Source organism: Homo sapiens, chromosome 9, assembly GCF_000001405.40.
Source record: "Homo sapiens chromosome 9, GRCh38.p14 Primary Assembly".
NCBI lineage: Eukaryota > Metazoa > Chordata > Mammalia > Primates > Hominidae > Homo > Homo sapiens.
Genome location: NC_000009.12, coordinates 13,394,254 through 13,538,432, shown reverse-complemented (window position 1 = coordinate 13,538,432; position 144,179 = coordinate 13,394,254). Strand labels below are relative to the sequence as shown.

The 144,179-nt window shown below is 38.1% G+C and overlaps 2 long non-coding RNA genes across 2 annotated transcripts; one reads left to right on the top strand and one right to left on the bottom strand.

Annotated features, from left to right (window-relative positions):
* Window positions 1-50,925: 50,925 nt before the first annotated feature.
* LOC105375977 (uncharacterized) lies at window positions 50,926-97,698 on the bottom strand. The gene is made up of 4 exons (XR_929484.3): window positions 97,437-97,698; window positions 97,152-97,254; window positions 91,840-91,963; window positions 50,926-51,330 (listed from the first exon to the last, which is right to left on the bottom strand). It is a non-coding gene; the product is annotated as an uncharacterized LOC105375977 (long non-coding RNA).
* A 9,405-nt stretch (window positions 97,699-107,103) lies between these two features.
* LINC01235 (long intergenic non-protein coding RNA 1235) lies at window positions 107,104-132,053 on the top strand. Its single transcript, NR_033863.1, has 3 exons — window positions 107,104-107,230; window positions 121,888-122,034; window positions 130,000-132,053. It is a non-coding gene; the product is annotated as a long intergenic non-protein coding RNA 1235 (long non-coding RNA).
* The last annotated feature ends 12,126 nt before the right edge of the window (window positions 132,054-144,179 follow it).

Sequence of the window (144,179 nt, the reverse complement as noted above, 5' to 3'; positions counted from 1 at the left end):
TTTGTAAATATGTAGTATTCTATTATCATATGGATAGGCCATTATTAATTTAATAAGTATCTCCTTGATGAAATTTTATGTTGTTTTTAGTAATTGTTCTCATATAAATATTAGAAATGCAACTAGCAATTCATTTAAAATAATATCTTGATACAGCTCTTAGAAATATAACATTCTAATTCAGGAAACAGGCTTTATAACAGGTGTTATAAAAATCCTGAAGGCATATCATAATTAAGCTACTAAAGGCATTGTTGATAAGATATAATAGTGTCTCCCCCCAAAAAAATCTTGCAAGCACATTTACTATGATGTGACAGGCAGTGTTAAAAGAGTATCTCATATAAAGTGAATATGAAATTATAATGATTATAATGATCAAATTACAGTAATTAGTACATAGAGCAGAGAATTTATCTGTGCCAATTCCACATGCTAAAATAGTTTAGGCAATAGTTATCTTATCAGTCACAAGCCTTCCCAAAGAAGAAATAATGACAATCTTTAACATTCTATTTTCAACTTCATGGCACAGAACTTGTTAAATGTTATTTTTATTTTAAAGTGATGGTAGCAAAGATAGGATTGTGACATAATGTATTATAATGGATTCATTTACTCATTTTGGCACATCCACCTATTAATTATCTCAACCCTATTCTACGAATAGGGTTAACCTGATTACTCACCAGGGATTAGAATCAATATTTCATGTGTATATTTCCCAATTTTTTGTCCAAAGTTTCTCTAAGATGTAGAAGAATTACACGTGTGTTTAAAAAGTATGTAACTTCGATCATCCTTGGCTCAGAAACAAGAAATTTTATCTTTTTAAATGGATACTTGACAGAATTTTATGATGGTAATAATTGTAGTGTTTCTTCTGTTTCTCTCTTTTGATTTTGAGACTGCAATAAGAAATACCTTTCCTGAAGAGCACCCAAGGAATTGGAGATCTACTGATTGGTGCCTTGCCTTAACGTTTTCACACCTACCAGGAAAGCCATTGCTCCACATTTTCATATAGCATCTCACATAGATGTACACTGTTTTCGACAGTGATTGAAACCATCTTTCTGAAGTTTATTTCTCTCTATCTTTGTGAGTTTGCTGTAACCACTTACCCTCTCCCAAAGCAGGAGACAGTATTGCCTATTTTATATTTTCAATTGATTCAGCATTAATAACGCTTGCAGAATTTCCCAACTCCTCAGATGTTAATAAGTTAGTAAAGATTCTATCATACTTAGGGAATGCTCCCAAAGACATATTTGGCAATAATCAAACTTGAACAGTAGCTAACAATACACTGTGGATTCAGAACAGAATGGCCCATTGGCCCTCCAGAGAAAGCATTTCAGTATTTGGTGAATTGTATTGTATTCAGTTTGGTGAGTTGTTCAATACTAAAATGATTTTAGAATGGTAATTAACATACTGTATGGAATTGCACAGGTATTGGTGATCAAATCCTGCATAATTTCTCCAAAACAAGAAGAAAGTGAATGATTAAATACAAAAATCATGACAGGCTATCAGGTAGATAGAAGACAGTTCTGAAGTCAGGCTGATCTCAGTTAAAATTTTGGCTGTGCCATTTTCTAGCTATGTGATTTTGGACCAGTTACTTTATGGCTCCCAGCTGGTATCCTCATGTGTAAAATGAGGATAATGGTAACTCCCCTAGGGAGCTTTGTATAAGGATAAATGAGGGAATTGAAAACAAAAGACTGGCACATAGTAGGTAATTAAAATTTTTGTTTCCTATGTTCCTCTCTCTTTACTAATTTTCCATAAAAACAGAAAACCATGAGCAGCATCCACTTGCTTCTGGACAATATTGCTTCTATTTATATACAATAGAAAGTCAACTTGATTAAATTTCTCCCTCTAGGCTTACCCAGATCTAAATCCTTATTAAATCATTCCGAACAGTTTTATATGTATCTCTTATTACCATTATATAGAAGATGTATGTGAAACCAAATTCAGCAACACTTTTCAGCCAGACACAGTACTTCACTATCTCCTATTTTCAATATCATAAGAAAAAAGTTATTTTGCCTTCATTTAATCACATTTTTTCTCTGTCATCAGTATAGATACTGGTCAATCGATCTTCAAACCACATAATCCTTCTCCATTTTCTCTGTAACAACTTTCAAATAAGAATGATAGTGCTCACCTCATTCCCAACAGAAAACATGAGAGTATTTGCACAATATTTGAGGTAGGTAGTTTACAGGCAACTGAAAAACATCTGATTTAAGGAGGATATAGAGAGGGGAGAGCCGAGGTGGCCAACCAGAAGTAGCCAGGAGAAACTGCTCCCACTGAGCGAGACAAGGCCACCAAGTAGACTGGCATACTCTGAAAGATCTTTGGAACGAAGGGACTGAGAGTGGACAAAGAGAAGATGCAGACCCCAGGCTAAAAGATGAGGAGGCTGGAAACCCTGCATAGGGTTGCTGAGCACCAGGACTCCTTCCTGGCCCTGAGGAGCTCCCAGGGAAGGGGCGAGTGAAATAGGCATGGAGTGGCTCACTCTTGCCACAGACCTCTGGGATGTTAGCTGCAGAAGACCCATGACTCCCACTGGCATCTGAGATGGCAGGGAGAACTGCCCATAAAGTTGGCAGAGACAGAACTCCAGTCTGCATGGAACTTAGAGGGTTTGGTCTGAGAATGACTGCAGTGAAGCATAGCCATGGGAGCCCATACACTAAGGCGTGCCATATCCCTCTAAGTGGCCTGGCCTTTGTTGGCTGTCAGACATGGACAAAGTAGGGCCATCTTACCACGGGACAGGGCATGTCTGATCTGAGCACCCACCTGTCTGCTACCTTCTCCCAGGATTCCTGTCTGTTTGCATCCCCTTACAGTGCAGCCTCAGCTTGACAGCAGCCACCACCACTGCTCTTTTACCAGCAGAGCCCGTCTAACCATTGGAGTGCTTTTGCAGCTGGACCCCCACCAACAATGCACCTACTCGAACCTCACTCTGCCACCTTGCCAGTAAGCACATGCAGGAGGACCCACCACTGCCCCACCAGTGTCCATGTGCATGAGGACCTCTGCCTTCCCTGGGGATCTCATGTGCTGGTGTACATGTACGTGGGGTCCCACCACTGCCCCACTGGAACACTTTTGCTGACAGCCTTTGTTGGGGATGTTGCTGCCAGTGAACTGGGAACACCTCGGCCCCTCCAGCACAGCAGGTGCTTAACCTTGAGGAGCCAGAGAGCAAAGCCGCAGGTCCCAGCCCCTGAGGATTAGATCACATAGCCCAGGAATGCTGAGCTGAGCCTTGGACCCCTGAAAGTATCCAGAAACGAAGCCAATCGATTAAACCTAATTTATGCCACATCCAAAACCTCAAGGGCATCAAAGAATATAAAAGCAAAAAGACCCATCCAAAAGACAGCAATTTCAAAAGATTAAAGGAACATGAGCCCACACAGATGAGAAAGAACGAGTGCAAAAACTCTGGAAACTCTAAAAGCCAGAGTGTCTTCTTACCTCCAACAACTGCCTGAGCTCCCAAGCAATGATTCTTAACCAGACTGAAGTGGCTAAAATGACAGACACAGAATGCAGAATACGGAAGGTAAGGAAGCTCCTTGACAGCATGGTACTTGCACAAAAACAGACACATAAACCAGTGAAACAGGTTAAAGAACCCAGAAATAAAGCTGCACATATACAACCCTCTGATCTTCAACAAAGTAGACAATAACAAGCAATAGGAAAAGGACTCCCTATTCAATCAATGGTACTGAGACAACTGGCTAGCCATACGCAGAAGATTTAAACTGGACCCCTAATTTTGCCATATACAAAGACTAATTCAAGATGCATTAAAGACATAAATATAGGACCTAATACTATAAAAACGGTAGAAGAAAACCTAGGACATACCATTCTGGACATAGGCTTTGGGAAAGATTCCATGATGAAGTCTCCAAAAGCGATTGCAACAAAAACAAAAATGGACAAGTGGGACCTAATTATATTAAAGAGATTCTGTACAGTAAAAGAAACTATCAACCGAGTAGAAAGACAACCTAGGGATGGGAGAAAACATTTGCAAACTATGCACCTGACAGGGGTCTCATATTCAGAATCTATGTGGAACTTAAATGAATCAACAAGCAAAAAACAACCTCATTTTAAAAAATGGGCAAAGGACATGAACAGACACTTCTCAACATGTCTATGGCCAACAAGCATATGAAAAAATGCTCAACATCACAATCATTAGAGAAATGTAAATCAAAACCACAATGAAATACCATCTCACACCAGTCAGAATGGCTACTATTAAAAAATCAGAAAATAACATGCTGATGAGGTTGCAGAGAAAAGGGAATGCTTATATACCGCTGGTGGGAATGTAAATTACTTTGGCCACTGTGGAAAGCAGTTTGGAGATTTCTTAAAGAACTTGAAACAGAACTACCATTTGACTCGGTAATCTCATTACTGGGTATCTACCCAAAGGAAAATAAGTCATTCTACCATAAAGACACATGTACATGTATGTTCATGGCAGCAGTATTCACAATAGCAAAGACATAGAATCAACCTAGGTGTCCAACAGTGGACTGAATAAAGAAAATGTGGTACATATACACCATGTACTACTATGCAGCCATAAAGGAGAACAAAATCATGTCCATTGCAGCAACACAGATGCAGCTGGAGGCCAATATCCTAAGCAAATCAATATAGGAACAGAAAACCAAATACTGCATGTTCTCACTTATAAGTGAGAGCTAAAGGGGAACCATAGACAGTGGGGCCTACTTGAGGATGGAGGGTAGGAAGAGGGTGAGAGTCAAAAAATTACCTACTGGGTGCTATGTTCACTACCTGGGTGATGAAATCATTTGTATACCAAAACCCAGTGACACACAGGGTTACCCATGTAACCAACCTGCACATGTACCTCCTGAGCCGAAAACAAAAGTTGAAAAAGAAATAAAAGAGAAAAAATATGTGTATGGTCTCAGCATTTAACCTCTTTTCCATAAGGAATAGGTACAATTCTAGCTATAGGAATAGTAGTGTTTTTTAAATAGTGATGCCACTGTATGAAAGGGCTACTTCTGTGGAAAAGCATTGAAAACAGACCCAAAAAATCAGCTTGACTTGAAACTACAAAGGTATATGGAGGTCAAGGTGTCAATGAAGATTCTGAAAGGAGATAAGTTTCTGGAATGTTGCTTCCAAAAGATGATCCTGAAAAAGAACCTAAATGTTCTTAGGTCAGGGAGAACTGATGTTTTGTGAACTACAGCCAAAACATCAGATACCAGAATCAACCTAAAATTAATTTTTTAAATGTTGAAAATGCAATTTGGTCAAAAACTAGAATAGCAATATCCTATAAAGGCAAAATTCTAGTAATTTTTCTGGAAAGAAATATGGGAAGGTGTCAGTTTTTCTCTGGGTTTCTTCTCTTACAGTTTAGCTCCCCTCATTCCTCCAGCTCCTCTCCATTCCCCTCCTTTCTTCTGCTCTCATCTTCCCTCCCCTGTCTTGTCCTCTCCTCTAAGATTGTTTATTGAAAATGTCACTTGAATGGCTGTTGCGGAGAATTTGAAAACTCTTGAAGAAACCAAATGTCACTGGCTGCTGTTTAATAAATGCCTCTGGTTGGTCTGACTCCAAGTCCACCAACCTTAGCAACAATCAGAGACACTGTAGCCTTAATTGGGGAGATATTACTTTTGTGTGGGCGCTGGAATGCAGACAATACCTGATGTCTGGAAAGGGAAAATAAACAGAGGTAAATGACCAAGCTTATTTTGGCAGGATGTGCAAAAACACAAACTACATGCCTGGCCAATCTGATAGGGTTAGGAGAAGTCCTACAAGTTTATACAGTGACCAAAAGGGAAATAGGAACTGACACGTAGGAAACTAGAGAGGAAAGAAAGAAGGGGTGGGAAAGGTGGCAAAACATACACACTCAGCAGTGCAGAAACAAGGCTTCAATGTGTACTTATAGAACCTTGACTTGAACTACCCACGGGTCAAAAAGCTCCAGTCAGAAAGCAAACTCTTTGCTGGGGATATACTGTAATTTGGTTGAAGTCCTGTCCTATTAGAATAAGCCACAAACCATTCACAAGATTTGTAGGCAAACTCTCTTTTTTAAACTATGACTGTATTAAAAGACAAAGAAGTGAACATCGGACTCAGGGAGGAAATCTAAAAGTTCATCAGTTCAATCCATTCATTTAACAAATGAGAAAACCAAAGCTTAGAGAAGGTCATTGATTTTCCCACACCCATTTTACTAGCTGGAGCAGAACTACGCAGAGAACCTGGGAATCTTGGTTTTCAATTTAGAGTACATTCCCCTTCACATACCTTCCACTCACAATAGACCAACCGGTCTCCTTACTTCCCCTCTCCACCCCTCCTTTCTCTTCTCTTCTCCCTGTCATTTATTAAAATAGAGATTTAAGAGCATTGTCCAGGAAGCCCCACTTATTAATTCTGTGAAGTTGCTTACCATCTCATACACTCTGTCATCTCCAACAAGTGAAACTGGACCCAAATGGAATATATGCAGATAACTTGCATTTTGTGATCCTCTACCATCTTTAATCTCACACCTTATGGTAAGGAAAAGTTATCCTACAGTGGTATGACATTTTCCGTACGTGTATGTGCTATTCCGGTTTCCCTGTTTACCTCTGCATTGATATAAAAATAATGCCACAATACAGCAACAAATAATATTCACAGGACTCTTAAGTCCCAGTTTCAGGAACTTTAGTGCTTAAGCCTGCTCCTCTGCCAGGTATTTCCGGAATTCTTCAAACAACACATAGATGATGATTTAGGGAGCTGACACTTTCCACTCTCCCTCACTGATCAGTGCTGGAAAAGTTATCACTCAGCCACTCTGAAGCCATCTCAAAGCCTCCATCTTCTGTTGCTGATCTGTACAGAGACTTCTTGGGCCACTGGATTGAACCTGCAGAGGCCGCCCCACTGCTAAAGCCAACACACTCTCCCCACCTTCACCTATCTCTGCCCTGTGTTCTAATATGGAAGATCCCAAGAAGTGCTCCCTTGTTCCCTCCATGTTATTCCACAGAACATGTTTTGCTGAAACAGCTCTCTCAGTTTTTTACTCACAGAGTGACAAAAGGTATAGAGACACCATGCTGCCATTGGAATCTCCCAGTCTATTTCACTGCGATGGGTTGGGGTTGGATTAAAGTTCTCTGCTTCTAATTTTTCTTTCCTTAGGATGATTTATTTGCTAGGAGGTCTTTTTGTTCTCTCACACAACTAAGGTTCCTGGCAGACATAGCCCACAGTTCCTCAAGATATGATGGAATTCAAAGCACACAAAGATGCACCAGGGTAAGGGATAAAGGAACCATTGAAGGCTGAAATGTGGCCCCCACTCCATTCACCAAACTGTGCAGCCATGGCTGTGTCCGCCTAAGAAAGCATCTCTTTTCTAATTTACAAATGAGCACTGGCCCTATCTGAATTCTTAGATGTATGCTGCAAATGGGAACTCCTGCTATATGGAGAGCAGGGACCATAGCTTGTATTTATTTTGTATAAACCTCACCATATGGCCCAGTAGTTGGCATCAAAGCCACACTACAAGTGTTTGCTAGATGAAATCCATGAGGGGGCCAATTATTCAGACCTGTGTAAAATTCCTGCCCTTGGTAGCCTTAAAAGGCAATATAAAGGCCGGGAAAATAAAAGATTTTCTAAAGTGCAAAAATGCTGGCTTTCTCTCAAACTCTAGAATCAAACTCAATTAAACCTCATGAATTTCTTCTCTGTTTATATACTGAATGCTTGATACAGCACGGAGCTCAGAACCACATCTTGGTATCATTTATCAGACTACCTTACTACTCTAGTCATTCAGCGTTCCTGGGCCAGCACTGTATAATGTCATCTTCTGCCTTTCTCAAAATATAATAATTTCACAAGATATGGTATATTTTAGAGAATTCGATGCATCATTTTAGTGTCATTACCATTGTTACCATGAAGACACTGAGCTATGAAGAGGTCTAATGTTCAATGACTTCCCTTAGAGGAAGGCAGAATTTCAGAATACCAAGTGACCCAGCCTCAGTTTCCATTATTCCCCTAGGTCTGTGGAGCTAGATTGGCTAACTGGTGAGGAGTGTCAGAATGTTATCTTCAGCTGTTTGGTTCTAAACAGTATTTTACTCTGTGTAGTCAGCAAACCTTCAACTTTTGTCATCTTGCTTTTTACAAGTCCATACTTCACTTCCAAAAAAGCATTTCAGTTGATCATTAAAGTACATCAGTTCAGCACTTGCCCTTACTTTTCACAAAAGTCTTGGAACCCACATGCAAAGATTAAACTCTACCTCACAAAAAGTCAGACAATCCAGAGAAGAAGCTGAAGTGGTTCCCACCCTTCACACTTGCCACACCCCATCAGCCAACAATAAATCCCCTCCTGACATGAAAGTCCCTCTCCCCACTCACCCCAGAATAAATCCCCAGCTGGCAGGACGCCAGGCTGAGCAGATGTGTCTGCCACCACTTCCTGGGGTGGGGTCAGGCTGCACCAGCTTTGATCAACCAAAAGAAGGAATTTCCAGTGTCAAGAGCCCTCCACAGAGAATGCCCCAGGGTCTACTCTAAGAGGTAAAGGAACCAGTTATTAAAAAAGCAACTAGGAGCATCCCAAACAGGCGGAGCAGCAGACGACCTGTGTACCCAGAGAGGTGATGTCTCAGTCATTCTCCTTATTTCATGGACAGAAGTGAAAACGCAAATGAGCTCACCTTTCATGGCCAGAAACTCTTTCCAAGGAAAGGAAATACCATAGTGATATTGAGTTTAGTTCTCCCTATTACTTAGTCATTCTTGCAGTAAACTAGGTCATGCTGGAAAGAATATTAACCCTTACACATCTCAAAGAGATGTTATAGTAACATTCATTAGTATTTACACTTGACCAGACATGAAATAGCTCCATGAATCAGTATGCTGGCTCACAGAAGGGACCGTCACTGTTTTTCCCTGGAGTCATTTATCTCCAGACAAGCCATCGAAGTTGGGCATATCTGAGCACCTTCCTTGGAACTCTGGTTGCAAAGCTTCAGAACCTTAAAAAGTATCACTACATTACTCACTGAAGCTGAAGGAAACTTCATAGTGAAGTAAAATAAAAACATTTTGCCGGCCAGGCACGGTGGCTCACACCTGTAATCCCAGAAGTTTGGGAGGCCGAGGCAGGCAGATCATGAGGTCAGGAGATTGAGACCATCCCGGCTAACATGGTGAAACCCCATCTCTACTAAAAATACAAAAAATTAGCCGGGCGTGGTGGCGGGTGCCTGTAGTCCCAGCTACTCAGCCACTGAGCTCCAGCCTGGGTGACAGGGCGAGACTCCATCTCAAAAAAAAAAAAAAAAAAAAAAAACCCACAACCATTTTTCCCAGACAGACAAGTTTTGCTATAGCCTGCCACTGGAAATCTATCCATCAGTGAACATTGTGAATTATTCCTAGTAGAAACCCACATGGCATCTTGTTTTGGAAATGTTGTTAATCATAGTAAGTTAAGTATTGTAACAAACAGTATCAAACAAAACTCAATTATCCATGTCTATTACTTGCACACCTCACAGTCCTGTCCAGGTTAGTAGGAACGGAGTGGAGGGAATGAGGGCACTCTACCCCAAGCAGGAACCAGGTTCTTTCCCCATAGTGGCTCCACCATTAGGTTTTGGAGTTCTCTACTGAGTGCTCCTCGTCTGGCCACCATATGAGCAAAGACAGGGAACAGAGAGCATTGCTCAGAGGTAGTTGCTGTACATCACTTTCAGCCATATTCCTTTGGCCTTGTGTAATGGCAAGGGAGGCTAGAAAATGCAGTCAAGTTTTGTGTCCAGAAAACAAAGAAAATGTGTTGTTAGCAATTTCTACAGATTTAAAGTGTCTTATGGGTCAAAACTTTGGATAAGAATTTGCCCAATAAAAGAGAGGCCTTTTTCATTCTCAAGGAAGAGGTCAGCATATTCTAGTTTCAAAAAAGCAATTTACAGCTTTTTCTTGACAGCTTAGTTTTTCAGCACTGATGTTTTCAAAACACGTAGAGGGTGGAAAATCCACAAAGAAGAAAAACAGCAATCACACACACACACACACACACACACACACACACACACACACACACACACACACACAAAGACTTTACCAGAAATGTGAACTTGAGAAAAGCCCACAGTTACCTCATACATTTAACTTTTGCTGGCAGTTGAAGATCTCTGCATGTGAGGTCAAGTTTTTCTAGCACCATATTTTGTATATTTTAATGTCAAATGAGGTCTTGTTCTGTTGTTAAAGCTATTATGTTTGATTTAAAAGGCAAGAAGTTAAGGATATTACAGGGGATGGAGTGGGTATATATAGGCATTAAGATTTTTTTTAAAAAAAAAACTATCTGAAGTGATCATAATTTTACAAAGTATTAAAAAAAATTCACATTTATGAATGCTAGTGTGCTTTGGATTGGGATGTCAAACCTTCGGGGCAGGGGCAGAGTGTGAGAAATACTGTGAGCAAAAGGAATAAGGAAAAAAGTTGTTAAAAAGTTGCTGTACCTTCTGTTTCTATTTTCCCTTCTCTTTCCTTCCTTTCTCTGAGGTACAGGTCAGCAAGCCAGTCCTGGATACAGACTGCAGCAGGGAGAGGCAGAGAATGCAGCTTGATGGCAGCTCTTCAACGGCAAATTGATGAAGTAAATAATTAAATACGTTGAGGATAATGGGAGCTAAATTTTATACTGCTAGAGAAGATTTTACAAACAGGAAGAGCAGAAAGAAAAGAAAGAAGCCTGAGGTGTTGGCTTGGAAACACCTGAGGAAGAGGACAAAGAAAAGAAAGAAGCCCGAGGAATTGGATTGGCAACACCTGAGGCAGAGGAGAAAGAAAAGAAAGAAGCCTGAGGAATTGGATTGGCAACACCTGAGGAAAAGGAGAAAGAAAAGAAAGAAGCCTCAGAAATTGGACTGGCAACACCTGAGGAAAAGGAGAAAGAAAAGAAAGAAGCCTGAGGTGTTGGATTGGAGAAACGAACACATATATATATATATAAATGAATACATCTATACATATATTGTTTTGTGACAAATATACACACAGAAAGATACAGAGATCACTGAAGAGGTATGTGTGTGGGAGATATATATATATGTAAATATTTATATGTGCATATATACACATATATTTCTTAGCTCTGTCCAATGAGAACACCTAGAAGCAATGGCATCCCAGTAACAATGAGCACACTAAACACTAGATCTTAGCTTCTAAGTGCCATACTCCACTTAAAAAAAGAAAAAAAAAGGCAGGGCTCCTTTAAGAAATAGTGATTTCCTAGAGAGGAAAAATTAACTGGTAGGACTGCACCTGAATACTCATGAAAACTTCTCAGTAATAATTGGTCAGAAGACACCACAATAGTGAGCAGAGTTGGGGTCATGTGGTGGTTACTGTGGCCTCTGTCATTCCCATGTATCCTTGGGAGTGTTCTGTGATACATGAAGAGCTATGGATGTAGTTGTAACCTTCAGAATATCTTCCCAGAGACCGGAGGCTGAAAGGAATTAGAATAGAAAGGTGGATAAAAATGATTTGGACTCATTCTTTCTTCTTACACCATTCCCTGCACACATATAAAAACTCTTTCCATAGTGACAATATTCTCACTTTCCATAGACTAAGTAGCAAACATATGAGCAGACTCCTGGTATTCTCTGCAAAGTGGAGTAAACTCAACTCCAAGTTCCTTTAGAGGCAGTTAGAGGTGTTTCTATGGAAGGCTGCCAGATGCCGGCTACCTAAAACTAGACACCAACCCTCATCCTTTCCAATTATCTGAAGAACCCTGAAGACTGTATCTGAAGCTCTGCCCGCATGCCAATATGCCTCCAAGAAAACAGGAGAGAACTAAGAAGTTCTCTTAGTTGCAATGGCAATGGCAAAAGATCATTTTTACCACTCAAGCTCCAGGGGGGAATAAAAGTTTTGACATATTCGTGTCTTATTCACTGTCTGTATAATTTCACTTTCATAATGAAATCTTTTTAAGCCGGAGGAGGGAAAAATAAAGTCTCCCCAAATAGTCTGAAGCAGAATAGCTCTTGGCTATTTCCAAATCTAAAAGAATCAGCCAAAACAATTTCAATCAAATCTTTTTTAAAAGCAACAACAACAACAAGTTTCCCCTGAGTGTGAGGTTGGGAAGGTCAAGGTCTAGCCTGATGTAAACAAAAATGTCTCAGTAGAACAGAGTTAGAGGTTAAATAAATGTTTCTAACAACAGGGATTTAAAACAGAACCATTAAAAATATATTTTACTGCCTGTGTAAAAAGGAAAGGTAACAACAGCCTTTCATCTCTTCTCTGAGTTCTGAGTGAGAAATACAGTTTCATGAACACATCCTGGAAACAAAAGAATAGATTAATGGCTAGGAGTGTGAATGAAAATATCTGGACAACAAGTAAAGAAAATATTCCATCTAAACTGCATTATATCTTAGTCGTTTTGGTAGGATATATGGTCTTTAAAGTTTTTATTTTTAAAGTGTATCTTTTCCCAAGTGATACATGGCCACTGATGAAGAAAAACAGTATAAACAAAAATGGAAATCATTCCTAATCCCAATGTCCACTAAAGGTTAGTTGATATTAATATTTTGGAGTATTTCTTATCTTTCTTTTCTGTGAATATTTATAATTTCTTCCAGTCAGCATCACATTACGTATACAACTCCGTAACATCTTTTTCACTTAGCAAGTCAAAATAAACATTAATCTATATTATTAAGTATTGTTTAAAGCATGGTTTTTTAATTGCTGCAGATTGTCTTCTTAGGTAGGTACCTTTGTAACTTCTTTCACAACTCTTTTCTATTCATCTGAACACATACTATTTTCAAACTTTTGCTCTTATAATCAAGTCTTCAATTTACAATTTCTTGATGCATCTTTGCATGGATCCCAGTTTAAATTATTATACTGTGTAAATTAGTTTCTTAATTTTTAATTTTAAAATTAATTTTTAAAAGTCAAATTACTGAACCAGGTAGTAAAAACATACTTAGGGATTTAGAAACCTATTTCCAAAATGGTACAACTTCCAACCAGGTCATACCAGTGTCATTCCCACCATCAGGGCAAGTGCCCATATGTCTCTCCGTCCTCACAGACATATATATATGACTATATAAATTTCTGCATACCTCTATTTTGATAAGTGAAATATGTTTATTTCTCTAATTTCTAGTAGAGTTAAACATTTTTCATATACCTAGTATCTATAAAAGTTTCTTTTCTGGTTCATTCCCTCTTCACGCTTTTTACTTTCTCACAGCACATTTGTATTTTTCTCATTTAATTTGTTAGAACTCATCTATTCAAAGTGGCCAGTTTTTCATTTGCCTAATTATTTTATGATTATTTTGTTGTTACTGCTCTTATACAGGAAAGTTAAGTTTTTATGTATTCAAATCTGTTATGTTTTTATGAATTTGCCTGCATGCTTATAAAAGCCTGTTCTATTCCCAATTGGATCTATGTTCAGTTTTGTTCAGTTGGATCTTTTTTTTTTTTTTTTTTTGAGATGGCGTCTCACTCTGTCACCCAGGCTGGAGTGCAGTGGCGTGATCTCAGCTCACGGCAACCTCCGCCTCCCGGGTTCAAGCAATTCTCCTGCCTCAGCCTCCTGAGTACTGGGTCTACAGGTGCCTGCCACCACGCCCGGCTAATTTTTGTATTTTTTAGTACAGACGGGGTTATAGCACATTGACCAGGCTGGTCTCGAACTCCTGACTTTGTGATCTGCCCGCCTCAGCCTCCCACAGTGCTGAGATTACAGGCATGAGCCACCTCGCCCAGCCCAGTTGGATCTTTTGAATTTAAATTACATTATAGCCTAAGGAATTACAATACAGACTGGTTTAGGTATTTCTATGTGATAATACAGCACATTCCATGGAGACGAGGTCAGGAGAAATAACCAACATATCCCAGGCTTCTGTAAACAGAGGGGATTTCTGATACTGTAGAGATGATTTTCCACTACATTCGGCTTGTGATTTTTCCAACTCCTAGTGGGTTGTAGCTGTGCTGCCATTTTAGTGTGGTTCGTTAAAATTTTGCTTAAGCTGAAACGTTATACCATCACGTGGATCCACCCATCCTCAATATTTTTTCTGTTGTTTTACAGTACTTTTAATTCAAAGAATTTACTCAAAGATTATTGATGGCAATATTTCATCCCACATGGTCTTGTGTGACAAATGTCATCTAAATTTAGTTTCCAAGAGTGGAAGCATTAGGAGATTCCCCTTCAGAACAGTACAGAGGCAAAGCTGATTACCACCTGAGAATGCCATGATGGCATCAGGGAGTCAACTGCGGGATAGGTAGTTATAAGAAAGAATTATTTGTGATATAAAGAAAATATTATTAGAAGAAAGTATAAGGTTGCATAAAATATGTAGTTATTGAATGGTCAGGCATTGGTATCAGATCCGGCTTCAAATAGAGCCCTCCTACTTTCTAACTGGAAGACTTTGTGGAAGGTATTTAATTTGTCTGACCGTCAGATTCTTAATCTGTAAAATCATGTTAATGTTCTAAACATTTTGGAGTTGATGTGGGGATTAAATGAAATAATGTGTATTAGGCACTTAACAATCTTTCAGGCATATAGCCACAGTTATTCATGCAATAAATGGGGACAATTCCTGCTATTACAAGTAGCAAATGAAAATAAGTGTTTCTGGAATGGTCCCTACATAAAAATTCAAATGAAATGATCACAGCCTAATATCTGCCTATGAATTATAATTGACAAGCAACTTATCAATTAGTATTGTTAGTGAATTTTTTAAGAAAAATGCATGTAAAACTAAAAGCTCTCATGTAACATGACTTTGCCAAATTAGGAAGAAAATGAAAATACAGTCAATATTGCAAGTCATTAGTAATTTCATTCGAAGTTTGGCTGTTTGTGAGGCTGGTAATAACCTTCTATTATTATACAGCAAAACTAGACCTGGATTCACTACATTACATTATCAAGCCCCTGTCGGGTCTTTGGAGTTAGACTAAATATTCTCACTTAAATTCTCATTTAACCATAATATAACCATGGGGCGAACACTATTATCGGCCACAATTTATACCAAAGGAAACCAAATCGCCAGATTTAAGAAAACTGTATGAAGTCAAATAGCAAGTAAATAGTTGAGCTGGAATCTTCATCCAGGTCTCGTCATTTCAAGCTTTGACACTCTGTCCATATACTATGAGGCAAAGAGGAATTAATCTGGTGTCAACTGTCCAAACTCACAGGCAACCCTTCTTTTAAATGTAACTGTAAATATATATATATATATATATATATATATATATATATATATATATATATATAACCCCACCCACCCAATCAGAAACACTAGGGAAATAAATTCAAAGCTTCAGCTGTGTTTTTGTATAGCCAAAATATGAACCATTAAGAAGTGTTTGGAATCTTTAGTTTGTTTTATGTTTGGTGTTCACAGAAGATTTGAGGAATTGGAGGGATCAATGAAAAGAAAGAAATTAATGTTATAATATTACAGTAACTTCCAGATTATAGGGTAACATATATACATATATACTCTTTAATAAATTAGATTGAAAAATTCAAATATTAATGTTAGTCTTCAGAAGAAATGTGAGTTTGATCCAAAAGTGACTACCTAAAAATTTTCACTGATAGATACTCAAGGGGCCTGGTCTTCAGCTGGGGTGCAATAGCCACTTTGGCCTGTTCTATAGGACATCAGTGAAGCAAAGCCCACTGGGTGCTCATCCAGATTTGGAGAAATGTGGTATGGGAGGACCAAGACAGAATGAAGGCTAGACCAAGACTATGTGTTGGGGTGGAGGCTTCCTTAGGAAGGGAAGGAAGTCGGAGACCTGAGGAAGCACAGCAAGATTTAGGTGCACCCAGGAGAGGATGCCAACAGATTGCAAAGGCTTTAACTGTGTGGCTTCTGGTTCTGGAACTATATGAGAATAAGCCCATGTTGCATAGTTTTAAATATCATCATTTATGTTGTAACTGCAAACATAGTTTTATGCTCAGATGACATAAGGCAGGGGTGAAGCCGTAAGAGTGAAGAGAGCCACCCCATGTTCACACAGTTTTTAAGGTCTCCCCGTAGCTTGCAGCAGTTCTTCATGAACTGAGTCCAGAGCCACAGGGATAAAGGCTAACAGCCTAGCAGGAATAAGGCAAACTCTCCCTTTTCCTCAAATATTTTAGAACAGGTGACCATGTATAAAGAAGGGAAAAGTGAAAATTGATTTGTACTTAGTAGAAAACTGACTAGTACTGACCACAAATAATTCTGCCTCCTCTAGATTTGACAGATGCTATCCACCAGTAAGAGCTCATGCTGTAAGCAGCCATGAGTTCTTACAGCAATTACTGTTAATGGAAAATAAAGTTCATTTTCAAAACTGCAAGCTAAAAGGAGCACGTTAAAATTGGCTTATAGTTTTCTTGAACCGAACATTGTTTTTCTCCATCACAAGAGACAACAAAGTTGACCCTCTGTTCACTCCCACTGAACCTAAAGGGCCATCTAAAGGAAAACAGGATGTGGCTGAGAACAATGACACCTCTGCTAATCACATACAGAGCCAACAGATGAATAAAGCCCTGGTGTTTTTCAGAAAGTCATAAGAAAGCATGGATTCAAAAAGAGAACAATGATTGTGGAAATACTATTGTTAATTTTGCCTACAACCCAAACAGTGCTACCTTCCTACTCTTGCTAGTCCATTTTCACCTGAGGATAATGCCTGGAAATGCATCAGATGCCCTCTTTCCTGTACTCTGAAGATCACTGTGTGTGTGTGTGTGTGTGTGTGTGTGTGTGTGTGTGTAATGCCCATCATTATTATTGCGATCTTTTAAAGGACATATTTGTTAAATTATTCTTAACAGGGAATCCCTTGTCACATAAGCCAAAGATTATGTATATATAGCCACAGAAAATATACATATATATATTTAACCATAGCATATAAATTCAGTAAACTAAGAGGAATGCAGTTGAGCCAAAGGGATTATTAACCAGCTCTCTAAAATAATTCATACTTGCGCTAAAACATTTTGTAGCGAGATTTGAGGTTTCTGTTAAAATTTATGGTAAATGAATACAGAAAGCTGTAAGTAGGAGAAATTTTGCAGTTTTCACAATTGCTGTCATGATGGGAGCACCTACGAAAATGAACAAGGGAAAGAATCGATTCCGATCAATAAAGCAATAACAATGCATTAAGATATTACTCTCTCTAACACTCAGCTCTTTCCTGCTGCTACATTTCCTTTAAATGTCCTTAATCTAGGTACAAGGAGTTATGGAATTTGAGGCAGTTGTAAAAGAAGACATAATCATTGAAACCTAACTAATTTAGAAGAACATTGGCTCAAGAGCAAAATATTAAGCACAATCTATTAAATTTACTATTTCTGCTATTCATCAATTTAACCGATCGTTACAAATAAGTACAATATAAAGGCGATAGCCAAGGCACTTAAACTAAATGAATGAGAAAAGTGAAACTATGTGATTTTTAAGAGTCAATTTGTGAAGTTTTTTTTCTTTCTCACTCCCTCACCCCTTCGGTATCACTTGTGAAAAATAATTGGAAATGGTAAAAGTCAATATAGGGGTCCAGGTCCTGGCATATGAATAGGCTATTCATGAAAATGTTGGCTTGCTCCTTTTAAGGGTCACAAAGGACTTAACTGATACTCCTCTTAAATTTGTGAGGAAAATGGGGGCAAGAATATTTCTTCTCAAATGCTGGAAATGGTTAGGTTGGTGGTCCTATCGCATAATCAATTGTATATCATCTATATGGTTGTTTCCTATTCCCTCATCCACATCTTCAATTGAATCTGGCAGTTTGTAAAAGTTGTGTTAAGGCTACCAGTCACAAAAACCACTACCAAGTTATAAGTTCCTTGAGGAGGTCAACTAAGTCATATTCATCTTGTTTTTATCTCTAATGATTCATAGTGTTTGGCTTACATTATTGTAACTGCTCAATAGTTGAATGATGAAAGACATAGCATTTGCTCGAAATAGTGCTTTTCTGGTCCGATCCTCAGTTTTGGACTTGGCACATATTTCTTCACTTTCCAACTTGTCTTCCCTTAGGTAACTAACAAGCAGCTTAGTAAGTCACAATGGCATCTCTCAATAATTAGTTTGGTTATCCAAGCATGCCCCCTATTTTGAACTCTGTTTTCCTATTTATTTTATTTCCCATCTTGGCACTTGAATGTCCTCTCCGTATTTTGCTAAAATGATGTTGCTGATGTAGGTAGAAAACACTTAAAATTTATGTGTTCTGAAATTTCTTACATTTTGTTGCTGGAACACTCTGAAATTCTCTGATTTTGTACAGCAACTGTCAACATAAGGGACAAACTGATGATTTATAGATAGAAACGTGAGTCTAAATTTCTATATTGCCAAGCTGCTCATTTTAAAAGCACAGTGAATTAGACAAGAAGTAAATCCGCAGAACTGGAAAGCTTCCCCGCATTTCTCAAAGTATGAGTGATAAGCAATGTTCCTCTGCAATGAATGACTTTTGTTTCTCTCGTTGATCACTTGCACCGAAAAAAAATGTCTCGACCATGTTCCTAGTCATCTCTTTTTTAAAAAATAAATAATTACAGTAATCTTTTGGGGATATTAAATATTAAATATCTAAATCCTTTCTTTTGCGTGTTATGTCAGCCTTTAAAATTATATGCCAATTGGTACTGTAGTCATGCTTTGGAAACTAACAGCTAAAAGAAAATATGTACTTCATCCCAGTTGAAATTATTTCAAAAGCTACATTATATAATAATGCTAGTGAGATATGTGCCAACTAAAGAAAGGGGACTCACACCTGCCTTCTTTGTAAAATATTTAAAAATTTAACTTGGAATCGTGAATAAAAGATCTGTAGTTGAAGCAGTATAACAGTACAATAACATCCCATCCACCAAGCAATAGACTAACACCAGTTTTCTAATCAGAAGGTAATAACACAGACCTCCAGAAAAGAAATGAAATTTGACATTCTTGCTCAATATATCTTCTTCCTATACTGCCGTAATCTCTGACTATCCTTGTCCTCATTCCAAAAACAACAAAATAAAAGCAGAAGTAACACAAATTCCCTATTATCTAAGGCTCAGATTCGTTCTTTCTTTTTGTAATATTACTCCTCACTTCTGTGACCCGTACTCTTATTTTTTTCAACTCTTATTTCACATTTTAGCAGTAACATGCAGCTTAGCACTAACTTAAATTATTCCTGTAATCCCAGCACTTTGGGAGGCCAAGGTGGGCAGATTTCTTGAGGCCAGGAGTTCGAGACCAGCCTGGCCAACATGCTGAAAACCCATTTCTACCAAAAATACAAAAATTAGCCAGGCCTGGTGTCTCATGCCTGTAATCCCAGTTTCTGGGAAGGCTGAGGCAGGAGAATCGTTTGAACCTGGGAGGTGGAGGTTGCAGTGAGCTGAGATCATGCCATTGCACTCCAACCTGGGCAACAGAGTGAGACTCTATCTCAAAAAAAAAAAAATGACTTTTTTCTTTCAACCAAATTGTGAATTTTTTACTATTACCAGGTAACACCAAGTGCCTGTAATGGACTGGCCTCTCATTAGAGTATTTTACAAGTGTCATATCCTTTCATCCTGACACAACTCTATTAGTTCCTCCATTTTAGGGATGAAAAATAGACTGAGAGAGAACAATGTATTTACTGAGTACAAAATCACAGCTAGCAAATAGTAGAGCTAGGATTTGGGTACAGAGTCTATATCCTTAGTCAAATTGCCATACTCCTTCAGAAACATCTATACCCAGAAACAACTTACTCCTTCCCTGATACCAAATATAATGCTCCTTGTTAGCAAGGAACCATCATATTTGAGTTCCAGCTATGTAGAGCCCGGTAAAGAGGAGGTACTTAGTTGGATTTAATCACAGACACTTAATACATTTTTTTCCTCTGACTGTGGAAGGCAGAGTAGTCTCTTGAAAAATATACTGTCATTTTCTGGGTAACTACAGTTGATCCAAAAAGAGATCTTGAGAGGGCCAACCAGTGTATTAGTCTTTTTCTCACACTGCTATAAAGAACTGCCCAAGACTGGGTAATTTATAAAGAAAAGAGGTTTAAGTGACCTACAGTTCTGCATGGCTAGGGAGGCCTCAGGAAACTTACAATCATGGTGGAAGGGGAAGCAAACATGACCTTCTTCAGATGGCAGCAGGAGAGAAGTGTCGAGTGAAGGAGGGGGAAAGCCCCTTATAAAACCACCAGATCTTATGAGAACGAACTCACTATGATGAGAATAGCATAGAGGAAACCGCCCTCATGATTCAATTGCCTCCCACTAGGTCTCTCCCAGGAGTTGTGGGGATTATGGGATACAATTCAAGATGAGATTTGGGTGGGGACACAAAGCCAAACCATATCAACCTGGATGAGAGAACACTGAGTAAGAAGAGAGAAGAGCCGTAGAAGGCAGAGATACTGACCAATCATGGTGTACAGCCACCTGCCACCTCTTTGGGACCAGACTTAATTTTATTGTATTAACCCCTATTAACATCCTCTGGAATTAATGCTTTGTGGAACAGACTTTGAAAAATGCTGTTAAATTTGTAAATGAGTGAGATGTTTTCAGCATACAATGAAATAGCACATAAAGAGAAAAGCTTAGATGCACTGAGTGTCTGTTATACAGAGAGTCCTCTGTTAGGTGATTTGCATGTGTTGTTCTGATGTAATACTCAAAAAAACCCTATAAAATAGATATTATTATCCCCATTTTATAAATAAGGAAACTGAGGAGGATGTTTTACTTGCAAAGGTTACAATGTGCTCAGTACTGTCTATCCTTCAATTTCTATTTTTCAATTACTGTGCAAGTTTGGTGTTATTTTCACCATTTTAAAATTCTTTTTAATGTTTTTTATTTAAGCTGATGAAATTTAAGCTTAGAAAGGATACCTATCTTATTCAATGTGACAGATGAACCAAGGAACCAGGATTCAAACCTAGATCTGTCTCATTCCAACATCTGTGTTCTTAACTCAATGACTTAAATTCCTGCAAATAATTTAACTTCAAGAGCATAAATCTTTCAATAAATTTTTCTAGTGTAGCAAAAGTTGTGATCATGGCCCAGGGCCATGTAGAAAAGAATGAGAATTAGTTCTTTGATTATATCCAACTGCCTATATGACATCTCTGTTAATGTCTAAATAATGAGTCTAAAACTGAATTTTTCATTCTTTGCCCCTAATCTACTCTACCTATAGCTTTCCCCATCTTGGTTGATGGCAAATCTAGTCTTCTACTTGCCCAGGCTAAAAAGTCCTAGGAATCATCCCTGACCCTCTCTTTCTCACCACTCAAATCCAAACTTTCAGGAATTCAATCTACTTTTTTCTTCATAAGCTATCCAGAATTTACTCATTTTCCATCTCCTCTATTGCTGCCTCCCTGTTCTGAGCATTTCTTGCTTGGCCTAAACATTAGGCTTCTAACATCTCTCCCTAATTCTACTCTTGCTTCACATTAGTCTATTCTCAACACAGCAGTCACCGTGATTCATTACATCAGTCAGGGCCCACTTACGAGACAGGAATCACACTAGTTATATTAATAGAGAGAGTAATATAAATAATTGCTACCTGGAATAAAGTTATTAACTGAGTAAGCAAACAGACAAAAAGGGGTATAACAGAGGTAAAAAGAGCAGAAAGCATCTTCTATAGCTGGGGACTAGAGAAAAGAGATTGGAAATATTAAAACTTAACTAGCTTAGTCCTCTAATGAGAGGCACTGAGGTTTCTGAGAGAGTGTGATGAGGTTAGCTCTGGACTGTTAGAAACACTGAAAACTGCTGCTAAGAGAAGGGACTCCTACTACTAGGTTGAAAGAAGCATTGCTAGAAACATGACACACATACGAAGCCCACAAGAAGCAAACAGGAAGGAACAAGTCCCTTCTCTCGCCTTCATTCTTGCTGTCCCCCTCTACTGTCTCCTGTGGACAGAGCCTAACAGGAGGAACCTGTAAAAAAGAAGTGTGGTCTGAAGAGTCCCATCCTCAGCATCACAAAGTCAAGTATCAGAAGGATGAGTTTGGAGTTAAGAGATGAGAACACCGTCTACAATTATTAAAAGAGTAGAAAAAAGGATACAATAAAAAAAAAAGAGACAATAGTTTAATAACTGGCACATCTGTTTGAAAAGTTAATCAGATAATGCATCCGTTTGCTTAAAACCCTGCAAGACCTCACCATTTTACTATAGTAAAGGTCAAAGTCCTTACAGTGACCTACGGGGCTTTATATGATCTGGTCGCAGATCTCTGACCTTGTGTAAAACTCCTCTATTCCTTATTCTCTCTGCTCCAGCTACTCTTCTCGGGCCTTCTTGTTCTCTCTTAAATACCTTTGGCACTATTCTGTCTTCGAGCCTTTGCTCAAACTGTTCCTTCTTCCACTTCTGGAATGTTCTTTCCCTAGTATGGCTAATTCTTCCACTTTCTTCAATCTTTTGATAACATCTCATTTTTTCAAGAAGGCTTATCCTGACAACCCTATTTAATACAGTAAGCTGCCCATCACCTCCACACTGCACTCTCAATTCTGTGACTTGGCTATGTGTTTTCTTTTTTTCAACAGCACTCATCAACTTGTGTCACACTGTATAATTTATTTATGCATTATGCTTATTATTGTGGCCCTTTTCTTTGCTCCCATAACGTAAGCTCCTTAAGAACAAGAATTTTTTTTATTTCTCATATGGCTCAAGGATAAAGAACAATGCCCAACACAGGGTAGGCATATATTAAACATTTATTGAGGTGAAAAGATTTCACTTAGTCATCCCTGTAGAGTTATTCATGGGAATGGGGAGAGTGATCTTAAAATTAGAATGCTCCAAAAGTAATTAATGCATGATATCTAGATTGACTTGGTCATTTTGCAGTAGTCTTAATTTATCAGTACAGAGAATTCTGTTTTGTGTACCTTAATATACAGATTAATTTAGTTTTTTATGGGTTAAGCCTTGAAGAAGTAGGAGATAGCCCTAAATATAGCAGTTTCATGAGGGAAGGTAACCTGGAGTAAAAATTTCACCTCAACCATGAAATGATTGATGTACAGGCAAATAAGAGTCAATTGCTCAGCAAGTATATGAACACAAAACAACAATTGTACCCTTAAGATATTAAAATCCAAATCAAAGCCAAGTGTGGTGGCTCACGTGTGTAATCCCAGCACTTTGGGAGGCCAAGGCTGGTGGGTCATTGAGGTTAGGAGTTTGAGACCAGCCTGTCTAACATGGTGAAACCCCATCTCTACTAAAAATATAAAAGTTAGCTGGGCGTGGTAGCAGGTGCCTGTAATCCCAGCTACTCGGGAGGCTGAGGCAGGAGAATCATTTGAACCTGGGAGGCGGAAGCTTCAGTGAGCCAAGATCGTGCCACTGCACTCCAGCATGGGTGACGGAGAAATTCCATCTCAGAAAATATTAAAATAAAATCCAAATTAATATTCTCACTTATAAATTCCTACTTATTTTCCATAAGTCAAAAGAGACCATGTTTTAAAGGACCTTTTCCCCTGCATTAAAAAAGTAGCATTTTAAATAATAAAGTGGTAGTTACATAGCTGTTTGCTTCATAATATTTTCTTAACATGAACCAATATGTTTTGTGTATTTTTTCTAAATGCATGTTGCATTTCACAATAGAAAAATGAAAAATGTTCTAAAAACCACATACAGCAAGACTTTCATGAATATAGAGAGGTATAAAACAAATTGAGGTAAACCCTTAACATTGTGTTTTCAGACAACCTGATAAATTTACTTCAAAATTGCACATCCTCTGCCGCTCCCACCTCTGTGAGCTCCTGGTGTGAATGGTTTGCTCTGCCTCAGACAGGGTGACTGAGGAATGCCAGGTGCGCCGCTGCATTCGGAGGCAGGCAGGCAGCAAGGAGACAAAGGCCTCGCAGTGCTCTCACTCAGACAGCGCAGGATCAGACTCCCTCTGAGTGATTAGCCTCTGGGGTACCCAACAATAACAGACTCACGCAGGTTTTCAAAACAGAGAAACAGCTTTCACGAAGCTAATAACTTCAGGCCTGTGTGAGTCCTGGGAATAGGCTCTCCTCCCTCCGAGAGGCCTCTGAAAGCCTGGTTCCCCACAACCTAAAGCAAAGTTAAAGCCCTCTTCCTCAAGGTCACCAAATAAAAACCAGATGAGTCCAGAGGGCAGATGGGACGCTCCTGGACACCTCTGGATGTGTTCTTGAAAGAGAGGTGGGAAGAGGAGAAACCGTGCAGAGAGGGGAGAGTTGGTAACACGCTGACTGAGCAGTGACAAAGCACTAACAGGAAGGGAGAGGCCCTGTTCCGCCTGAAGGCAAAATAAACTGACAACAGCCGGGAAGATGGGACAGAGAGAGAAGTCAAAAGAGGCATACCAGGAGCTGTCTCGGCAGGCCTAGGCTGAGAAAAGCCCAGCCTCCTCGCAAATCCATGTGGGATAAAGACTGTACAGTTTAACAGGAGAAATGAATAAGAGCCATAAAAATGCTGCGCATAATCCTATCTGGGTCACTTATTATAGTATATCATGTAAATATCATATGAGGATGCCGACCTTCAAAAAAAGAAAATTCCACAGAACATTTTCTTCTTCGGCAATAGGGAGGGTTTTCTGAAGCATACAGCTTTACTGAATTAATAACTTCCTCTCTGTCTCTGTCGACTCTGGGGGCCCCTGATCTCATCTTTCCTCTCTCTGCGTCCAAAATAAGTTAGAAAGAGGTCACGTGGAATGGCCCTGAGAAGTAAACTTATAAAGAAAAGCTAGTTTTTACTGCCCTCCATAGCCTCCTTGCTTCCTCCATACCCTGTTCTTCCCCGATCCAAACACAAGAACACTCTCCTCTTTTTGGCTCCATTACTTGACTCCAAGGAAAAGTTACTCCCTTGGAAGAAAGAAAAGAAGGAAAGGCCAATCCAAGCACATTTTTTGAAACATTAAAACCTGAATTCCCAGTCTTTTAGTGATAGGTGCAAATCTGCTCTCCATTCAAAGCTGGAAAGCCATGTGTGGAAGGAAACCTGCTGAGAGCATCAGTATCTTCTTCTTCTTCTTTTCTTTTCCTTTTTTTTTTTTTTTTTTTTTTTTGAGAGGGAGTCTCACTCTGTCACCCAGGCTGGAGAGCGGGCAGCGGTGCGATCTCAGCTCACTGCAACCTCCGCCTCCCGGGTTTAAGCGATTCTCGTGCCTCAGCCTCCCTAGTAGCTGAGTTTACAGGCACACACCACCATGCCTGACTAATTTTTGTATTTTTAATAGAGATGGTGTTTTGCCATATTGGCCAGGCTGGTCCCGAATTCCTGACCTCAGGTGATCCACCCACCTCGGCCTCCCAAAATGCTGGAATTACAGGCGTGAGCCACTTTGTCTGGCCTGCATCTTCGCTTCTAGTGAGCTCTGCCTGATCCTTCCTAATGCTAAGTATGTTAGGCAAACTTGGCAGCTTTCAGCCAAGAATTCTTTCCCACCAGAAATGTTCACCAGAAGCAGGGCATCTGAGTGCAACTGCATCTATGATTTCAGTGGCAAAACTGCTTTGGACCCTATCTCAACAGATGGTCTTTATCTATCCTCCTCAAACCATAGTGCATGAACTTCATTTTAAATACACTTTTACTTTTGAAATATCTCATATCCCGCATGCTCTTTTCTCAATTCTTGACATTTAAATTATATCCCTTTTTTAAAATATGAGCCCAAGATGTAATAGAATTGATCACTTCTGCTACCTAGTTAACATGTTTGGGTGGGGAGGGGAACTTAACCACCCACAGTGCTCTCTCTGGGAACGACATCACCACCCTCCCTGCTGAAGAGATAGGGCAAGTTCCTTCCACATGATCCTTCTCTCCAGTACAATGGACTAGACTAGAGGTGAAAAAACTGCCCCAAGGCCAGTCAATTCAGCAGCTGGCTAGAATCCCTCAGGCCAACTCTCACTGTGTCTTCAATTTAAACTAAACGACACAGACAGAGAGAATCAGTCAAACATGTCACTATGTTTTAATATTTTCCCTCATTCCCCAAGAAGATTGTGTGGAGCTTTCATTTTCAGAATTTGCATAATGAAATAATGGCTATATTTTAACTTTTCCAAATATAAAGTTATATTAAAATATGAAAGATGGATGTTCATACTGCTCATCCCCCTCCTCTCCATAATTAAAGATTGAGATATGCACACTCCATCTGGAGTAGACACGCTAGCTCAGTTGAGAATCAGGGCTGCAGTTGGCAAATGAGAGTATTGGGCCTGTAAGATGAAACACACTGCGGGTCACCATGTGGGACCATGTGTAGGCAATAGAAGCCAGTCTGGTGAAAGAGTGGGCAGACAGTCACAGATAACTAGAGCTGAAATAAAGCATGCAAACCCTGAGACATATTGTGAAGATATTTTGTGACCCCTGGGAGACCCAGAACTGATTCCATTTCTAACATCTATCTAGTTGTAGTTAACAGAACTAACTCTACTTTAATTCATGTGTTTGGAAGCTTGCTATACCATAAGTTACCCTTTTCCCTTGGTGAAAAGGCTTTCTCTTTTAACAGAGCTAAATGTTTCTATTCCTTGAAGAAATGTTTTGAAGCCAATTAGGCTAAATTTAAAGTACCAATAATAGGTGATTGGCCCTCAAATTATTACAGCCACAGAACTAAAATCCACTGTCGTTTCAGCAGAGCAATTTTTTACTTTTGTTGTTAAATATATACATCTTGTCTAAACATACTATAGACTTAATGTATTAGATTTAAAGCAATATGAAATGTTTAATGAACTATAGCTTTGTTGTACTGTGTTTATTTTTTCTTCTTTTTGACATCCTCCAAACATGTCAGTAAGGCAGATAATGTAGTAATAGATGTTTATAAACTCAAATTGTGCAGTCATTATATGTATGATTATAGTATTCCTGAGCAGAGGAAAAAAAAGATGATGCATGTTTTTAACAAAAGATAAGTAGAGGCAAATGATGACTTGACCAATTTGCCATGCTCACACTAAAACTGTGCAGCAATAATGAAAACTATGCATTACAATTGTGAAACATACTCCAGAAAGAAAGCTAGAGAAATGTTTAGAGATCTTTTAGAAAATCAAATACATGTTCAGTGAAAAGGCCAACATTTAAACCCAGCAATCCTTATGATAAATCTAATTATGTCTCCAACAGTCAACAAAACAATCTTTATTTTGGACCAGGGCAAACTTGGTCCAAAGATGTCGTCTTATCTACTTTGTAATGTGGTTATCTGTAATAGCTGCTCGCAAACTATGCTAACAGACAGGTATCCAATATCAAATGCCAGGAGGCTAAAGCAATGTCATTGCAGATATTTCACTGGGCTTCTAACCTGGAGAGAAAGGGCATCCTGCCAGTGGTCAAGACTTAGACCAAACAGGCCATAATTCACCCTGCCCCTTAACTTGTGACATTTTCTCTTTTCTCAGGGCTATTTTCTAAAGATGATATGCTTTGTAATAATCCTGACTAGAAAAAGGGAGCATTTTTTTTTTTTTTGGCTTCGGGAGGGGCGGTATATCTGTCTTACCTTCATTCGAACAGTTTCCCTCACCCCTACCATACACACACACTGGTTTTTGATTTCACATTCTCTTCTAAATGTTTCAACATCCATAACATGTTGTAACCATTTTACTTTATGATCTATTCGTATCAAAATGAATCAGCATTTTCTGAATAAATATCTATTTTTGGTAAAGGATAGATTTTGGATATTGGACTATCTGAGGGCTACTTCCTCAGAGAACTTGGGCTCAACCAAGATGCAGTCTAGTGTCCCCACATTCAAATCTTGGCTCTCTCATTTATTTGATACATGACCTTGGACAAGTTATAAACCATCACTGCCTCAGTTTCCATTATCTATAAAATGGGTATCATAATGATACCTGCCTCACGGGATTATTATGAAGATTAAATAATACTGTAGATAATGTAGAACAATGTTTGGCAAATAGTAGTAATTCATGAAATGTTCAGCTATTATTGTGCTACTAGAACTTAGTTGAAAGTCCTCTACAAATTGAAACAAGGAAAAAGATACAAATGTAACACTTTTAATTTGGTTTCCCTTCTCTTAACTCTCATTCTAATAATATTTGACTGTCGGATGAGCTAAGCAAATAGCTCCTGACTATTGAGAAGCAAAATGATTAAGTTTCCTCCTTATGTCAATGACATGTTTCTGTTGCTATGCGGTAGAAGTAACCTTACTAGACACAACTAGGTCTGCTATCTACTCATCAGTAGAAAAAATAGCGTAAGATCAACTATACTAAAACCAAAATGATCAGCTTTAATGATATTCTTTGACATGTAACTGGCTTTTATTCAAAACATTTTATATGGAGTCAAATCATTCAATTACCCAAAAGCATGGTTTTTAATCAGCTAAGCATAGAGGCCTCACATATACTTACACTGATTAAAATTTGACATGGGCATATGTATCATTAATTTATTTTTCTTTGGAAGTAGCTGGTAATAATGCTTATTTTGAGTTTTTAATATCTAAAATGTATTATAATAACTTGGTATGGCACATCACTATCCTTTCAGTTTCTACCCCTTCATGAAAACGTTGGGTCTTCCTGTAAATCTTCCTTTGAAGTGGAGCGACCATCCATTGTGGTTGTTTTCAGATTAGGCTCATTAGTTTACCTCCTCTGCGCCCCTCCCCAGCTATCTGTAAAATCATAAGCATCTCCTCCCAATTGTCACCATAGAATATTCTTGTCAGAGATCACAACCTTGCATTTTGTGCAAGTACACTTGAAAGAAATAATATTCATCTAAAAGTTCTAAATATTATTCTTAGGTCTAGCCAGATTATCAGAATTATGTTCCAGAATTGCTTTTTCACTCTAATGCCAGCAGACTACACTAAGAAAGGGAGGTTTTTAATTATGGTCTTTGGAAGCAGTAACACTATTTTTGTATTGGTGAGAATCCTGTCTATTATATCCACTATATCCATGAAAAGGCCACAAAAAGACAAACAAATACACTTCTAGTTGTGGTGTAATTATGTCCTCTGTATCTCCTATGAGGTCACCAACTCATTGTGGCCAAGTTAATCATTTAAGGTCAGTCAAAACTGAGGATTTTTGGCTCCAAGTAAGGGTTCTAAATAAAAATCCTTCCTTGTTAATGCCACTTTTTCTGTCAATCCCAATCTAATTTATCTAAAACATTTCATAAAACCCAACTGCCTTACAAGTACCATCTAATGGGTTTCACTGTTTGGTTTCTTTGACTTATCACAAGTGCTGATAGCTTCTTGTGTACATTAACTAATAGGCCTCTTTCAAAGTATACTGACATTCAGCTTAGTGTTAAATGGTTTTTAATGAACTCTATACCATCCCCCTCTATCCTGAGCTTCTGCAAATGAAGCCCATTTTTAAAAAAATAATCTGGAGAACTAATGGTACTTTGCATTCCAATGAATGTGAACCAAGTCTGGACCCTAACTGGATAACTTCAAACCAAATTACTATCATGAAGACAAAACAAAACATTCTCATGGTTTTTGTTTTTTTTTTTAACTTCTTAGCCAGATATTTGGCAACTCACAGATATAGAGAGGCTTCATGTCAAAGTATTTATTCCAAATGATGTGAAAAGTTTAAGAGATATTGGAGAAATTAGAAATCTTATTTACTTGGAGTGCTGTGTAAATTTTACTAAGGATTTAGGGAATCACAATTGCATGTTACCAGCTCAAAGTTTCTCAATGAATGCTTCAGTTCTCCCTTTCACATTTTCTGCTGCACCTCAGAGAAAATGTCTCTGAAGCTAAACCAAGTGAAGTAAGAGGATAGCAACTATTTGGTCAAGATGGTGAGTATGAAGTTTATACTGTACTGTAGGCAATCGTGACAGATGAGTGATTCATGTTTTGTTATGTCTTAGACGTTGTGCATATGCAGGTTTTTCTTCCTTTTTTCCTTGAAAATTTGGATGGGTGAATATTGAGTTTCTTTTCTAGCTCTTCATAGTCAACCCAAAGCACCTGATACCTGGTAGTCTTCTGCTCCTCTTGGTCACTTGCTTTCTCAGGCAGCACTGAGCTGCAGCACCCAGGCAGGTGGGATCAAGACCATCAAGAACAAAGATTTTTATCTCCTCTCTCAGTTAAGTAGTAACGCCTTCCTTTTTGCTGCTTTTCCTTGATCTCAAAAACATTTTCCAGTTCATGGCATGCCTGCCTCTAGGAGGGGGAGAAAGTGGATAAAAATAATGCACTACATACAGTATCTTTAGAGAAAATCACATAAATATTTTATACACTGTACAGTAAATAATGTATATGTTTAGAAAGGCAATGTCAATATTTTATAGACTGCAGAGTAACTGTTCAGGTTGAAATGAAATCACTGTGTCTGGAGAAATGTAGTATGCCCTAAATTGTACCAAACAATTTTACCGTAGCTTAGTACAGTACAGTTCATAAATCACTGCATTCTCTGCATTGACTGGGAGTTCAAGAATCCCAGCTCCAAGTGGGCTCCTCCCTTCATTCCCTACTGCTTTCAAAGACCCCCACTCCCACCTCCCTACTCAAGGCCCTCCTTTGAACTATGGCAGTGATCAATACATGTTCTTGAGAAATTGAACCAGGGCATGTGAATGAACTCACCCAGATCACCTACTTTTCATGGGGTGGGTGGTAAGAAAACTGGTCAGGAATGGACAAAGAAAACGCCTAATGAATTCCATATGTAACTGAGTTTCTGCATATTTTTTCAGGTGCTAAGGACATATCATTTTGGTTTCCTGAAATCCACTCCTTGTGAGTCTTTTTTTTTTTTTTTTTTTGGGACAGAGTCTCACTCTGTCACCTAGGCTGGAGTGCAGTGGCGCGATCTTGGCTCACTGCAACCTCCGCCTCCCCAGTTCAAGCAATTCTCCTGCCTCAGCCTCCCGAGTAGCTGGGACTATAGGTGCATGCCAACACACCAGGCTAATTTTTTGTATTTCAGTACAGACGGGGTTTCACCGTGTTGCCCAGGCTGGTCTTGAACTCCTGAGCTCAGGCAATCCATCCACCTCTTGGCCTCCCAAAGTGCTAGGATCACAGGCATGAGCCAGTACTCCCAGCCTCCTTGTGAGTCTTGATTGGCTAGTTCAGGGTTCAAATATGCATTGGTGCCACTGAAATGCTTAAATATTGTAATATTCACCTGATTATGTGAAAAACACATGGGTGTGTTATGAAAAGCAGACAATACAAATATCAAAATATTCAGAGGAAGGTCAAAACTGTGTCAAGCAGCTCTTTTTCCAGCTAATTGAAACGATTAAAATCAGAAAAAAAATGTGATAATCTAAGTATAATGAAAATGTTTCTGCCATTATAATGTCTTTGAGAGAAAAAAACTCTAAACCTCTAACAGAAACAAAAACAAATAGATCAGCAAAAAAGAGACCAATAGATTTAAATATTATATTTAGAGCCCTTGGATTATTAGTCAGTTTAGTAATTAAGAAACAAAGGAGACCTAAAATGACAGAACATAGAAATAACCCGGGAGATGAAGGGAAAGCAGATAACTTAGAAGCCATAGCAGATTAAAGCTGTTACATGGTATTAAAAGACTCACACTGAAATGCCATAATGGGGAGGGGCTAAAAGCAAGGAGAGTTAAATGTCCCTAAAGACAGTAATTTGAGCATAAGATCACCTGGGAGCTTGTTTAAAATGTAAATTCTGCCGGGCGGGTGGCTCATGCCTGTAATCCCAGCACTTTGGGAGGCCAAGGCAGGCCTGACCTGAGGTTGGGAGTTCAAGACCAGCCTGACCAACAAGGAGAAACCCCATCTCTACTAAAAATACAAAAATTAGCCGGGCGTGGTGGCATATGCCTGTAATCCCAGCTACTCGGGAGGCAGAGACAGGAGAATCGCTTGAACCTGGGAGGCGGAGGTTACAGTGAGCCAAGATTGCACCGTTGCACTCCAGCCTGGGCAACAAGAGCGAAACTCCATCTCAAAAAAAAAAAAAAAAAAAAAAAAAAAAAGTAAATTCCTGTGCTGCACTCCTGGGATTCTAATTCATGAAATGTTTGATTTTTATGCAAATAGAATGTGAGCCAGACTTTGAGAAGCTTTTGATTATCCTAGCAAAATGTGAGGGCAAAGAAGAATAGATGGAGAGGGAGGAAGTTCTGTGAGCATAGAAAGGGGCCGGCTAAGCATTACACCCCATGCCAAATGTGAACTATTGCAAATATATGGCACTGAAAACTACCAACACTGTATACAATGAATATTATGCTTCTTTTTAAAAAGGTTACATTGAATTCAGTATTAGCAAGCAAAAAACGGCAAGGTGGGAGGAGTTACATTCAAAATAGATACTCCTCTGAGACAGGGTACAGGGTACAATAAAGCTCATCTTTCTTCCCTCTTTTTTTTTGTAGAGACAGGATTTTGCCATGTTGCCCAGGCTAGTCTCGAACTCCTGGGCGCAAGCAATCAGCTCACCTTGACCTCCCAAAGTGAGCCACCATGCCTGGCTCATCTTTCTTTAGAAACAAGTTGTTTGGATTTTTCTCCTTTTTTTTATTTTTGTATTTTTTTATTTTTAGAGACAGTCTCGCTTTATTGCCCAGGCTGGAGTACTGTGGCACAATCATAGCTCACTGCAGCCTTGAACTCCTGAGCTTAAGTGATCCTCCTGCCTCAGCCTCCCAAGTAGCAGGACTACATGGACCACTACACCCAGCTAATTATTTTTTTTAGTTTTGTAGAGATGGGATCTTGCTACATTGCCCAGTTTGGTCTCAAACTCCTGGCCTCAAGCAGTCCTCCTTCCTCCTTGGCTTTGTTTTTTTAAATAGTTTATGCTTTACCAACTGATATGGTTTGGTTGTGTCCTCACCCAAATCTCATCTTGAATTGCAGCTCCCATAATTCCCATGTGTCATGGGAGGGACTCGCTGGGAGATAATTGAATCATGGGGGCACTTTCCTCCATACTATTCTTGTGGTAGTGAATAAGTCTCACAAGACCTAATGGTTTGATAAGGGGTTTCCCCTTTCACTTGATTCTCACTCTCTCTCTTTGCCTGCCACCACGTAAGACATGCCTTTTACCTTCCGCCATGATCATGAGACCTCCCCAGCCACAAGAAAATGTGAGTCCATTAAACCTCTTTTTCTTTATAAATTACACAGTCTCAGGTATGTTTTTATAAGCAGCATGAAAACAGACTCATTCGCCAACAAATAATGGATGGCTCCATTGTTCATTAAACTTCTCTTTCGACTCTGAATACAAAAGGACTTTGGAAACAAAGAAAAGACAATTTGTTTTCTTTAGTGGTGTAGACACACTGCAGCTAGATATATTGACTATGTAAGTAATGAAAAACAAAACCACAGAAGAAAAAGTATGTCAATTAGGGTGCTCTGGTTATCAATTACTGTGTAACAAACTACCCCCAAGTTAGTGACTTAAAAGCACAATCATCTGATTGCATCTCACATTTGTGTGTGTCAAAAATGTGGCTTGGGCTCAGCTAGATGATTCTTTTGCTCCACATGGTATAAATGTAGGTTACCTGGAGGTATCAGCTGGTGGGTGGGCTGGTCTAGTGAGTCCAAAATGGCTTCATTCTCATATCTGGCTTCTTGGAAGAAGGGGCTAGGAGCCTGAATTTAGCTAGTTCTGTCATCTGGAGCATCTAAACATAGCCTTGGGGCTCCCAGAAACAGAAAATCAAAGCTGCTTGTTTCTTAAGGTCTGAGACTAGAACCTGGTACAATGTCATTTCTTATTCTATTTGTAAAAGCAGTCATAATGCCTGCCCAGAATCAAGTGGAGACATAGACCCCACTTCTTCAGGAGAAGACTGTCAATGAATTTGCACCCTGAGATCTTAAGTCTATCACACAGTGTTGCAGAAAGGCATATAAATATTTCTTTCCTTGCCGACACATCAAAGGTGGTTGAACGTGTAATCATTACTTCCCCATCCTTATTGCCCATGCCACAAAGAGGAAAAAACCTTCAAAGAAAAGTTAAATTTACAAAATCAGGATGCATTTGTTTACTTTCTTTCCTTACTTATATTGTATAAAATAAAGCAAAGATTCCAAATTTTGTTTGGTATAGTGACCAACCAGTGCTGTGTAACAAATTACCGATAATTTGTTTTGAAATGTATTACCAGTAATGTGTTGCTATTAGTAACTAAAAAAGATTTTTTAAACAATTCGCTTATTTTTTATATTGGAGTTGGGTTCACCATCACTGTTACTCACATGTTGAGTTACATGTAGTTTCCTAGAAATCTCCCCACAGCATGGAGTAAGCCTATGGGAATGTTCCAAGCAGGTTGTAATCACCAGGCAAGAATGATAGTCAAGAAAAAAATTCCTTGAAGGTGTAACTTTTCAGCTGAGAGCTAAAAGATGAGTAGGAGTTAACTGTGCTAAGAGTTATGAATGTTTCAGGCAGTGGAAACATGTGTAAAGAGTGAAACAAGTTTGCCTTAATCAAATGGCATGAGAGACGATCAAGACCCAGGAGAGCTATATCAAGTCAGGCAGTGACTTGGAGCCACTTAGAATCATTAGGGCGGAGACTAAATATGCAAAAAAGAAAACAAACAAACAAACAAAAAAACAAGAAATCAAGCTTAGAGTTCTTCACAACAATCTTCTCCAACTCAGTCTTAGTTTTGCAAATAATTTACAGGAGTGGTAGGCTTAGTCTAATCTTTCATGTCTCCTATGTACCTTTTAGAGATACACATGACAATTGAAAAACAGCAAATAAGCAGGGAATGAATCAAGAAAAGACAAGATCAAGAGTCCCTTCAACAAAATAATAAGCTGGTTTTTAGATACTTTTAATATTTCTAATGAATTTCATCACAAAATTTGAAAAAAATCTGGAATATCCCGTTTGATTAAATTGTTCCTTACTTTACAGAAGATGAAACTGAGGAGCAAAGAAGTTAAATGGCTGCCAGTGCCCCATGGCCAGTTAGGAGCAGAGGGTGGGAGAGGCTCATCATTGAGTAATACATCTAGATAATCACAACCCATCATACATGACTAGATGAGGGGATGAGGTTCCTATCTTTCATTTATAGACCAATAAGAAATGGAATCTCCTTCTATTAGAAATCATCACAGATTGGGTTCCCCAGGAATCAGCTTCTGAGACAGAGGTGAGCATTTATCAGAGAGTGTTTGTAGAATTGACACCTGCATGGGGAAAGGGAGAGAAGCAGGATGGCAGAGAGGAGTGGGCTGAGCTGCAGTCACAAGGCCTCAACCAACCCTGCAGGGAACTTGAAGGCTGGGATGGCCCTTCAGGAGTGGCCACAGAGCAGGCCTTTATAGCCCTGCATCAACCTATCATTGTGTTTGGGCTGCTCCAGGAAACCAGCAAGTGGCTGTCTTCAGAAGAGACAGTTCGGAGCGCTGGCAACGAAACCTTCCCAGCAGCTGGGGCTTAAATTTTTCACACATGTCTAGGCGGATCTGGACAGCACAGCACAGCACAGCACAAAGTCCACAGCAGAAGTACCACCACTTCTCACCACCTCCACCACAATCACCTCTGCCTGGCCAACATCCGGTCTTTCCTGGACGATTGCAATAGCAGCCCCCTGGACAGTCTCCTTCCTTCAGGCTTTGCCATGGACAGAGTTTGCCTCAAAACACAAATGAGACCGTATCACTCCTTCACTGAAAAACCTCCAGTGAATTTGCATCTCACACACAGCAAAACCCAAATCTTTTACCACAGTCTATAAAACCCTATTTGACTTGGCCTCCTCATTCTTATTTTATTCTCATTTAAAAATACAAGGTACATATTTTAAGTGTACAGTTTGATGGGTTTTGACAAATGCGCATACCCATGTAACCACCCCAATTAAGATATCAAAAAATTCCCTTCACTACAAAAAGCGCTCTTGTATATTTTTGCAGTTGCCTGTCCTTCCATCCACCCTCAATTTTACAGAGGTAACCACTGCATTCTTATTTTAAAGTTCTTGCCTCGGCTTAAAACAACAATAAATAGAGTTGGATAAGGATGTCTCATTTTTCTAGGAACAAAATAAACGATTTACCTCTCTCATTGAATCAGCTAGAATAAAGCAGAGAGGACAAGGCACTAATATTCAGAACCACTTCCTTCCAAAAAGAATGCATGGTAAACTTCTATCACCCCTAAAGCCAGTATTTTACCTAAGGTGGTGTTACAGTCATACTTAGCATTTTGCAGTGGTTACCAAAATCTCCGCTCTCTTTTCCTGTGGTGAGCATATATGCTTACACTTGTGCACGATAAGCAGCTCCTGCTTTGAGTTTGCTTTGCTCTTAGGAATGAAAATGTAAAACAATCAAATGTATTCTTTTAATGGCAATCACACTGCTACAAGTAAACAAAATGGATGCCACCGCCCTTAATTTAAACAATAAGAATCACTTTAGAATGCATGACATTCATGCCAGCGCAAAAACTTGTGGCTTTAAGTAGGTGCAGATGTTTAATGGGGTTTGCTGTCGTTCTTACTGGTAATCTCTCAGCATGTACCAAAATACATTATTTCATAAGATTGATTTTGGCAAAGAAATTTCTCTTTAGCTTTTGGTGTTTCCGTGAGGTGAGTTACAACTTAAAACTAAGTGAGAAATTTTAAATACTTCAACCTTATTCCTCTGGACGTTTCTCCACTATAGCCAATTGTGTTAAAATAGCTTTGATTGCAACAAACAGTATGCATTTGTCAACCTTGATGGCATTCACCAAAGATCTCCAAAGTAGCTGGGATAATCTGGGGAGTAGAACAACAAAGCGGAGGATGATAGAACTGTTGGTGGTGGTTCTGGGTGCTGGAGCACCATGTTAGATGAGTCACTGAGGTTGGACTGAGATAGAATAGGGGAGAGGTTTGAGTCCTGGACTGTTTATGAATTGGAAAGCAGTAGTTGATTATTCCTGGCAGGCAGCATCTGAAGTCACTCCTTTCAGATCTGCTGAGATGACTGTTCCATTTTGATGGCCCCTTTCATGGAGAATTCTGGAAAGTTAAGTAACATCCTATTATTTATAGGCAAAGTTGTACCAATTCCTCAGAGTAAATAAACCATGTATAACCATGTAAAGGCAAAGTTACATAAACGATGAAACTCATTATGTTTGAATATTCAAACAGTTCCCCACCAATACACAGTTCAAACTAGCCCCTGGTAAAAACACGATTGGGAAGGGTGGCATGTTTGCAACACTCAAGCTTACTAATGCCCTCCTTAAACCATCACACGGGAAAGAAGTATATACTCAATTTCTTCCTAGGAACGTACTAAGACTCAGAGTATTTCTCAGTATTGTCCAAGGGCATGGTCCTGAGAACAACGCCCTAAACTAATCAAGATGCTTATATTTAAATATAGTTATTATGCAAGTTGACTCCACAACCATTACTGTAGTTCCTTAGAAGTGAGACTGTCAAATTTATATTTAACTATAGAATGTTCACTTAGAGTTTGGGTATGAGTGTCAGGAGAGCAAACTAAAAAACAAACCCTACAGATTTAAAATGGTTGTGTTAAATTTTGTCTAGTTTTATTTCGTAAAGATCAGATCATAAAATAGTACTTACATTTTTAGCATTAGGAAGTTTCACAATTTCCACATTATAAAGTACAGAAGGAAAATATAGGATATTATGTAGCTATATAGTTCCTGCAATATAGAGAATCATTTAGCTTTTGCTGCAGAGCCAGCCCAAAACTTAGCCACTTAGCCACTTTGTTAGTTGACAATACTGCTGGGTGGGTCTTTCTCTGGTTCAGGCCAGGCTTCTGATCTCATCTGGGTTCACTCACATGTCTGCAGTCATTTGGCGGGTCATCTGGTGCTGGCTGGTGTCAGATGACCTCATTCACAGGTCTGGAGGCTGTGTGCAATATTCAGCTGGGGCAATGGGAGTATCTTGGCTATCTGATTCTGATCTTCCAATAATTAGCCCAGGCCTATTCATATGGTGGCACTGGCAAATGTTCCAAGACCCAGTATGCAAACAGACTTTAAGTCTCATTTTCAAGTTCCACTGGCCAAAAAAATTATGGTGAAGCCCAGAGTGAGTGTTAAGTGGGGACCCCAAAAGGTCATGGATACAGAAAGAAGTAAAAAATTGACAACTATTATTTTACTAATCTATCACATATAAAAAAGGTGAATTCAATTTTAATAAAATATGGAGACACATGGAATTGAAAGATTGAACCATTAGTTCGAAGATACTAATGATAGACTTGTCTCCTAAGAGTGCGGCTTCTTTGAACAATGCCATGGTTTTTTCTCGTATAGTCCTGCTTTGTTAGGGGTTCCGTCCTTCCCTATTCTAAGCTGTTTCTTTCCATGTGGGAAGACCTTGACTAGGATGATCCAGTGAGCAGTCCCTTACTCACTGCTCCTCAGGAGAAAAGGAATGAAAAGTTCAAGAAAGAATATATTGGGTAGTACTTCTCTTACTCATGGAGGTGAATCTGACTGAAGACAACACATGTTCTTGGTCATAAATAAAAGTGGAGACCAGCCTGCATGACTGAGTAGGTAAGTTTGTTTAATTATGCAATTTAATATTATGAAGATCTGTCCATAGACAGAAGCATCCTCCAATATCAGCTTTATAGATAATGAAGATGACATTTTTATCTTCCATCTGCCTTAATCTTTTGTCTTGTTTCTCATTTGGGTCACAGCTTGGGCCCTTTCAAATTTTAAGACTGGTTGTGGGACATATAAAATTAATCCTGCCTGGCTCAGTAAAGTCAGTAATATATGGAACGCAACTTAAAAACATACTTGCTACCTTCCAGATTCTTGAATGCAGTGTCTCATATGTCCACTGCCTTAGAATCATCCAAAGCATTTGTTAACAATTCAGATTTCTGGGCCCCACCAATGACCTACTGAATTTCTAATTTCTAGAAAACTGAACATCTTTAACAAGTCCCAAGGAGGTTATTTATTTTAACTTGCTTCTTAATTATATAACAAATAAAAATACATTATTTTCAAAGTATCACTGCCCTCTTCTTCAGATACCCATATATTGCATTTTCTACCTAGTCTGCTATCCAAGGTAAACACTATTTTTACTTCAACATGGATCCTTGCAGATCTTTTTCTTAGATTTGCATACAGTGTGTGTACTTCAGAGATTATTATTTTACATGTGTTTCTATGTGTTACCTCAATGAGAATGTGGCTTTCTGTAAATGAATTATTATCAATCAACAACATATTTCATGGATCTTTCCATTACACAGCACATTATATCTATCATTATATATTATACATTACATAAACATTATACGTATATATACATTATACAACATACATACTATACATTATGCATAAGTCGAGCTTCTTAATGAAACATAGTATTCCAGATTATGAATGAACATTTTTAATAATCCCCTACTGATTGACACATTATTTTCAATTGTTTGCTATTTTAAACAATGTTGCAATGAATACTTACACGTAGGACTCATTATGCGCATATGTATTACCCTGTTCTCAAGCTGCTATGAAGCAATCCCTGAGACTAGGTAATTTATAAAAGAAAGAGGTTTAATTGGCTCACAATTCTGCATTGCTGTGGGGGGCCTCAGGAAACTTACAATCATGGCGGAAGGCAAAGGAGAAGCAGGTACCTTCTTCACCAGGCAGCAGGATGAAGTGAGTACAAGCAGGGGAAATGCCAGATGCTTATAAAACCATCAGATGTCATGAGAACTCACTCACTATCACAAGAACAACATGGGGGAAACCACCCCCATGATCCAATTACCTCCACCTGGTCCCACCCCTGACACATGGGGAAATGAGGATTTCAATTCAAGGTGAGATTTCGGTGGGGCCACAGAGCCAAACCATATTACCATATAAAGCATTTCTCTAGGTAGTTAATAAGCAGTGGAATTGCTGGGCTGCTGGGCTGTTGCATGTTTTAAATCTTTGCTGTTGATTGTTGTGGTGGTGGGTTTTTTTGGTTTTGTTTTGTTTTTGTTTGATTTGGTTTGTTTTTTTGAGATAGGGTCTCACTCTGTCACCCAGGCTTGAGTGCAGTGGCACCATCTTGGCTCACTGCAGCCTCCACCTCCCAGGCTTAAGGGATCCTCCCACTTCAGCCTCCCAAGTAGCTGGGACTACAGGCACTTGCTACCACACCTGGCTAATTTTTGTATTTTCTGTAGAGATGGGGTTTCACTATGTTGCCCAGGCTGGTCTAGAACTCCTGGGCTCAAGTGATCCATCCACCTTGGCCTCCCAAAGTACTGAGACTATAGGTGTGAGCCATTGCCTTAAATATTAATGCATACTGCCAAACTGCTTTGTGAAGTAAGCGTACTAATTTATACTTCCCAGTAATTTACTGAAATACTCACTTTCAGGACCGGGCACAGTGGATCATGCCTGTAATCCCAGCACTTTAGGAGGCCGAGGCAGGCAGATCATGAGGTCAGGAGACCGAGACCATCCTGGCTAACAGGGTTAAACCCTGTCTCAACTAAAAATACAAAAAAAAAAAAAAAATACTCACTTTCCCCAGTTTACATTATCAAACTTGAAAAATGTTTCATTTTCATTTTAGTTTGCATTTCCCTTATTTATTATAAAGTTGAGTATCTTTTTATAAATTCATTGCAATTTATGTTTCCTCCTTTGTGAATTTTCCATTTATTATCTTTACCCATTTTTATTTTGGGCTATTTGTCTTCTGTTTCTACCTCTTTCCACCTTTTAAATACACATTTTTTTATGGAATAATTTTACATTTACAAAAAAGTTGCAGTGTTAGTGCAGACAATTTCTGTGTCCCCCTTAGTCAGTTTCCCCCACTGTTAACATCTTACATCACCATGGTACATGTGTCAAAACTAAGGAATCAACACTGGCACATTACTTTAAGCTCCAGGTGTTAGGCGGAATTCACCAGTTTTTCACTAGCATAGTTTATTTATTCCAGGACCCCATCAGAATGCCACATTGGATTTGGTCACCATGTCTCCTTAGTCTTCTCTGGTCCATGACAGTTTCTCAGTCTTTTCCCACTTTTTATGCCCTTGGCAGTTTGAGAAGTATTGGTTAGGAATTTTGTGAATGTCCCTATTTTTTCTCATGATTGGATTGGTGTTATGTGTTTCACAGAGGTAACATGCCCCCCTTTTCACATCATATCGGAGGGGTCATGATATCAACACGACTTCTGACTTTTCATGTTAAACTTGGTCACCTACCAAGGTAGTATTTGCCAGGTTTTTCCACCGTAAAGTTACTTTCTCCTTTTTCCATATTATTTTCTTTTGAAGCAAGTCACTCAAGGTGAGGGGAGGAAGGTGGGAGTGGGACTGGCAGTGGCCAAGCTCCACTTTCTAGGTGGATACTGTCTACTAAAGTATTTGAAATTCTTCTGCAAAAAGACTTGTTTCTTCTCTCCTATTTATTTGTCAAATCATTTCTCTATATCAGTATGGGCTTGTGTATATTTATTTTATACTTTAAGCTATAATCCTGTACTATGTTATTTATTTGATTGCTCAAATTATTCTAGCTTTGGCTATTGTAAGTTCTTTCGGGTGGGTTTCTCTGTCCCTTAGACATGCCATCATTGTTTTTGTTTGTTTGTTTGTTTGTTTTTTGAGCATTTCCTTACTTTGAGATACTACCAGATGCCCTGGGCTCAATTTGTATTTTCCTTTTTTTCTTTTATGTTTGATGAAATTTTATATATTTTAGCTAATTTTTGAGTATTGTATAGATATTTGCAAGTGTTCTCTCAGTTTCTTGGCTTGTCATGTAGTTTTGATATTATCAAAATTATGCATATTTTTCTTAAATTTTTTTTTCTTTTTTTACTTTTGATCATAGAAACATGTTTATGTTTTCTCCTAATAAACATAATCTTGCTTTTACTTTTACATTTTCTAATCTATCTAGAATTTATTTTTGCAAACGCCATGATGTAAAGGTACAGCTTTATCTTTTTCCCACATGGATAGACAATTACCCTTACATCATTCCCCGTTGTTTGAAAACGTCAGTGGTAAGACTTTCTTTTCTGCTCCATTAATCTATTTGTCTTGTCTATTCCCTTACCAATACCACACAGTTTCAGTTACTAGAGCTTTAAAAGATGTCTTTGTTTCTGTGTGAGCATGCGTTTTCTTATTTACACTAGCTTCTAAGAAACCCAGTAGTCTAATTATTGTTGACATTTTGAACCAGATAATTTATAGTGGGGGCTGTCCTGTGCATTCTAGGATGTTTAGCGGCACCCCTGTCCCCTAATCACTAGAGGCCAGGATCTCCCCGCCTCCTGACCACCAAAAATATCTCCGGTCATTGCCAAATGTTTTCTAGGGGGCAAAGTTGCTGCTGGTTGAGAACCACTGGCTCAATATAATGAACAAATTACAGTGTAAGTGGAATGATAGACTCCTACAAATCCTACTGTGTTTGATTTTCTGTTCCAGCATTAATTTGCTTAGGATAATGGCCTCCAGCTGCATCTATATTGTGCTGAAGGACATGATTTTGTTCTTTTTTATGACTGCATAGTATTCCACAGTGTGTATGTACAACATTTTCTTTATCCAATCCACCATTGTTGGGCATCTGGGTTGATTTCATGTCTCTGCTCTTCTGAATAGTGCTGCAATGAATATACGAATGCATGTGTCCTTTTGGCAGAATGATTTATCTTCTTTTGGATATATACCCATTAACTGAATTGCTAGGTAAAATGGTAGTCACTCATAAGTGTGAGCTAGATATTGGATACTCATGGACATAAAGATGGCAACAATAGATACTGGACACTCCTAAAGGGGGGTAGGGAGAGAGAGGAGCAAGGGTTGAAAAACTAACTGTTGGGTACTATGCTCACTACCTGGGTGACAGGAGCAATCATACCCTGAACCTCAGCATCAAGCAATATACCCATGTAACAAACCTGCATGTATAACCCCTAAATCTAAAATAAAAGTTGAAATTACTTAAAAAAAATCTAGGTGAAGGAAGGGAGAATTTAATTTGTATTTTAGTTTGAACCTGACTTTTGTGCTTTCATAGCTTTTCTATATTCGCCTGGGCTATCACGCCATACACAAAAAGATAAAATTACCAAAAAAATCCTACTGTAGCTTATGATGGGTGTAGACATTCTGGTACCTGAAAGAATTGACCTCTCTGCCCCTCTGACTTAGGCTTAGATATATGTCCTATTTGGCCAAAGAAATGGGAACAAACATGATATGTGTTTGCATTTAGCATTAAAAGCCAGTTTTCACATATCCTTGTTCTTCTTCCTCCCCTGCTGTGGAAACGTTGGAAGCATGTGTGAAAATGCCCAAGTATCCTCCAGTGATCTAGTTGAGCAGAGCCCCTACCAAGCCAAGTTGACAGTGTAGTAGAAACTACAAAATAAACTTAATATTTTAAGCCAATGGAATTTTTGAATTTTTGTTATCATGCATCTTTTGGTCTATCTTGACTCATATATTTAAGTTTACACAATCAGAGAAATATAGTGCTGCCTCTGCACACTAGCTTAATTAGAAAATTATTTATTTCCTCTGTGTCTTCTGTTCCCTGATGCCTTGGTGCTAGGAGAAAATGTGAGCACAAAAGCTATCTAAGCAAATGAGGTTGGCAGAAACTTTTGTTTTTTTGTTAGTGCTTCCAGGTGCCAATTAAGGAATTGGGAACCAGAAGCTCTGGTGATGTTGAGACAAGGTTCCATTTGGATCTCCATTAGAGGCAAAAAACACACAGTTGCTGGTTTCACTTCTGTAAAGATGCTCTCTATAACAGAATATCCTTATAGAGGTACTTTATACCCACAAAATTCCTGAAAATAACAAAGCAGTGGAAAAGGAAAACAGACTAAGGCCTTCACAATTTTAAAGGAAAAAAACCCCAGAGAGCTGCATTTCAACAAAATTCAGTGTAAATTGGGCTTGCTTTTACCAGTATTTGTTTTAATTAGTACTTCTAAAATCATTCTGTGTTTTAGTCATAAGATTGATCAAATCTGAGGTCTTGCTTAATTGCCATTATTCTCAAAGTCTAGGAAATAAATAATTTTCAACAAAACTGTCCAATGACCTTTTCGGGACATTTTTCGGTAGAGGTGTACAGTATTTCACCATGTTCTTGGCACAGCCCTTCCTCCTCTAGTCATCAAAGGCATGTGTAATGTTCTGTACTTTCTGCAAATTGTTCCCAATGCCAGTGAGACAAATTCTAAGGAACACTCTGTGGAGAGTTTGGATTATTCAAAGAGTCTCCAGCTCTCCACACACCCTTTGGAGCCAATTCCCTGGAACGGAAACTATCTCCCTAATTTTCTAAATTGGTAGGTGTGCACCATTACTCACCAAGGAAATTTATTGCCTAAGAAAGAGAGAACAAATGGAATTGGCCCATGCCAGGTGTAACTCCAGCAGGTGTACAGCTTTCCTGCCTGGCTACATCAACCTATTTCCCTTTAGTTCTTTGCCACCCATTTCCCAGAGATTCCTTATTTATGCCACAACCATTAGCAACACAGCTCCAGGGAGCCCTACTAGGCAATGTCATTCTTACTTTAAGTGCTTTCAGTAAATAGGTGAACTCAGTTCTCCAGCAGGAGGGTTAATGGGTCAAAGAAAAGTCCAGCTGCTTGAGTGTCAGCATTGGCACTTCTTATCACCGATGTCGAATAGGTCCTTCATGTATCAAAACATTGACAGTGTTTATACCCAGGAGCAAGACAATGTCTTCGAATTTGTTCCATGAACATGGGCAGCAAAAATGATTTTAATAATTGGAAAAAGTCTCTCCAGACTCACCCCACATAAGAGTGTCTGGCACATTAGTTGGTTCTCAATAAGCTTGAAGTGAAAATGCTCAGAGCACACCAGTGCACCATCATCTTTAGTTGCCAAAACAGAGACCTAATGGTTTTACAAAAGTATCTGCACTGAGTACATGACCAGTCAAAGTTCTACTAACATATGCTTTTCTGGAGGGTGTCAATACCATTGTTTAAAATAACCCTTCTGTTGCTCTTCCAGATAACAGCAAGGAAGTGTAGAAATGTGACTCTGCATACTTTTATTACGGTAATTATGATAATAGCAAATTTACGGTGTGTTTAGTATGTGCCAAACACTGTATCCTAAATGCTTTCCTGGATTAACAACTGTAGGCTTCATGAAAGCACAACATAACGTAGTATCCCCAATGCTGGAGGCACATACAGTGCTTCATATTTGGAAGTGTTTTCTAAGTACTTGTTGAATGAACAAATGAATGAATGATTACAGCATTTCATTTAATTCTCATAGTGTCACTGATGGGCTGATGAGGAAACTAAGTTCAAAAGTCACACATTTCTAGTAGATGGTGAAGTAGGATTTGAACTCAGATTGTCCATTCATAAAGCCTGTGCCCTTGACCCCTATGGTGTTCATTTACTCTTTCATTTTTAACCTGTGGAATAACAGGAAAATTCAGAGATGGCAAGTTTCACAAAGACTCACTGTATCCTAGCTCCCCACAACACTGCCCCTCATTCCACTAATTACAGAGGGGCCAGTACAAGTCTAGTTCTCCTGCCTATTCAGGAAAGAAACGTAAGTGCAGGGTAAATAAAGAGTGTCATGTCTGGGGAACTAGGATGTGGGAGATTAGAAAATTATAGACACCTTATGCAACGTCGATGAGATTTTCTTGCTGTATCACACCAATTATACAGGTCCTTCAGTTCACATAAAGAGCTCATGTAATCACTGACACGTACAAGTGACCTCTTCTTGGAAGATGACAAAGATTTCATTTTACAGGGTTTTTTAGATAATTATCACAGGTGAAAACTTCTGCATTCCTTTTTCATTATGTCTTTGGCACTTCTGGGAATAGGAAAGGCACTGAGTTGCTTACATACCTGACCAGTGTCATGCAATTCTGAGCCAGCCAGCGTAGCTACTCTTGGGTTAAGCAGTGAAAAAGAATGCCTTCATTGTCAAGCGAGAAGGAAAGCCTACAGCTGCCCTGCTGAAAGGTAAATAGGAAGGGAGATTCTCTTCACATAAAAACCAATTCTAATGCACCCTACATTCCTTGGACCGTCACATCAAACCACACGTGGCATGAAAAAGTGCAGATTTCAATTTAGGTAATGTACACGCCGTTGAAGGTTAGCAGAGGACCATGACCAGGCCAATCCATCTTCAGTAGATTAATGTCTGGGTTAGGCAGGTATGTCATAAAACATGGCCAATGCAGGGAGATGCTCAGGGATGGCCTCGTTCTTCCCTAATGCATTGTGATGCTTGCCTGTAAGAGAGCTTTGGTACTTGTAGGGCTATTGCTTTTAAATGTTCCTTCTGACCCAGATAATGTCAAAATGTCTGAATGCACGTGATCCTCTTTTTCCAAAAGAGCATCTCTAATGTAATGCAAATGCACATTGTAGGGGAAATTCCAGCTGAGAAAATGAGGCCTTATATTTCTAAAACCATATACATGTCAATAGCCCATTATTCTCCTGTTTTAAATGTAATTGCAGCCCAGCTTTGAAGGAATTCCTGAAATAATAAAATACATTGAGTAGCAGCATTGGCTCTTGAAGTTATTTTATGCCTGCTCTTCCTCCCTTCTGTCCCTCCTTAGCCCCAAAAAGCAAGTAGCGGTTGTAGAGAAGGGAGAGGAAGAGAGATAAAAGTGAAAATCAGATCCCTTGTCTTGAATGTATTATCAGAACACTATGTGCAAAGAAAACATGCAGCATTACAACATCAGTACCTCTAAACCATTTTTATAAATGTATCATGCATGGTCCAATTTTGCATGACAAATTATTTCCAGGCAATTAAGAATACTTACAATTGTTTTCTTTAGTAAGAACTTTCTTCTATTCCCAATTTTGTTTAAAGCTAATGTTTCCTGTAAAGCAATCATTTTGAAAGAACTCTTCAAAATCACTTTCTCTCATAGTTGTGTGGGCTGTCTTGCCTCCTCTTGATACATTTAACATGTGTATAGTACAACCTTTATTGCCAGACTAGTGAATTTAAAGGGCTCATTATTTCATTCAATTCCACTTCTGACACTCCACTTCTCTGCCCTTTATTTCTACCTCTTATCCTCTCTTTTTCTCAGGAATTGTCTAAAAAATACTTCTTATGGTTAAAGGTAATGATAATATATTTTATAGCTGGGAGTTGCATAGTGATCTTCTTAAGATTTTTCTCCCTTTGGAAGGTAATTGAGACCACGCCTCTTTTAATAAGCAAAATTAAGATGTCCCAACTTCCTGGAACACAGGCATGAAACTTTCCAAAGAGGTTTTAAACATAGCAAACGAAAACATTTTAGATAACTAAATCAAATGTTATTCAGCACATCCTACACTTTTGCCGGAATTTTGATCCTCAAAATATCAGACTGACATGAAGTTCTTCAACTCACTTGTTCCTTTATTTCTGAGTTGGGTTAATTTTTACAAGAGGAAGAGTGCTCTGTTTAAAATTCTTCCTACAATTTCCTGCAAGAAAACAAAACAAAACAAAACAAAACAAAACAAAACAAAAACCTTTGGGTAATCATTGTGGTTCTTTGGTCCAAAGGACCTCAAATCTTCCTAATAATATTCTTTAAGTCTCTGAGTTCCATGATAAAGCACTATGTCATTCCCTGGAAGGATGCATTTATTCAGCTTATCTTTAGGATTGCTTTTTGCTACGTGCATCAAAATATTCAACCAAGTTGCGTAAAATCTAAAACATTTATTATTTTCAGAACAAGAAGGCCAGAGGAGGTGATTGCTGGGTTGCTCTTGGGACTCGATATCAATAAGGGCCCATCTCTTCCCAAGCTTCTCCTCTGCATGTCTCCAGTGGGGTGTTGAGGTCTCCCCTGATGGTCTCAAAATCACTGCCAAAGTACTAATCATCAAAGCTTCCTGAAACCACGTTCCCAATTGGAGTGGGGGTGGGAAGTAATGGCAGAAAAAAAGGCTTTCTTCCTACTTCTGCTCATACCCCACTGACCAGAACTGGCTCTTCTATCCACGCCCATACCAATAACTAGTGGAGGAAAAAGGTGACCTGTGATTTACTTATGACAATCAGGAATCACCTCCTGGGACTGAGGAAGTTACCACGTAACGAAACTGGAGTTTCCTCAAATAAAGAAGAAAGGTGTAATAATGACAAACAGACACACACTAGTGTTTTTCCTACTAAGGTAAAAAAGAAATAAAGTGCTTCCTTATTAGTCCTTTTGTCTCCTTCCAGTTAGCCATTTTGATTCTTACCAGGAAGCTTATTGCCCTTCCAGGTAAATATGTAGAATTTTAATCAGATTGAAAACACCACAGAAAGTAGTCTAGCTATCAGGTATATCAATCCGCAGTGAGAATCAACTTTGTGCTCCACTGGAAAAAGTATATATATATATATATAATTTTTGCAATGAGGAAGGCACTAGTTTGTTTTCTCTGGACAAGCCTGGCATTATAAAATACAAATTGCTTTGGAAAGCGAGTTTTTATGTTGGTTGTACAGAACTTTATAGGTTTCAATAGAAATTATCAAAAATTATAGTTGGTTTTCTAGCCAGCCCCCCAAAGTCTGTAACTCCCAGGAGGACCCTGGAGTGTACTGCTGACTGCACCTCTGTACTTACTTCTTAATTGCTTCCTGAACAATAGTCACAAGTTAAGCAGCTGTAAGTCTTGGGTCACCTGTATAAGTACTTGGAATTTACCCCCAATCTCTGGTGTTATGCCAAACAATTTGTGTCCTAAAGCAATCAAATCAATCCTCTGCTATAATAGAAACTTGTTTCTTTGATGTCTCAATGAGCTCATCCTTAAATATTTGAAAGCGAGGCAGTGCCCTTCCTCAATTGTCACTTGGCACAGAGCCATGTGGATTTGCTGTTTCTGATCGTGTAATCCACATAATCAAAAGTTTTTCCACCTCGAGAGGCAGCCCATTCCATTTTAATATTCCATGTTGATTGCATCAGTTGAGGAACAATCGATGCCATGTGGCATCCCTTGCTTCCATAGCAGCCATTAGGTGATCAAAAATATGAATTGTATTTAATTCTTTTGGGTCTGTCTTATTTAAATTGTTTCAAAAATAACAACTGGAAGGTTGAAGGATATTTACAAGTTTCTTTTTTTTAAAAAAGGGGATCATTTTAAAATCTTGATTGTTTAATGTGATGATATGAGAATCATTTGGAAGCATTTGGTTACCAGTAATACGCACCTGAAAACCAGTGGTCCCGACATATTAGGGGGTTATTTTTCTCTATCATAAAACAGGCCTGAAGATAGCCCAGGATTAGTATCACAGGCATTCAATGCATGTAATAGTTTTCTTTTCCCTGCTTCTGCTTCAATAACACCAATTCTGAACCCTGACACATGGTTAGAGGTGGGATGTGACAAGAGTGGAGGCTGAGGATGTGCTAACAAAAAGGAAAGGAGTCAAAGACGAGGGAAATCTGTATGAGGACAGCAGGAAGAAACAGGCATTCCGTGGTAGTTGGAGTATGTAAAAATACATTGTTAACAAGTGTGGTAAAGTTTCCTTATAATGGAATTCTTAAGCATTATTTACTAAGGTGTCACCAATCTCCAAAAACCTTGGAGCTTTCATCTTTCTTTAATTTATATTACAGATTGTATTCATATAAATTCTACCTCTTATCTGTTTGTCATCAAGCTGAATTTATATCAATGTTTGTAACCCTGAGGATAGACAAAACTAAAATTAGCTCCACATCAGTCTGAAGGGGGAAATTTTTTGTAGATAAAAACAGTCTCTTTAAGTCTATGGTAGTTGATTAGTCCCTGCAGTAGAGAAAATTAAATTTTGTGGTTGAGACCCAGCGTGCTTGGATGGTTTAATAATACTGTGGCCATGGTCCAATGGCTAACAACCAAGAACTTAGGTACGCTCTGTACTTTAGTCCCTCGTGCAACACCTGAAATTCCTGGGGCGAATCAAACAGCAAATTAAAGCTCAGACAACCTTCACCTGCAAACCATGCACAGTATAAGGAACTCATTTTAATGTTTTCTGGCTGAAGTCATAGGGGATAAGAAAACAAAAGAATGGCCACGAAGGAATCCTGGTAAGTTCTTAAAGCATCTTAGTTTGCGATACATTTTCCCCCTTTCCAGGTTCTTGTAACTTTAACTGCGCTTAGAAGTTAGTGAGTTTCTCTTCCTCTAAATTCCAGGCTGTACAAGGGCCAAATTGAACGTGGAATAGGAAAAAAAAAAAAAAAATCTTACGAATGGGCATACATCTTGAAGGGTACTGCTGTTTGGAGAAGCAGCATCAGGAATTTAACTTTGTTTCTGTGGAGCCCTTCCAGTCCTATGCTGAGACTACATTGCAATGGGCAATTCAGTGACTCCCTGGCTCCAAATAGTGTCTAGTTGATGAGACAAAACCAAGTAGGCAAAAGCACCACTTACACACAGATCTTGGATTTTTTTAAAGATTAAATCTGACCTTTTTTATGGGTTCTAAAATATTTAGTTCAATGATATGAATTTGTATTCCCAAAAAAATTCTAGAAGAAAAGTTTTGGTATTTTAATTTATTTATGATGCATGTGGTTTGTGGGTTGGAGACAGAGATTGAAAATGATAAGCTAAAAAAAACAGAGATTGAGTATTTGACTATGTACTAGTTTTCAATTGTTGATACATATTTCACAAACTGGGTGGCTTACAACACAAATGTATCATTTTCTCATTCTGAAGGTCAGACGTCCTCAAATCAAGGTGTTGGCGGGGTTGCGTTTCTTCTAGAGACTCGAGTGAATCCACATCCTTGCCTTTCCCAGCTTCTACAGGCTGTCTGCATTCCTTGATTTATGGTCCCTTCCTCCATCTTCAAAGCACATTACTCCAGCTTCTGGTGCACATCTCTCTTCTCTCTGATTTTCACATTCCTGCCTGCCTGTTATCTGTACGCTTGTGATTACCTGGATAATCCAAAAATAATATTTCCATCAGAAGATCCTTAATCACACCAGCAAAATCTCCCCTTCCTCCTTTTACTTATTTTTTTCTTGTGAGATAACATATTGACATGTTCTGGGCCTCAGAATATAAACATCTTTGGAGACCATAATTCAGGCCACAGGATGTTTAAAACTAACCTCTTTAATTGAATTGCTGACTCCTTGATGTGTAATATACATGGTTTTTCAACAAAGGATGGGGATTGTGCCGTCTCTTTACCACTGTGAGAATTATTTTCTAAAATTTGAGACGAGAGTGGCTTTACTTCTCGTTTAAAAAATGTCAAGAGCTTCCCCTGATGTCAAATAACACACAAATGCATGCTCAGGTAACTATCCATACGAAGTATATCCCATATGGATTCAAGTAACTTTACAGTATTTTTCCATTTAAATCATTCACTCATCCGATGGTACATTTTCTTACCCAAGATCTTTTACTTAAACTGCTCCTTCAGCTGATTCTTCTAATATGTGGTCAACACCCAACCCATTTTATAAAATTTATTTATTTCATATTCCACCACCTTCTTAAAGCATTCCCAGATACTTTTTTTTTTTTTTTTTTTTTTTTTTGAGACAGATTCTCACTCTGTTGCCCAGGCACGATCTCAGCTCACTGAAACCTCTGCCTCCCGGGTTCAAGAGATTCTCGTGCCTCAGCCTCCTGAGTAGCTGGGATTACAGGCATGGGCCACTACCAAGCTAATTTTTGTATTTTTAATAGAGTTTGGGTTTCACTATGTTGGCCAGGCTGGTTTTGAACTCCTAACCTCAGATGATCCGCCCACCTTGGCTTCCCAAAGTGCTGGGATTACAGGTGTGAGCCACCGCACCTAGCCATCCAGATACTTAAATTTGGAGTTCTCATTATTAAAATAACTAACAAAATACAAATAATGTTATAGTTACAAAAGAGAATTATGCTTTTCAATCTCTGTAAAGTGGGAATCTAAGTTCTTTCATTTCCAGATGAAGAAACTTAGTCTCAAAGAAGTTAGGTTACTCGGTGAAACCCATGACCGCTGAGTCCAGATCCATGCTTATTTTCAGTTTGCTATCTAAAACATATCTAGTACTGACTCTAGACCACTCTGTAGACATCTCTCTCTCCCCTTGTTCTTTCTCTCCAAACTTTGTTTTTGTTTTATGATACTTGTCACAGGCTGTTTGGTATCATAGCTATGTTTGTGCTCATCTGCTATTCTGTAGGCTTTGAGAACAGAAACTGTGTCTTTCATTTCAGTATTCCATTTAGGACCCAGGAAAAAGAATTCACATGTATTGACTGCTTATTGTATACTGAGCACTTTTCTCATTTATATTATTTGTAACTCACAATTACTTCGTGAAGGTGGCATTGTTCATTTCATTTAATAGATGAGGCCATTGGAATTTAGGAAAATTTCATAAATGTCTTTGGATACACAGCAAGTATGTACGATAGTCAAGCCCATATTCTTCCTATATGCCTTGCTGCATACACACTCAATAAATTTTTGTTGATGTGAAACAAATATTACCTTAGTGTAACTATTGTGAAATATGTTTCCCTTGGGAGATGGTAAGACAACTGTGGAATTTGCCTTTAGGTAGAGCTCCAGGAATACATTCTGAATGCCAAAAACCATGGGAAGAGGAAGAAGGAAGAGTTTTGTGAGTTCACCTTACATTCTGAGGCCATAAAAATACCCTCCCCTGTCAGAAAACTGATACTTAAAGCCAAAGTTTGCTTAAAAGGCATGATTTTAGCCTTTGGTAAATAGAAAGTACCTTACACTCAGCCAGCCAGGAGAGATGATTTAAGTTTTATTTCTGGACAATACTTGAGTAACACTTTGGAATGTGATTCCCCGCCAAGTGGACGCTGTTGGTTTCACACAGCTGTAGTTAGAGATGGCAAGCGCTATTTACTGGGAAAATGATAATGCAATTGGATGTTGTACTGAACCCAAGGGTGAGATAATTTCTGTTGTGCTGTATCACAGGCCTGCAGTTAAGTCTGTTTGGTCAGCGTGTTGGTAGAGCCTATGTGGTTGATGCTATTTCACAGGACTTAGTTATAGAAGAGGAAGGTTTACCTTCATTTTAAATTAATGCAAATGGTGCAGATTCAGCCCCAGTCAACTGGTATTTTCCAGATTCATAGTTTACTTTTCAAGTGTATAGAATGTGTTCTTCCCCTTGGATTTCTTTAACTGAAATGTTTACACTTGACTCAGTAATCCCACTCTTGGGAATGCACACTAGGGAAATGATTTAAAATAAGAAAAGAAGCGATGGGCATATCTTTGCAACATTATTTATAATCATGAAACATTGGAAAAAACCAAAATATCCAGCAATCAATGAATGCCTAACAAATTATTGCACACCCTCTTAAGGGAATCATTATGCTGCAATCAAATTATAATTATAAAGATCATTCAATAAACAAATACAGAAAACCAAGTAGCAATATGGGAAATGTCCATAATGCATGAGGAAGTGAAGAAGTAGAAGGCAAGCCTAGCTAAGGTTCGCCATTTTATGGTTTAGGATGCAACTTACGTACCCTTGTCAGGTCCCTGTAGCCAGGTATGTCATAAAGTTTAGGCTAATCCACCAAGTCCTCAACTGCCTCCCAAATATTGCCAGAGATTTGGCAATATGCTCTCTGGGGGCTAAGAGATGGGAGGAATCTAGTCTACTTGAGTCATTTCTCCATGTGCTGCCTGTTGCTGGAAGTTGCTAGCTGCAGAATATAATATGGTCTTTTCCGGCTATGCCCAAAGAAAAGTGGCTGAGGGAAAGTCAGCTCCAGTAACTTGTAAAGGGACCAAAGTGATGTTTGCTCACCAGTGACACCTGGCAATGGGAACTGTCTAGCAAAACAGAGAGAGCCCTTGGTTTCCAAATTCTTTTCATTACCTTACCAGCTATCCCACAGCATATGAAGATGCTCCAGAGTAGTGGAACAGTGAACATTTCCAGTTTTGGTTGCTTTATGAGTCAACATTGGTGGAGAAAGGGGCCAAAGTGGAATTGTGGCTCTCTTGGGGGAAAGCTCATTGGAAATCATGTAGCCAAATTTTCTCCAGGAGAAAAAGGAGGCTGTGGGAACTAGTGCTGCTTCTGGAGCAGAGCTGATTGGAAATTGCCAAACACCGAAGGGACTCTGATGGGATATCTTGGTGGCAGGAAGGTAAATATTGTTCTCAGAATATAGCTATACTCCCCCTGTTCTGGTCTTTACCATGAAGGCCAGATTGGAGCCCTTTTTGTAGTAGCAAGTTCTTCACTCGAAGACTATTCCCTGATGTCATGCTCACTTCAGAGAACCCATTCATTAGTAGCCTGAGACCCCAAATATACTAGTTCCTTGTACATCTAACTCTTTGTTTAACCATATTCACAATCCCATTGTAGGCCACAAGACAAGATCAGGACTAGTTCTTTCCTGATATATAACCACCGTTCCCCCTTTTCTCCTCACCTTTACTCAGGCCAGGCATAGTCATTTGGTTTCTACTCTGTTATACTTCTTTCTGTCCTTACCCATGTAGAAATAAGATTGTAGGCATTTACACTCATTAGGCCTTGGTTGTAGCTAACCTAACCCACAACCTCCATTCAAATCTCAGAAAAAAGGAGTTAGTTTATCTGTTTCTCCTGTCTCCTCAAATCTCTGAATATCACATGCAGGTTTGTCCAACCATTCCCCAGAATCGTCATCCAAGAGAAAGGGCTTGTTTTGATTAAACAAAAAGATCCTCTTACTCCTTTTGTTCAATGAAAAGAGGAACCTGGAAGGTTTGCTACAAGATATCCCTGAGGAGGAGGAGGAAAAGTACATGGAAAAGAGGAGGAGGAAGGAAAGGGAAAAGATGGCAAAGGGAGTAGGGGGAGTAAAAGGAGAAAAGGGAGAAAGAAAAGGAGGATAAAGAGAAAAAGAAGAAGATGGAAGAATGAGGAGGAGAAAAAGGACCTGGATGCAAAAATTACGATAATAACTGTGAAACTACTATGGGTATGAAAGAGAATATAGAAAAAGGAAGATGGTAGATGTGTTAGAACTTTGGGATAGATCTTGTTTTTCTTAATTTCTTTTTTAAAATTTTTTAAAATTTGTGTAATGCCGTTGAGAAGCAATGCTTGGTGAAATAGATTTGAATTCATCTGTTGGTGTGCTCAAAATGGTACATAGGAAACTTTTGACTGACAGAATAAAAATCTATATTCCAGCCCAGCTCTGTTGTTTAATTATGTGACAGACAAGTCATTTAACCTCTCTGTGCCCAAACTCGTCATTTATAAAAAATGAAATGATCTCTAACAGAAATTGGTGTCACATTTTCGCCAGTGGCTGCTCTAGATGTGGATGATATCAGTTTATGCTTCAGAGTAAACAGAGGAACAGTTTGCAAATTTGGTTAGTAGACCATTCGATTAGTTGTAATGGAGATGTAATCAAAAACAAAAATTTAGTTATTCCAAGATGCTGAAAAAGAAAGTGATTTCCAAAGAGATGCTAAATAAGGATTTGGTATATAGAGAATAAAAGACCAAGAAGATATAATGAATATTACAGAATTAAAGGCTAGAGAAACTAAGAAATCAACTTCCACACCCCACTCAGTGTCTAAGTCACCACTGTAGCATCCTTATCATGCAGTTATTTCGAGCAGTGATTTGCAAACATTGTTCTGAGGAGACGTAGGGGCTCCTCCAACATGCTCCAGAAGTCCATTAAAGGAAGCAAAAGAGGAGGAAAAGGAGAAGAAGAAAAAGGAAGAAAAGGAGAAGGAGGGCTCCTGCTACACAAATTATGAACTACTACAAAGAAGGAAAAAGGGAAGTTCTTCAACTAGAGCAACTCCATTCTCAGACTTGTTATATGTGGGTAATCTGAAATAATTTTTTTTTAATCTGGACAAAAAAGAGTTCCATTACTTTAAAATAGTTTTAAGAAAACCTGTGGTCTGGATTATGTGTGTTTATTTATTAGGCATTATTTGTTTATGCCTTTATTAAGTTTTGGCATCTGAAACAGAACAGAATTGTATGATGTAACCCATTAAAAGAATAGTGGCCCTTACAGTTAATACCCTTCAATACTGAACCCATAGGTGAGTTTTTTGTTTTGTTTTAATTTTCTTGTTTGTTGGCTTGTATGGCAGCCACATAACTTGTCTTTCTACACCTGCGTGGATTGGTTATTGAATTAAACTGCCTCCTGGGAGGAGGTAAATTTGCATGAAGCAGTTCCTGTTAATTTAGGGCAATGCTTGAGAAAGGCCTCAGTTGTGAACCATCAGCAGAAACACTCCCAGTTGCTTGAGAATGAAGGTCTTAATCCCTAAAGAGGCCATGTAGCAGCACAGCTTTCACTGCACCCCTTGCATCACTTCAGTCATTCATTTCATGTAATAAATTTGTTCCATTTGGGATTAGCTCTTCTATGGTTGTGGTTGGTCTCTTTTCCTGGGGAACCATATAAGAAAAAGAACAGTGAAGTAACTGAGCCTGATCTTCAGCTTTTCTGTCCTCCAGCTGCAGAAGATGAGTCTCTTTACATGCTGCCAAAGAAGAACTCTGGTTTTTGTATTTAGCATTAAATTGGTGATTACTCACCCACAGGCATTTACCATATATTTTTCCAATGCACTGATTGCCAGAGCAACAGCTATCCAATGCTTAGCTCTTAAAACAACTACTTCTCCTTGTCCCTACACACACCTAATTTGTCAAATACCAGTGATGTTGCAGCAGCTAGTGTATTTTCTTTCATAGTATCTCTTCCCAGTTCACCACTGGTGAAAGTATTAAAAGTTCTATTGCTACCATATTCCAGGGGCTATCAATATTGTGCCTATCACCAGTAATGGGAGCCTCACTGCCAACCAGACAGACACAGATCCGGCTCCAAAATTTCATTTTCATCCACTTCTAAGGATCACTCCTGGCACCAACTGTTGGCCATTGAGAGTCCTGGGAAACAGACTCTAAGACAGACATTTGCATGCAAGATGTTTACTAAGGATTGCTCTTGGTAACAACACATGTAAGGAAGTAAGGAAAGCAGGACTGGGCATAGGGACAAGTTGAATCATGATGCAGGTCCAACAGAGACTGGAGTTGATCCCACAGGAATGCCAAAGTGGTGATGGTCTTTCAGAGATGTCGCAAAATGAGGCAATTATAGCCCCGCACAACAAGTCACTGGATGTGTGCTACACTGAGACAGGGAGCGTAACTTTTAAATGCCCCTTTCAGTACACAGCCATGCTTAGGGGATTGCTCAGCTGGGAGCCATTAGCAGTCATCACTCCCAGCAGCTGAGGGAATGAGTGGCTCCAGGCACATTGGGGAAATCTGGGTACTACACAACAACATCTACTATAGCATGCATCTCTTACTTGCATTTTTCTACAAAAATGTCATGAGCGACCTAAATCACTGGTGTTCTCTTCCAGTCAGGAGACAGAGAGATGACAGTATAGTGAGGAACATTGAAAAAAATTCTCCTACTACACTGAGTAACAGGTAAATCTTCCTGGACGTAACTGTGACATTTCAGTCTAAGAGGTATATAAAGTGAGAGACATGTGTGAAAACAAGATTCAAAAATATGCATAAAGAATGTTTATTCCCAAACACTTAAAAGATGATCAGTTAAGGTCAACATAGGTATGAAGTTTCCACCATTAAAATTCATAACCAGTTGTTCATATTACCCTAAGGAAACAATAGAAACTAAAGAATTAGGAATTTCAACCAGTGGAAAAGTTACTAATAGTGAAAATTGAACAACCTAGTAGTTTATTACTTAGTAAATTATGGGATATTCCTTTTTGGAGCTATTTAAAAACTAAGGTATATTCTTATTTTAATGTTTTTAATATGACAATTATAGTAGCTGCCATCTATTGAGTACCTTCTCAATAAACTGAGTAATGTATTACCCTAGGCATTTAAATATATCACTTTATACACCCTTCTGCATTTAGTACATGTAAATCAATTTAATTCCCACACATTCTAGGATATGTGTTATAATACTTCCTCCAGGGGATATAAAGGCACGTAACACAATTAATTAAAAATGAAAAGTTTTGAATGCACAACAAATTAATAACCATTCTCAGCTAATTGTGTGATCACTTGGTTATATCCTGCAGTATTTGAGAGTTACACACTTGTGTGTACATGGCTTGAGGAATGGCATGAAGGACTCAAGTCCCAAGATCTCTGCCTGAAATATTCTCACATTCTGCTAGACCTTTTGGAAAACAAGGGATAATAATATGATTATGACAGGATCTCAAAATTAGTATTGCAGATGATTACTTATCACTAATTAACCTGTAATTTTAAAAAATATATCTTCATGAAAAATGTTATCACATGAAATCTTATTTTCACCTTCGATAACTCTTTGGTTAATGCCTATTGGTGTTATGTAAAATACTTAATAATCTTAAATTTTTCTTTTTCTTTCTTTAGTAAATGCTTCAAACTTTTTTTTTTCTGTTTCCATTTTGCTGCTAGAAATATCCTCCCTATTATCTTTACTAATGAAAATTATTAAAATAACATCCATAAAGTACAAAATTCAAGAATTTACTATAGTTGACACTAGGTAGAGAGAAAGTTTAAATTTCTCCTCCAATATTTAATGAAACACATGTGCACACAAACACACACAAACACAAAGACTTTTCCCTAGTGTCCTGAATGGTATGCTGTAATTATTGAAATAAATCAACCTTCTTGAAAGAGAGATCTAATCATTAACTTCAATGTTCAGAAAAGAATTGCACAATTGTAATTTCAACAACTGTCACTGCCTAACTAAGGCTAATTCACTAAAATTATGTGTAGGAAACAATTGGCAAGCTGCAAAATGAAATACTAAAATCTTCAGGAAACAACTAATAAACACATTGAGAAGATTTATTCTAGTTTTCTGCATAGGGAGACACTTATGCGAAAGTGTCTTATCCAGAAAGACAAAACGGCAGTAAGATCCTTGGTAGGAAAGAAGTGGTAGACAGTAAAAGTTGAAAAACCACAAAACCTAAGCCTAGTGGACATCTATTTTATCTGACTGCCTGAAGCATCTCAGCTTGGAAACCATCCTCTTTCTATCTCAGTCCAAATAGTTCTGGAGGACCTGAAGCTATCCCATGGCTCTAAAAGTGGCCACAAATCCCAAGCCTGGTCAATCACAGTATTCACTTATTCTAGCCAGACCACTGAAAAACTCATTTTGTAACAAATTCCTAACTTTATTTGGACATCTGATTCTAACTATCCCTGAATTTAGGCCAATAAGTCAGTGAACTACAGGCCTCCTGACGAATGAACTACAATTGCTCTATGAACAATCATGTAATAGAATATGTCTGATTTGCCTTCTAGCACTAGAATTGACAAATTTCTATCAAAAAGAGTACTTTCTATGCTTTCTACTACATGCATTTCTCAAACTCTCAGCTACATCTAGAGGCTCCTTTCACAAAGATGATTTGCATACAGGTTGGAATGATATCTACTACGTGACTCTGACTTAAAATGTGCTTGTTCTGAATAAAGAATCTCCTCAGCTTCTTAAGAATTTACCCAGTGTAATTAGATACACCCTGATTCATCTAAATGCTATCCAAAGGCTAAATATCTGTGGCTTTAATTGAAAAAGCTCATTAACTTTAAATACAGCTAAAGTTATTGAGGGGGAAAAACTCTCAGTAGAAATACTCTAATAGATTGTCTAGTAAGACTGAAAAGGAAAGGCTTGTGTATTCTAAACCAATTAATCTTGACATCGTCTACATCATTCCACTTATTTTGGACCTGAGTCTAAGTGCTTTGAAAAGAAAACATATGCAGGCATGCTGGCTGAATCCTATTCATTTGTCAGATATTCAACAGACTTTAAGGCTTTAAACTAAGTCATCTTTCTGGGTAACCAAAAAGCAGATGAGAGGAAATTTCTCTTTACAGATGTTTTCCAGCTAACAAATGAAAAAAGGAATGATACAATTAGTATATTACCTTTTGGAGTTTTAGCCAAGATGGTTGACCAGACGCAGCCAAGAGGAAAATCTGTCACATAGAGACCAGGATGTCAGAAAGACTGGTGCACTGTGAGCAGATCTTCAGAGGGAACGCATTGAGAGTGGACAGAGGGATGACACAGATGCTGGGCTGAAGTAGGAGGAAGATGAGAACCCTGCATGGGGCTAAGCACCAGGACTCATTCCTGGCCCCCACGAACTCCTGGGGAAGGGGTGAGTTGAACAGGCAAGGCATGGCCCACTCTCACCATGGACTGCTGGAATCCTGGCAGCAGGAGACACCACAAACCCCACAGACCCTGAGCTAGCAGGAAAGCTGCCTAGAGAGGTGTAGGCACAGGACTCCAGCCTATGTGGAGCCCAGAGGGTTTGGTGCAAGAATGTCTGCAGTGGAGCACTGTCAGGAACTCCCATCTCATAAGGCTTGCCATGCTGCTCTAGGAGACTTTAGATTTGGGGTGACTCTCAGACCTAGACAGCACAGGGCAGGCTTCTCCATGGGATGGGGCCAGGCTAATCTGAGCACCTCACTATCTGCTGACCTCTCCCAGGGCCCCAGCCTGGCTCCACTCACTTGCAGCACATCCTTGGATGTCCACCAGGGTGCTCCTTGGGACCTTCATCACAGCTGCTTTGCCAGCAGACCACGCCTGACCATCAGAGATCTCCAGCAGAGTGGCCCCCACCAATGTATACCAGCCCGCTTGCATGCTCCACTCACCACAGCCTCCCCCAGGTTGCTTTGCTGGCATGCACTCACCCATGGCTACCCCCTCACTGCTTTGCCAGAATGCACATATGGGCAAGTGTGTGCGGGAACACTGCAGCCCTACTACCACTAATATGCCACACCAGCCAGCATGTATGCACCCTGCCACACTGACATGGCTGCTGGTACATGCAAGACAGCATAGATCCTGCTGCCACCACCCTAATGAAGAGTTTTGGCTGGCACCATCCATTACAGTATTGTGTTCAGCAGACTGGGAACATCTCACTCCCTCCAGTGCAGCAAGTTCCTAACCTTAAGGGACCAGAGAACAAAGTCAGAGGATGGTACCAGCCCCCCACCAGAGATAGAGCATACAGTCCAGGAGTGCTAAGCTGAGGCTTGGCCCTCCAAAGTCTTTCAGAAACAAAGCCATTCGACTGAATTCACTTTATGCCACAATCAAACACCCAAGGGCATTAACGAAGATAAAAGCAAAAAAACAGGCTGGGTGTGGTGGCTCACGCCTGTAATCCCAGCACTTTGGGAGGCCGAGGCGGGTGGATCCTGAGGTCAGGAGATCTAGAGCATCCTGGCTAACATGGTGAAACCTCATCTCTACTAAAAATACAAAAAATTAGCTGGGCGTGGTGACAGGCACCTGTAGTCCCAACTACTAGGGAGGCTGAGGCAGGAGAATGGCATGAACCTGGGAGGTGGAGCTTGCAGTGAAGCAAGATTGCACCACTGCACTCTAGCCTGGGCAACAGAGTGAGACTCCTTCAAAAAAAAAAAAAAAAAGCAAAACAACAACAACAACAAAAAACCATCCAAAATAAAGCAACTTCAAAGACTGAAGGAACATCAGCCCACATACTTGAGAAAGAACCAGTGCAAGAATTCTGGCAACTCAAAAATCCAGAGTGTTTTCTTACCTCCAAAGGACCACACTAGTTTCCCAGCAATGATTCATAACCAGTCTGAAATGGATGAAATGACAGCAATAGAATTCAGAATATTGACAGGAATGAAGATCATTGAGATTCAGAAAAAAAGTCAAAACCCAATCCAAGGAATCTAAGGAATACAATAAAAGGATACAGGAGATGAAAGATGACATGGCCATTTTAAGAAAGAACCAAACTGATCCGATAGAGCTGAAAAACTCACTTCAAGAATTGCAGAATACAATTGCAAGTATTAAAAGCAGAATCAACCAACCTGAGGAAAATCTCATAGCTCAAAGACTGGTTTTCCAAAATAACTCAGTGAGACAAAAATAAAGAAAAACAAATAAAGAAGAATGAAAAAAGACTCCAAGAAATATGGGATCATATAAAGAAACCAAATCTATGACTCATTGGCATCTCTGAAAGAGAGGGAGAAAAAGCAAGCAAATTGGAAAACATATTTGAGTGTATCTTCTATGAAAAGTTCCCCAACCTCACTAGAGAGGCCAACATTCAAATTCAAGAAATGCAGAGGACCCCTGTGAGAAACTATACAAGATGACCATCCCCAAGACACAGAGTCATCAGATTCTCCAAGGTTAAGATGAAAGAAAACATATTAAAGGCAGCTAGAGAGAATGGGCAGATCACTTACAAAGGGAACCCAAACAGGCTAAAAACAGAACTTTCAGCAGAAACCCTACAAATCAGAAGAGATTTGGGGCCCATATTCAGCATTCTGAAAGAAAAGAAATTCCAACCAAGAATTTTATATCCAGCCAAACTAAACTTCAATAGCAAAGGAGAAATAAGATTCTTTTCAGACAAGCAAATGCTAAGGGAATCCATTACCACAAGACCTGCCTTACAAGAGGTCCTTGAGAAAGTGCTAAACATGGAAAGTAAAATCCATTAACAGCCACCACAAAAACACACTTAGGCACATAGACCACTGACTAGTGGAATCACATGACCAAATCTGCATAATAGCCAGCTAGCAACATGATGATAGAATCAAATTCACACATATCAGTATTAACCTTCTATGTAAATGGGCTAAATGCCCCACTTAAAAGGCACAGAAGGGCAAGTTTGTATAAAGGAGCAAGACTCAACTGTATGCTGTCTTCAAGAGACCCCTATCACATGCAATGACACAAATAGACTCAAAGTAAAGGGATGGAGAAAAATCTACCAAGCAAACAGAAAGCAGAAAAAAGCAAGAGTTGCTATTCCAATTTCAAACAAAACAGACTTCAAACTAACAATGATCAAAAAAGAAAATAAGTACATAACATAATGGTAAAGAGTTTGATTCAACAGAAAGACTTAACTATCCTAAATAGATTTGCATCCAACACTGGAGCACCCAAATTTATAAGGCAAGTTCTTAGAGATCTACAAAGAGACTTAGATAACCACACAATAACAATAGTGGGAGACTTCAACAATCTACTGACAGTATTAGACAGATTATCAAGGCAGAAAACTAACAACGATATTCAGGACCTGAGCTCAACACTTGACCAAATGAATCTAAGAGACAGAGGAGCTCTCCACCCCAAAAGAACTCTCCACCCCAAAACCACAGAATTTACATTGTTATTATTTATACATGGCACATACTCCAAAATAGGCTACCTATTTGGCCATAAAACAATCTTCAGCAAATTCAGGGAAACCAAAATCACACCAACCATGTCCTCAGACCAGCGCATAATAAAACAGAAATTAATACTAAGAAAATTGCTCAAAACTATATAATTACATGGAAATTAAATAATGTGATACTGAATAATTTTTGGGCAAACAATGAAATTAAGGCAGAAATTGAGAAATTATTTGAAACTAATGAAAACAAAGATGCAATATACCAGAGTCTCTGGGACACAGCTAAAGTAGTGTTAAGAGAGAAGTTTATAGCACTAAATACCCACATCAAAAACTTAGAAAGCTCTCAAATTAGCAACCTAGCCTCACACCTAGAGGAACTAGAGAAAAAAGAGCAAATCCACCCCAAAGCTAGTAGAAGACAAAAAATAACCCAAATCAAAGCAGAATTGAATGAAAGTGAGGTGTGGAAAATCATACAAAATATCAATGAATCAGAAGTTTGTTACTTGAAACAATAAAAAACATTGACAGACAACTTGCTAGACTAATAAAGAAAGAAAGAAGATCCAAATAAATACAATCAGAAATGACAAAAAAGACATTAACACCTGCCCTACAGAAATACAAAAAATCATCAGAAACTACAACGAACACTTCTGCATACAAATTGGAAAACCTAGAAGAAATTGATAAATTTTTGGAAACATACAACCTCCCAAAATTGAACCAAGAAGAAATTGAATCCCAGAATAGATTGAAAACAAGTTCCAAAATTGAAACAGTAATAGAGTCTTTCAACCAGAAAAAGCCCAGGACCAGATGGATTCACAGCCAAATTCTACCAGATGTACAAAGAAGAGCTGGGACCATTCCTACAGAAACTATTCCAAAAAATTGAGGAGAAGGGACTCCCCCTGACTCATTCTATGAGGCCAGCATCATTCTGATACCAAAGCCTGACAGAGGCATAATAAAAAGAGAAAACTTCAGGTCAATATCCTTGATGAGTATAGATGCAAAGATCCTCAACAAAATACTAGCAAACTGAATCCAGCAGCATGTCAAAAAGCTAATCTACTGCAACCAAGCGGGCTTTGTCTCTTATGCAAGTTTGATTCAACATACACAAATCAATAATTTATTTCATCACATAAACAAAACTAAAGACAAAAGCCACATGATTGTCTCAATAGATGTAGAAAGGTGTTTTGATAAAACTCAATATCCCTTCATGGTAAAACCCTTCAACAAACTAGAAACATACATCAAAATAATAAGAGCCATCTATGACAAACCCAGAGCCAACATCATATTGATCAGGCAATAACTGGAAACATCCTCCCTGAGAATCAGAACAGGGCAAGGAAGCTCTCACTACTTCTGTTCAACATAATACTGGAAGTCCTAGCCAGACCAATCAGACAAGAGAAAGAAATAAAAGGCATACAACCAGGAAGGATAAAGTCAAACTATCTCTCTTCACAAATTATATAATTATATACCTAGAAAATCCTGTGGTCTCTGCCCAAAAGCTCCTAGATCTGATAAACAACTTCAGCAAAATGTCAGGATACAAAAATTAATGTATAAAAATCAGTCACATTTCTGTAGACCAACAATGTCCACACTCAGAGCCAAATCAAGAATGCAATCCCATTTACAATAGCCACAAAAAGAATACAATACCTGCAAAAACAGCTAACCATGGAGGTGAAAGAGCTCTACAACAAGAATTATAGAACACTGCTCAAAGAAATCAGAGATGACACAAACAAATGGAAAAACATTTTTTGCCTATGGGTAAAAAAGAATCAATATTGTTAAAATGGCCACACTCCCCAAAGCAATGCTATTCCAATCAAACTACCAATTGCACTCTTCAAAGAATTAGAAAAACTGTTTTAAAATTCGTATGGAACCAAAAAAGAGCCTGAATAGCCAAGGCATTCCTAAGCAAAAAGAACAAAGCTGGAGGCACTGCACTACCTGACTTCAAACTATACTACAAAATGACAGTAACTAAAACACCCTGGTAGTGGTACAAAACCAGATACACAGAACAATAGAACAGAATAGAGAACACAGAAATAATAGCACACACTTATAACCATCTGATATTGAACAAAGTCAACAAAAACAATTCATGGGGACAGGACTCCCTATTCAATAAATAATACTGGGATAACTGGCTAGCCTTATGCAGAAAATTGAAACTGGACCCCTTCCTTCCACCATATACAAAAATCTACTCAAGATAGATTAAAGACTTAAATAAAAGACCCAAAACTATAAAAAACCCTGGAAGATAACCTAGGAAATATCATTCTGGACATACACTCTGGCAAAGATTTCATGATGAAGTCACCAAAAGTAATTGCAACAAAAACAAAAATTGACAAAAGGGACCTAATTAAACTAAAGAGCTTCTGCAGAGCAAAAGAAACTATCCATAGAGTAAACAGACAGCCTACAGAATGGGAGAAAATATTTGCAAACTATGCATCTGATAAAAGTCTAATATCTAGAATCTGTAAGTTACTTAAATTAACAAGCAAGAAACAACCCCATTAAAAAGTGGTAAAAGGAAATGAACAGTTTTCAAAAGAATATAGACACACAGCCAATAAACATATGAACAAATGCTTAACATCATTAATCATTAGAGAAATGCAAATCAAAACCACAATGAGATACCATCTCACACCTAGTCAGGTTGGCTATTATTAAAAGTCACAAAATAACAGATGCTGGCAAGGTTGCAGAGAAAAGGGAGCACTTACACACTGCTGATGGGAATGTAAATTAGTTCAGCCATCGTGGAAAGCAGTTTGGCAATTTCTCGAAGAACTTAAAACAGAACTACCATTCAACCCAGCAATCCCATTATTGGTATATACCCAAAGGAAGATATATCATTCTACCATAAACATACATGGACATATATGTTCATTGTAGCACTATTCACAATAGCAAAGACATGGAATCAACCTAAATGCCCTTCAATGGTAGACTGGATGAAGAAAATGTGGTACACATATAACATGGATTACTATGCAGCCATAAAAAGAAATGAGATTATGTGATTGGCAGGAACATGGATGGAGCTGTAGGCCATTATCCTAAGTGAGCTAATGTAGGAATATAAAACCAAATACTGCATGTTCTCATTTATAAGTCGGAGGTAAACAGTAAGTACACATGGACACAAAGAAGAGAACAAGTGACACCAGGGCCTACTTAAGAGTGAAGGGTGGGAGGACAGTGAGGTGACTTAAAAAACTACCTATCAGGTACTATTTTCATTACCTTGGTGACAAAATAATCAGTACACCAAATCCCCGTGACACACAATTTACCTATATAACAAAACTGCACATGTACACCTGAATCTAATATAAAGATTTTTTTTAAGTTAAAAAAAGAGTGCAACTTTTTACAACTCCTAATCAACAGCTCCTTGTATCACTAATAATTTGAAGTAACCACTCAACACCACTATAGTAGTCTTACTCCAAAATGTGAACCTTAATCTGATCAAGCCTCTAGATTAACCCCAACACCATCCACATTTGGGGCCACGTAATTCTTTGTTGTGCAAGGTATTCCCACAACATTCTCATGTATTCTCAAATGTCTAGCAGCATCTCTAGTTTCTACCTGCTAGACGCTATTTTCATCCCTGTGTTGTGAAAATGAAAATGTCTCCAGTCATTGCCAAATTTCCCATGGGAGGATGGGTAGGGGAGGGAGGAGTAAAATCACCCCATGTTAAAGCTCACTGCTCTGGATTCAAATCCAAGTTACGATAAATACCTAAGTCTCATGCTAAATGACAGCATGGGGTTGCAATCAACAATTTCCACACAGTAAGGAATTTCTAATGGACAAACAGTTTTTCTGGTTGCTTGCAAGGAAAAAAGAAAACAGATATGAAAGGGAAACCCATAAATTAAAAGTGATCTGAGAGATATATGAACTAATCACCATATGTGAACCTTGTTTGGATCTTCATTGAAACAGACTATAAAATCAGTAATACATAAATAATTGGAACACTCACGGAATATTTGATCATTTGAAAGAATCATTGCTAATTTTTAGGTGTTACGATGCTGTCATTATGTTTTTTCTTTAAAGCTCTTATCTTTTGGAGCTACATATAGAAATTTTTCACAGATCAAATGAGATGTCTAGGATTTTCTTCAAAATAACGCAGAAGTAGGGGTAAATGAGTGGAAGAACAAAAGACACAGATTGGCTATGAGTAGGTAATATTAAAAGCTGGATAATCACCTGAGGGATTATTATACAATTCTGCTTATGTTTGTGCAAGTTTTAAAAAATTTCATGATAAAAATTACAAATAAGGCAAATTATTTCTAGAAAAGGAGGTTTCTTTGTAGAAAGGACTGTAAAGAACATCTGTACAAAGGAAAGTCTTCAAGAAAACAACGTAAAGTATTCATAGCCAATGAGGGGAAAAAAACAGCTCAAAAGCTTTTTTAAAGATCCTTAAGACCTGCATTTGGACGAATTCCCTCACTATAGCATAATGACCGATTTTGATAAGAAGGACATGTGCAAACATATCAAATATTACAAACTAGTGTAATCAAATAGCCATTAGCACCAACTGCATTTTAACTTCCTCACAATGGGGTTGTGTTAAGACTGCTATCTAAATAATTCAGCTAAACATTTTTGCTAACCAAGATTCCATCTCTCCTGCCCAAATTCACAAAACAAATTTTTAAATTTTCTTATTTTCTCCTTTGTGTAAATTTACACTTTGGCACTTCCACTGCTACTGCAGTCAATCAGCATCATCTGAATTGCTGTGTTAGGATCTTCATTATTCTCGCCTGCAGACTGTTCCCTCACCAATTCTTCATGCATGCAAAGTCATCTTTATAAAGCACAGACATTATTGTATCGCCTTTTTATTTAAACATCTCAATATCTTCCAAATTCATCTACATTAATTCTAAAATCCCCAGCCTGGCAGTCTGTGGAGACTAAAGCAACCCCACGTTGGATGCTCATCTGCCATGTTGGCTTCTGATGAACCCCAGTTCAGAAAATGCCTCTAAGATTTCTATTCTGTCTACTGTTCCTTGATTCCTTGTGTAAGGGCATGTATTTACTGTAAATTCTGCCCTTAGGTCCAAATACACTTGACTACAAATCCTGCCTTTAGGCAGATTCACACAGCATCCTTCCCTTTCCCTATGATTGTCCTACAGATTCCTTCCCTATGGTATATAAGCCCTAGATCTGGATGGTAATGGCATGGGGATCTTCTATCTTGTCTTGCCACTGCCAGCAACACAGACATGACTTCTGTTGCTAAGTTCCTATTCAATGTTTCTTTCTGAGAAATTGAATTTGTCAGCCTCTTTCTTTGGCCTCTCAGCTTCCTTGGGCTTTTTGGGTTAGGTTTGCATAGAACTATTCAACACATTCACAACTCTCTATGATCTAGATGTTGGCTATTTCTAATCGTCACTCACTGTATCTAATCTGAACCCCTCACAACACACTCACACATAAACTATGTTCCTTTCCTTAAATTCACTCTGCAGTTTCTTCTCTGCTTACCTCTATTTATTCTATGCCTATATCGCCCATCTGTACCACTCTTATCTTTTGCATTTGTACATACACTGCAAAGCCTGAGCAATTACCAATTACTCTACAAATCATTGCTTTTTTTTTTTCTGCCAGTTGGGATTAATCTCTCTTCCAGATTCCCTTTCCTTTGTACTTCTTCATCTAGTAGGAAACGCTTCAGTCAATTTGGATTTAAGTATATCTGTCCATTTTCACCACTTTACTGAGATTTCCAAGAAGACAGAAACCATATTTTATCTAATCGTAATGGCTGGTTGCAATATAGGCTGCACAAAATGTTGGCTGAATTAAGTACGGTGATTTTCTTAACCTCATAAAATAACTAACGCTATTCCTCCCAGTAAAAATACATGCAAAAGATCACAGAATTCAGAATTGTCATTTTGAAATAAACAGTGAAGCAGAAATCCCTGTGAGATGTTTCAATCACCAGAAGAAGGAGGAAGCATACATGATAAGTGAGAGGGTCCAGATGAGGTTTGGTTTCTAAACCCTACCATCCCTATCTCTCAAAAAACCTCACCTACAAACAACAAGAAAATTGCAACTAAAACACTTTCTTATTAACTGCTGGATAAGCACTGATACTCCTTGTCTTAACTCAGTTTTTCTAGGAAATAGAAACTAAAGCAAAGGTTAAGTGCTAATATTTTATTAAGAATTAAAATATTTGGATCAGGGCAGCCAAAGTGAGGAAAAAGAGAGTGAGGCAGAGAAGCATGAAAAGTATACACAAGATGGCCCTGTTCCACGTAGGGATACAGCTGGTATCCCAACTATATTGGACATCTCTGGATAGGCTACTGAGCTTTGGAACCATATGCTTACAGCAGGACTGGACAGGGAATTTTTCTGTGAGGGTTTATTTATGGACTTCCAATTCTATCCCATTGATTTGTATGTTTTTCCTTATGCCAGTACCAAACAGTCAAGATTAATGTAGATTTGTAGTAAGTTTTGAAATTGACAAATATGAGTCTTTTGACTTTATTCTCTTTCAAGATTGTTTTTACTATTCTGGATTTCTTCCACATCTACATGAAGTTTAGAATCAGTTTGCCAATTTCTGCAAAGAAGACACCAAGCATTTTGATAGAGATTGCATTGAATCTGTAGCCCAATTTGGGGAGTATTGTCACCTTAACAATTTAAGTATTCCAATTAATGAACATAGGAAGTCTTTTCATTTATTTAGGTCTTCTTAAATGTTTTTAGGAAGAAGGTTTTATGGTTTTCTAAGTATAAGTTTTGTGCTTCTGTTATATTTATACCTAAATCCAAACTATTTTTATTCAAAACAAACCTACTAACATTTAGTTTTTAGTTTTTTGTTCCCCCTCACAGTCTAATCTCTTCATGTTAGCATAGGAATTTGCAAAGCAATTGAACTAGTAGTAACATATTTTTTCCTTGCCAAAACCCAGGAAGGCTCCTCTTCAGATCTGGTGTGGAGAGAAAAGCCTGAGCTTTTATGTTTAATTTCCTATTTTTCCCCCAGTCTTAAGTACATGACATGGGTTATTTATTTAATTTCAGAGCCTTGGTTTTCTTAATAGCAAAATAATAATAGCTAACATAATGTAGTCCTTACTTTCTGGGCACTGTTCTAACTGCTTTGTACGTAGTACACAGTAACTAGTTTAATCCATGCAGCAACTCAATGAAGTAGGTTCTCTAATTTATTTTCATTTCATAGATGAGGAATTCGACACTCCAACTGGCAAAGTGATTTGTGTAATCACATGGTAAATGCTAGAACCATAAATCAGATTAAGGCTGTTTAGCCTCTGAGGTCATGCTGTTCACAAGAGTGTATTAATTCCTTCCTCATAGGTGTTAAGGAAAATTAAATGAGAAAAAAATGCATAATGGTCCTGACAAAAGGTAGACATTGTGTAAAAGTTGTTTTTTACTAGATAAAAATTTCCCCTATTTTGATGGAAGGCTATTGATCTTTTCACTTAATAAAAATGCTTTACCTAAGTAAGTAATGTCTTAATAAACACAGAGGAAGGAGGATTAACCATGAAACTAATAAACCTTAGGCTTTAAGTTCATTCATCTACACGACCCACTTCCAAGTCCGTGTACCTAATTTATAAACTTGTAATCTTTTTAAAGAAGCTCTGTCAAATTGTATAAGTTTTAGATTCCACAAAAGCTGAATCTGTCCCTGAAAGTGTATTAAAAGGAGGATTAAAAGATAACCCAAAGATTTCTAGTTTGGAAGAATGAAGTGGGAGTGTCACCTATAACTGAAGCAAAAGAAAAAAAGGAAGAGGAAGAGATTTGGGAAAAGAAGAAATTTTATTTTATATGTCTTCAGTTATGAATATGAGAGGAACAATGAGTTAGAGATGTCCTATAGGACAGGCACTAGAACAAAAATCCCAGTCCAAAATGTCAGTAGTGTTGTGATTGGCAAACCCATATTAGATTGGATCAAGGAAGAGACTGAAGAAAACATCATTGAGAAAAGGATGAGAACCAGGATTTCTGCAAGGAGAGAGAGTTGAACTGCATTCTAAAAGTATTATGCAGAAACACAAGAAGTACAAATTGGATAGCATTATTTCCAGTGTTTGGGGGCATATTAAAAAGGCCATCATACTGTCTTGCCAGTGGTGTCCACCATCTTTACTCTGCAACTGCCTTGTCAGGGTGATGATTCTCAGATGAAGTAACACAAGTTAATTATGTCCAGGATAATAGAGTTGTGAATAGCATGCAGATGCTCAACATCTGCTAATTCCGAATTGAATAACTCTTCAAGTTAATGCCTTTTCGTAAGCCCTGGAAGAGTTGCTAACATATAGACTCCCAAATGTCTATTCCGCAAATTTTGTTTTACATCTAGTGTTAGGGTGTGTCCAGATTGGTATGATTCCATGACACTTACGGTTTAAATTAGTTGCTTTAGAGAGAAATTGAAAATAAATTATTGCATTGACAATTTTCAGAGATAACAGCAGTGACTATCCATGAGAGTATTGTGAATGGGTAGGCTGTGGGGAAAGGCACTTTATACCCCCCCCCCCCACACACACACAGAGAAAACCTACATCTAAATAGTCCTTTTTCACTATTCCTGATTAGTTCCTTTAATATTCCTCCTGTGGTGTGCATTAAGCTCAAGAATGCGTGTGTAGGGCAAGAGAGGGGTAGGGGTGTGAGATAGGGAAGGAATCCTGACACATTCTTTCTGTACATAATCTTAAGTCATGATCACACTCTTCACAACTCTCTTCTCTTCTCTACAATTGCTCCGATTGGTTTGTTAGCATCTTGCCCTCCATATTTGACTAATACTATTGTCTTTCTTCTAACTATAGTCTTGGATCTTCTCAATTATATCTCTGATCCCCACTGTATGGAGCTATCTTGTTGTTCTTATTTGTTTCATTTTTTTGTTTGTTTTCTACAGTTGTCTTGTTTTCTGCCTAGGATCCATTACTCTTCTCCTTCTTCTGGTAACACCACCTTGATTTTCTTTTAGGAAGTTACCTACTCAATCTGTATGGGTTGGGTAGCAGCCCATTCTTCATACTCCAGAGCTAGATCTTGGACCTGGGCCTGGACAGTTTGTGTATTACATTACCCTCGCCATAGTGATTGGCCCACAGGTAGCCTTACAGCCCAGGTTAATCCAGAAAGATTTAATCCCGGGACATTTTCTAAATTTCTAGGATGCTTTATTTATTTCTGCCAGATTTGTTCACCTGTGAGGATTTCAGTTTGATATGCCGGCAATCATTTATCTCAAAAGGGCCTGCTTGGAAATGAGACTGATAAAGCAGAGCATATCTACAGGATGGAAGGCGAGAAGAAGGAGGAAGAGAAAGGCGAAGTAACACAGAGAAAAAGACAAAGAATGATAGAGGAAGAGAATGACAGAATTCCAACAAATCATTTGTGCTTTAAGATTCAGGTGGACCTGAAGATCCATTTTCAGACTTTTTATTTGTTAAACAAATGGTTGAATTTTTACTAACTACATACAAAATCAACTTGACTAATGCCTTTACTTGTTAAATAGATAATTCTTAGAAGCACTGGGAATAAACAGTGAAAAGGATGGAAGCAGTTCTCATAGTCTAGTTAGGAAGGTAAATTTCAAACAAGAGATCACAAGAGTACTAAGTGTTAAGGAAAACATACGGGGTGTTCTGGACACACAAAGCATGGGGACTAATCTGGTCAAAAGAGTTAGGGAAATAGTCTTCCAAGGGAAACCCCAATAATGCAGATTCATGCAATTGTCTTAGTTTGTATACTCGTTATCTAGTGCCATAAACAACAGCTTAGGATCTGAAAACAGTGGATTTTTTTTTTCATGGTTATTGGGGGTCAGGAATCCAGGAGTAGCTTATCAGAGTGATTCTGGCTCAGGGTCTCTCATGAGTCTGCAATCAAGGTGTTGGCTGAGGTGTGGTCATCTCAAGGCTCCAGTGGGAAAGGATCCACTTCTAAGCAGCCTCATGAGGTTGGCTTCTAAGTTCACTTATCTGAGCTTCTCCACAGAGCTACCTCACAGCATAGCAGCTGCCTTCTCTCAGGGTGAACAATTCCAAAGATCATGACAGGGACTGAAGCTACTGTCTTTTTATAACCTAAGTTTAGAAGTGACACATCTTTACTTCTGCCATATTCTGTTCACTGGACACAAATCACCAAGTCACGTTTATATTCAAGGGGAAGGGATTATACTAGAACATGCATACCAAGAAGTGGGGATCACTGGAGGCCGTCTTAGAGGTTGCCTCCCACAGTTAGTGTTATCCTAAAAGCAGATCTTAAGACAAGGATTTAGGTGAAAGCAGTTTATTGGAAAACTGATCCCAAGAAGTACTGTGAGGAAGCTGGGAGCAAGACAGGAAATGGAGGACAACCAACACATGGTCTTTAATGAGTGGATTACAGCTCTGGGCCACTGGGTTCCATCCTGCTGGGGTCCCTGTGAGAGACTGTATGAAACACTGCTCAGAATTGTCCCACCGGCCAGGCGTGGTGGCTCATGCCTGTAATCCCAGTACTTTGGGAGGCCGAGGCAGGTGGATCACAAGGTCAGGAGATTGAGACCATCTTGGCCAACATGGTGAAACCCCTTCTCTACTAAAATACAAAAAATTAGCCAGGCGTGGTAGCGCTTGCCTGTAATCCCAGCTGCTTGGGAGGCTGAGGCAGGGAAATCGCTTGAACCAGGAGGCAGAGGTTGCAGTAAGCTGAGATCGCGCCACTGCACTCCAGCCTGGCGATAGAGCAAGACTCTGTCTCATAAAAAAAAAAAAAAAAAAGAATTGTCCCACCAAGCACCAAGGAGTTAAGAAAGCTGGAGTATTTATTCACCATCTCCTGTCCCATGTATCTTTAGGATTACCTGGAGTTGTCTGCAAGGATTAGGGGAAACACCAGCAATGTCTGCTCTAGTTGCCTTAAGGACTACTCCTGTCTATTATTATTATTATTTATTTTTATTTATTTATTTTTTTTTTTTTGAGACAGAGTCTCATTCTGTCTGCCAGGCTGGAGTGCGGTGGCATGATCTCGGCTCACTGCAACCTCTGTCTCCCAGGCTCAAGCAATTATCCTGCCTCAGCCTCCCAAGAAGCTGGGATTACAGGCATGTGCCATCACACCTGGCTAATTTTTGTGTTTTTGTAGAGACGGGGTTTCCCCATGTTGGCCAGGCTTGTCTCGAACTCCTGACCTCAGGTAATCGACCCACCTTAGCCTCCCAAATTGCTGGGATTACAGGCGTGAGCCACCACACCCAGCCTACTCCTGTCTATTTAACCTAGCTCCTGGGACTTTCTTCCCTTGGCTGTCACATCCCACTCACATGAGGCCAGATCTCATCCAGCCTCATGTGAGTGCGATGTGAGAATCAAGGAGGGAAAGTACTTACCAAACTTGCTCGATCATAACAGTCACCTGGAGATTTTATGGCCCAGAATCTCTCTATATAGCTATACAAAGAGAGAGATTTGGCTCATTTGAAATTATGAAACTCTCCCAATAAAATCTCACCTTTTAAAACATGTCTACTTTACTGGAGGAGATAAGGTAGGCACAAAATAGCTATTGCACGAGAGAGTCCAACACTAGCATCAAATATCATGGGGGAGAAATGGGATCCCTTTATGGATAAAGAATTATTTGACTGGATTTTTAACAGTGAGAAGTTGGTAGTGTTTAGATAGAAGCAACTATTTACCTTCTAGAAAGACCAAAAATACGGTTTGACAAGAGGCATGATGTGCCAGAGAGATTTATGGGAGAAGAGGTTGGAAGTTGAGTCCAGATGCAGGAAAGGTCTAAATGCCATGTTATGAATTAGATTTCACTGGCTGGTGGGGATTGATGAAAGTGTTTGAGATACAGGTCACATAGTCATACATGGTAAAGCAATAATATCTCATCTCAATGAGCATTCACACCTCATACTGAAGGACAATGAACAGAGTGAAAAATGGAATTTGTAAGATTGAATAAAAAGTTATGTTTGATATAAATAGCATTGTAATTATTATTATACAGTATTATCTGTAAACTCTTTGGCATTCCATATACTCTAGATAAGAGGTTGAAAACTCATTCTATAAAGAGTGAGATAGTAAATATTTGAGGCTCCATAGGCCGTATTGACTCAGTTCTTCTCTTGTGGCATAAAAGCAGCCATAGGCAATGTATGAATAAATGGATGAGACTGTATTCCAATAAAACCTTGTTTACAAGACAGGCCAGATTTGGCCTTTTGGCCATGCTTTGCTGACCCTTGCTGTAGATCAATGCTTCTCAAATTTGCATGTGCAGAAATCACTGGGGATTGGTTAAAATTAAGATTATGATTCGGTAGGTGTGAGGTGGACCTCTGCATTTCTAACAAGCTCCTAGGTGAGGCAGATGCTGCTGGTCCTTGGACCACACTCTGAGTTGCAAGGGGGAACTACAGTGAATTTTCAGCTACAAATGTTTCTGTATTTGAACCTTGATGTATCTTTCCCCACTCACCTCTAAGACTTTATACCTTATATAGAGTGAAGACACAATAAGCCTGTTTCCCTCAAACTTTCCTGACTTTAAGAGTCATTGAGATACTTGCTTTTTATATAGATTCTCAGGCTCTTTGCCCTGGAGATTCTAGGGGTCTGGGATGGGACCCAGAATCTGGATCATTAAAGACCCAGGTGACTGTTTTGATCAAGCAAGTTTGGTAAGCACTGGGTTAACCATCACGGAGTCATTCTCCATCTCCTGCAATTTTCCATCACACTCAGGAGTGGCCAACACTGTGATCCTGCCAGGAATAAGGAGCAGTGCGAGGCATTGGCAACAGAAGGGCGTACAGATGCTGTCTCTGCCTAAATGATCTTTCATCTCAGGCATCAGTGCTACAGGCAGTACTTTCCCTTAGAGAATTCAAAGGACCATACTCTTAAGCACATATTATTTATAGGAATATAGTCACTCAACCACTCCCCAGTGAGTGTTGCTTTACTTTCTTCTTCAATTAAAGCCAACCTTGAAAGAATTGAGAGTGATATTTACAGTCCTCTAAGGAAAATGAAGGTAAACACACCTAACACTTTCAGCATAAAAAAAAAATACTTAACTAATACAACCAGAACTTACAGTATATCCTGGGTACTTCAGGCAAGAGACTTTTTGATCCACGTCCAGAGAAAAAGCTCTCTTTAGAGAGAGAAGTAATTTTTCTGACTAGTCAAAAATTAGCACTGAAAAAATACATGGGTTTTCTTTAAGACAGATCTTTCCAACCAAAATGCTGGGGCCTTGCAAAATAGAAATGAATTATTTAAATTATCAGAAAATAATTTATTTAAAGAAAAATATATTAATAATGGAGTTTTTGAACAATATAGGCTCAAACAGACCCTAAGAGAAGAAACACTGTTGCTCAAGTGGTTTAGAATTGTTTGTCCTAGAATATTCTAAACTCCTGGGAGGAAGGGGGAATCCTCTGCTTTTGCTTGTGAGTATTTATAATGCCTCTTCAAGATTCTCTTGTCCCTGCAGCTCCACCTAGTAATGGCTTTTTACATACTAAAAAGGACAGCTCAAATGTCCATGACTGGCCAGGCGCAGTGGCTCATGCCTGTAATCCTAGCACTTTGGGAGGCCAAGGTGGGTGGATAGCTTTAGGCCAGAAGTTTGAGACCAGCCTGGCCAACATGGTGAAACCCTGTCTCTACTAAAAATTCAAAAATTAAGCCAGGCATGGTGGCTCACACCTGTAATCCCAGCACTTTGGGAGGCCAAGGTGGGTGGATCACCTGAGGTAAGGGTTTCGAGACCAGCCTGGTCAACATGGCAAAACCCCATCTCTACTAAAAACACAAAAATCAGCTGGGCATGGTGGCAGGAGAATCGCTAGAACCCGGGAGGCGGAGGTTACAGTGAGCCAAGATTGCGCCACTGCACTCCAGCCTGGGCAACAGAGTGAGACGCCATCTCAAAATAATAGTAATAATAATAATACAAAAATTAGCCATGCATGGTGGCACGCGCTGGTAGTCCCAGCTACCTGGGAGGCTGAGACATGAGAATTGCTTGAACCCAGTAGGCAGAGGTTGCAGTGAGCCCAGATCATGTCAGTGTACTCCAGCTTGGGCAACAGAGTGAGGCTCTGTCTAAAAAAAAAAAAAAAAAATCCATGACTGCCCCTAGAAGACTTCTCAAACATTCAATTCATGTGACAATTACCAAATGACACACTTTCATGTACCTAACAGAGTCTCAATTCCTAAGGTCAGGCCTTTTCCTAACTTATGCAGCCTCATCTTTGACTAATCCCCCACCCATCAGGGATACTTGACAGTAGAGACTTGAACTTCTTTGAAGTCTCCTGAGCATGCCATGCTTAACCATTTCTCAATTGCAGGTGTTCTCTCTGCTTAGAAACCTGCTCCTACATCACTCCTCCTCTCCCCTCTGTCTGCTCAACAAATTTCAACTAATGCCTGAAAATCAACTCAAGCACAACCTTCTCTGTGAAACCATCTCTGATTTAGGAGCATGGTACTATCTCCGTGTTTCCACTGAGTCTCATACCTGCTCTCATCAATGCATTATGAGGTAATATTATTTCTATTCACTAGTTGCTTTAAATCTATTTCCAAACAAAACTAAAAACTTGGGAACATGGATGATGCCAGTTCATCTTTCTCATTCCCGTTCTGCTCCCCAGTAGAGTACTTGACACAAAACAGGCTGGATGCATGTTTGAAAATGCTGATGGCAGTGCAAGAATGAATGGATCAACAGGGTGAAGATATTTACACAGAAGTAGCTGTCAGAGCTGACCTTGGCTAACTGGATGATGAACAATTAAGCTATTATCCTATAGTTCCTAAAGTCTCCTACTTAAGAACAAGCTCTGGTTTCCAGGCTTTTAATCCATTAAATCTATGCTTGTACCAAGCAGCTGGCATGTCATAAAAACAGATTTCCATTACCCTCTGATCAGACACAATCTTAGTCTGAACCACTTGTCCTAACCTACCCTACACACTACGCTTCACGTGTTTCTGGTCATTCTGGCTCATAGCCTTATTACACATTCTTCTATTTACAAGCTCACTACGTTCTTCAGGCCTGAACTTGGTCCTGCTTTCTGACTGGTTTGGGTTCTTCTTCTTGACTATAACTTGAATTTTCCCTCTAAAATCATGGCGCCCTATAAGTGGGCACCTCTTAGTATCCAGCCTGCCCTCAGAACTTCTTTGGTTAGAGGTCTTGCTGGACTTACCCCCAGCCTTCTGAATGGGATGCAAATGCAGGGCACTACCTTGACCCACCAGGTGAGTCACCATGTGACTCAACTCAATTTCCCAATGTGGGAAATCGACCCACATTGCAAATACTAGGAAAGAAAGGGAGGAAGTTGAGTCAAAAACAGTCTCTACACCATGTCAGCTGGTATATTTTGCTCCATTTTAGAGCCATTTACATTTGTCCCCAAAAATGATTTTACCATTCGTATTCAGGCCTTTGAGAGAAAGATGCATTGAAATGAAGAAAGAGAAAATAATCTTAGAAGAGTATAGAGGTAGGTGATGAAGGGATGAGTGAAATGGTGAAAGAAAACCAATTTGGTATAATTACTTATAGCGGCATATTTAGGGTAGAATAGTTTTGCACCTGATGCTGAATCTATCTACTAAGCCTGGTCAAAGTCCTATTGCAGAGAAGGTGGGGAAAAAAAGTGGTTAAAAAGAAACTACCAGCCAGGCACGGTGGCTCACACCTATAATTCTAGCATTTTGTGAGGCCGAGGCAGGTGGATCGCTGGAGCTCAGGAGTGCAAGACCAGAGTGGGCAACATGGAGAAACCCCTTTCTACCAAAAATGCAAAAATTAGCCAGGCATGGTTGCAGACACCTGTGGTCCCAGCTACTTGGGAGACTGAGATGGGAGGAACGCTTGAGGATCACTTGAGGCTGCAGTGAGCTGGGATCACATCGCTGCACTCCAGCCTGGGCAACCGAGTAAGACCCTGTCTCAAAAAAAAAAACAAAAAACAAAAGACAAAAAAAAAAAAACACTACCATAGCAACAAGACAGAAAGAGTCAAGGTTTCATTACTGTGAATCTATGGAATTCTTGCATTTCACTATTACAGGATAGAGAAATAAATTTCTGTGTTAAAACCATGAGAGAAAGAAACTGTCAGCCTCACCTAAGCTGGCAGAAGTTGAGGAGTTAAGGTTTGGAAGGCCATTATGAAAAAGATGGGAAGAAGACAAGGAGATCCGGTGGTCAATAGTAAAAATTAGTTGAGTCAGGAAGATGTGGGCTTGAATCACAGATGTGTTCTTTTTAAGGCAGTGAGACCTTAGAGAAGTTACTTAGCTACACTATTTGCCAATTTTATAATCTATAAAATTAGAATAAATATACCTAACTTTCAGATTGTTTTAAGGATTAACTATAATAATTCAAGAAGAGTGGTTGATGTAATAAATGGTTATTATAAATATTATTGAAACTATATACTATATTATTTTAAAACTTGCTTCTATCATGTTGACGTCTGCTATGTCTTCAGAAAAGATGATGGCCTGTTTAATTTCCACTATTCTGGACAATGTCCCTGTTTAGTTTATAGGCTAAGAATAATGCCTGACTCTCCAGTGGTCATAACTGTTAGACTGTTACTCATAAACCAGAATACAAATCAACATGTTTTGGTTTTCTTTTCTTAAAATCAGGTTTCCTCTATTTTGCTCAGGAATTCTCTCATCAATACTTTCACTGGCAACCCCATTCATTTCAATTATTCAAAATGAATGGAAAAAAGTTTTGGATACATCCTTAATTCCTCTCTTTCACCCCATATCCAATTCAACGGTTAGTTCTCTCAGCTCATCACCTTCACTGCTACCAGCACAGTCCAAGTTGCCGGAGTTGCTACAAAAACCTCCTCAGTAGTTTTGCTGATTTTACCCTTGCTCTCCTAGAGGAGCCAGGGTGATCCTTTAAAACCATCTTTCAGATTAATGCCCCTCCTGTGCCCAAAATCCCCCATTCTCTTTCCATTTCACTCAAAGGAAAAGCCAGAATCTCTTTGATGGCCTTTGAGGCCCCGCGTGAGCGGGCATCCTGCTTCCTCTTGCACCGTATCCCCTACCACGTTCATTCTTCCCCCATGCTTACTCCACACAAGCTACACCAGCCTGCACACTCATCCTTCAGCATGCCAAGCATATTCCTGTCTCACAACATTTGTTCTCGTCTGGAACACTCTTCCTCAAGCTATGTGCATGACTTCCCCATGTCTCTTTCATCTCAACCAAAATACCACCTCTTCAGAGATGGCTACTGTCTTGGTCCAGGTTCTCCCAAAAGCCCAGCCAAAGAAAAGGCCTGAATTCAAGTGGTTTGGGAGGGACTCGATCCCAGGGAAAGAAGTCATGGATGAAGTAGAAAAATCTAAATCAAGGTACGTTATGATATCTGACCACTGTTGTAGGTAACCAGAGTTCAGTCTAGATGACTCCCTTCAAGAATCATGTAGAATGCTCCCCAGAATAATCTTCCCAGATGAGAAAAAGGGGAGCATTTATCCACCAGCCCCTCATCTCCAATTGGTCAAGGGTTGCCCCATGCCATGTTACCCTCCTTGAGCAAGTGAGCACATGCATGTACCAAGATGGCTACGACGGATAATTCTCAGTAGGGCAGAGAATCCCCTGTGCATACTAGAGATGCAAAGTACAATGAAACTGAGGTGGTGTGAGACTGGAGATGCAAGGTAACTCTAAATTGAAGTGTTGTTAGTTGATGCCTATGTGAATCTGACTGATGCAGGGAAGTATGAAATAAGAAAGAGCTGAGAAGATATGAGCTGGAGCTCAAGAGTTATCTACACTTCCCTACCCACATTATCCAAAATAGCACCCCATCCCTACCCTGTCACTCCCTACACTCCCGGCCCCATTATTGCACTGCATGTATTCACTTGCTTATGGGCTCGAAGTTCTCCCCTATGAGATTATAAGCAGAATGACATCAGGGGCTTAGTGTATTTTGTTCATTACAGTATTCTGAATTTCTGCAATGGTGTCTAATGTATAGTAACAACTAATTATGGAAAGAATGGTACAGTATCTGTAAACTGGTGTGTGTGTGGGGTGTGTGTGTGTGTGTGTGTGTGTGACAGATGTGTGGTAGGGAAGAAAAAGAAAGAGAAGGAGAAATATCTAAGTATCAGGCTGTCCTTACATAGTCAAGATATAAGGGTGCTTTTTCCCCATTGACTTATCTGCCCATCCAACTTTTCTTACAATTCAAGATGCTGTCTTTCCCCTACAGTGAAGCTAAACTATGCTTACATAGACAGGTGTCGATGTAAAGCCTGTTATGCACTAGATTAGTGGTTCTCTAATGCTAGCATGCATCAGAAACACCTGAAGCACTTGCTGAAACAGTGTGCTGAGCACCCAGATTTGTCAGGGGCTTCAGAATGTGCAACAAATGACACTGAAACTGCTGGTCTAGGGACCACATTTTGGAAATGAATACATTAGACCATTCTTGCAGCCTCTTGCAGTGGGTATCTTGCCCATTACATAGCCTGCCCCAGGACTATGCCCCAGGGAAGAAGCAGGTTTGTTTCACTTAAGCTGCTGCAAAGTTCAATACAGCCCTGCTTGTTGGAGACTTTACAAGGTCACCATTCAACATGGGATTTACTTACTACATTCAGCTAATCCCAATGAAGAGTTCAGGTCTGTTTAAGAGCTCTCTTTACAGTCAATACTAGGACCATATTTTTTAAATAAACTGTATCTTTCTTTAATTGGCATGTCTGAGTAGAAGCAGAAAAACAGGATATGCAGACCAGAGTAACAACAGTGAAAATCTCAGAAAACATGAGGAAAATGAAAAAAGGCAATCCCAATTTGGGGGCAGGGCTCTTTTATGCTTGACAACTTTGGAGGAATCAAAGTGGTTTCCTTTGAAGAGAGGAAGAAATCTCAAGACAAATAATTAGCTCTCTATTCTACAGGAAAAGGTAGTTCACTATCAGCAGCGGCCGACTGCTACTATTGCTTTTAATGCCATAGTTCTCAATCAAAACCAGCTGCCAGGCCGGGCGCGGTGGCTCACGCCTATAATCCCAGCACTTTGGGAGGCTGAGGCGGGTGGATCACGAGGTCAGGAGTTCGAGACCAGCCTTGCCAACATGGTGAAACCCTGTCTCTACTAAAAACACAAAAATTAGATGGGCGTGGTGGCATAATCCCAGCTACTCAGGAGGCTGAGGCAGGAGACTCATTTGAACCCAGAAGGCAGAGGTTGCAGTGAGCCGAGATGGTGCCATTGCACTCCAGCCTAGGCAACAGGGTGAGACTGTCTCAAAACAAACAAACAAACAAACAAAAAAAAAAAACAGCTGCCAGCTGTGCTGATTTCTCTGGGTGATTTGGGGACCAAATCAGATGTGAGACACAGCAAGACGGTGTGTTAATGGTGGGTCTATGACATTGCTTTCCACAGTGGCCATTTAGGAGGTGGAAGAGATACAGGATGCTATTCCAGAAAATTAAACATCTCATACTCTGCCATGCCCTCCCACACATTCCACCACCTTAGACAAATTTGGCTTTATTTTATTTTACTGTATTTTTTACTTAGCCTTGACATGAAACTCAGTTAGCCATATTTTAATAGGGTCTATTTCTGGGTTAGGTTTCACTAGTGTTAGTATTTTTCAACAACAAATGCTGTTTGTGATTCCATGAATAGAAAGTCTCTTAGGGCACAAGATTAACAAAGCTAATTATTAGGGAATATAAAATTAATTTGCCAGCGATTTAGCCCACTAGCTAATCTACCAGAGAGCTGAATCTCTCTCTACCTAGGGCAGTTTTTATTCCTATTGGTTATGGTAAACTTGGGATTTTCCTTCAAAGATTATTCTAATTCCAAAAACATCTGAGCCTTTTTTATTCTGAAATTCTGGTGAAATTGTGCATCATTTTATATACTCAGGGTTTGAAATTAGAGTTCTTTACTAAGCATTTTTAAGCAAAAATATACTTATAAGATGCATATTTGAAGATATCTACATATAATATATAGATATAGAAACAATATACTATATAGTTATAAATGCTATAAAGAAGCAGCATAAAGATGCAATTCTCAACCAATGACCTTTCAGCCAAACTTGAACTTTTACAAATAGCCCTTGCAATTATCTTCTGAAATCTGTCAATTCTTGAAAGCATGTCTCACTTTCAGAATTTTATAAATAAGTATTATTACCCCCTTTAAGTACAAAAAGCAAATAAAACTGTGTAAACTCAGTATATTTTTAGAATAATATCTAGAATTCTCTGTTAGGCTTTATCATGTGGCAAATTCCCAGAAAATCAAACCTAAAATTTTGCAAGACTTAAACTTATTTTTCCCTATCTATTTACATTTCCCAACAAAATATTCTCTGGAGAAGTCTCTTTATTTGTATTCTTTAATATAACAGTATTGCTTGATTTCATGTGATCACATACTTGCCTTAACAGAATTTGCCTATGTGGGAACTGTCCAATCTTCAGTTCTAGTTGCAGATGTACCCTCACAAGCCCTTCTTGCATTCCTCTTTTTCCTCCTGTTCCCACGCTGAAACTGAGCTGTTCACTTGTTCCAAGCAGGGAATGACAAAATACAAACTTCCTTAATTAACTACTGGGGAATGACTATCTTTAATTGAAAGTGCATTTATAAAATTGGAGACATTTTGAAAACTCTGAGACCAGGCTTGGGTCGGATGGTGGAATCCCCAGAGGTACTGCCAGAATTATGCCATGTGAAAATCTCACCAGGCAGCCCCTCCTTGGTGACACAGGGACTAAGGGGTGCCCCCCAACAAGCATTAGAATCCGTTGAGATGTGACGAAGATAAAAATATGCATTCTGAACACTAATGCAACCCTCTAGTTAAACATACACAAGATCTTTTTCAATATTAAGCAAAATGCATGGACATTTAGTCTACTTCAGTGTAAGCCCCCACATCTCAGAACCATTAACACTGAAGTGGTGTCCAAGGACCTATACAAAACAACTCTGGAAAATGCTTCTTGTGCAAAAAAGCAACTCTCAGAGCAGGATAGTAGAGCTCTACCATTTCATTATTGTTGGTTTTGCGCTCACTTTGGCAATAAATAAGAAGCAAATTGCAAATTGAATACTTCTAAGACTCGATTTTTTCTGTGTGCTTGAAGAACCTAACCAGTTTACAGTAAATAAAAATTAAAGTGTGTGTGTGTATGTGTGTGTGTGTGTGTGTGTGTGTGTGATTTGCTCATTAGATACATAAATAGTTGGTGGCTTCTCATTGCACATTTAGAAGCCATAGGGTAATACTCCATTACTACCCACTGTAACACATCATGAGTCCCATTGTTGCACTGCATTGCAGAGCCGTCGTTGCTTACATCCAACTCCAGAGCAGTGTGCATCTGGTCCAGAGGGCCTCATAGCCTTCTTCTCTACCTCAGTGTGGCCAGGACTCTTTGGTGTGGGTGAGTCTCCTCTAACAGAATGGATTCTGGAGAAGCAGTCAAGTGAATAAAAGGGGATAAAATTCAGAAGTGGCTTTTGTCTACACACCACAGAATCTTCATGGAGCCAATCAAAAATTTAAGAATAACTTTAGAAATGCCCCTTTATTTGGGGTTCCTCTATATTCTTAGGTAATTTCCAGAAAAATTAAGACCACTATAATGTTTGTAGAAGGAAGGATTTTCAGCCATGGACAATAATTAAAATTTCTGGTAACCAGAGAGTATTGGGTGGCATTGGGGAGTTTGGAAGTAGATGGAAGTTAAATTTGGAGGTTTAATAAATTAGCTACATAGCAAGAACATGCATAAACTTTGTTTTTACTTAATAACATATATTTGGCCTTAATGAGTCAATGGGGCAGATAAAGGAGACAAAAGCCGTAGGAATTGTGGCTTGGATTTCAGACTCTAGTTTCCGGAGATAAGAAAGGGTAAAGTTTCCAGGTCCTGAGTTTCTCATCTATAATAAGGAAAGTTGACTGGACACCTCCAAGTTTTCTTCCAGCTTTCAGATTCCATAATTACAACTTAAATAAACTTATGATTCTGCTGCCACCATTTCAGTGCACCAACACTGACTTATATGAGAATCAAAAGTAAGAGAATAGAAAACGTGTGTTCTACCTCATTTTTCTTTACTCCTTAATATTATGGTAGGTCCATGGCTCTAAGAATACTTACAGGATCTTCAGTTTACATGTCCAGCCAACAAGACAAGATACATCTTGCAGAATAACTATTCTGTTTCTATTAATGCATCATGTCACTGTATCTATAAAATATCGTGGTAGAATCATGTCATACAATGAAATGCAGTGACACATGAAAAGGTTCTTTGCTTAGTTTGGGTCACTCTAGCTATCCAGGCTGTTGGTATATAATCCCCAAAACCAACCATATCACTGCACCATCCTAGGCTTTAACCACTCATTAGGAATCTGGTCTTTGAATTTGAATACAAACTATAAACAGCAATAATAATGAGCAAAATGAGTCAGATTCACTGGCCTCATTGGTTGCTAATCCTGATCGATGATAGGCTCTACTATATGACTTAAATATTTCTTCTTCTAGATGGATGTTAACAGGAAATAAACAATATTATTCTTGAGCAGTGCAATAATTATATATTTAAATGTGTATATATGGTCTGTATATACTAGGTGAATAAATATTAAATTCCTACTACATTCAAAGCATACCTGAATCTATCAACATTTTTCTTCACCTTCTACAAGTGCCCAGCCCTGATGGATTCAGGGATAAAGAAAATATCATTCAATATCATTTAATCAACCAGCTATGTGTCTATCTTAATTACAGACAAAGACTTTATGGACAAACTGCCATTTTCTTATTCTCTTGACACACATAAAGTGGGCTTTTCCCATGAAGTGTGCCTAAACCTACTGGGCCCATGGTGTAACTTGTGCTTAAAAGAGCACATGCTATTGTTCAGAAGCATGAACACATAATATTGCAAACTATTCTGACATACACACACAAAACACACACACCACACAAAAGTCAACATCTCACCCTGAACATTTTTACATCATTGGCATGTTGCAGAACACATTCTGCTTCTCTACATTTTAATTCTGAGCTACAGCTAATAGAAGTGCCTGCTTTCTCCCTGGCAGCAGCACAATCCAGATGTGCAGCTTCATGGAAGGAATCGCTCCAACAGTGTCATCTGGGTATCACCTTCCACTGTCTGGTTTCCTCAGTAGATCCCAATGTGGCAATGTTCTGTATCATGTCAATTTCAATGACTTTCACACCATTCTCCCATAAATGTGAGAAATTGTTCCTTTATATGCCTCAAAACTGAGACGGAGCAAATCACAGGTACAATTAATTGTCACTTTTAAATAATTGAGAAAAGGAAAAACGTTTTCCCTACTTTCGTGTGTGGTAGTATGTTCCATTCTTATATCAAGGTTTGGGCTGAGTGCCTGTAGGCAGATGCATAAGCTGCTCTGGACTGAAGCTGAATTCTTAATTATTCTGCTCTAGGTTGAAATCACACATGTTTGTGTGTAATAGCCCCACCATGGGTTCCTCTTAGACAAAAGAGCCATTGTTTGTGGTTTAGGCCCCGGAGTCTCTTGAGCTTCTGTGGTTCTAGGCAGAAATAGTAATTCAATCAGTTCAACTATACACAAAATAGGAACTGATTCTGTCAAATTTCTCTGTTTCAAACATACTCAACCCCTATTTGAAACCATTTTGCCCAGTTTTCATGGAGGCTGTATTTTAATGGCTTGCATTACTTAGATATCATATAAAGGCAAAGCCCTGATTTTCTCTAATAGCTTTGATATTAAAGAAGCAATTGTCATATCATCTTACCAAATCAATTGTCCTACATCTTCATGGCTGCTATAGCTAATGGATCACATTTCCAAACATCTTTGAAAATTCTTTGAAACAAGGGAATAAAAGAAGGGCAAAAGAAGGATGTTTCAGAACAAATTGGTGCAGTAACTGAATGGCACTTTCTTAAAGGTACATTAGTGTTATTCTTATGCTCCCAGAAACAGCATCTCCTATACTTTCTCCTGTTGTCCTGGTGTCAAGTTGTTTCAAAACAGTGTGATGTTGCTACAGATGGAGTATATCATTATTTTCTAATATTCCTCACCATTAAAGTAGATGATAATATTTACTGAACACTGAAGGTATGCATAGTCTGGTGGGTAGATTCAATGGTGTGGTATTTTCTCAGCTCTTCTATGTTCACTGTTACATGGGATTTGGATAAGATACTGACTCTCCTAACAGTGAAAATGGGACACATGTGATCAGGAGTTTTAAGTTTTCCTTTCTTCCCATCAATAGCTAGCTCTGGGGTCTCAAGCAAGGTATTTAACTTCTCTGGGTCTCATAATTCTTGTGTGTTAAAGAGGTTAGTATTCACCATATTTTTTAACATCCAAGTTCGTTTACTAAATAGAAATGCTTACATAAAAGCAGATGAAAGTAATTCAGATATTAGTGTTCATTTTCGTAAGTTCAAATTCATATGGTTGACTGGCCCTCCAGCAACTCCTAGGACCATATAGACAAGACAGCCTCACTCTAGGTGTGATGAAATCCTCAAAGGATGCTGGATCTCTGAAGATTTTATACTACTGCCTTATCTGCACTGTATCTCCAACTTCTGATATTTTTACGAGAGAATGAAACCTTTAGTTTTTAAGCCACAGTTATTTAGATTTTATTTCCATGCAGCTGAATCTAATCCTAATTAAACAAGTTGTGTTCCCCTGCAAAAAAAGCTGAATCACCTTTCCTATTTTTATAAGAAGTGTCAGGAAGGGAGTCCCGCATTGAAAGTAACTGAGACTAGCGGGATTAGATGATTTTCTGTGCAACCTTATCTTCCTTACACTTCTTTTTTATCAATCGTAGCACTGAAGGTCTTACATATTTGCAATAGTAAAAAATAAAACTAATACTATTGTATTAGTCCAGGGCTTAGAGAAGAAAGGGAAGATGTAGACTTGAGAAAAGAGAAGGAAGAGAGTGAATGCTTACAAAGGAAATTAATTATATGTCATTGATTGGGTACTTTCATGCAATATATCCAATGCCTAATTCCCTGTAGACTTTTCACTCCACCCCAGTGTAGCAGGTAGTAAGTGTTAGACGTGAAGAAATATGTATTCCTCATCCCATTTTACCCATGCTCAAAATAAACGTATAAGCTAGTGGGGTAGATAAGCACAGAAAGAAATATGTGCCAATACTTTATCCCTCCCAAATTGATTAACCAGTCTCTACTGGAACATTTTCTGTGATCTGCTCTCATCAGCCTCTGCCTCAAATGTACAGGTAGTGTTGATCAATTTCTCTATCCAAAATAGCACTCCACCTCTTTATCCTTTTCTCTTTATAGCACTTAGCACCTCCTGATATATTGCATATTTTTGTTCCTCTATTTATTGACTCCATACCCCTCAGCTACAAGTGAAAGCTCTGTAAGAGCAAAAACTTTATTTTGTCCACTGCTTTATTTCCTCTGCCTAGAAAAATACCTGGTACATTATAGGTGTACAATAAATATTTACTGAATAGATCAATTTTTAAGAAGTTTATTTTTGCTATTGTGCCCAAACACGCCATGCTTATTTAAGTCTATTTCACTTCAATTTATAGCTGGATTCATTTTGTGTTGTATTTCACTTTATAATAGTGAAAGAAAGCTATTTACATCTCATGCTAATATCTTGACAGTGAAATCAGATGCCAAATGGCAACTTCTTTCTATTAATCCTTGATAAGTATGCTAAAATTACATCTAATATCTTTAATGTCTTTTCCATATGACAGCTTGTCAATTACTGGGAGACAGTTATCATATCCAACCCTACTAAACCTCACCAATATTCTCTTATTCAAACTAAAAGTCTGCAGTTCCTTAAACCATTTTTCATATGGCATATCATGTCTCTTCATCATTCTTGCTACTTCCATTCAGTTGTGCCCTGATTTGTCAAAACCCATTTTGAAATGCGGTGCTCAGTCTTGAACATAATGCTCCAGTTGAATTTTCTGCAGCATAGCATAGAATAAGATCTCAACTCCTTTTCCCACATTTCTATTAATGTCTCCTAAGGGACTCTTACTTCTACTCTTAAGACATGCTTTCCTCTTTTTTGTATCTTCAATATTACAAAATATTTTTTGAATATAAAAATGACTATTTAACAGTTGGTTCAGTCCAATCTCTACCAGCTAAGCCAGGAGGAGGCAGCTGATCCCTGAAGGGCAGAAAAAAGCAAGCCTTGGGGAAGCAGGAAATAACTAGCCAGCACAGAAAGGTCTCCCGGTGGGAAGGAGGAAACTGTCTGCTGCACACAGTGTAATCGTTTGCAAATTATAATGTCTTCTACAAACACATCTCCCAATAAGAAACGAGGCTGCTCATTCAATACTGACAAGTGTTTAAGGCTATCTCCACAAGATACCAAAACATCTGGAAGAAGAGAGGTGGAAATCACCCAGATGTTTGAGGAATGATAGGGTTGATATTGCAGCTAGTTGCAGCTGCCATAGTCCTTTTTGGCATTTTTACAAGATCTCATTGAACTTCTTATGTTTCTTCAACATACCAGTTTTATAACATGTGTGCACTCACATGCATACACACACACACAGAGAAAGAGAGAGAGAAGTTGTGAAAGATTTCCATAGCTTTTCTAACAGAAGGAAAGGATTTAGATGTATATCTTCAGGGTATATACATTAAGGAAACATGTCAGTGTGAAAATACTATTTACACTTGAAAGATGCAATAGAATTTGGATTTTCATTTGTCAGTGTCTTCCAATGTTCAGAACTGCTCTTATACCAGAAACATGTTGGTTCCCATGATGACAAATATCAAGTGCCTATTTCTAGCACTTTCGGCTTTTATTTTGTCAGTTGTCTCATCTGCAGCTGCCTGATCTCTAAGGTTCTCTAAGCTGTGATCCATGATTCTGGGAGTCCATAATACAGAATTGTGATCTATCACTACTGTGGTTATGGCTTTTTATATAAATCTAGCCCCTAGGGAGAGTTCATACAATGAAATATTAAATTAAACATTTAAATTATGTTCTTCCATAGCATTCCTATTAGTTGAAGAACTACGGGAAAAAAACAGAGACCACAAAGAATGATATATGGATCTGTTTCCATAAATTTACTTTTCTGTCAAAAATTGTGTAGATTCCCTTTATCTTTCACTCTGAGTTATAGTCAGTTTTCTGTTGGAAAAGAGACAGATCGCAGTGGCTAACTGCAGGATTTTTTTTGCCATAAAAAATCATACTGTGATAATTAGGAATATTTCTAATGCCGCTGAGGAATGGAAAGTAAAATGAACATATTGCTTTGAATTAAAATATGGAAATTTATAGCACCACCTATTGGTTTCAAAATAAATATTATTTTTTTCTAGTTTTAGTAATTATAAAGAATAGTATAAAGGTGCGTTATTATTATTTTGAGATATATGAAGATTAATATTTTTAGTTCCTAGTGATGCTATGGAAATTTTTTTAAGCAAAACTCATATTCAGGAGTTATGCCAACATGACTTTTTAAACTAATATAAATTAAAGCTGTTATATGCCAGGGAAGTAAAATAGAACTGGGATTTTTATGAACACATTACTTGTGCCATGTTATATAAAAATTTTTAAAACTCCTTTTGATTGCTATTCCTAAACTGATGATGTGTGTTGGGCTCCGCTTTTTCTGCTGTCCAATTGCAACAGAGGAGATAAAATACATCTGGTCTTTAATTTCTCCATTCATGTCTTCTTCCCCTAAAATCTGGAGAACACGCTGAAAATCTCTCACTAGAATAAACTCTCATAGCATTGGCTATTTTAGATTCTCATTCAGATAGTCCTTACCCTTTTATTTAGTCCAACTTCTATAACAACGAAGGAGCTGGCGCAGGAATCTTGAAACAGTGTCCTCTCCGCTCCGCTTCAGCCTGTACCACTCTGCATTATTTTCCAGAATGCATGACCCCTCCTAGAGAACAGAGGAGGAAAGAGCCATTCTTTCCCTTTCCCACACGTTAGGAAGCATATGGACAATACTTTATGGAAACTCCCTTCCCCACCCTCGGGAGAACTGAGTTTATGAAAGGATCACTTTCTGGAATAGAGCTTATGAACACATTTGTCTCTCTGACCCTAATTATTTTACATGGATTATTTTTAAAATCAAGTTGCCCTTTTTTCAAAACTTGAAGAGAAGTAGAGGCCTTGAGGCCATCAAAATGACATCCTGGCCCTAATATGTGCAGTAGCCAAATGATCTGGAAAACTGAGCTCTATACAGAGGCCCTCTGAATAGAATTGAAGGGAAAATGATCTAATTTAGAGTGCACATTAAACACAGGTTTTAAATGGTTTCTTTTCATTTAACCAAATACTCACTTTTCCAAAATGTCAACAGGCATTAAAATATGAAGGATGACTAAATGTGGAAGCAGAGGAAAAGAAACAAAACAAACAAAATAAAAGTAATACTTGACTCTAACAATCACAAGAAATTAGATTATCAGAATTGTTAGGCCGAACTATATAAATTATATTTTTGTAAGTCAAAAATGCCAAACTGTAAATGTCACATAGTTCATTCTAATATTAAGTGAAGAGAAAAAGAATTCAATTATGTTTAGAAACAAAAATGAAAGACACAGAAGAGAAGAGCCAACAATGCTAAACATCATTCAGATAGTGATAGTTAGCATTTTAGGCTTTCTTAACCAAAATTGTGAATGTGGTTCACCTTAGCTCCCTCATGAACTGCCTAGTGCTAATTTCTAATCATGAGCACTTGCCTGTACTTTCACTCCAATGCACTGCTTCTCACCCAGTTTCTGATGGGTAGTTTAAAAATGTCTATGTTTAGAACTACCTGTCTTTTATGTAACAGAATTTCAAGATGGGATCTATGATCTTCTTTGGGGATTAAAAATAATTGCAATTTTATCTTTTTTTTTTATTTTTAGATTTTAAGAAGGTTAGGAATATCCACAGCCTGATTAGACTCGGAATCCTTCAAGACCCATTTCATTTTTTACTTCCCCATATTCTAAACAGGCTTCCCACTAAGCAGCCTTCACATCCTCCCTGCGGGTCTTACTCACAGAGCAAGCCATAATAACAAGCTTCCATGCCCTGGCTGGCTTTTTGGCTCAATGGGACAGTTCTATTGCCAAATCCTGCTTCTAGAGCTGCATGGATTTATCCTTACATGCACCTTAGTGACATGCTCTATTTTGTCTCATCTGAGATCAGGTCCATTTTCTACGTCCTCTGGTTGCTCTTCGGGTGACAAGATGTCTACATCTGGAAGGAAAGAAACCCCTAATATATTTTTGCCTTTTGCCCTGAAAAATACCATGTCATTGTGCATGTGGAAAGAAGCATGTTTAGTAATAAAAGAAGGACATGATGGGGTCAGCTAGGGCTTTTAGAGACAGTCCAGATGAAATTTAAAGAGAGAACTGCCACGACGGTTTTTGAGAAAACTGGATGATGTTAGTTTCGAAACCTATAGCCCATAATCTGGACTCAGCTAAAACATACCAAAAAGCTTAGCTCAGACCTGCAAGGTTCACTTACTCTAAACATCAAACAAGGAAATGTACAAGATTTGCTTTCTTTCTCTTTAATAAAGTACATTTTATGAAGTAGAAACTGGGGAACACAAATCGTTTTATGGAAGCAAGAACTAGTACTTAAAAAATGAGAAATATGTGTGGGGATAGTGTTTATTTTTGTATGCATAAATATACATACATGCAATGATTATTAATATTTACATACACATACACGTATGGTAATAATTGTCTCTCTCAGAAAGTGGTTTCAATCTAGAAACAATTGGCAGACAAAGAAAGGAAAACTGAGAACCGTCCGGTCTACAAAACTATCCCAGAGGACAACCTTCCCAACAATAGGGAGACTGATAGCATAATAATCGCCATAAAAAAAACATGGGGGAGGGGAATTAGAAGATTCTTTAGCATGTTTATGGATTCATATGAAATATTTTAGAACCCTAATTCTTTGCAACTCGACGTTTATTTATGTGTGCAAAAATGGATTGACAGTTTCAAGTGAAGGGTAGTTGGGTGTCAGAGTCTTGGCAACTAGTGACAACTGCAACTCCTGGGTGTGTGTGTGCTAGATGGGGAGAGAAAAAGACAGACAGAAAGCCCTCCCTCCTAAAAAGATATTCCCACCACAAACATGCCACTGTCCACTACAGAGTATGTTTTGTTATGTCTGTGAAAGATTCGGGTTGATTTCCATCTTCGTACAACACACGCCATGGAATATTTACATGTTTGGGTACATCAACAAAGAAAAAAAACAAAACAAAACGAAACAAAAAGACGCACACACAACACACACACAAAGTGGGATTGTGCTCCTTTGTTTTGCATTTTCTGTAACCCAGATTGCGGTAATTATCTCCCTGGCTTTAGAAGCCTTTTCTTTCATTCTAAAGGCAGTTTTTGGAATCACGTTACACTTAACTCAGTTTAACAAATAAGAGTAGTCTGGCAAAATGGCACCATGTGCTTTCCACAAATATTTGTGGTATAGGCAAGCTCTCAATGTTTTTATTATGCCCAAGGTTCTTTGGTTTTAAAGCAAGTGGAATAATGTAAAGAAGGAAGAGAAGCACGAATTTGGGAACTGGGTGTGTGTTGGATGCACTTTGCAAAGCTTTCTGTGCCAGAGAGCGAACGAAGGAAAAGATACATTTTAAAAATAACTGGGGAAATAAAAAGAGCAAAAAAGGTTTGGAGGCATTTAGCAGAGCACAGTTTACCCTGGCGTGAGCTACAGGCTAATGATAGAATAATAACATTTGGCGCTGGAGCCCCGAGAGGCTGACAATGCGCTCACTGTAGCCTGTGCGCTTCACACATTTGCCGGGTTCTGTAGTCAGGACAAAGAATTGCAGAACAGAGGCAAAGTAAAGAAGGGGGTGAAAGAGAGAGTCTGCACTCAAGTTTACTGTAATATAAATATACATACACTGTGCTACAGATGTTCCTCATTGGCAAAGGCTGGCACGTAATTATGCTATGCGCTTCATAATATTTTAATGAGCTTTTTCTCCAAATAGCAACGAAAATGAACAATAAGAAGCTCTTAGGGAGGGAAAGTTGGTGTTGTTTTTGTCCCTGGGAAAAAAAAAATCTCATAATAGGTTCTATTAGAATGGCAGAAAAAACACTGCTCTGGGTTTAATAAAATTGGATTGAATCTAAAATATGGTTTCTGAAGCTAGTTTTTTTTTTCCTTCAACTTTAACAGTTCATTCAGGCTAAAGGAATAACAAAACAGGGGTAACAGTGTAATACTGGTTGATTGCTTTTCTCCCTGTTCTTTCTCTTTTTAGGAAAAAATAAATAAAGCCTTCAGTGGAAACCTTACAACAATGCTGTTAATATATTGTGCCAATTAAAGTCTCGAAATAAATAACAAACCACTTAATATGTGTTGTAAATGTCGTGCTGATTTAAGTATTGTTACACATAGATTACACATCTCTTCCGGGGATGGATGACTGGATCCTCAATGCAAGTTGTCTCTTTGTCTATATGTGCCGTGTGTGTGTGTTCCCTATTGTTATTTTTTAGTTTGCTATAGGGTAAATTCCAAATAAAGAATAGAGTCAAACTTTGAGATCTGCAAGAATACAGCAAGTTTTTAGCATTACTACTCCTGCAAAGAAAATAATTATTTTTGATCATGCTCAGTATTTCATTTTTTAAAAAACCAATTCTATAGCAAAATTAGAGTACGCATCTTATTCAAATTTCTAAAGAACTCTTTAGATGGGATTTTTGCACAGACATTTTTTATATTACGATGAGCTGAATGAGAGTTTTGTATTTGGAATGGGAGTAAAAATATTACAATTACAACAATAATAAAGAAATAATAACCTCTGGATACTCTCTGGGGAAGGAAAACCAAATTTCCACATATAAAATATTTTGTATTGGGATATGGAGCATAAATATTATCTTGCTAATTTGTGGATGGTAGATGTTGGTTGTTACTCAGAATTTTTAGTTCTCATGTGCAAATCCTATCATTTATGAAGTTTGATGTTTTTATTACTGAGACAATATCTCCTACTATTCTCCCCTTTTTGTGAATCCCACTGTGGCATATGTATAGATTAAAGGTGTAGGTAAATTCTCATGTCAGGGTCTCCAACAGATCACTTGGCTTAAATAACTCAAATTTGTTTCACCTTTTGCATTTTTAATGTAAGGAAGTGACAGATAGAAAAAGTGGACCCCCAGGATATAGTCATATGAAATAACTTATACACAAGTTCCTGAAGTATCATTTAAAGACAGTTTAATTGCTAACCCCTTCTGTATCCATCCTTCTTGGGAATGTAAAATTACATTAATAGGGAAGACTGGAGGCCATTACAAAACTCGCCATGCCCTCAAAATCAGAATTAAAATTAAGTTGAATTATGATGAGTACAGTTGAGTGTCAAGTTTATTTCAACTTTCAATATTTTTTCAAAAGTGGATACTCTATGCATGACTGTTTGTTAACTTAATTGGCCAGAATATGTTAACAATCTGAGTATTGCTCACTCCTTCCCAGAGAAACGCCCTCTATGTGGTAGATCTTAACGTATACACAGAAACTGATTAATTTTTTAAAAAAGTTTCCTGTGTACATAGCTAACTATATGAAAGGTATAAAATGGGCATGTGTGGTTTTTGATGAATTTTTGGTTTCTAATCAATAATCCAAAGATGTAGACTTTTTTTAAAAGTAAAGCAGATTAATAGGAATAAGTTATTCTATGTGTGGGCAGAATTAAATAACATGTAGCATATCTGTGTACTTAAAAGGATGGACTCAGGAGTTGGATTATATGAAATCAAATCCTAGTTACGTGACTTAACACCTGTGTGAGTTTGGGCAAGTTACTCAATCTCACCATATGTCAGTTTATCCATCTGTAAAATGGGAATAATGATAATACCTCCCTCATAGTCTTATGAAAAGAACTATATGAATTAGTAAATAAAAAGCACTTAAAACAATGGCTGGTATATAATAAGTATTCAAAAATATTTACTGCCTTAATAATCAACATCATATTATTATCTAATAAATCCAGTATGTTACTAGTAGATCTTTCTGCTTACCAGTTGACCCAGGATCTAGAAGTCCTGGATTTCAGATGCAGCTTCCCCACTGATCAACTGGCTCTGTGATCTTCATTTAGTCACAGTTTCCTGCTTTCTTTACCTATAAAAGTAGGGAAAGTTGAGAGATCATTTATAAGTCTGGTTATCTATTATAACATAAATCTTTAAAAGTAATTCAAAAGTTTCCTGAAGATGTCTATTGATACTACAAAGAAAAAAGTGACACGGAGGAACTGAAGACCAGGGCAGAAGAACTGAGAAGTGTGAAAGTTGTTTCAGCACCTCATGTTGGAGAGAATTTGCCTCCTACATGTAATGCCACTATGTCCAGTCAAGGTGCCACAGAATGAAATACTGGGACCACCACACAGCTGAGTGTAACTATGTCCTAAGGCTGCATTCGCAATCCCTAGTCACAATTCCTCGCTCTCTCAGAACAACGGTGTCTAAGAGTTCTGCAGTTCCAACCCTGGTTTGTGACAGACCACAGACGTGTGTTCAGGGATATATGGCTTCCTCTCTGTGGACAATCAAACTTCTTGGCTCTCCAGAGTATTTTAATCCCTTCCATAGAATAAGTTAATCATTTTTTTTTTTTTAACCAAGGCACAGAAGTGCATGGAGTTTTTCTCTTGGGAGCTGAAGTTATGCCTTTCCCCTGCCTACTGTCCTCAATATCAACACCATTCAGAACGAAGTGCTTCTCAGCTGAAGTCTTCGTAGAAGTAAAATACCCAGGCACTACAAAGGTTCTTTAGCACCAAAGACTTTTATGGATGAGTGTTGAAAATATTTAATATTCTATCTGCTTAATGGTAAATAACACAGAACAATTCTGAGCACTTAGCCTGAGCCAAGCTACTTTCTAAATGCTTTCCGTATATTAATTCATGTGCTCCTTACCAAACCCTATATGGGCATTTTTATCACATCTCAGACAGCAAACATGATAAAGCATTTAAGATCACATTGTGGGGAAGCTTGTGAAGAATGTAAGCTTCCTCTTACTTGAGAACCCAGAGTCCTAGCAGCCACACCATGACCTAACTCCAGCAATAAACACAAACAACACATTTTACAAGCAAAGCCAAAAAAGCTTTCCAACCAGATATTAGGATTTATGACTATTAAATCAGACTATAATATACATCTATTTGTCACCAGCTAGTTTAATTCTTTACTATTTGAATTGTGATTTCACATCTTGTTCTGATTTGAATTTCCCAATGACCTTGGGAAATAAGAAAAACCTGGATTTTTAAAAAGTACATGTTAGCCTTGTTAGCCTTTCCTTCTCTTGCCTATAATTCCTATTTTAGATCATTTCTAAGGAAACTAACCTTCTAATACTTACATACTAGCCAGCTGTAATACTAGCAAGAAAATCCACTAGCTCCTCTAAGAATACTAAGCCCGGATCCTCCAAATTTGGTAATAGAGACTCTCCCCCTGGGATGGATCTCTGAGCCTCTATTTGTGTTGTATTAGATAAGTCTGTATTACTCTACTGCTGTCACCTGCTAGTTCAATTAATAAAAGCAAATCTAGCCCCCTCGAATGTGGCCAAGGAATGAGTAATTCCTTCACAGAGGGGACAGCCCTGCTGGACCTACGTTATAGTTGCCCAATCTGGCCATCCTACCTATATTTTAATTCTCCCTGCATTGTCATCCTTAGAGGACTGACATTCTATTTTATTAAGGCAGGCAAAAAAGAACAGGGAAACATAGAATGCTTAGGCCAAAAAAAGAAAAGGGAAGCACATTGTGATTTAACACTGTGAATGACTTTTGAAATAGTAAATGGAGTTGAAGCTAAAGATTACCTCTGAATACAGCTCTATATTTTCTCCAACAAAAATAAACAGATATAAATGTGTACATCCAAAATATATTTTAATATATATTTTAATTTTTTCAATCTTCGCTACAAGAAAACAAATGACCGTGCCAACAGCATTAAGCAGAATTAACAAAAATTATGGTTCCCTGTTGCAAAATCAACTATAGCTCCACATATAAATGTCCTTGTCATCCAGTCTGGAATGGTTTAAAGCAAGACATTTGTTACCAAAATCTTGATCACCATTATAAAATCTTAGAAGTTCAATATTTAGCTAAAGGAATTCCAGATTACACCAGAAATAATGTGATATATGCATGCACACTGCATCTTGTAGCATTATAAGATAGTATAAATCACATGCAGCCAAGTCCAAGTATTTCAAGACCAGAATTTTTTATTCATTTCTTCACTTGAAACATTAACTTTAGAAGTTAGGTCAAATGTCTTTGAATCCTACCTCCACCATTTAAAAGCAAGCTGAATTAAGGATAATTATATAAATGTTTGGGGCCTCAGTTTACTTTTTACTTATCTTTAAAATGTATAATTTCTGCCCGCGAGTTGCAAGGCAGTATTAAAGAAAATGTATGCTTCATTCCCATCAGAGAGCATGGCTCAGCGTAGGTGCTCTATAAATAGTCTAGCTTCTATTTTAATAATTAGCTCTACCTTACATTCTCTGAATTTCTGTATCTGTTGCTGATATCATCTCAATTCCAGTTAAGTCCTTCCTGATTAAACAGTTCTTCCTTGGCTAGGGATCAAATAATCAAGTGCAAAAAAACTACAAAGAAAATTAGAGCATAAGAAGTGAGAAAGAGATGATCAAGGGGAGAAAATTGGGCGATCTCTTATTGTATTCCTGAAACTGATATTCAAGGGCTAGGGGAGCACAATGCCATGGTTTTGGTTTCAGCATTAAGAGGCGGCATATTGCCATGCAACTCAAGAAAAGGAGACATGGTATTCTGTTCTTGGTTGTAGAAGAGGCCTTGGTCAATATGACTCTCTGGAAAATATACAAATATGTACAATTCTAATTCCCTTTTAAGCAACGAATGTTTATGCTCATGAAAAAAAGCCTGTAGGCATTGACTTGATTTCCCTACAAAACAAACAAAGTCATCCTGAAGATGATTTTGTTGTTATTATTGAGTAGATTAACTTCAACTCACCCATCTGAATGCATGATACTCCAGCATATCCTTGAAAAAACTCACTATAATTCAGGGGAAATCTTGTACAATAGGCCTCTCTCAAAAATTGTGCAATGTGCCAATTTTCCCATTGTCAGGGTGGGTGGGAAATAGTGTGTGGGTGTGTCCCTAGACAAGCAACCTAAGAAGAGAGCAGGAGAAAGCTGAGACACAGATGGCGAATGTCTGGGCTATCCTTCCTGACACAAGTGTGTTTGTGACTGGCTCTGTCTCCCATGCAATGGCTTCAGCTGGATATGTGCCTGGTGCATTACATATGACAGAGGGAATGGAGAAGTTGTTTCCCATAGAGAGTATGAAGTTTAGAAGACAAAGTGAATCTGTAGGGGAAACTTCCAGGTCTGTGCTATCCTGGAAACATACCATACCATATCCTATTCAGCTAATAGGAGAGTCTCAAACTACTCTAAGAAGCTTTCTTTAAAGGAAATCTTATACATGTTTTCTCACTGGAATGGGGCAGGGCAAATAACATTTTCACTGTAATTAGAGAACATGTTTTCAATTTGCATAAGGAAGAGGAGTCAGGCTTAATCTGGGTGACTCCGAAACATGTCTTAGTGAATGTTACAGAGAGGGCAAATTCAGCTCAATAGAAAGAAATTTTTGACAATTAAATCTACCCAGGACTGGCGCAGTGGCTTACGCCTGTAATCTCAGCACTTTGGGAGATCGAGACAGGTGCATCACTTGAGGTCAGGAGTTCGAGACCAGCCTGGCCAACATGGCAAAACTCCATCTCTACTGAAAATACAAAAATTAGCCGGACATGATGGCGCGCACCTGTGGTCCCAGCTACTTGGGAGGCTGAGGGAGGAGAATCGCTTGAGCCCAGGAGGTGGAGGCTGCAGTGAGCCGAGATTGTGCCACTTCACTCCAGCCTTGGTGACAGAGCAAGACTCCATCTCAAAAAAAAAAAAAAAAGGAAAACTGGAATGCACTGGAGGAGCACATTAAGGATTTTCATACCTTGGAAAAGAGTTGAGCTAGAATCCTGAGATTCTATAAAAACGTTTGATAAAAGAATGGGAGAAGTCATGGTCTACGGGAACACTGAGAAGCAGAGTTGCATAAATTCTAAAGTAATACATGGAAAGCAACTAAACTGCTCTGCTTCTTCACCCCACAGTCCCACTCAAAAGCACTACCATAAATACATGAGCTCGGTGCCAAGAAGACAGGATTCCATACTGGGGACAGCTCTTACTCCAGTGACTTCAGGAGGAGGCTGGGTAGAAGGAAGACCCAGATGACAGTTAAGTCATAAGTTTCTAGTGGCCTAAAAACACACCACTTTTTTTTTTTTTAGCTCTGGTGGGATTCTGCCTATAGTTCTTGCAGGCCTCCTCTGTTGTTTTGCAGACTTCTAGACAGAGGGAGTTTTCTCCAATCTATAATCATAATTTAGTTGCTTTACGGCTCTTAAAGAGAATGACTCAGTGGAAATTATGCCAGAACTGTGCTTAATATCTTTCATAATAAGAACTGCTGATGGCTTCTGTTTCTAGGTTTTCATCATCTAAATGCCCTCTCCCATTTCTCCATGTGGCCATCTCTGCCTGAAACTTTAACTCTCATTCCTTGAACCCTTCCTTGGTCTTTGTATGAATCCCTACCTGGATGTTCTCCCTTCTCTGTGCTTCTACAGCACTAGACCCCCACTCTAGAACGTGGGACCAGGACCAGCTATGAAATTTGTGCAGCCAAAGCAAAATGAAAATGTGGAGCCCCTTGTTCATAAATTATTAAGAATTTCAAAATGGTGACACAGAACATTAAACAAAGTGTAGGGCCTGCTAGGCATAGGGCCCTTTGTAATTGCAAAATGACATGTCCATGGAGGCAACCCTACTCATGGCACTGTAATCAGTTTCTGTGTTACATAATATTTTGTGTGGACTTTGGGTTATTAATCACTCATCACCGTTTATTTTATAGTGGCATCCATAGTTCCCCCTTTCTCTGTCTCTCTCTGTCTCTTTCTCTTCTCCTCACTCTCTGACTTTCAATCTTGAGAACAAAAATACAAAAATAAGGAGGGAATTTTGAATGCATTTGTACACCAGCAGTGCCCTCCAAAACCGTTGAGAAGTTCCTGGTACCCAAATCCTTACATATATGCCTAGTTCTTCCTCTGTTTTCAAGCCTGATTCTCCAGTGTTCTAGTTGATCCTCTGAGTTTCTGTTGCCTGCAATCAAAGAACCCTGCAAGAGATAGGTGTATCGCATTCTCTCACTGAACTGTGATTCTTTGGTCTAATTAAAACTATAGCAGGCATGCATTAAATACTGCACACCAACCAAGTACAAAATACTTATGTATAGTATTTCATTTAATTTTCACAATGAGCTTTCAAGGTAGGTAATACTCTCCCTTTTCAGATGACAAAAATTATTTTCTGAGACATCAGTTAATTTTCTTAATGTCTTAGACACAGTTACTAGTTATGGGACCAAGATTTTCTCACTGACTTTTTCTAATTCCCAAGACCACATTTTCCCACAATGACTTATTTTTTCCATATCCTCATTGTCTAGCACATTCCTTGGCACATCATATTCCCAATAACTTTACAGTGAGTGAATAAACAGAGTAAGAAATATCCACGTCCATGTCTTCATTAGTTCATCACCAATATAAAATGGCCTACAATTATAAAGTCACATTTTTATCCTTTGCCTCTGTCATCATAAAATTTTATTTGCCATTTAGTACTATGAAAACATTGGCAGATCTATCATCTATTTCAAACATTGCCTTAGCATACCAATAATCTCGTTTATTTTATGATTGTTTCTGAGCTTAATTGTGACTGCCACTTTCAGATCAAAAGCACAATTACTAGCATGCATATATATCAATTATTGATGCTCAAGGAATAAACTAAACAACTTGAATTATGTTGGCCTCTATTTAAATAGAGGCATTCTCAAATTATTGCCCTTTACCCAGAAAAATAAGTGGAAGGTATAAAGGTGCGTAGAGGTTAATAGTTGGCCTAAAAATGTAATTGTGCCATTCTGCATAGCGTTGGCACAAGACATGCAGGTAGTAAGAGCAGTTTCAACTTCTATATGGGGTCTATATAACCATAGCATAAACAGAGGAAATACACTTGGCATGTAAAAACAAAATCCATAATTTTTCCCCTTTAATGTGCCTAACAACTCAATGTAAATAAGATGTCACTGAGCAGAAGACTAATCTTTGCCATTCATTTACAGGTTCAGAGGTAAAAAAAAGAAAAAAAAATCAATTAATCACAAAAGCTTCCAAACAATGCAAACAGCATTAAGCACAGTAATTATAAGATAAGCATTCAAGCAATTTTCAGTTGATTGGGTGTGGGTGTGCTGAAGTAAACCTACAGTTTGCCTGCTGGTGCAAGAATGGCTTATATGCCAATTAGTGGTTATTGCTACTAATTATTAAAAACATTTTTAAGAGTAATTAAAAATTAAATGCACCTGTATGATGGCTCATAACTGTGTTGTGGTAAATCACTCAGATTTTCCATATCAATTGCACAGGAAATCCTCAGTGAGATGGAGAAGCCTTAAGACACCAAATTTCAGAAGCCACATTACATATGCATTGCCCTCCATGTGGAAGCAGGGCTGAGGTTTGTTTTTTCTGCTCAAAAATTTCGATGAATGAATGCTACTAGACCAAGATGAAGATGATAAAGGTTTAATCCTTCGCTTCTGACACTAGTTTTATCCTCATTGCCATAAAATACTGCTGAAAAGGAAAGATCAGCTTAGCCTCATCTGAGAACTCTTTCCCTGTTAAAAGGTGTGTTAGGAAGGACAACTCTGAAATTCTAAAAGGAATACTGGGATCCCAGTCTTATTGCCACCACTAACAATATGACCAGAGTCCACTAACCTCCTGGTTTCATCTTCTTTACCTTCAAGGCATGAAGATTTGAACTGACCTTGAGAATTTTTTTGAGTAATAAAAATCTGCATCCTAATTAGGCTAATGTTCATACCACATAGACAAGGAAAGCTGGAAAATATTTACTGAGTGTTCATTCAGTTTTCGACTTTTCCACCAGTTGTTGAAATCCTTGGTTGCACACTAGAATCACCTGGGGAGGTTTTAAAAACTATAATGCCAAGGTCCATTCCCCAGAGACTTGAATGTAATTGGTCGGAGATGGTAACAGGGCATCAACAGATTTTCAAAGCTCTCCAGGTGATTTTAACGTCTTTAGAGGGTTACAGATTACCATGCATGCTTCACAAATAGTAGATCACTAGTTCTGATTTTTAAAAAATATTCTATGTATTTCTGTCCCCATTTTACAGATAAGGACACATATTTAGGAAGGTTAAATGTCATTGTAGCACAAATGTAGCACAGACAGGATTCAAATCCAAGTGTCTGTGATCCAAAGATCCTGGGTTTTCTTAACCGTACATAGACTATCAATTTTATAAATTGTTGATTAATTTCCTGCTGATTCTTCTCTTTGATTGCTATTATAGCATATATCCTTAAATACCTTTTACTTAAATGTCCTTGTAGTTCTCACATATTTATTTTATTTATTTATTTATTTATTTATTTATTTATTTATTTATTTTGAGATGGAGTCTCACTCTGTCTCCCAGGCTGGAGTGCAGTGCCATGATCTTGGCTCACTGTAACTTCTGCCTCCTGGGTTCAAGCAATTCTCATGCCTCAGCCTCCCAAGTAGCTGGGATTACAGGCGCCCGCCATCGCACCCAGCTGATTTTTGTATTTTTAGTAGAGACGGGGTTTCACCACATTGCCCAGGCTGGTCTCAAACTCCTGACCCAAGTGATCCACCCACCTCAGCCTCCCAAAGTGCTGAGATTGCAGGCGTGAGTCACCGTGCCCAGCCCTAGTTCTCAGATATATAAACGGAATAATATACATAATTAGAAACATTAATTTGCCTGTTATTCCCATAAAGGATTTTTTTCTATATACTAAAAACAAAATTTTGGAGGACCAAGTGATAATATTCCAGAAAATCATAGCAATATGGGCTCTTTCAATGACCAACTGAAGCTGAAAAAGCATCCTGGCTGAGGGGAGGAAATATTATTAGCCACTTCCGCTGTCTCACACTAAAACAAAGTACACAAGGAGGAAGTAGAGGTGATGCAAGCAGTGAATGAGAAATCAGGAAAATTTCCATTAAACTCTGCCTAAGTCCTTTAGGGCTCTGTCTCTGTTTTGTTCCTCTTAAGGTTGTCACTTCTATGCCTAATGATTATCTCATTGGTTCCAGGACATTGTTACCATTTACCTCCACTGGATATCTATTTTCTTTCAAAAAGGTAAGAAGCAATTTATGTCCTATTATAATTTTATTTGTAATCTTAATTAATCCTACATGTCCAAGGTAAAGACAGGTAATCATTACGTGTGTGTGTGTGTGTGTGTGTGTGTGTGTGTGTGTGCATATATATATATATATATATATATATATATATATATATATATATCTTGAGTCTACTATCTGGTACACTATTGGGGCTTAAGGAAACAAATAACAACAAAAAATCCAAAAAACACCCATCATACAGCATTTGCTACACTTCTTTTTACTGAAAGTCCTACTACCTACCAATTCACACCCCACCTGCCAACTCCCTCACCTGAAAGCAAGAAGGAATTGTATTTTCACTCCAGCATGTAATTGGCAGATCCATATTTTGTTTTTGCTTGTTTTTTTTCTTTCAGCACAATCAACGTGCCTTTTCCCTGATTTTCTCTGCCAAACATATCAGATTGTGGGAGGTTTATGGATACACAGTACTTCACAGGCAACCTGAAAGGTAGGGAGACTGCGAGGAGATACTGCAAAAAAAAAAGTGTGATGGAGAAAGCATGAGTGACTACTGGAAGACAGACCTGAGATAATTATTGAAGAGATGACAGTGAACATTACCATGATATGTTTCACCAGGTTGTGTTTCAAAGATAATGAAGAACTATTAAATCATTTTATTTTCTTTGAGATATTAAAGAATAAATGAAAGGAATATGCAGATGATAATTATAAATAACAATTATGATAAGTTTGAGTAGCTAGCTACTTTATACAACACTCCAGAAATATTTGTTATGCAAATGCATAAACTCTACCCAGTGGCTTTATAGATCACTGGCATTAGGGCTGGAGCTATTGTGCAGGAATAGGATGGTGGCTTAACTCAGTTGGGGGTCATTTTATTGCCAGTTTAACTGGTGTTAAATTAGTGGGTATTTAACTGTCACTAACACAATTTAGGGCTCAATTCGCCAAAGTATCATTTTTACTAATATTTTAGTGAAAGTGAAGAATCATTCCTCCCGATGCTGTAGTGTCATGCTGAAGGCACCACTGTTCTCTAGTCCACAGTAATGAAACTTGCATTAACAAAAGTGGGCTGGATGCCTACTAAGGAGAAAAATAAACTCCTTGAGAACCTGGTATCTTGCTGTAGTTTATTGCAGTGAAACCATTTTAACATCCCTTTTCACTGAATGAGATTTTTAAAATCCGTAAATCATGAGCCAAAATAGTATAATCCATGCAATATTTCATGGAAGACCTTTGCTGTAAGATTATTGTGTTGAACTCCCAAATTTTTATTTTAGGGAAAAAACACACACGCACACACACGCACGCACACACACACACACACACATTTCCCCACCAACACAAGAAACATGATCAACTCCAAATTCAAAAAGATTTACAAATGCCACAACACAGTTATCTACCAGCAAACATATCATTTCTTTGTTTCATAGGACACCAAGGATGAATAATTCATGAACCCCATTTCACATGCTTATTGTGTCTGGTGGCAAAGACCCCGCCCGCTCAGCCCCAGGAAAGCTCAGGCACTTTGCTGCAGGCACAGTGCTCTGTGCCATCCAGGGACCAGCCGTGTGCTCTCGAGTTACTGGAGCAGCGCAAGCAGCTCCAGTGGTCTCAGCTGTGGAGACAGCTGTTTGCCCACCGTCTGCGATGGCAGAAATGTGTGGTAGGCTTCCCCCTAACAGCATGGCCCCCGCTACACACCACACACACACACAAACAACTCCCAGGCCGTGCATCATACACACACCACCACCCAAGGGGTGAAAGAAGCCCCATCATGTGGGGACCAGAATGAGCAATGCACCACAGTTTAAAAACAACTCTTTATCTTGTATGATAACTACTGGAACAGAGGTGGTAGCCTCCGAACCTAAACCTTGTCATTTATGTATCAAAAGATTTGTGCATGCGTGAAATTCAAAATGATTTATTGTTTAGTTATTGCCTTATTTACTTACTTAATGGATTGATTGATGTGCTAGGATCCCACAGACAACGGAGGCTTTTTTTTTTTTTTTTTTAAGATTGTTTTAAAGGAACTAGATTGCAAGCAAAGTTTCAGTAGCACAGTAAGTCAGCTCCTCCTTACTGGTTTGTATTCATAATGAGTTCCTTTTGGCTCTTGCCTGCTACCTGTCTCTGGCTATTCATTGACACAAAATACTGCACCTTGCACACTGTGAGAAGTGGCAGGGATGAAAGAATATTAAGCACGAAGGAGTAAAATATGCAGAAAAATCTGGATCCTGCAGCACGTTTTAGCCAATAGAAGCATCTATAGTAGTAACTCTTGCATGGTGCTTGGGCTGAAAGCGATAGAGCTGCTTTAACAATGGGAGTTATCAGGATTCCATCTGGCATCATTTCTCGACAGAGGAGGGAGTTGCAGACAGAGGGGTCTCACATTTGAATTCCTCTTGTAGACCTAGTATCATCTGTTTCTCTTACGGACCTTGAACTTACTTTCATTTTATAGGGATATACTACACCTGAACTGGTTCTTGTAATAAAATTATCTAAAAACTTTGAAATAACTGTTATAAGAAAAGTTCCACAAACCTCTTACTAGCTTGCCTCTTGAATTTTATTTATTATTAGGAGTGCTAATTTTTTAATCACTCATGGTGAATAGGAGCAAAATCAAGGAGGGAGGTGCTCAATTTATTTATAGGAATTAGATGGCAAATTTGTGCATAACTCTTATTTGATCGATGTTCTGCGCAAGCGACATTTACGTAGGATCCCTGTAACCTCTTTTCCAAACAAACTCTAATTTGACATAATGCAGCGGAGAATGGCACCAGTCATCGGGCTTGCATCAGAAATGCATTTTATTTGGATTCAATTCAGACTCTTAACGAACTGGTTCCCATAAATGCAGCAGATGGGAGTGAGGCAAATGGAAGAGTGTGTGGGGCCTCACACCCAGCACCCACCACCGCTCCACTGTACTAAAGCCTTTCCTTAGTTAGCTGGTTAGTTAGTTAGCTAATTAGTTAGGCACATTCCAGCTGAAACTTTTAATTATAATTAACATATTTATCCTACCAATCCACCAAATTGAGGCATGAAACACTACAGTCCAGCCAAGGCAAGGAGATTCTTTCCTTCTCTTTCTCTCTTGACTGATTAATGTGGTGAATGCTGCCAGAAGATGGTCCAACGGTTTATAAACCTGGCAAAGCTGAAGCCAGACCTTCTTTTCTAAAGGTCAATTAAAAATGCTAGCTGCACTGTAAACAGAATTCTCCCTAGCAGAATACCACGCAGTGTCCAAAGTGGTCTCTTAATACAAAATATCAATTTGATTTTCCTCAGGAGATTCGCTCTCCTTTTGCAATGCAAATATTTTCAAGTGTACTAAACACGTTTTAGCACCTCAACATAGGCACTAAAACTATTTGCATGCAAAATTACCCAGAGTAGGCAGACAGGCACAAGCTTATGCTAGCACCATATGTGCTAAAGAATTTGAGCCAGGAAACAACTAGTATCTGGACGTTATTTACAATTTAAATTTAATTTTACATTATTATTCAAATGAGAGCTTATATATAAGTCTCTATTAAAATTAATGCTTCATATGGAATGAAATTTCACCTAAAATTATATTTTTAATAGTGCTGGGGGGTTTTGTTCCAACTAGATTTCAACCATTCAAGAAGTATAATACAGCACTTTTGGTCCTTGTCTTTCAACTGTATGAGAGGTTCATTTTTCGTTCTAAAAAGTTCTCTCAGAAAGAATAGCAAAATTAATTTTGATTGGAAGGCCCAGAAATCAACACAAAACATAGACCAGGTCCAACAGATTAAAAAGCATAAGTGATTTGAGAAAATACACACTTCCTGGAAATAGCACAGAACACTGTCCCCACTCAGTTAAAAAACACCTTTTTTTTCTTTCCAAGAAGCTCCACATGTTTTGTGAACAGGGGAAGTGATTTTGGTTTAGCATTTAGTTTGCCAATTGCAATGTGGCATACTGTCCCCAGAAAGTGGCACTTCTTTATGTACTCAGAACACAATTAACCCTATTATTTCTAGTATGCTTTCAGTGTAGCCTTAAGGAGTAATCTTAAATCTATCGGTGACGATCGGGTAGAGAGCTTAATGTTCATCTGTTAATCCGTATCAAAACAGAACACTGCTTTCTTTATCTTTTAGAGTAATTTTCTATTTCAAGTTTGGTAAGATTTCATGTCTTTAATATCATATATTTAAATATGCAATAGTTTATTTTTATGTTTACATTAGGGAGGGGAAACATTTAAGTGAATCAGAATGATTATTTCCAACTCTCTCTTCAAACTTTCTCTTACCTAGGGGGTTTACAACTGAATTCCGAGGCTGGTTGAGAAGTACTACTATCAGAGTAATCCTTTCCCCGGCTGTCTGCTAGGTTATCTGCAGATAGTTACAACTGCAGTTTATGTGTACATTATATATTAAGGTTTATTGAGATAAAGATAATACTTGGTGAAGTGCTTGGAAATTATTACTTATAATCCATTTTAGCTTAAACCTATTACAAAAAGGAGAAGTATATTTTAAACACTAGGCTGTGAATAACTGCTTTTTAAACTATAGCTGTGGAAATGAACTTGGGGTGAAGGGAATATAAGAAAAATCAATATGCTATATTTCACCACAAGGACGGCATCAAATATACCCAGAACATTAACTACAGAGGATTCTTCCTCCTGGATTAGAGATAATCAAACTTATTATCAACCTAATACATACAATTTTTCTTTTGAAAACTTCAAGTATAATTCTAGGTCAAACATCTTTTTTTGCTTTCTTTTTTTATGAGCTGGAGGAAGAAGCTGCTTTCTTTCTTGACTTGCAATCAGTCTCAGAAATGTTGAATCATTGCCTAGGTACATGAACTCAATTCTGAGCAGCTTTAATTTACAGCAGCCAACATTTCTATAACATAAGCTCTCTAAAAGGGGCCCACAGAAGAACCAGAAATCTGTGGTTGTGTAGAAAGTTTAATGGGAATGGAAAATCTCCACGTTTACACGTCTATTCTTGCATATTAATATCATTACATTTAAACTGTGGTTTGATTTCAAACATTGAATTAATTAAGGGAACTTCCAGGTCGAGTTATAATGCCAAATCAAATGCCAACAGCTCCCTCTACTGGCTACTAGGGGAAAACATTTGATCTCTATCAATCAGAAATTTGTTTACTTATTTAAAAAACATCTTCACCAAATTAAATTTTGATTAAAAAATGGCTAAGCTTTTTGGTAAACCTGAAAGATGTTCACTTATAATGATAGCAATACAAATGCTAAGAATTTTAGAAGTGGATAGTTACATGAATTTTCTCGAACTCTCGGCTTCAGGTGATCCGCCAGCCTCAGCCTCCCAAAGTGCTGGGACTACAGGCGTGAGCCACCTCTCCTGCCCAAGTTACGTGAATTTTCTAACATCAGTAAACAACTTCTGCCCTCTCTAAAAAACATCTGGTCATTCCCTTGCCTAGTACCCTCTATTACACAGAATTTGGGTTAGGGTTAAAATATAATTAAGGTTAGGTTTAGGGTTGCATTTTCTCCAACCTGACACAAATATCAAATTTGTTTTCCAGAAGCTGAGAAATCTTAATGGAAATATCAAATTTCTACATGATGCTTCCTTGTCTCTTGAGCTCTAAAAAAGACAAGAAGAAAATAAAAAGAAGTATCTATTGTTATTTCATCGAGAATAAATAGATCAGTTGTAAATTGTTTACAGTTTTGAAGCAAAGAAACATTGGATTCTTTTATTTAAACTCTGATATTTGATGTAACATGTAGTTTAGTGAGGGCAATAAATGTTAAAAATGTAAAAAGTAAAATGCATTTTCTTCTCAAAGTCCTTGCCCAATCCTTCTTGGAGACTACCCTCCACCACCTGAAACAATCAATCTATTTGGTTTCACTCATTTAGAGTTGTCTCTCCCTCAAATCCACCACCCCCACAACTCTTGGCCTCCTTTTCACACAGCCATATTCCCTGAACATAAATGGAAAATGTAATAGCACACTCAGAAGTTTTCAAATCCCACTCATTTCAACAAGTGAGACTTGACAAGGTTGATGTGATAGGCTCATGTGAGAGGTTTTAGAATTTTGACGTAAATGCACTGTGAAGGAAAACCTTTCTTTTTTTTAGAAAGGAAGCAATATAGCCCTACAGAGACAAGATCTTGCTCTGTGGATGTTCTCTGCCTTAACGATGAGGTCTTTCTTCCACCGTACCCTCTTACCGTATAAACTTTGAAAACAAACTTGCAATTTTGTTAAAGGTTACCTAGATAGAATATTTCACTCCTCTCTTTCCCTTTCTGTCTCCTCACCCCAGCCCCCCATACACTGCCTCAAAATATATGTATCCTTCATCTTTGAGAAGTGAACCACTTTTGTTTAAAGAACTATCCCTGCATCTTAAACTTTGTATCTTAATTTAGGAAATTACTGATTTCTTAAAGCATCCATAATTGTTGTCATAGCCACAGAGAATCTTTTTATGATGAGTTCTTCCTTGTTTAACAATGTAATTATTGTTGAATTACAGTATATCCTGGCATGCAACCTTTTCAGGAATGTTCTTATTTCATGAATTCTTTTAAAATACGAATTCTCTTTTTAAAGTTGAATTTTTCAAACATTAAGTTAAAACTGTAGCTTTGGCGTCAGACAGGTCTTCTGGATTCAAACCTTACCTCTGTCATTTATAAACTGAGTGACTAAGGCAAACCACTTAAACTCAGTGATGCTCAATTTCCTCATTTGTAAAAAGGGAATAATGGGACACCTCTACCTCATTGGGTGGTTGAGGTTGCCTTGAGATAATATATATATAACATGCTTTAGCAGAATGCCTGGTACATAATAAACATCCAATGTTGCTATTCCTGCTCAATAAACAAGAGAAGGTCTTATGGGAATGGAACAATGTAACTGATTATTTTATTTCCTGGGGAAAAATATGCACCATAGTAATCCAGCGAAGCTCTGAATACTGATGACTTTGATCAGAAAACTGAAAAGTAGACACTATTTGAAATAAGGATTCAAGACTGGATGCAGTGGCTCGTGCCTGTAATCCCAGAAGTTTGGGAGGCCGAGGTGGGCAGATCACTTGAGGCCAGGAGTTCACGACAAGCCTGGCCAACATGGCAAAACCCCGTCTCTACTAAAAATACAAAAAAAAAAAAAAAAATAGCCAGGCAAGGTGGTGCACACCTGCAGTCCTAAGCTACTCAGGAGGCTGAGGCACGAGAGCCTTGAACCTGGGAGGCAGAGGTTGCAGTGAGCCAAGATTCTGCCACTGCACTCCAGCCTGGGTGACAGAATGAGATTCTGTCTTAAAAAAAAAAAAGAAAGAAAAAGAAAGAAAGAAAGAGAAAAGAAAGAAAGAAAGAAAGAGAAAGAAAGAAAAGAAAGAGAGAGAAAGGAAGGAAGGAAGGAAGGAAGGTAATGCTAAATGACGAGGCAATGGGTGCAGCACACCAACATGGCACATGTATACATATGTAACAAACCTGCACATTGTGCACCTAAAACTTAAAGTATAATAATAATAAAATTTTTAAAAAAATTATAAAAAAAAAAGGAAGGAAGGATTCAACTTTGATAGGTGAAGCAGACATAATTTTTATCTGGCAGAGCACAGCAGGGTATCCTCCCTTTGGTACACTGTTTACAGGCGAGCAAAGAGCCCAGGGAATAAAGTTGTCCCTAATGGGTCACCCACAGGGAACATCTATTGGACAATGCATCAATGTCAGATTGTGAAACACTGGAAGATTCAATCGTTTCAAAATCCAGGCCCTAAAGTGTGTAGATAGATCTTATTCCAACCCCACCTCCAGCACCTACCGGCTCTGTGACCATAGTCCAGTTTCTCAGTTTTGAGCTTCATCTTGCTATTCTACAAAGTGAGAATATTGTCTAACTCACAGAGCTGGGTGAAAATTTGTGACCACGGATTTTTGTAAAAGATCTGCATGATCTGCCTCCTTCCTTCCTTGAAGTCTCTTCTGCTTTAACCCTGATTCTTGCTCCGTCTGCTGTAATCAGACTGACCTTTTTGGAAGCCTGACCCTTATGCTTGCCTCCTGCCCTCACACTCTGTTATGTATTTAATTCCTGTTCCTTCATCATATCTTAGCTCGGTCCGCACTTCCTTGTGGAAATCTTCCTTGATCTTGCTAAGTAGATCCCTTCTGTGTGCTCTTCAACTACTGAAACAGAAAAAGTTCCCTTGTCCCCATCTCAGGGCATGTGATGGGGGTGTGGTTCACTTCTTCAGCGCCCCACTGCTCAAAACCCCTAGTGGAAGCAGAAAGACAGGTTGTGGGGCTCTGACCCCACGGCAGTGTCTAGGAGTGAATGTTTACAGCTCCTGAGGCCCCAGTGGGAGTGTATCACCTTGTCCTCTTTTAGTTCAGCTGCCCACAGGTGGCGTGTGTTTATCAGCTCAATTAGACTCCTGCCTTATCACAAGGACAGAGTGCTTTCTGTATCCCGGGGTTCTTGCCTTTTAGTCGCATGCTCTTATGGACATATCCCTTTAACCTGTGTTATCAATATTGATTCCTCAGGGCCCAACACAATTTCTGCTTCCTCCCTGTTCTGACTACCCCGGGATACTCTGACCATTTCTCTGAATTCCCATCATGCCTTTTTGCTGCTTCATTCTTTTGCTAGTGATTTCAGAGGTTTATTTTTCTTACTCAACTACCTAGAAAGGTAGGGACACAGGGAATAGGGATCATGCCTTTGAGGAAGGGTAGGTAAGAAAAGTGGAGACCATAGATACATGTTTAGATTTGGAAACAGCAAGACCCAGTTGGAATTTCATTTCTTAACCCTTAACTACCAGTGAGAGACTGGTCCAGGATCGAAGCCTCATTTATAAAAGCAGACAGGGAACATACCTTATCTTACCAAATTATTGTTAGAATTAAAATAGAATAAGGCTTGGAATGGTGGCTCATGCCTGTAATCCCAACATTCTGGGAGGCCGGGGCAAGAGGATCCCTTGTGCTCAGGGGTTCCAGACTAGTCTGGGCAACGTGGTTAAAACCTCTTCTCCACAAAAAATACAAAAATTAGCCAGGCGTGTTGGCTACTCAGGAGGCTGAGGTGGGAGGATAGCTTGAGCCCAAGAGGTTGAGGCTGTAGTGAGCCAAGAGTGCACCACTGCACTGCAGTATGATTGACAGAGTGAGACCCTTTCTCAAAACATTAAATAAATAAAAAAAATTAAGTTAAATTAAAAAGACTAAAATGTGGCAAACTAAAAAGTTTGCCTTACCACACTTCCTCTTACCAACTCACTGCTTAAAAATTTAGCTAAATTAATTCTGTCGCTTTTAAATACTTTTGTGGATTTATTTCTATTTTCTGATTACAAAACATTAACAATATTTTTTAGAAAATTTGAACAGTTCAGAAAAGTATAAAAGAAGAAAATTCAATTAACAGCTGCCATATTTGAAGAATTACTATGTGCAATGACCATACTGTTTGATATATTTTAATATTTATCCTCTTTAATTTTGGCAGCAGTCCAGGAGGTAGATCCTAATATTAGTCCCATTTCACATGAAACAATGAAGCCAAAGTGTATGTAAGGGAACACAATAAGTGATGGACTTCAGAGTCAAAGTCAGTCATTCACTCCACAGCATAACTACTATGCCAGCATAGTTCCCCAAATCATTCATAAATCAACTGTCTCCCATCATAGAGCAAAAGCACACACTATTAAGATATTGTGGGTTCCAATATTTCCTTCCAATTGTATATTCACACACACACACACACACACACAACTTACATATGCACAAACGTACATACACAGAGCTATGAGGTATTTATTTAAACAAAATTGGGATTATGCTGTATATGTAGTTTTTTCCCATTAGCATTATATTTTTGGCACTTTAATGGTATAAACATTCTTTGGATATAAGCTTTTAGTAGTGACTACATATTGCATTTTTTTCTCCTCATTGAACCATCCCCTTTGACTTTCAAATGATTCTCAATCCTTACTGTATAATTTTTCTTCAGGTTCAATTTACCACAAATGAGGATTATGCACATTATAATTTTAAATATGCAAACTATTTATTATCGTAAGGAGATAATTCTGTAATCTCTCAAATGTAACATTTGTAATTCAGGACCTGTAAGGAAAAGGCTTTCATAATCATCCTTCAGGTCCATTTTTTAATAATGTTTGAAAAAATAGACAACTCTGTTAAATTAATTCATCCCATGGTACCAAAATGTATTAACAAAACACTGAAAGGCCAACAATGAACCTTCCTGTATCATTTCAATGAGTTTTCTCACTGGTCTAAGAAAGACAATGTGATCTAGCTGGACATGGACACAAAAGGTCTGGATCCTAACCACAGTCACTACTTACTTCCATGTGACTCTGAGCAAGTAAATTGACCTCTGGGAGCCTCCGTTTCCTTATTATAAATTATAATAGCAATATTTTCTCCACCATTGTGTAGGGTAGTGATGAGAATTAAATGCTAGAACACTTTGTACATCCCTATATTTCATTGTTATTATTACCTAGATTGGCCTAACTAAACAACTGTACATTTATCCAGAACGAAAAATCACAGAAAAATTATTTACTTTATCCTTTTAAATGCGTAGCAATGTCTACGAAATTCACAGAGGTTCTCTCTGTTCTGGAATAAAATTAACAGATCATTTTTGTTCCACAGAAGGGAAAAACATACAGAGAAAGGGAATTGACCTGTTATTAATTAGACCTCTCTGATGATGCTTGACTTTTTTTCTCCAGCATTGAGTTCTATTTGAAACTTAAAATTGCTTCTGTGTTTTTAATCATTTGGACTTTTCCTTTTCTTGGCTCCATAACACAAAGCCTCATTCTCCTTAGAATACACAGTGGGCAAAACAGAGCCATATTTGCTCCCTTAAATGGAGGCTTGGTGTCTTCTCTGACTATCGCTTATACAGGCCCTTTTGTGCCTACCAGCAGAATGTCTTACCCAGAAAGCAGAAGACCTTCAGTAGGCTTTTGGCATGGATGTGTTGGGACCTAGCTCTCTACTCCATTGTTTCTTTCTTGGTCTACATTCTCTTGGCACCTGTGTATTGGCCTACTGTGTAAATAGCCACTTTATATAAAAATCCAGTAAAGGGTGAACTTAGTCATTTCTATTGGTTTCTGCCCTCCTTCTCATAAAAATCTCTGGTCAGAGAATCATATCCCAACTGGTATTTTAGCTGCAGTTTCTGTTCTCTCTTTTTTCTGAAAATTTACTTGTCACATTATTTTTGTTCTCTTACAGATTTTTTGGGGATATATCCCTCAGGAAGTAGAAAATTCTGGTGTTTTCAGAATGCAAATCTGGGCCAACATGATATTATTTGGGTTTGATTGCTTTGTTTATTTAATTTTCCTGTGCTTTATTTCAATTGAGTTCATATCACAGTGGCTATGGTTCCACCAGCCCCATATTTCCAAATGATAGACTCCTAAAAAATCTTTTACTGCATCTTTTGTTCTTAAATATCTGTGTTTAGCTGTAGAAGGCTCTTGAAAAATGAATCTGGCTTTCCAGAGTCATAACTTTCAGCAGCATCTGTCCCTTCCCCACTATATTAATGAGACTGTTGTCTTATTTTTTAACCTGAGCTTGAAATCCCAGGAGTAACATTTTTCTTATACTTTGTGCTGCATGTGTGGTATTCCTGCACCATGAAGTAAACAATATTATGGTTTACCTCAGTAATATAAATGTTTACATAAAATTAAAAGGAAAAGAAGGAGGAGAAGGAGGAGAAAATCTCGTTAGAGTTGACTTTCAACTGGGTTCATAGTTTACATGCTCAACTGCAGGTTGTAACCCACCTCTTTAAGAGAAATTCAAATCCTGTGGTTACTTGCCTTCAAACATCAAAACATGACTATTCAGCCTTCTATTATGTTTAAATGAGGAGAAAGTCAAATACAAACTGTTAAGGCAATTTTATTTGAAAGTCAGATTTCAATATAATATACCATCTACCTCTACTCCTTCACTTTTGAAAGGTTCTCCTGACTGCCATACTTCAAAAATTGGAGCAAGACATTCTTCTGTTATATGAAGGAGGAAAAATCAAAGTCTTATGATGGGGAAAAATAAGAGTTTTGCCAGCTGTAATCCATACTAGTGAAATGATTCTGAGCAAGATAAGTAATCTCTTGGAACCTCAGTTTCATCACTCACAGAGCATGAATAGCAGGACCTGCTTCTGAGGGAGTTTGTGGGCATTGGCATGGTAGATGAGCAGATCTCCTAGCCATGGACAGTTTCAGTAGCAGTGGCCCTTCCCACTCCAGGCCTAGTAGTATATCTGAAAGTCTGCCATGGAGGGGAGCTGCTTGCGTTAAGGTCCCCTGTGCTGAGCAATGGTGTAAGGGAATCAGAAAATGGAGGAAATCAGAAAAAGTAAGGAGTTGAAGAAAATGGGAATGTAACTGTAAACCAGTACTTGCTGTTTTGTCACCTTTGGTGAAGTTGAACAAAATGAAAGAGTGAAGGTAAAACAGAGCTTCCTGGCTACTGCCTTTATTAGTTGCAAAGATGGGCAGAGGACTTATAAGGAACTCACAAATAATTGATCAGACTTTTTTGAGCAGTTGCTTTTGAAGATTTGGTGATTAAATATTAACCCATATGATGTTTTTCCTCCTATCTTAGCTTAACAGAGTAGGTGGCAAATTGTGTGCACTCAACAAAATTTTTGAATAAATACATATGTTAAATATGTTGAGGAATCAGTCTTTTTTTTTAATACACAATTCATTTAAAAAATAGAAATTAAGTTCTTATTATATGCAAACACTAATAAGAGCATGCTACTCAGTCAAACACTGCTCTTGCACTAACACATTTTTTTTTTTTTGAGACAGAGTTTTGCTCTTGTTGCCCAGACTGGAGTGCAATGACACGATCTCAGCTCACGGCAACCTCTGCCTCCCAGGTTCAAGCAATTCTCCTGCCTCAGCCTCCCGAGTACCTAGGATTACAGGTGCCCGCCACCACACCCAGCTAATTTTTTTTTTTTTTTTTTGTATTTTTAGTAGAGATGGGGTTTCACCATGTTGACCAGGCTGGTCTCGAACTCCTGACCTCAGGTGATCCGCCTGCCTTGCCCTCCCAAAGTGCTGGGATTACAGGCATGAGCCACCATGCCCAGCCTTGCTCTAATACATTTGGAGAAGAAAATGTGGACGCTACCAGAAGTGTGCTAGAGCTGACTCACGCCCACTAGTGAAAGCCAATTGTTAAATTGTCAGAAATTTTCAGGCCAGTTGCTAAAAATAGCCATTGTTAAATACTAAATATTAAAAGTAGATCTAAAACAAAAGGCAATACTCAAACATCATCACTTCTGAATTATTTTACTACCTTCTACTATTATCTATGTTCTTGAGAAGATCAACATCTACTGTATCCGTACAATGAAAACACTGTATAACAGCGTATTGCTGTGAATTCCAAGTCTGTATTCAACGATGTCTCATTCGTAGTTTAAAATCTGCCATGTGGTATTTGCACCAAGGAAGTCAGCAAAGGCTACAATCAGAGCTATTTTTTCCTGAGACCTGGTTGTTAAATGGGCACACCACTGGCTCTATCTCAATAGAAGACTGAAATAATAGTTTAAGACCATATTACATGGCCTATTTATAATATCTAATTTCAAAAAATGTTTCATATGCTTTCGTATGCATTATCCCATTTCAAATAAAGAAATAGAAGCTTCCATTCACACAGCTCTTAAGAGATGCAGCCAGAAGCAGAACAGATGCTTCCAGATTCTGATTTGACCACTCCATCATCTGCACCCACTCTGATTGGTAGTGGAAGGCCACCTTGAGAAGTCCGCATGGTGTCTTGGCTCAGCAAAGAGTATGGGAGAGGTTGGTTAGTAATGTCTTCAGGGACTATGGAGGGGTAAGGAAGACCTCCCTTTCAGTTATTTGACTTTTTGGCTTACTCCTCACTGTCTTCTGTGAGACAATATAAATTTAAGTATTTGGTAAATTATATAAACAATAAGTCTAAGCTACACTGTGGATGTATCTGATTTTGTCTATATTAAATGGAAGGGAATAAAGTCTTGATCAGTTCAGGGGAGAAAATGGGATTTGAATGGAATCCTGAAGAAAAGAAAGGATCCATCTGGTTGAGAGAAAAAGGCAAAACATCCACAGATACACACAGAGAAGGAAATACAATGACCATCCTGGAGAAAAATGAAGTATCCAGTTTGGTTGGAGGGCAGGATTTATAGATGGGAGTGCTAGAGAAAGGGACTGGGAGGATAGATAGAAACTGATTACCAGTAATCCTAAATGGCAGTATTAAACTTTGATGCTAAACTGGTACAGGTTTGCAGGAGAAGGGAAAAGTTGAAGAAGAAAAAGCATTTTAGTGACTGCTTTAAAAAGTTTATTTTTTAATAACTATGCTTACAGTATACACTTAATTGGTAATATATGCCATGTAATTTACCTTGATCTATGCCAATTAGACCAAAAATATATACTGTTTTTAGTTTATTAGGAATGAAGAAGGTCCTCTCTCAAATGCTGCAACATCAGGCATCAAGAACTTAGTAAATTTACCTATGGCTTACTTCATAAAGTATTAATAATACACATATATTGTTCCATAAACACTTAAAACATGGTGGAAAAATATAATGTTTCCACACCAGTTTATAAAAATTCACTATCTGTAATATTGTCTTGGGGGAAATAACGTGTATACATTTGAAACAATTGTAAAAGATGCTCAGATTCAGTTAATATTGCATGTAGACTGTAGATTTACACAAGCCAATATTCAACAAATTGAATCTGAGTGATACTGTCAGCTCTGTTAATCAGCTGAAATAAACAAGGAAATTCAACATACTGGTAATTGAATTTTCTGATTTTTATATAAAATAAAATATTCAGTTTTATCTTTAACTTCCCAGAATTGGCAACTATACTATATGGAGCACAGTGCTCTTTCTGCACTCAATGTATGTGAGGAAACATGTCATTGGCCTCCCTGACTTTAAGTTGACAAACACACATTTACAATGTAGACCTTAGATTCGCTCAAGACAATTAAAATACTTCCAATGCAAAGGGACCTTACAGAAGAATTTAATGATGGAGGAGGCTTTTGATTTTGATTTGTTTTGCATTTTTTTCCAAGGAGTTTTTAAAACAAGCTGTAACATGATCAATCAGTGGCCATATTCAGAATGAGCTAGAATGAGTATTGAGAATAGAAGCAGGAAGATCAGTCAGGAAGGTCTGATTGTTTTCCTGTGACCCAATTTTTGTGCAAAGGAAATTTTGCTGAGGGCAGGCACCAAGTACAGCTCAGACTTATCATGTATGATGTGTGCATCTCGTTAGTCACTATACCTCATTCCCTTTTTTTTTTTTTTTTTTTTTTTTTTTTTTTTGACACAGAGTCTCACTCTGTCACCTAGGCTGGAGTGCAGTGGTGCGATCTTGGCTCACTGCAACCTCCGCCTCCCAGGTTCAAGCAATTCTCCTGCCTCAGCCTCTCAAGTAGCTGGGACTACAGGTCTGGACCACCATGCCCGGCTAATTTTTGTATTTTTAGTAGAGATGGGGTTTCACCATGCTGGCCAAGCTGGTCTCGAACTCCTGACCTCGTGATCCGCCCACCTCGGCCTCCCAAAGTGCTGGGATTAAGGCATGAGTCACCACGCCTGGCACCTCATTCTTTTCAATACAAACTGGCTGGGACATAACTAAAGAGGAATACAGTAGAGTGACTTAGAGCTATGGCTCTCTTGTCAAACTATCTGGATTGAAATCTGGGCATATGCTCCTCTTTTCTGTAAGATGTCGATAATACCCACTTTGAAGAGTCAGTGAGAGGAGTAACTTCAGTGACTAACGTATTTAGCATATATTCAGGCACATAGTGAGCAAATTGACTATTAGTAATATTATTTAACTGATGCTGGTGGCCAAAGAACGTATGCTATACACAATTTGACCCGACCACAATAAACAATTACAGAAATAATTACAGAAATTAAAGACATCTGGAGCTGCATTTGATGGGTGTTGGGGGAGAAGGGTATGGCAGCAAACACACGCATGTTTCCTCGGTGCACCCACCTCAATGCGTAGACTGCAATGGTCATGTGACTCTTCTTCTTTTATTCCATTTCCCAATCCTGCTGATTCCCCACCTTTCTGAAGGTGGTTTTTATTTTCTCTCACAAAGGTCCCAATTTGGGCCCCGAGTCTGCTGGAGAAAAGAGAAAGGCTAAGAAGCAGCCTACCTTACCTGTGGCTCTGGGTCTGAGGATGGCCAGGAGAACAGAGAGCAAAGCAGAGCCAATGCAAGACCTCTGGCCCTGGAAGCCGAAGGGTAAGAACAGAGAGAAACCTTGGAGAACATTCTTGCATAGAATTTATCTAATAGTGACAGAAAAAAAGGAGGCTATAAATAAAGCCCTCCTGAAAGAAGGTAATTATTGTTCTACTCCGCCTTACTTCCACCTTAGATGTTATATTGACAAACTAAAGCATTCTTTTGCCTCCAGAGAATTTGGCTGGATCAGAGTTTTTAATTTGGCTGGATCAGAGTTTTTAAAAAATGAGCTTTCCTACAGTGTTTGATCCAGTAAAGCTTCATGAGAAGGTAGATGAAATGTGAAATATTTAGATTGGTATTTACCTGCATATTGTACAAGAACTCAGAGAGGACGCCTCCTACCAAGATCAAAGCGTTGCTATTTATGCTAAAAATTGAAATACTGTGGAAATCAACATTGCTCGACAAAAACTTCAAAGAGAAGTAAAGCCTTCATTTAAAAAATGTTTATTTGGAGATATTTTCCTAATTTTACCTCTCTTATGTCACAACTGTTGAATGTGCTCATTTACATTTATGTTGAGGATACCATAAGGAGAAGTTTGTTTGTTGTCGTTGTTATTTTTAAAGTCCCACAATTTCGTAGTTCCTAGACTTTTATATTATTTATAAACAGCAAATAAATATGATAGTTATTATTACTTATGACTCTACTCTGACCAGTCACTACATACACACTGTCTCTAAACTTTATACCAATTCTGCAAATATGTTATTTTTCTCATGCTACATATAAGGACACTGAGGATCAAAGTTTAAAATATTTTCCCATATTCACTTAGATAGTAACTAATGGAATTGGAGATTTTCAACCTGTGTTGAATGAATGCTTCATAGACACCACATGCCTGTCATTCTGATTATCTTCTAGCTCAGTAACCAGGAACTCATGACTGACTCTAATGATGAAAATCTAGTAAAATTTTTTTAAAAACCAAACCCAAGAGAATCATTTTGTTAAAAATGTTGGCTTATGAGAACAGAAGGCAGCAAGGCAAAGGGTTCTGCCCTACATTTATCTAGTAAGGACTATAAGCTTGTGCATATTGCTTAGCTTCTCTGAGACTTGGTTTCATCATGCCCAGTAGATGCTGACACTGGTATCCTCAACATTAGCCAACAAGTGCACCTTTGATGGACATTCAGGTTCCAGAGTAAATATTCTTTCCAAAGATATCACTTTACCTCTGGTGTCTATGAAGCATTCATTCTGTCCCTGCTCATTCCCTCAATGTGTATTAAGCACTTACCAGAGGCAAAGCAGCATGTTGAGTACAATAAAAGCCATATTATGCAGTGGGCATTTGAATGGCATTCTTTGACATGAACTTACAGAAAACTCTCATTCCTTATTGCACCACCTAATATTCCCATTCCTGACTCCACATTTCCTATGTTTCCAAAAAGAAGTTTTTCAGATGGCAGCAGGATGCAGGAATCTTATTGGAACTCAAAGGCGATATGAGATTTGAGCAGCTCAGATGGTTTATTCCTGTAGTGTAAAGTATTTATCTTCTCAATTTGAAGAGCAAATGTTAACATATTTCCAAGTTGTTGTTATTGAACTGTAGTTACTTAACCATAATCACCTAAAAAAAATCTACAGTAATCGATGAGTGTTTTTTATACTTGTAGTTGTTATTCAACTTCTGTAATAATCCTTTTTATTTATTTTTACTTTAGTAAATTAGGTAAAATTTAACAGTTTAAATGGTAATCAAAAACCTAAAGCTTGCTACCAGAAAATAGGGTTTTGGGTTTTTTTATTTTTCATTTACTATATTTATATGACTAGGCCCATGTCCCATCCCCACCTCCCACATGGTTCCTATATTCACTGCCAATTTTTAGGAGTAAATATATGATGTAATTTTTCTCCTAACAAGCTGCTGTGACTGTTGGCAGTAGAAAAAAATAGGAGTTGGACACAAAGGAAATAAATGGAAGAACAGTTGAAGAGGCCCAATGACTCCTATTGGGTAAAAATGAAAGGAAGAGTGTTTGATCACAAACCATATCTCTGAGGTTGCTTTCTCCAAATACTGTGAATGCAAAATAATTTCATTCAAAAGCAAATATGAGTTTGAGGATATTTTATTTTACCTGAGGAAATCAAAAGGAATAAAGAAAGAAAAACTAATGATCGTCAGTACCTATATTACACAAGGGCACAAAGTACTTGGCCAGAAGGCATCAGGTCGGAGAACAGTTCTTTACCGACTGCCTCCATTTTGTCCAAACCAGGATTTCTTCTGATTGATTGGTGCCAGTTTATATGGATTGTTAAATATTTTGAATAGCACCCTTGGCTAGTGCTCTGTAAACACTGACTTAATTCTCACCACAAGCCACTGAGGTTAAGTATTATTATCCCAATGTACAGATAAAGGGATTGTGAAATGAGGAGGAACATTCATGTCCACAGTGGTTTGAGACTCTTCCTCAGGGGTCAACTCTTATTCCTAAACAAGTACAGAGCTGTACCTTTCGCATCTCTGTATCTAGTGTCTAGGAGAGTCCTGCCATGTACTTGGTGCTCAAAAATGGTTTACTCAATTGAATTTAACAGACAACTGTTCATTTTACTGGGATGAAGAATATCTCCCCTACACGTACAAGTTTCACATATAGGTGAAACTTGGTTCACATGTGGGGCCCAGCTCAGGATTTTGCAGTCCCACCTTCTCTTTCAGACTATAATTATAGGAATTTAAGAGTTCTACCAGTTTACCCCAGCAATAAATACATTGCAGAAAATGTATTACATTAATCGTTCTCCCTCATTATAATGCATTTCTTCTCAAGAAAGAGGCAAAAAATGCTAGAACTCTACCCTAAGTGAATGTGATACAGAGGAATATTTAATACCAGTGTATTTATAGCAGTGTTATTTGTATTAGACACTGAAAACAAACTAAATGTCTAAGGATGGGAGAATGGCCTAATTAATCATAGTTAAGATGCATGATGGAATGTTACGTAGTCATGGTGAATCACATTTTAATTAATTTGAGATTTTGTATTTAATAAGCTTTTTATTGAAGTGTAATATACAGAACAAAAAGTGCACAAACTATAAGTATAAATAATTCTCATTAATTTAAAAAGAATTAATAATGAGGCAACTACTTAATGGTGCCTCTCAAAAACTAACTTCTTTTCTCCTCAAAGAGATTCATTATTTTAACATCAAATAGGATATAGGGAAATAGCTATTATCACATAAGTGAAAAAGGATGAAGCAAATTGTACAGTGTTCTCTAATTATGTGATTATTTATATGTAATTAAATGTGCAGAAAAATGCTAGAAGGAAATAACTAAAATGTTATCAGTGGTTGTATCTTAGCAATCAGAATAGGGGTACTTTTATTTTTTTCTTATCGTAAATATACATGGCACTAATAAATACTTTTCAGGATAAATGTTATTTAAAGGAAACAAAATATGTTAAAATCCATTGTAAACATGTTTTTTTCATATTTGTCAGAAGCTGGCACTATTTTTCTAGTCCTAAAATGTAGAAGAGCTCAAAAAGTTGCCTAGAAAATTAGGCTATTACATACGATTATATTTAAAGCAATATATCTCCTATTAGAACATGGATAAAATTATGATATGCTTTTGATTATACCATGGACATTAATTACTGAGAACCATAAGTTCCTACCATGAAACTACACATGGTATGGTTAATTCTCCTAGCCAGTGTGATTTTTGCATTGCTGCCAGCACAAACCTTATAAGGTTCTCATTGTGCCAGTTTTGTCACATTCCAGAGAATTTTCTTCCCATCCTTATGGCTTTGCTTGGAAAAGAATGACTAGAAAATGATGCTGGAGATCATAAGGTCAGTCTAGCCGAAATTGTACTGACAAAGCAGCAGAAGCTTCTGGAAACAGATCTAGAGTTCTGGAAATCGGCCAAGGTCCAGGGGTGTGTAGATGACATGTTCTGCATTTTGCTTAAAATTAACTAGAAAAAAAATTGTATCTGTTTGCCTTTGTTTTTACAGAAGTCAGATAATATATTGATGTGAGAGTAGAGCTGTGGAGAAAGATATAGCTCCTAAAAATGCTTTAAATATATAATCAAGATTAGTTGGATTCTTTCCTTCTTGTCCTTCCTCCTAATATTTCTTTCTTCAATTGCATGTTTATTTTGAAAACAGATTAGAATTTACTATTCAGAGGGATGTATGAGATCTACAGGGAATGAAGCAAGAACTAAATAGAAAACAAATGGAAAGGAATTCAACAAAATAATTCACAATATGATTTATCTAGGAAGAGGGAATCAGAAAAACTTTCCTAATCAGAAAAGCTTCCCTCTTGGGAAGTCCATTTTCCCAGAAGGAGCTGGAGAAAGGAACAAATGCTTCATCACTGATGGTAAAAGCCTGTCCTCTATGCACACAGAGGGCCCTGGTTCTGCTCTGCACTGTGGAGAATTTCCCAGACTGAGTTGCCCAGGTTGTGGAGAGATTGAAAACACTGAGTTGGGAGAAAAGGAGTGGAAATGGTTAGGAGTAACTATGGCTCAAACTTCATAAATAGTAATTATGTTTACAAATTTTAAGCTTCAAACTGCTCTCCTTATGGTTCAGAAAGATACAATTTTTCCTGGAAAGAAAAGCCCAGAAAAGCGAATGTCTTAAAAAAAAAACAATCACTGCTTTAATAGTCAGACTGTAGAGTTTAGTGGCCAGCAGTGACCCAAAGTGGTATTTTTCAAGCCTTGACATTTATTTAATGCCTTTAATGTGGTTATATAAAAGTGTTTCACATACACACTATTAATATTTAGGTGCCAGGTGGCTGCTATGCATAGTGTTTTATTATTTATAAGTCTGTTTCTCTGGTTCACAGGGAGATGAGTGGCTGTCATTGACCCAAGAAGGATTCTTTTAACATCATACATTAATTTCTTCAGAGAAAGAATAACATTACCTTATAGTTTGGTGGTAGAGCAAAATATATTAATTTTCTAGATAGGGTCAATAGAATCGTATGGCAATTGTGCATCTGTAGCTAGTGAGGACTATAAGCTTGTGCATATTGCTTATCGTCTCTGAGACTCGGTTTCATCATCTGTCCAATGGGAATGTTAACGATATTTTTTGAAGGAACACAAGCCAAATACCTGTCAGAGTACCTTGAAAATAGAACATGCTTATAATTAGTTTCCTACCTTCCTCCATGAGTCTCAGTTTTCTCATCTGAAAAACCAGTGGGTTAAGTGTGGAATGTCGAATAGTTTCATTCCATATGATAACTCCAAGCAATTGATATGAACTGCTTACAGCGTTCATGAAAAAGATTTGAAACCCAAGGTGGGAATATCATGAAAATGCTAAGTAGATGATTCTTGCCTACCTTGGATAAAGGAAAAAAGTGGCTGCACGTGTGCTGCTGCCTGTTTCTCAGCCCTCCCAGATACAAAAGCCTCTGGTTTTGAACTTGACCTTTGTGTTCATGAACTACCTTGGGTAGAATTAAGGAAACCTAATTAGGATCTTTGTTGCTAGCACTTTAAAGCGTTACTAATAAAATTCAAGTACAGCCTGGCAATTTCCCTAGTCAGTTTAGTCAGTTTAGGGACTCTTATTCACAGACATTGCACAGAAGCTTTCCTTGCCAACTTTTGGCCAGTGAAGCTCTAACTCAAAGGCTGGTATTTGAATATTTGCCAGTAAAAACAACTCTGTGGAGTTTTATTACCTTATATATTCCTGAAGGAGCCAGGATAAGATCTCTGCTTATCTTATTTCTATAAACTATTCCATGCACCTTACTTCACTCCTCTGAATTTCTTAGGAAGAGAACAGAGAACAATATAGTTGGAAGAAATTAGATGTCAACAATTCGATTGTTAATAAATATAACTAAGAGTGCAATTTCAGAAATTAAATGTATTATTAGGTATAATTGCTAAATTTGTTGAAACTGATTTTTTAAATATTAAGTTCTGTTTTCATGTTTTTTTACTTTTATTATTAAAAATAGCAAATATTTTGAAAACATAATTTTTAATTGGCTCCAAATCTCACAAGTTTAACCTAGCCATCATGATTGGGATTCATTCCATTCTAGTTTTTGTGTATTAGAATATACACCGGAACTTTTTAGTGGTTGTAAATAGAATACATGTATAATTTTGAATTCTAATCATTCAGTAAGAATTATATTTTCTCACTTTTCCCATCTTCATTATAAACAAATGAGGTTATTTTAATTACAATATAGTATGTCACTGGCATTTGGGTAATAATTAGTTAGCATTTTACTCCTCATAGGGATTTTATATTGTCAAGGCCAAATCATGATTTCAACTTAGATCTGTTTTCTACACAATCCAACATGGGAAATCACACAGATTGACAAAGCTGTCTTGTTGTTCTATTGAAAAAAAAATTTTGTAAGAAAAATAAAAATAAAAGTCCCATATCCCATTTTAAAACAAAGAATTGAGAATATGTCCCAGCTAAAACATTTTAAATATATCATATTTTATAATAAATGCAATTTCACTGCTTCTAAATAACTCATGGAGTTTGAATAGTATCCTGAATGTAATGATAATGAGTTTGAATAGTACACTGAATGTGCCATGATAAAATGACAAGATGATATCTGAGATTATCATTATCATCTTAATGTTTGTCAACAACATGAGAGCAGACACTGGGTCGTATGCTATGGAAATGAACCTTGACTGGGCATAAATGGAAAGTGAGTGGAATGTGGCCACTAGGGCTCTGCTTACGTGAATGTCTAAGGAACTGCCACAGGAAATTTTTTTTTTAAGAGTTGAAATAGGGAGGGAGACATCACACGCCAGGTCCTGTTGGGGGTTAGGGGACAAGGGGAGGGTGAACATTAGGACAAATACCTAATGCATGCAGGGCTTAAAACCTAGATGATGAGTTGATAGGTGCAGCAAACCACCATGGCACATGTATACCTATGTAACAAACCTGCACATTCCCAGAACTTAAAGCAAATTTTAAAAAAAGTTGAAATATAGTTAAGAAGTATAATATAGACTGGTTTCTGAAGAAGACAGCCTGGGTGACCTTTTTGTGTGACCACACAGAGTCTCTTAAACTCTTTGTTTCTCAGTTTTTTCATCACATGGCTGATGTAAAGATTCAACAGAATAAATATGTACAGCTCTTTGAACAGTGGCTGGCATATAAGTACTCCCTCAATGGATTTTAGCTATTATACTACAAATTTGTTTCAAAGACATGAAGCGGAATTGGAGCAGATTCTGAATAAGGCATGATGCCTGTCATTCTGATTATCTTCTAGCTCAGCAACTAGGAACTCATGACTGACTCTAAGTATGGAAATCTAGTAAAATTTTAAAAAATCAAACCCAAAAGGATCATTTTGTTAAAAAGTTTGGTTCTCGAGAAGAAAAGCAGCAAGGCAAAGCATTCTGCCCAGTAGATGCTGACACTGGTATCCTCAACATTAGTCAAGTCCATCTTTGATGCTGTCATTGTCTAAAATTATCAACAGCAGTACCTTGAGGTAACAACTAGTGACACATATGCCAGTTTGCCACTAACAGAAAAAAATGACACAATCCCAATGAAGCTGGAGAGAAGAACAAAATATGAGATGAAGCACAAAAGAATGTTCCCAAACTTCTCAAAGGAGAGGGACTATTTCTGGAGGTAGAGTCAGAGCTAGAGGGAAATTATGTTTTGTTATGCTTATTTTTACCCACAGGCAGTTATGATATATCAAAGCCAGGTTTCAGGTGGTGTGCACAATGATTTGCTACAAAAGTCTAAAAACTGATTCATTCAACAGGTATTTACTGAATACCTACAAAGTGCCAGGTCTTATGCACTTGCACAAGTGAGAGTCAGACAGATTATATTGTAGAAACAAAGGACTACAAAATCTCACTCATTAACGACAAATGTTATTCCTTATTTATGCTATAGGTCTCTCACAGGTCAACGCAGGATCTACTCCATCATCATCTTCACTAGCACACCCAGTTCGATTGAGGAGCCTTGACGTGGGATATTGATGGGATATTGAGAGAAAAGAGAAATGGTGAATCAAGCACTAATCTCAAAGCTTCTGCACAGAACTACTTACATGTCACTTCCTCCCATGACTATTCCTAAATTCAGCCAAAAGGGGACACATAATCTCTTACGGGGGAGGGCACCACGGGGAGAGAAACCCGAATATTTGGTGAATAGTAACACAATCTACTTTGTTATAGAATCTGTCCTCAATGGTCTTACAGTCTAAGAGCATTACATTTAGTTACGGTAGTCTTAAATATGATACTAAATGAATTGAATAGCCAGACATCTGTGAAAGTAAAACTGTGATAATACAAAGTCAGTGTGCTTTTAAGTTTCAATTGCTTAAAGTTATTTGGAAGTAAGGATCACATGAGTTCAGAGCCCCAGGATTCAAAAATAACTCCGGAATCTTTTATCACTCCCCAAAGGAAAAGCAATAATAAGTAAGTTACCAGACATTCATGTAATCTCTCTGAAACTGTAAGACTAACAAAGGAAAATTTTCAAAAGGCAGAAATACTTTATTATTTATTTGCAATAGAAATTATTCAGCCGGGCGCGGTGGCTCATGCCTGTAATCCCAGCACTTTGGGAGGCCGAGGCGAGTGGATCACCTGAGGTCGGGAGTTCGAGACCAGCCTGACCAACATGGAGAAACCCCGTCTCTACTAAAAATACACAATTAGCTGGGCATGGTGGCACATGCCTGCAAGCCCAGCTACTCAGGAGGCTAAGGCAGGAGCGACAGAGCGAGACTCCATCTCAAAAAAAAAAGAAAGAAAGAAAGGAAAAAAAGAAAAGAAAAGAAACAAAGAAATTTTTCAGTAAATACATACAACAGCATTGATGGCCTGGAGACATACCACCTTCAGTTGTGATCCTGGCAGATGTGATAGATTCTACAAGGTTGGACAGGTTAAATTCTTGCAAGGAAGTCCTTTCTGGAACACCCAAGAATTACAGAAAGTTTAGCTATCTTTCAGATGAGATTTCATTCTCAGTTTTACTTGTTCCATGACCCTTCCAAACTACACACGGGATTCTTTTCATTCAGTTGCCTTGGCCAGCATTTTATCACCAATAGTCCTATTTTATGTAACTGAGTTTGCCTTGCCCTTTACTGCATTTAGGTAAATGGAATGGTGTTTTTTAGACTTCCGAAACTATTTGTAGACCTTTTCCTTCACAAGTTTGAAATAGATGTGAGGCATTCATTTTACTCAGACAACATTGAGCCCAATTCACTTGGGAAAATGCATCTTGATGTGTAATTCATCATCCAGAGCCTGTCCACTATTCTGTTCCTCCCTGAGAGTAAATTAGGCACTTTGAAAGGTGCATTAAACTCTTCCTGGCTACTAGGTACCATTTAGAACTGTGGGGCAATAATTTACTTCATGGTACCTTGGTGACCTCAAAAAGTTTATATTGTTTTGAAAGTTCTTAATTTTCTCCCACTAAATAATTTATGCATTCAGAGGTTGGGTGTGCTTATGTTTCCAGAGAGACAACAGCTATTGAATAGCATAAATAAGATAAAATAGTCATGCTAGTGTAGAAATTAAATGTTCACAAATGTGTTATCGAGTCTATCCATAGAATAAAAGTGTAGCTTATAAAACAATTATTGCTTTGGATTTCATGTTTTAAATTTACAAGACTGTGTTACATTTTGTTGTAATTAGTAATGCTTCATAGCTACAAGGATTACCAGATCCATATCACTGCATTTTTCCATAGCACAAAACACATTTATCCAAAGTAAAAATAGTGTGCTAAACATACTGAAGTTTCTGACAGACACTTATATTTCTCTTCATTCTTTCATTCACAGCAGAGTTTCATCCATATTAAATAAATTGGTTAAGTTTTGATACCTCCTACTTTAATCACTCATCTTATGTACTAAAATGAACCAAATTAAGTTTGAGCCAACAAATAAAAGTGATATGCTTTGAGTTTTGCTGTCATTTGGGATAATTAATAATAAAAATAAACATTGCATTCATCAATTCTAAGAAACAAAGACTTTCACATTTTAATGTCTCTAAAATAAGAAGATGTCTTATAATTGATGGTGTGCCTGAGCTCTTTTGGCAGCATTTTTTCTCTCATTGTCATAAAATGATATTACATTTTAGTATTGATGGCAACTTAAATTTTTGAAATATAGCAGGACAACTTATTTTGAAAAATTGAAAATAAAGCTCTATGTGAAAATGGAGAATGATTCCAAGAATATGAACATATCACCATTTAGGTGGCAGAAGTTGATAATGTTTTCATATCCATTTCAGTCACCACTGTCCCTCTGAAATGAGTTTATCACCACTAACCAGTTTTGAAAACGTTTGAATGGGACAGATGCTGATCATGTGATGGAAGTAAAACCTATGAGAAATTTTAAGAGAATATATATGTAGGTCATAACAAAGCAGTGGAAATATTTGTTTTAAAATAATAATAATAAAAGATTATTCTTGCTACTCTCCAAGTGATGGAGATGAAATAGTGAATCACTATTTCACCAATGAAGCATAGCTCTGGGAAGAAGAAATGATTCGATAACACTTTTACAATGTTGGTGGGAGTGTAAATTAGTTCAACCATTGTGGAAGACAGTGTGGTGATTCCTCAAGGATCTACAACCAGAAATACCATTTGACCCAGCAACTCCCATTACTGGGTATATACCCAAAGGATTATAAATCATTCTATTATACAGACACATACACACATATGTTTATTGCAGCACTATTTACAACAGTAAAGACTTGGAACCAATCCAAATGCCCATCAATAATAGACTGGATAAAGAAAATGTGACACATATACACCATGGAATACTATGAAGCCATACAAAAGGATGAGTTCATGTCCTTTGCAGGGACACAGATGAAGCTGGAAACCATCCTCAGCAAACTAACACAGGAACAGAAACCAAGCAAACACCAGATGTTCTCACTCATAAGTGGGAGCTGAACAATGAAAACACATGGACACAGGGAGGGGAACATCACACACCGGGGCCTGTCGGCGGGTGAGGGCAAGGTGAGGAAGAGCATTAGGACAAATACCTAATGCATGTGGGGCTTAAAACCTAGATGACCAGTTGATAGGTGCAGGAAACCACCAAGGCACGTGTATACCTATGTAACAAACCTGCACATTCTGCAAAAGTATCCCAGAACTTAAAGTAAAAAAAAAAAAAAAAAAAAAAAAAAAGTTTATAACTTTTGCCAGAAGGGATCTATAAGAGAATGCTTTTTATCAGAATAACTTTTATATGTATCCACTGAAATAGGTTCAATCATATCTAGTATTAATCTCTGGATGTAACACCAACTCCACACCTCGAAGACAACAGGGGAGACAAAGGCAGAGCAACAACAACAACAAAATGATGTAAATTTTACAATATATCAAGATATAAAATTCAGAACCTATGCCCTTGATGTTATCCTGAATGATAAGATGATATTTACCGACAAAAATCACATGATTATCTCCATAGATGCAGAAAAGGCCTTTGACAAAATTCAACAACGCTTCATGCTAAAAACTCTCAGTAAATTAGGTATCGATGGGACGTATCTCAAAATAATAAGAGCTATCTATGACAAACCCATGGCCAATATCATACTAAATGGGCAAAAACTGGAAGCATTCCCTTTGAAAACTGGCACAAGACAGGGATGCCCTCTCTCACCACTCCTATTCAACATAGTGTTGGAAGTTCTGGCCAGGGCAATCACACAGGAGAAGGAAATAAAGGGTATTCAATTAGGAAAAGAGGAAGTCAAATTGTCCCTCTTTGCAGATAACATGATTGTATATCTAGAAAACCCCATCATCTCAGCCCAAAATCTCCTTAAGCTGATAAGCAACTTCAGCAAAGTCTCAGAATACAAAATCAATGTACAAAAATCACAAGCATTCTTATAAACCAATAACAGACAAACAGAGAGCCAAATCATGAATGAACTCCCATTCACAATTGCTTCAAAGAGAATAAAATACCTAGGAATCCGATTTACAAGGAACGTGAAGGACCTCTTCAAGGAGAACTACAAACCACTGCTCAACGAAATAAAAGAGGATACAAGCAAATGGAAGAACATTCCATGCTCATGGATAGGAAGAATCAACATCGTGAAAATGGCCACACTGCCCAAGGTAATTTGTAGATTCAATGCCATCCCCATCAGGCTATCAATGACTTTCTTCACAGAATTAGAAAAAACTACTTTAAAGTTCATATGGAACCAAAAAAGAGCCCGCATTGCCAAGTCAATCCTAAGCCAAAAGAACAAAGCTGGAGGCATCATGCTACCTTACTTCAAATTATACTACAAGGCTACAGTAATCAAAACAGCATGGTACTGGTACCAAAACAGAGATATAGACCAATGGAACAGAACAGAGCCCTCAGAAATAATGCCACACATCTACAACTATCTGATCTTTGGCAAACCTGACAAAAACAAGAAATGGGGAAAGGATTCCCTATTTAACAAATGGTGCTGGGAAAACTGGCTAGCCATATGGAGAAAGCTGAAACTGGATCCTTTCCTTACACCTTATACAAAAATCAATTCAAGATGGATTAAAGACGTCAATGACAGACCTAAAACCATAAAAACCCTAGAAGAAAACCTAGGCAATACCATTCAGGACATAGGCATGGGCAAGGACTTCATGTCTATAACATCAAAAGCAATGGCAACAAAAGCCAAAACTGACAAATGGGATCTAATTAAACTAAACAGCTTCTGCATAGCAAAAGAAACTACCATCAGAGTGAACAGGCAACCTACAGAATGGGAGAACATTTTTGAAATCTACTCATCTGACAAAGGGCTAATATCCAGAATCTACAAATAACTCAAACAAATTTACAAGAAAAAAACAACCCCATCAACAAGTGGGTGAAGGATACGAACAGACACTTCTCAAAAGAAGACATTTATGCAGCCAAAAGACACATGAAAAAATGCTCATCATCACTGGCCATCAGAGAAATGCAAATCAAAACCACAATGAGATACCATCTCACACCAGTTAGAATGGCGATCATTAAAAAGTCAGGAAACAACAGGTGCTGGAGAGGATGTGGAGAAATAGGAATATTTTACACTGTTGGTGGGACTGTAAACTAGTTCAACCATTGTGGAAGTCAGTGTGGCGATTCCTCAGGGATCTAGAACTAGAAATACCATTTGACCCAGCCATCCCATTACTGGGTATATACCCAAAGGATTATAAATCATGCTGCTATAAAGACACATGCACACGTATGCTTATTGCAGCACTATTCACAATAGCAAAGACTTGGAACGAACTCAAATGTCCAACAATGATAGACTGGATTAAGAAAATGTGGCACATATACACCATGGAATACTATGCAGCCATAAAAAATGATGAGCTCATGTCCTTTGTAGGGACATGGATGAAGCTAGAAACCATCATTCTCAGCAAACTATCTCCAAGGAGAAAAAACCAAACACCGCATGTTCTCACTCATAGGTGGGAATTGAACAATGAGAACACATGGACACAGGAAGGGGAACATCACACACTGGGGCCTGTTGTGGGGTGGAGGGAGGGGGGAGGGATAGCATTAGGAGATATACCTAATGTAAATGACGAGTTAATGGGTGCAGCACACCAACATGGCACATGTATACATATGTAACAAACCTGCACATTGTGCACATGTACCCTAAAACTCAAAGTATAATTAAAAAAACAAGATATTTACTTAGCCTAAATATTTTTATTATCAAATAATAATAAATGGGATAAATATGCTTCATTCTTTCAGTAAAATGTGATGCCTAGTAGAATCGGCTGGCTATATTATCCCAAAATACCTACACCCAACTGGGAGTCCCACTTCTAATTTACAAAACATGGAAATTAAAAAATGTGATTACATGATTATATAACACCAACCCACCAGAATGGGGCACTTTTGGGAGGGATTCATTTTAACTTTAAACAATTTATGTAAGAAGTCACAATTTAACATTAACATGGAACATACACAGTTCAATACCATTTGAATTCAAGATTTGGAATCCAACAAATCTACAAGCTATCATAGAATAAGAATTTTTGATATGTATATACCTCTATAGAATAAACTCTATTTTCTATGTCTGTGAAGGTAGGAGTTACGGTCAAGGATAGAATTTGGTAGATGAAGCTTCTTCTGTACTGTTCCTAGCCAACAGCACAACACATCTGAATTTGTGTCTATTAAATGTCCATCATATGTTCAAACTCCAAAAACTTTAATAATATTTGTGCATTTACAGATTCTGCATTTGCCTGATATTACTCTTCAGATTATCTTATTTTCATAATCTTTATAATTATAGAAAAAATAGCATAATTAAGAAATTCCCAATTTCATTGAAAATTAGAGAAAACAATGTAATTTTTTTCTTAGGGTTCACCTCCATTAACTATATTAACGTTTGCCTCTTACAAAGATAGCCAGGGGTCTCGTGACAGGCAAGAAAGATGATTAAGTCTGAAAAGACAACATTTGAACTCTTGTTTCTTACATATTACCTCTCTAACATCTGACAAATTACAACGCTTCATTGAGCCTCAGCTTCAGCATCCATAAAATAATAGTATTTACCTTCATATATATTGATAAGATTAAACAAGTTAATATATGTAAAGCACCTGACACATAAAATATATTCAATCTTTGTTTAAAATAAATCCTAGAGTAACTTAAAGAGTAGTGGTAGCTTATCCTTTTAGTTCTGTGTGACTTGAATATACTGGGTAGTTTAGCTCTAATGTCTCAGTATGTCTCATAACATCAGTTTCAAAAACCTTCAGCAATTCAAGTAAGTAAACATTTATTGAATACTGCAATAGGTATAGAGCGGAGGGAAATGATAAAATGCCTCCCGTGGGAGGGTTCACAGAGCGGGTTGACATGTCAATAAACATTCCTAATAGAAGACCCTCAGACCCTTTCTGCAAAGTCTTAGCAGGCAGCATGAAACTCCTTGTGACAAAACTGTGGTGTGGAAGATTAATGAGAGCAGGTGTCATGAAACCACTGGTAAGAAACATCCAGAAGTTGAGCTTGAAAATACTACCTGAAAAAACTGAAATAGCACCCATAAAAAGATTGGAAAATTTGGGAGAAAACTGTGCAATGACATATTAACACCTAGATAACTTTTAAGATAGATTGCAGACAAGAACAATCAGCAAACATATCTAGCAGAAATAAAATAGAATGAGACACTTGGTCACCTTGCTAATTTGGAAGATTAAAAGAAAAGTTAAAATTCCTAAGTCTTTACTGCAAATGACAGCTAATCAGATGCCAAATTGACACTTAGTTCATATATTAAAACCAATGGATCTTTTGGGGTGAGAAATTATTGTTTCTTGCTTAAAGTCTAGCATTTATAAGGCATGGGATGATTTATTTTATTAATAAAGAAATGTGAGATGAGCTGAAAGGAAACAAAAAGTGATCCAAGAATTTATGAATCATGAAAGAGACTCTGATCACATCCTTTCAGTGACCCCAAGCCCCCACTTTCTACATTTCTGCCCTCCAAAGTCACAAAGTCTTCCTGTCATCTCATACAAAACAGATGATTGATAATTAGCATCTGGCTCCGTTAAAGTTGTAGCTTCTAATCCAAGCAGGCATATCAATAACTTTTCAAAAAAATCAGTATTTTTCATGTAAAATAAATTTTTGTGCAACCTGTTAAGAGAATATTGTTATCTATTTTAACACGAAGAATACGTTAGAAGTTCTAGTGATTCTCATGTGTTCCTCTCTCTACTTTGATAATCAAAAAGCTTTAGAAAGTAGGGTGTGAGGAGCAACTGAAAGTCAGCCATGAATCTTGTGGCCATCAATAATCACCTTGTTAGTCAATGTCATGATCAGAAATACTGTTTAGTAACAGTATCCTTGACAATGATACATAGACTAGTCAGTCATCCAACCTTTTCAAGGACTTTTCACCTTCTCTTGCCAAAGATTCATTCCTTTTTTCCCACACGTTATTACTTGTTTATTAAAAGGTAGAAGGAAAAATTTTATCAGGACTCTAGAAAGAATTCAAGAAGACAGAAAGCTAACATTTACCACCCTTCCCCCACCAAAAGAAAGCAGTTGATACAAAGATTTCTCTCTCTCTCTCTCTCTCTCTCTCTCTCTTTCTGTCTCTTTTAAGAGACAAGGTCTCCCTCTGTTGCCCAGGCTTAGTGCAGTGGTAGTGCACTGTAACCACTAACTCCTGGCTCAAGTGATCCCCTCAACTCAGCCTCCCAAATAGCTGGGACTACAAGAATGTGCCATCACAAATAGCTAATTTTTATGTATGTATTTATTTATTTTGGTAGAGATAGAGTCTTTTTGTGTTGGCCAGGATGGTCTTAAACTTTTGGCCTCAAGTGATCCTCCCACCTCAGCTACCCGAAGTGCTGAGATTACAGGCATAAACCCCTGCGCCTGGCCTCTCCTCCACTGCCCCACTTTCTTCCTTCCTTCCTTTTTTCTCTCTTTTTCTTGTTTGCTTGCTTGCTTTCTCTTTCTTCTTTTTCTTTTTTTTCATAAAAAAATACAGCAGGGAAGATGGTAATGAAATAGGACCGTGGTGATGAGGAGACTGTGTGGATGAGAAAGAGATGAAAAGATTTAGTGCCATCTATAAATAAGAAATTTGAAAAGAGGAAATATTTCTAATATATATGTATGCTGTATAAAACTCCTTTAAGGAATGTTCAAGATTGAAGTTTTCTTCAAAGAGCCAGTAGATACTGCTGTTTTTTATATGTTACACCACATAGAGATTGGACCATCTGGAACCTCAGGTGTTATATGTGATGTAAATTTACATATAAGGAACATATATATATATGTATATGTAAGTTTCTTTGAAGGCCAAACTCTTGTTTATCTTCACACCTTCCACAACACTAAGCATAGCATTTTGCACATGGCAGGCACTCAACAAATATTCACTAAAGCCAAACAAAGGAATATGGTTCCCAAATCAGCATTTACTAAGGTGGAAACATTGTGAAATATTGGAAAGAGTACAAGGTTGTATGACGTGAAAATCTCAGTTGTATTCATGGCTTGTTAAACTCAATAGCTTTGGAATCTTCAGCAAGTTTCTTTTCTTCCTTGGTCATCAGATTTCTTCTCAGAATCATAAGGGCCTTGACTGGGTCATCTCTCCCTGACGTTCAACCCTCTAAGTCTAATGCTTTAATACTACAAATTCCCAGATGGTTTTATTTGGCATGGATGGGTTTAGTACTGTTAGCCAACAATTCTATCAACTCTGCTCTGGGGTTCTTTAAGATTGCATCCGGTTTTCTACTGTTGTTATAGCTATAAGATAAACACCTGGGAGAATACTCTCAAAGAAGGATGACAGGAAGCACTTGTTTACAACTCCCATCACTATTGTCTAAACTACTAAAGATGATAAAGTGGCCCTCATAATAATCATAGCCACCGTACTTATTGTGTGTCCCAGGCACTGTGCTAGTCATTTAAAAAGCTTTTTCTCTTTTGCTTATAATAACCCTAATGAGTAGACCTCATTGTTTTAGCTACATAGGTTATCTCTCCTAGACAACACCCCTTAAAATAACTGTAACAATCACAAGCAAAAATGGTGCAGGTCAGTTGGGATTGAGGATTCAGGACCAACTGAATAACCCCTAATATCACAGAATAGATTTTGCACAAATTTGCATTTGTAATATGCTATTATCAGCAGGTGTTTTTTTTTAATGGAATTGATATCTCTAAAGGAGAGACTTTAGGAATATTTGAATGGATCCTACTTGCGCTAATGAATTTTCCTAGAAATTTCCTTTGTCCTGTTTTTAGCCAGTTCTATTGGAACTGGGTCTTCCTTACAAGTAGATGATGTAAAGATTTATGGTCCTTAGAACATGTGGAAATTAGAGAATGGACTAATGGAATCCATTAACATCCTCTCACCAATTAGATGAATTGTAGATCAATATAGTGTATTAATAGAGTCAAACATATATATATAAATATCCCATTGGGACAGCCTCAGGAAGATAAGACTAATTTTTATTGTCTTGAATTGAACAAAAAAAAACATACTTAAAACACAAAGGCCTCCTTTCAGCCTTGTATTTTAGTGATTTTGAAATTAAAATGTTAGTCTATATTGCCTAATGATAACACATCACTTTCTGATTGAAAACTCAACATATAGTAGTAGCAAAGTGAATAGCTTTCTTGCATCAGTAAATAAAATACTTTTTATAAGTTCCAGTTAAATATTTGTATAGTTTTAAAGAAGGATTTCAAATAATAATTTTTATTTCAGTTTAGATTATATTTCAGTTTCATCATGCAAGTAACTCTGAAAAGAGGTACTGATTAAATATGATTGATGTAACAGTTGCCCTCCCCTGTACATGTTCTCCATAAACCTCAAAGCCTAACCTCAAAGATAAAAAAAATAGAATGCCAAAGGAAAATTACTGCAAAAGTACTTTGTGCTAAACTGGCATTGGACATAAAAATAAAATAATGCCTGTAAAGCTTAAGGGAATAATTAAGATTTTAATGTAGTCTCATTCCTAGGAAAATACTAGGAATCATGATTCAAGAACACTTGTGTTTCACAAATTAAAACAAAAACAATTGAGGCAGTCTATTTAAATGTTCCAGGATTGAGGTTTAATGAAAATCTTTAATTAATTTATATTGGGGTCACATTTTAACACTATCAGTGAGAATCATTAGGAAAATAGAGAATGGTATGAACTACCCATATTCCAGTAAAACAAAAAACAAAAAAAAAGAGGTCAAAAGGCAGAGCGTGGCAGTTCAGCAAGAGAAAGAAAACAAATAAATTATCTTCTGCAGAAGGACGGCATGTTCAGCCAGACGTTACAGGTTTTATTTTATTTTATTTTTTGTAGCTCATGATACTCTGACACCCTTGCTTATGAGTTTAGATTTAACAAATGCACACCTGGCTATGAGGGGGCACTCAGCCTCAAATAAAGTGTTAGGATATATACATTCGTGTGCTCCCTAAAGGAGAGAGGCAGGATTGTAGTAAACATTTGGTCCTGTACAATTTTGAACAGGATGCAAAATAAAGAAGTCAGCTTTAATTATGGGGCAAAGATGGAGAAAATTTCCAACATCCTTTTTCATTGATGTTGACAGCATACAAAAATGAAAAGCAAAAAGGAAGCATAAAAGTCAAAATCTGTTTCTTATTATTCTGACTCTTAAGAGGAAAAAAGAATGCATATTGGGTTGACATGAGATACTGATTGTCATATCACTGATTATGAATTTACTTTCCATTAACATAGAAGCTAGAAGCACTTTCATTGGCATCCAGTAACAATCCACTATTACTTAAATGCACCTTAAATTCCAGTGGTGCTTCCAAAGGCAAGGTTTATGTAATTAAATTTTAGGGTGCATATTTGAAACCATCATATGAAAATAAGTGACTTGTGTTGGTCAGTAAGAAAGTAAATTTTTCTTTCCTAATTGTCGTGTCATTCTAAGACCATCCCTATTAAGACATCTAAACACAGCTTGCTTTAGTCCTTGTTGTGGAGGAAGGGGATTGACGGCACAAAACAAGAAGTTCAAACACAAGGTATTTCCAAATAGTTTGCAAAAGTGATTGCTGCTTGGCAACCTGACATTTGATGGCCTCTCCACAGACAACTATCCCTTTCCACAAATACCTGGAAGGGAACATGAAGTGAAAACCAGAAATAATCCGATCACGGCCAACTAAGTGTTCTATGAAGAACTTTTACATTCCTGGATTTTTAACAATGACACAAAATGAAATAGGAAGACAGACACATGTTGAAAAGAAACAAAGAATGTTGAGAGGAAGTAAATACTAACTTTAGGAAGGTTAGGTCCCTGATTTACAAAGTTCTCTCAGGAAGGATTTTCTACTTTCTCAATTTTTTTCTGGAGCTGATATTGTTCCTGAGAGGGGATATGAAGGAGAAATTCAACCTTCAGTTCTAGATACATAATTTCAACTTCTTGATACAACAGTCCAAATCACATCTCTTAAAAAATTATTCAAATAATCAATACCTAATATGTATAACTTGTGTAACAGGCACTGTGTCCAATGTTTTGCATGGATTGTTTCTTTTGCTCACCACAACGGCCCTAAGATGCAGGTATGATGATTGTGTCTGTTATTAAGACGAGATCAACTATTCCCTAGGAACAGTTCCTAAATAGTGGAGCAGAGATTTAAGTTCAACTTTAAACAGGTCTCTGGGCCCTGCGTCTAGTCACATTGCTTCCTGGGGCTGTGATATGAATACGGTAACCACCAGCCACATGCAGCTATTTCATTTTAAACCGGTACAAATTAAATAATATTAAAAACTCATTTCCTTAGTCACAATAGCCACATTTCAAGTGCTCAATAGACACTATATTGCGTAGTTCAGACAGAACATTTCCATCATCATAGGAAGTTCTATTGGATAGCACTGTCCGAGGACACCAGTTTTGCCTTGATGATGCTGTCAATCTCTCATCGTTTACCCATAATGTTTTAAATCAGAATTATGTCCACAGAGAATATGTGGGCTGTGATGAATCTTCTCTTCCCACCATTCCCCAACCCACATACACAACCCCGGGAAAGGATTACCATCCTCTCATCTGGAGAAAATTGTTTCTATCCCACTTCTCAAAATGAAGCTGTTTCATAACAAAAAAAAAAATGATTAGGAATGAATGTTAAAAATTATTATCAAGTAGAAATGTGAAGGGAACTCTGTGGGAGTAAATGTGGACTTTTCACCAAACCATCTGTATAATCTTTGACAGTTGAGAAAGAAAAGCAAGTAAGATTATTATAAAGCATATTTTATGGTATTTGATGTTATTTTGGCAACACATAAAGTACTGATGAAATTTCACTAGGGAATGCTGCTATGTGCAGTTTTGCATAGAATGCTATAGGAGGACATTCTATGTCTGAGATCACACATCAGAGAACAACCAAAATGATTCAGTGCTAAATCATGACAAAGAATTAGCCAGTCTTGGCCTGAGTCCTATAGACAAAAAGAAGATGTTCAGGAACACCACAGAGGTAAATGAGATCCAGAAAGGAGCAGAACAGGTTATTGCCAATAATAATTTTCTCATACTGGCAATTCAATGTAATGTTAGTAAATAATGAAAATTGCTGATCATTGAACTAAGAATTACAATGTTTGGCCACATACCCAAAATCAATTTCAAACATAGTAAAGAAATCAATTCAGGCAGGACTTCACTTGTGCTTTTTGGAGGTAGAAAAAAAAAGCATTTAAAAAGTCTGAAGGAAGCCGGGCATGGTGGCTCACACCTGTAATCCCAGCACTTTGGGAGGCTGGGGCAGGTGGATCATTTAAGTTCAGGAGTTCGAGACCAGCTTGGCCAACATAGTGAAACCCCGTCTCTACTAAAAATACAAAAATTAGCCAGGCAGTAGTGGCATGTGCCTGTAATCCCAGCTACTCAGGAGGCTGAGGCAGGAGAATTGCTTGAGCCCAGGAGGCAGAGGTTGCAGTGAACGAGATTGCACCACCACACTCTAGTCTGGGTGACAAGAGATTAGGATTTCGGCTGATTTAGGAAAATACATGAAAAATTAAACAAAGAATCAGTCTTGCTGTCTAACATACAGTCTGGCTTATTTTCAGTTTTTATCCCAAAGGGAAGGTATATGCTTCTATTAAATAATATGCTACATTAATTTTTACACTGTTTTTGAATACTAGCACCCCTCATTGTACACATAAGAAAAATATCTGAGAATCTTAAGATTTTCATAATGAAAAAAGTCTTGGAAATTCCTTTAGTTCATCTTCTAAATTTCACAAGTGAGGATATGGAGACCTAGAAATGGTCAATAATTTAACCAAGGTCACTCAGTCTGATGGCAACAGAGTTGGGACTGAAGTGATAGCAACAGACGAATAGTTATGGCCAAGTCAGTAGCCAGCAGCAACAACTATTCCATATG